Below are 124,113 nucleotides of genomic sequence, written 5' to 3' on the forward strand. Positions count from 1 at the left end.
TTGAGGGGAGATTTGATAGAGGTGTATAAGATTTTGATGGGTATAGATAGAGTGAATGCAAGCAGGCTTTTTCCACTGAGGCTAGGGGAGAAAAAAACCAGAGGGCGGCATGGGTTAAGGGTGAAAGGAGAAAAGTTTAAAGGGAATATTAGGGGGGGCTTCTTCATGCAGAGAGTGGTGGGAGTGTGGAATGAGCTGCTGGATAAAGTGGTAAATGTTTTTAACATTTAAGAAAAACTTGGACAGGTACATGGAAGAGAGGGGTGTGGAGGGATATGGTCCAGATGCAGGTCAGTGGGACTAGGCAAAAAAATGGTTCGGCACAGACAAGAAGGGCCAAAAGGCCTGTTTCTGAGCTGTAATTTTCTATGGTTCTAGGAGATGTTGGGGGCAGGGTAGATCTAGTTGGGGTGTGTATCTGGGAAGGGGCTACGTGTCGGGGTGTGTACCCAGGAAGAGGCAGTGTGTTGGGGGGGTGGTGGTCCCGGGAAGGTGCAGTGTGTTGGGGGGGTGTACCTGGGAAGGTGCAGTGTGTTGGGGGGGTGTACCTGGGAAGGTGCAGTGTGTTGGGGGGGTGTACCTGGGAAGGGGCAGTGTTTGATTTGATTTATTATTGTCACATGTATTAGTGTATAGTGAAAAGTGTCGTTTCTTGCACGCTATACAGACAAAGCATACCTTTCATAGAGAAGGAAACGAGAGAGTGCAGAATGTCATGTTATAGTCGTAGCTAGAATGGTATATCTTGGTGTGGCTGGGTCAAAGCATTGACTCCATTCTCTGAAATCTAGTTTGAATCTAGCCCACTGTTGCATTTTCAGTATCCCAAATCAAATGAGTTTGGACACTTCTGGAATTCTGGAAGTATTTAGAATAAGCTCTACCTCCTGCTGCCAATCAGAAAGGTTACAGGAACAATTGTGCATGTGCCTATACTGCAGACACTAGTGCACGCACAATTAGAATCATAGAATCCCTACAGTGCAGATGGAGGCCATTGGGTCCACCAAGCCTGCACCTGCAATAATCCCACCGAGACATCACCGAGTGTTTACCTGCTATTCTCCCTGACACTAAGGGGCAATTTGCATGGCCAATCAACCTAACCTGCATATCTTTGTTTGGAGTTTGGCATCAATTTCACTGCAACACAGCCTTTAGAATATGTTTTAAGGCCATGGAACAGGAGGAATATATTGCAATGCTTCTTCTGATTTGACTTGGGGAATGGCCTGGAGAGGGGGCACAAAATCAACCAAAATGCCTCGAGCAACGTAGCTGTGATTAAAATTGTGAGTGTTATGAGTGCAGACAGGCTGTTTGGAAACTCGTATCTAATACTTGTGTGTTTCCTGTTTTTTAAATGTTATTCCCTCTCGTCACATTTTGTCAATTTTTCCATTCTAAATTCCTGTGTCAATATTCAGAATGGAACTCTGTAAACGTGGCATGTGGTGATTGCTCTCAATGATGGTGCTGTGGTCTTGGTTTGGTGTTTTCTACCATCTCCTCTTAAAGTTGTGTTTATAATATAAAATCCATATTGTTAGCATGCATGGAATTGGAGTCAAATTTAATCTTCAAGTGACCAAGTTAGAAAGTAGGTTATAATTGGATCAGGCTGTGCTTTTACCCCATTTTAAAGCCCCTATTATTGATATACTTTCATACAAAATACTTTTGGTTAAAGGCGGAAGAACGTTGCACCTATCAGGTCCTTGGCATGTTCCAAAGTGCCGCGATGCAAAAACTGGGGCAATTTGGGAGGCTTAGGGGTTTCCTGGCAGTAGAGGCGATGGAGCTTGGAGATATAAAACTAACACCAGTGCGGCTATTGGTTGGAGGGCTTCATTTCAGCATCGATCCAGGTGGATTGCATCTGCATGTATTAACGAGTGATGGAAGAGACACTATTGTGAAAATATAAAATAAATTAGTGGAAGGAACGGTGCCAGGGGACCAGTGGACAGATGGTGTTAGTCTTATAATGAAAAAAGATAGGACTAGAACAAGCAGTGGTCAATTTAGCCCAGTTGAGCTATTTCTGTTGTTCAATGAGTTCATGGCTGATCTGTGACCTAACTCCATAAATCTGCAGTTGTGCTGAATTCTTTCATACCTTTGATTCACAAAAATCTATCAATATCCGTTTAAAAGGTAACAATTGATCTGACATCTGTTGCAGTTATAGAAACATAGAAAACTACAGCACAAAACAGGCCCTTCGGCCCCACAAGTTGTGCCGAACATATCCCTACCTTTTAGGCCTACCTATAACCCTCCATCCTATTAAGTCCCATGTACTCATCCAGGAGTCTCTTAAAAGTCCCTATTGAGTTTGCCTCCACCACCACTGACGGCAGCCGATTCCACTCGCCCACTACCCTCTGTGTGAAAAACTTCCCCCTAACATTTCCCCTGTACCTACCCCCCAGCACCTTAAACCTGTGTCCTCTCGTAGCAGCCATTTCCACCCTGGGAAAAAGCCTCTGAGAGTCCACCCGAGGTTGGAGGGTGAAAGTTATGCAGTGCTGGAGGAAACTATTGATTGTCCTGAGAAGCCTGGCTCTAATTTTTAGACTACGGCACTTCATGCTGTATTCCCCAACAGTGAAATTAGTTTCTCTCTTACCTGTTCTCTGCAATATCTTAACCTTGATCAAATCACATCGTAACCATCTAAATTCTAATTCATCATTAGTTTTTTAAAATATCTCCTCGTAATTTAACCCTTGGAATCCAGGTATCACTCTGGTTAATCCACTCTGCACTCTTTCCAAGGCCAGTATTTCCTTCCTGAGATGTGGTGCCCAGCCCAGAACTGCTCACAATATTGCAGGTGTGATCTATCCAGGGATTTGAATCGCTGAATTGTGATTTGTATGCTAGTCCCCGAGATGTAAAAGTCAGCATTCCATGAGCATTTTTGATTATTTTCTGTATTTGTTAATTGCAGCTTAATGATCTTTATACCTGGAAATTTCTTTGGACCTCCAATGTTTAGTTTTTCATGTATAGTGTGCCCTGTTCTATTCTTCGGTCCAAATTAGATGACCTTACATTAGCCTATATTCTAATTCATTTGCCACAGTTTTGTTCATGCACTTCATCTATTAATACCTTCATAATTTTATACTTCCATCTACACTGCTTACAATACCATCTATCTTTGTCATCAGCAAGATAGAATTAGCAGCTTTCAGTCTCATCAACTAAGTTATTAATACATGATGAATGGGTGAGATGGAGGCACAGATCCTTGCAAGGCACCAATAGTCACATCTGACCAATTCGAATACCTGACAACCCCTCCTCTGTACGGCCATTCTGCTAACTTTCTCGCCAGGACAATAAGTTGCCTTCAATTCCATGAGCTTCAACTTTAGCTAGCAATCGGTTCTGAGCAACTAAATCAAGTATCTTATGCAAGTTCATATAAATATTATCCATAGACATTCCTCTGTCCACTACTTTGAGTTTTTTTATTTGAAAATGTGACTAATCAGGTTTGTCAAAATTACTCAGAACTGTAGACTTTCGCTTAGTGGCAGGAAAAATAATGGAATCTTTACTCACCTTATGAGAGGATGATTGAGGAAAAGTTAAGCTGCATTTGGTCACAGACTAGATACAATGATTCCTGCAGAAGAGTAAAGTGGTGCTGTGGGTTTAAGAGAATGTAGTAATGTGATTAATGCATAAGACGTCTATGGAGAGAATTTGTTTTTATTTAAAGTTTATTTATTTATTAGTCACAAGTAGGCTTATATTAACGTTGCAATGAAGTTACTGTGAAAATCCCCTAGTTTCCATACTTGGGGCCTGTTCAGGTACACTGAGGGAGAATTTAGCATGGCTAATGCACCGAACCAGCACACCGTTGGGACTATAGGAGGAAACCCACGCAGACACGGGAAGAAAGTGCAAACTCAACACAGACAGTGACCCAAGCCGGGAATTGAACCTGGGTCCTTGGCGCTGAGAGGCAGCAATGCTAACCACTGTGCCACCGTGAGAGCTCTGTCTGTTGAGATTGTTCAGGTGCTTTCAGGGAGGCACGCTGGGAACTCGACTTGCATTTGTTTGAAATCTTTGCTATTGATTATTACGCTGCCCTTACCGCTTCCCTGTTGTCTTGTTTGCAGGAACGGATTCCGTGAAGGGACCACCCCGAAGCCCAGGCGTTCCACAATGGCTTCCTCCAGCACTGCATAAAGTACCAGTGTACCTACACAACAAATAAAGCTATGGTTTGGAAACATTTCCATGCCTTCCTCTGTTTGGTTTGTGTGTCCAGGCTCCTCCCACATCTGTTTAAAAAGTCCAACCTAACACCAAATAATCTTGATCAGTGTTTGACATCTGCGGGGGGCGGGATTCTCCCAGCGCAGTGGACTGGGAGGCCATTTATTAATGCCCTGGGAGGGCAGCACGGTAGCACAGTGGTTAGCACTGCTGCTTCACAGCTCCAGGGTCCCGGGTTCGATTCCCGGCTCGGGTCACTGTCTGTGTGGAGTTTGCACATTCTCCTCGTGTCTGCGTGGGTTTCCTCCGGGTGTTCCGGTTTCCTCCCACAGTCCAAAGATGTGCGGGTTAGGTTGATTGGCCAGGTTAAAAATTGCCCCTTAGAGTCCTGAGATGCGTAGGTTAGAGGGATTAGTGGGTAAAATATGTGGGGGTAGGGCCTGGGTGGGATTGTGGTCGGTGCAGACTCGATGGGCCGAATGGCCTCCTTCTGCACTGTAGGGTTTCTATGATTCTATGATTTAGCGGGCTCCCCGCTGGGCACCACAACCTCTGTTTCACCGGGCCCTGGATTTCTGGAAATTGGCGCAGAACTAATTTAAATATAATGAGTGTTTAAATCTTATTAGCAGGCCTGGCATTGAAGTCTCTAGGCCTGCTAGCCTCTCCTCCTCCCCTGCCCCTAATGGAGAACTGGCGGCCCGATCCCGCAGAAGTGAAGGGAAGCCAGAGAGGCCCTCCAGGAGGTCGGGGGTAAGGGGGGGTGCCCCTGTGCTTTACAAGCCTGACACGCTGGCGCTGCCCAAGGGGCAAAGTGGCAATGCCTAAGGGTACCTTGGTACTGCTGAGTGCTAAGGGGGTGATTGGTGGGGGGGGGGGTCCTCACTGCCACTCTGCATAACGATCCATGGCAGATGGAGGGAAGGGGCTGGCCATGGGATGGGTGAGGATTGGCAGATTGAGGGGGGTTGGGGCCGGCCCGGAGACGTCTGGGAGGCCAGTGATCTGGGAATGTGGGGTGAGGGCGGTCAGTAAGCCAGGGTTGTGGGGCTGGCCAGCGATCGGGAGGCCGGCAGTGCGGGGCTACATGTGCAGTGGCCCGCTCAGCGCTATCCTGCCGGCCTCTCCAGTGGGAATAGGCCCCGCCCATTAATTCAATGTGAATCTCGCTCGGGCACTCAGCAGCGCACAGAGTGGGAGATTAATTTTGAAAATCACGCTTAAAAAAACAGCGGGAATTACTCCTGTTCTCACGCAAATTTGGCACTTAGAATTTTTTTGGGAGAATCCCAGCCCTGCTTTATACTGTGGGGGCTGAATTAATATGAGAAAAGTGCTACAGAAGGTGACTAGTTTGTGTGTGTGCCAGCTTCTCTCAAAGAACATCTCAATTCTACTTTCCTGCTCTTGCCTCTCAGCCCTACAGAATTCTTTTCACATTTATGCCTCTTGAAAGTTAGTAACTGCTCTTTCAGGCACTCATTCCAGATCACAACTCACTCCAGAAAAATCAACCCTTATGGTTGGTTTGCCATTTTTTGAAAATCTTTTGCCCCCTGGTGACTGATACCCCCCTTCCCCACCCCCGCTAGAGCGGGAAGATCTTGGTCTTAGTCAATCCAATTTAATTGGGTTGAGGGAGCAGTTGTACAAAGACTGGAGAACATACTCAGCCATCACTTCTAATCTATCCAGTACCCCTGCTTGAAACTAAGTCGCTATCGAGCATGAGATGGGTTTTGGATTTGACATTGTTGCACCAATGAATAAGTTTTGGATTTATACATGAAGATTGGAAGCTTCAATAGCAAAGAGTATGGTGACACAGCTGAGAAGAGCCCTGAGGCACATTAGGAGTATTTTGACAAGGCAGTGTGCTGAAGCCTTAAGGGAGAGGTGTTGGAAAAGACTGATCGTTGTGGGAGGAAAATAAAAGTAAGAATGTGATCTAGCTTATGAAGCATAAGAACATAAAACATATGATCAGAAGTGGACCATTTAGCCCTTGGGCCTACTTTGCAATTCAGCACAATCATGGCTAATCTGACTCAACTCTGTATTTTCCCACCTGTTCCCCATATCCCTTGGTCCCCTAAGATCTAAAATCTCTCTTCTCAGCCTTGAACATGCTCAAATAATGGAACATCAACACGGGGGGGGGGGGGGGGGGGGGGGTAGAGAATTCCAAAGATTCCCAAGTGAAGAATTTTTTTCTTATCTCTACTAAATGATCAGCCCCATACCCTGAAACAATGCTCCTGTGTTCTAGATTCCTGGCCAAAGGAAACAACCTCTCAGTATTTAGCCTGTTACACCCCTTCAGAATCTTGTATGCTTCCAGGAGATATCCTCTCATTCTGTAGACCTGGTTTACTCTGCCTCATGATGGGCCAACCAGTAATTATACATTCCAAACAGCTCATCCTTGAGATATTCCACTAATTACAACTTGCTAACTTGAAAATACCCTTTATATCCACATTCTCTGCTTCCTGTTCATTTCCAAACTCCATGGTCTGGGCCTCGGCTCCTCCCGCTGTGACTGGATCCTAAACTTCCTAACCCACAAGACCACAATCAGTAAGGACAGGCAACACCTCCATGATCACCCTCAACACCGGTGCCCTACAAGGCTGTGTTCTCAGCCCCCTACTGCTTATACACCAATGACTATGGCCAAATTCCCCTACAATTTCGATTTTCAAGTTTGCTGATGACACCACCTAGTGGGTTGGATCTCAAACAATGGAGAGACAGTACAGGAATGAGATAAAGAATCTGGTGAACTGGTGCGGCAATTTCTCCCTCAATGTCAACAGAACAAAGGAGATTGTCATCGACTTCAAGAAGCGTAGAGGAGAACATACCCCCAAATACATCGATGGGGACAAAGTAGAAAGGGTCGAGAGCTTCAAGTTTTTAGGTGTCCAGATCACCAACAACCTGTCCTGGTCCCCCCATGCCGACACTATAGTTAAGAAAGCCCACCAACGCCTCTATTTTCTCAGAAAACTAAGGAAATTTGGCACGTCAGCTACAACTCTCACCAACTTTTACAAATGCACCACAGAAAACATTCTTTCTGGTTGTATCACAGCTTGGTATGACTCCTGCTCTGCCCAAGACCGCAAGGAACTACAAAAAGTCGTGAATGTAGCCCAATCCATCACGCAAACCAGCCTCCCGTCATTGACTCTGTGTATACTTCCTGCTGCCTTGGCAAAGCAGCCAGCATAATTAAGGACCCCACGCACTCCAGACATTCTTCCTCCACCTTCAATCAGGAAAAAAATACAAAAGTCTGCAGTCACGTACTAACCGACTCAAGAACAACTACTTCCCTGCTGCTGTCAGACTTTTGAATGGATTTACCTTGTATTAAGGTGATCTTTCTTACACCCTAGCTATGACTGTAACACGACATTCTGCACACTCTTGTTTTCTCCTCTATGAACGGTATGCTCTGTATAGCGTGCAAGAAACAATACTTTTCGCTATGTCAATACATGTGACTAATGAATCCGATCAAATCAAGCAATTCTCTATCTGCAAATTAGTATCCCAAACTCCATTCGCCCTTGTTCATTATTCATTCGTGGGTCATGGGTATCGCTGGCTGGCCAGCATTTATTGCCCATCCCTAGTTGCCTGAGGGCAGTTAAGAGTCAACCACATTGCTGTGGCTCTGGAGTCCCATGTAGGCCAGACCAGATAAGGACGGCAGATTTCTTTCCCTAAAGGAGATTAGTGAACCAGATGGGTTTTTCTGACAATGGTTTCATGGTCATCAATAGTTTTTAATTCCAGATTTTTAAATTTGAATTTAAATTCCACTATCTGCTGTGGCAGGATTCGAACCCAGGTCCCCAGAACATTAACTGAGTTTCTGGGTTAATAGTCTAGCGATAATAGCACTAGGCCATCGCCTCCCCTAATCTTTTATATGTATCAAATGTTTTTGGCAATCCAAGTATACTTCATCTACTTGCATCCGTTTATCTACCCTGCTAGTTACATTGTTATAATCCCTGGGCAAACTTTCAAATTCTGTTAAGATCTGGTTAGGGACCAGTAACTTTTGTTGTAAAAGCAGATGAAAGTTGAAATCCAAGTTACTTAGTAACACAGTGGTTCCCAAACATTTTTCACTGGGCCGCACTTCTGGAATAAAAATTTGCTCGCGCCACACCGAATTTTTTCTTCATAAGAAATACATTCAAAAACAAAACAACTCCTAGCAGTGCTTGATTCATAACATAGAACACAACTACTTTATAATATGATCATGGGACATCCAGAAAGTATAAAACAATGCAGCTACATAAAAACATCTATCCATTCTTAAATGTTTCCTTGATTGTCCTTGAATCTTCCCGCCACACTTGCCATCCTCTCTCGCCGCACCAGTGTGGCGCGCCGCACCCTTTGGGAACCACTGTACTAAGAGAATATAGCAGGGATGGGCAACCTAGGCTTGTGAGTGGTCTGCATGAGTGGCCCTCCACCTCAGTGGGCCGCAAGATTGAAATTGGGGTTGTTTACTAACCATGACCATGAATAAGATTAAATACATTTAATATAAGCTGAATATTTCATAACGAGTTACAGAAAATGCTTAATCATTTATACATGAATAGAACTATCACCAACTTCAAATGGTAAAAACAAAACAAATACTTACACTTTAGACAGAGGGAGTGCACAGCTCACAGTCAATGTACGCATTCAGCATACACCTCACTTCACTTGCCTTTGATTTACATGCATGTCACAGTCTTACTGGTAAGAAAAAAAGATGTAAATGGAAATCAGCAGAATGTGGCAACTCTGCACATGGGTAACAGTCAACAAAATGTCTTGTGAGCTGCACTCAGAACATAGATGGGGGTTACCCACCTTTGGAATCTAGGTACAAAGTACCACTTTCAAGCAAGCAGAAGAGATTTTACTGTACAACAGTCAATATTACAAAATTTGGGCGGCACGGTAGCTCAGTGGTTAGCACTGCTGCTTCACAGTTCCAGGGACCTGGGTTTGAATCCCGGCTCGGGTCACTGTCTGTGTGGAGTTTGCACATTCTCCCTGTGTCTGCGTGGGTTTCCTCCGAGTGTTCCGATTTCCTCCCACAGTCCAAAGGTGTGCGGGCTAGGTTGATTGGCCATTCTAAATTGCCCCTTAGTGTCCCGGGATGCATAGGTTAGAGGGATTAGTGGGTAAATATGTAGGGATATGGGGATAGGGTCTGGGTGGGATTGTGGTTGGTGCAGACTCGATGGGCCAAATGGCCTCCTTCTGCACTGTAGGATTCTATGATTCTATGATTATCTAATACTCGTAACATACAGAGTTAGCATGAGGTAAACCTGAATGAATAGGTAAACTTGTTGAACACAGCACAAACTACACATTTAAGTGGCACACATGCCAACATCCGATCACGCTAATTTCTCAGCAACCTACCTAGATGGCAGTGATCACAGAGTTATGAAACGCTTCATATCTTGAGATGGCCTAACGGTATTTTCGCTAGACTTATTAATCCAGAAACTCAGCTAATGTTCTGGGGACCTGGGTTCAAATGCTGCCACGGCAGATGGAATTTGAATACAATAAAAAGTATCTGGCATTAAGAATCTACTGATGACCGTGAAATCATTGTTAGAAAAACCCATCTGGTTCACTAATGTCCTTTAGGGAAGGAAACCTGCCGTCCTTACCTGGTCTGGCCTACATGTGACTCCAGAGCCACAGCAATGTGGTTGACTCTCAACTGCCCTCGGGCAACTAGGGATGGGCAAGAAATGCTGGCCAGCGAAGTCCATGTCTCATGAATGAATATAAAAGAAACTACACTGGAACATGAAGTCAGTGCCACTGATCTCATCGCTATACCCTGGAACAGAAAGTCAGTGCCCACTCAAGATGCGCGTGCAATGTTGCTAATGTGCACTCATTCACTGCTCCATTCACTCGCTTCCCCCTCGCCACAATGTTCGCCATCCTGATCAATCAAAGCAAAATACGTGATTTTTGGATAAATATAGGTTTTGCCTGTTATTTTGTTGCTTAAATTAGGTAGACATAAAGAAATGCTTCATTAACGGACCATTAGAGGATTTGTCAGCTCATGAAGGAAGTACCTTTTTAACCACATTTGCCCGAGTTCGATGGCCCTATTGCCCTTTCACCGAGCTGCCACTATTAATATTCTGTTTATGTTAGTGCAGTTTCATTCTTTTTTGATGCAGACATCACTGACAAACACTACGATTGCACTCCCTGCAGTTACCATGGCAACAAATGTGATCGTTACAAAATCTTTTATAACTCTGTCTTCCTCGTGGGATTTCAGCTCTCTTTCTGGGCTGGACCTGATATCACTAATTTGGATTGTCCCAGCAACTTCTCGCCTCCCAGTTGCTCAACCTCTTCTCACAAGGTTATGTCCCACTTGATTCATAGGGCTGAACCCCAGTATCTAATCATCGCACGCTCCCGCCCCCCCGAATTTGAATTTGATTTATTATTATCACATGTATTGGTATACAGTGACAAGTATTGTTTCTTCTGCACTATACAGACAAAGCATACCGTTCATAGAGAAGGAAAGGAGAGAGTGCAGAATGTTACAGTCATAGCTGGGGTGTAGAGAAAGGTCAACTTAATGAGTTAGAATAAAGTTTTAGAAGCATAGAGCGAGAGTAAAAGATAGAATTAGAAGGTATGCTGGGCACAGCTTGCAAGAAGTCACCGCGCTCCAGCGCCATCTTGAAACCCTGCTATCTAGCTTCTCAGTAGAACACCACTGTTAGCTTCCCTAAGCCCAAACTGTCAGCTGGGGCCACTTAGTTCCTGGCATCCTTCCAGCCTTAGTTCAAACATGGACAGAAGTTCTGAACTCAAGAGGTGAGGTGAGAGTGACTGCTTACACATCAAGGCTGTATTTGGCCAAGTGGTATCAAAGAGCCCCAGAAAAGCAGGGGTCAATGGGAATCAAGGAAAACATCCCACTGGTTGGGAATCATACCTAACACAAGGGAACATAGTTGTGGCTGTTGGAGGTCAATCATCTCAGTACCCGCTATGACTGCAGGAGTGCCCCAGGGTAGTGCCCCCGACCCAACCATCTTCAGCCGCTTCATCAATGACCTTCCTTTCATCATAAGGTCAGAAGTGGGGATGTTCACTGATGATTGCACAATTGTCAGCACCATTCAGATACTGAAGCAGTTCCCATCCATATGCAGCAAGACCAGGTCAACAGTCCGGCTTGGGCTGATCAGTGGCAAATAGCATTCGTGCCACACAAGTGCCAGGCAATGAGTATCTCCAACAAGAGAGAATTCAATTATCGCCCCTTGACATTCAATGGCATTGCCATAGCTGAATCCCCCACTATCAGCATCTAGGGAGTTACAATTGACCAGAAACTGAACTAAACCAGCCATATAAATACTATGGCTACAAAAGCTGTGTATGAATTCTGTGGTGAGTAATTCTCCTGACTTCTCAAAGCCTGTCCACCATCTACAAGGCACAAGTCAGGAGTGGTGGAATACTCTCCCCTTGCCTGAGTGCAACTCCATTAACACTCAAGAAGCTCAACACCATTCAGGATAGAGCAGCCCGCTTGATTGGCACCCTACCCAGCAGGTTCAACTGACCAATATATAGTGGCAACAGTGTGTATCATCTACAAGATTATTGCACCAACTCACCAAGCATCCTTCGACAGCACCTTCCAAATCTATGACCTTCATCATCTAGAAGGGCAAGGGCAGCAGATGCATGGGAACACCACCACCTGCAAATTACCCCTTCAAGCCACAAAGCATCCTGATTTGGAAATATATTGTCATCCCTTCACTGTCACTGAGTCAAAATCCTGGAACTCGCCCTAACGGTGTACCACATGGACTGCAGTGCTTCAAGAGATTCCCCAACCAGAAACCATGGATGAACAGGGATATCCGCTGCTTGCTGAAGTCCAGGTCTGAGGCGTTCAAATCAGGCGACACTGACCTATACAAGAAAGCCAGATACAATCTAAGGAGATCCATCAAAGATGCCAAAAGACAATACCGGACCAAGCTGGCGTCCCAGGCTAGCCACACCGACCCCGCCGACTATGGCAAGGTCTGCAAGACATAACAGGCTACAAGATGAAGGCATGTAAAATCGCCGGCTCCAACGCACCCCTCCATGATGAGCTCAATGCATTCTACGCCCGTTTTGAGCAAGAGGTCAGCGAGAGCATGCCCTCCACCCTGGAAGCCCTGGATGAACCTATATCTGGGGTCACCACTGCAGATGTTAGAGCAGCTTTCTTGAAGGTCAACCCACGGAAAGCAAATGGCCTGAATGGGGTACCCGGACAAGCACTCAGATCCTGCATGGATCAGCTGGAGGAGGTATTCACAGACATCTGCAACCTCTACAACAATCTAAGGTCCCTATCTGCTTCAAGAAGACGACCATCATCCCGGTACCTAAGAAAAACCGAGCAGCTTGCCTTAATGACTATTGGCCGGTGGCTCTGACATCCGTCATTATGAAGTGCTTCGAAAAGTTATTCATGGCACGAATCAATTCCAGCCTCCCGGACTACCTGGATCCACTACAGTTTGCCTACTGCTGCAACAGGTCCACAGCAGAAGCCATTTCCCTGGCCCTGCACTCAACCCTGGAACACCTAGATAACAAGGACACCTATGTCAGACTCCTATTAATTGACTACAGCTCAGCCCTCAACACTATTATTCCCACGAAACTCGTCTCCAAACTCCGTGACTGGATCCTGAACTTCCTAACTCACAGACCACAATCAGTTAGGATAGGAAACAACACCTCTTCCACAATCATCCTCAACACCAGTGCCCCACAAGGCTGTGTTCTCAGCCCCCTACTATACTCCTTATACACTTATGACTGTGTGGCCAAATTCACCTCCAATTCGATTTTTAAGTTTGCTGACGACACCACTGTAGTGGGTCGGATCTCAAACAATGATGAGACAGAGTTCAGGAATGAGATAGAGAATCTAGTGAACTGGTGCAGCAACAATTTTCTCTCCCTCATTGTCAACAAAACAAAGGAGATTGTCATCAACTTCAGGAAGCATAGAGGAGAACATGCCCGTCTACATCAATGGGGACAAAGTAGAAAGGGTCGAGAGCTTCAAATTTTTAGGTGTCCAGATCACCAACAACTTGTCCTGGTCCCCCCATGCTGACACTATAGTTAAGAAAGCTCACCAACGCCTCGACTTTCTCAGAAATCATAGAAACCCTACAGTGCAGAAGGAGGCCATTTGGCCCATCGAGTCTGCACCGACCACAATCCCACCCAGGCCCTACCCCCACATATTTACCCGCTAATCCCTCTAACTACGCATCTCAGGGACAATTTGTAACCTGGCCAATCAACCTAACCCGCACATCTTTGGACTGTGGGAGGAAACCGGAGCACCCGGAGGAAACCCACGCAGACACGAGGAGAATGTGCAAACTCCACACAGACAGTGACCCAATCCGGGAATCGAACCCAGGACCCTGGAGCTGTGAAGCAGCAGTGCTAACCACTGTGCTACCGTGCCGCCCAAGACTAAGGAAATTTGGCATGTCAGCTACAACTCTCACCAACTTTTACAGATGCACCATAGAAAGCATTCTTTCTGGTTGTATCACAGCTTGGTATGGCTCCTGCTCTGCCCAAGACCACAAGGAACTACAAAAGGTCGTGAATGTAGCCCAATCCATCATGCAAACAGGCCTCCCGTCCATTGACTCTGTCTACACTCCCCGCTGCCTCGGCAAAGCAGCCAGCATAATTAAGGACCCCACGCACCCCGGACATTCTCTCTTCCACCTTCTTCCTTCAGGAAAAAGATACAGAAGTCTGGGGTCATGTACCAACCGACTCAAGAACAGCTTCTTCCCTGCTGCTGTCAGACTTTTGAATGGACTTACCTTGCATTAAGTTGATCTTTCTCTACACCCTAGCTATAACTGTAACACTACATTCTGCACTCTCTCATTTCCTTCTCTATGAACAGTATGCTTTGTCTGTATAGCACGCAAGCAACAATACTTTTCACTGAATGTTAATACAAGTGACAATAATAAATCAAATCAAAATCAAGAGGGCAGCTCACCATAATCTTCTCAAGGGCAATTAGGAATGTACAATAAAAACGCTGGCCTGACCAACAATGCCTACGTCCCCTGAAAGAACTTTATAAAAAGCTGCACCGACCAAATATTGAGTCCCAAGTCCCAGCTGCTCTGAGCATTGCTGCTCTGGGGCCTCCCTAAGGTCCAATTCTCAGCTGCAGCCAATGGCTCCAAGGACCTCTCCATGCTCCAGCCCCTCAGGAGCACAGAGCTAATGGTAGCACTTCAGCTGCGTGGAGCCATTCCTCCCCTTCGTGTGCTCTTGATCCATCACATGGGCTAATGTTTTGTGCCATATCCCAGCCCCATGGTCATCGTTATGCGCCACACCACCATGCATGCACATTGCCCAATCCCCGCAGCTGCAAAGGAACATTGGAAACTGAGCACGCGTGTGGCCTGTCTCCATGCCTCTGCACCTGCATGCAACTCCCAGGCATGCTGGGAATTGTAATCCTTGGCCATTGCCTGGAAAACCCACCAAAACAACCTGGGGAAAGTAAATCCCCGCACATCATCTCAAAAAGCTTTGCTAAATTTGACACAACATGATTTCCCTTTGGTAAAACCACATTGACTTTGTCCAATCATACTCAAACTTCCTACATGCTTTGTCAAGATTTCCTCAATAATAGATTCCAGCATTTTCCTGATTGATGTCAGGCGAAGTGGCTCCTTGATTGAATAATGACGTCACATTTACTAACCTTCAATCCATTGTGACAGTTCACCAGGAAAACCATGATCTGTGCATCCATGGCCTAGATGATCTGATTGGAGCTGCCTGCAGCACAGCCAGAGTAGCTAATGTATGATAGAATCATTGAATTACTACAGTGCAGAAGGAGGCCATTCAGCCCATCGAGTCTGCACCGACTTTCCAACAGAGCATCTCACCCAGGCCCCCCTCTGTCCTATCCGTGAAACCCCACACATTGATCCCGTTAATTCCCCTAACCTGCACATCTTGGGTCACTAAAGGACAATTTAGCATGGCCAATCCACCTAACCTGTACATCTTCCAGACTGTGGGAGGAAACCGGAGCACCCGGAGGAAACACACGCAGACACAGGGAGAACGTGCAGACTCCGCACAGACAATGACCCAAGCCGGGAATCGAACCCAGGTCCCTGGTGCTGTAAAGCAGCAGTGCTAACCACTGTGCCACCATGCTGTGATCCTGGAGAAAGTTTCATGCAGGTCTCTGGTACAATGGAAAATGGACGACATTTTTGCACGACCATCCAGGTTTAATCTCTGTCGCTTTCTGTCTTTCTTCTCCCCCAGTCAGATCTGATCATTGATCGTGATTGGCAGCAAGTTGATTTCAAGCACACATGCAAGATAAGTATTGTCGTTGGACCAGATGAAACCCATAAGTTAGGACACTCACTATTCACACCATAAAGTAAAAGATGAATCCCAGCTCCACACACACGACCCAATAAAAAAGCCTCGACCTGCAAACATTGCAGCATCAGGCACCTCAAACTCTCCCAGAGTGTTTGCACTGACAGGGTGCTCAGTGACCATGTGGGCACTTCCAGTATTTGGACATCACCCAGCCTGTGCCAGGCCACCTAATGATGCCACTCAGCACATGCTAAAAAGCCATGGTTTTGCACATCATTACTTCCAATTATGTTGCCTGCTCTTGTTGAATGACATTCACCGCATTAATTCTGTAACTCCAATTAAATAAATTAATCAGTGCTCTGGATTGTCAACTTCAGCCCCAGAGAAAGGGTTTCTAGAATCCTCAATAGTCTTGTAGAGGCCCTTCTTGAGATTGTGTGTTTGAACGGGCCACGGGTTGATCTCTGGGTTGACCTGGCATAGTGAGTGTTCAGAATCAAAGATCCAAAATACTTCAAAATGCTGGAAATTAAAAATTAAAAAATCTGGGAAATAACCCCAGCAGGTTAGGCAGCCACGAGAAAGAGAGAGAAAAACAGTCCATGATTTTATATGGTCACCGACCTGAAACGTTATCTTTGTTTTTCTCTCTCTACACTGATTTACTTGTAAGCTGCTGAGTTGTTCTTTGCAGTATTTCCTGTTTCTCTCTGAGGTTGCTCAATGTGGAGCTCTCGCTGTCGAGTGTGGCTGGCTTCCCTGGCAGCCAATCACCTGGACGGTCAGCTCCAAGGCAGGGAAGTCGCTGTCATTCTGCCCCTCTGCAGGTCACAGGACTAAATCTGTCACTCCCTTGCAGCATGGCACCCACTTTAAAGCTTTTACAGTCGGTCAGCCGCTGACGAGGCACAGGGAAACACTGAGATAGTGGTGATGGACGCCAGATTTTATCCTATACATCCTTCAAAGATGTTGAATGTTAGAGAAATATGATGTGGAGAGATGCCGGCGTTGGACTGGGGTGGGCACAGTAAGAAGTCTCAAACACTAGGTTAAAATCCAACAGGTTCACTCACCTGTTGAAGGAGCAGCGCTCCAAAAACTCATGATTCCAAATAAACCTATTGGACTTCAGAATCCCTACAGTGCAGAAGGAGGCCATTCAGCCCAGCGAGTCTGCACCAACAACAATTCCACCCAGGCCCTATCCCCGCAACCCCCACATTTGCTAATCCCTTAAACCTACGCATCCTGGGACATTAATGGGTAATTTAGCATGGCCAATGCAAATCTTTGGAGTGTGGGAGGAAACTGGAGCACCCGGACGAAACCCACACAGACATGGGGAGACGTGCAAACTCCACACAGACGCTGTCCCAAGCCGGGAATCAAAGGCAGGTCCCTGGAGCTGTGAGGCAGCAGTGCTAAGCACTGTGCCACCATACTGCCCAAACCTGGTGTTGTTAGAGAAATAAGCATCTCAGTGGTCTGGTGCACTGAGATTAAACCCTTCCAACACACCCGATCCAACTGTTTTGTCATGGTATCTGATGTGACAGATATTACTGATGTGGAGATGCCGGCGTTGGACTGGGGTAAACACAGTAAGAAGTTTAACAACACCAGGTTAAAGTCCAACAGGTTTATTGGCTACCAAATAAACCTGTTGGACTTTAACCTGGTGTTGTTAAACTTCTTACAGATATTACTGACAGATCCCACAGCAGGGGGAGCTGACAGGCAACTTTTGAGAGTCCTCTGTCTCTCCCCAGAGTCGATATGAACAAGAGCACTCAGCTGAGGATTCCTAAATGAAGATTTCTGCAACCTCGGCTGATTAAAGATCAGTGACTCAGGGACATTTGACTCATGTGCGGCTAAATGAGAGTGGGCTCTTCCTCTTATGGTGCTGATAATGGGACAATTGGAGGAGTTCAGAACTTGTGCCTGCAATGCAAAAAGGGAGCGGGACATGGGAGTGAGGAAGACCCTCAGAAACTGCAGTTTCAGCATAGTGGATGTATCTGTGACCTAGAATCCCACCTCCATACGCCTGCATTTAGCCAATTTCCCTCCTGTTTGAAACTGGTGGTTGTGCTTCTGGCAGAATAATTCAGACCGCAAAGAGGTTCTGGGAGAGAAAACCTGGTAGAAACTGAGACGGCCAGTTATGATGTGGAGATTTGCAGAAGGGCCCGGTGTTGTCTCATTTGACTTTACCAGACTGCCACCCCGAAACGGTCATGTGCCATTAGAAGGTCCAGGTCTTTAGAATCATTACAGCACAGGAGGCCACCATGTCCATTCCAGCTGTCTGTCGAGCAATTAAATGTCCCATTCCCCTGCTCTAACCTCATCACCCTTCAAGTTCATTTCCCTCAGTTGCCCTTGCAATTTCCTTTTTAAAATTATTCATCATCTCCACTTGTACCACCCTGTAAACAGTGAGTTCCAGGTCATTATCATTTCAGCACTGATAGTGACTCCTCAGATACTGTGGCAGCCTGTGTGCATATGCAACAAGACCTGGTCAAAATCCAGGCTTTGGCTGATGTGGCAAGTAACACAAGTGCCAGGCAATAACCACCTCCAACAAGAGAGAATATAACCATTTCCCCTTGAAATCAATGGCATTACCATCACTGAATCCTTCACTATCAATATCCTAGGGGTTGCCCTTCACCAGAAACTGAACTGGACTTGCCATATAAATAGAGTGGCTGCAAGAGCAGGTCAAAGGCTAGGGCGGCACGGTGGTACAGTGGTTAGCATTGCTGCCTCACAGCGCCAGGACCCGGGTTTGATTCCTGGCTTGGGTCACTGTCTGTGTAGAGTTTTCACATTCTCCCCGTGTCTGCGTGGGTTTCCTGCGGGTGCTCCGGTTTCCACCCACAGTCCAAAAATGTGCGGGTTAGGTTGATTGGCCATGTTAAATTGACCGTAACGTCAGGGAGATCAGCAGGTTGAATATGTGGGGTTACAGTACTGGGGTCTGGGCGGGATTGTGGTCGGTGCAGACTCGATGGGCCGAATGGCCTCCTTCTGCACTGTAGGGATTCTATGGATTCTAGGAAATCTGTGGCGGACAACTCACCTCCAGTCTTCCCAAAGCCTGTCCACCATCTACAAGGTACAAGCCAAGGGCATAATGGAATACTCTCCACTTGTCTGGATGAGTGCAGCTCCAACAACACTCAAGAAGCTCAATGACATCTAGTATAAAACAGCTACTTTATTGGCAGCCAATGCAGAAACATTCACTCCCTCCACCACCGGTGCACAGTGAAAACAGTGTGCACCATCAACAAAATGGACTGCAGCAAATCACCTGGGCTCCTTAAGTAGGACCTTCCAGACCCATGACCCCTACCAGCTAGAAAGACAAGAGCAGCAGCAGATTCTTTGGAACACCACCACCTGCAACTTCCCCTCCAAGCAGCACACCATCTTGACCTGGAATTATATTGCCATTCCTTCACTGTCATAGAGGTTTACAGCATGGAAACAGGCCCTTCGGCCCAACTTGTCCATGCTGCCCCTTTTTTTAAAACTCCTAAGCTAGTCCCAATTGCCCAACTTTGGCCCATTTCCCTCTATACCCATCTTACCCATGTAACTGTCTAAACACTTTTTAAAAGACAAAATTGTACCTGCCTCTACTACTGCCTCTGGCAGCCTCTGACATTCACCATCCTCTGTGTGAAAAAATTGCCCCCCTGGACCCTTTTGTATCTCTCCCCTCTCACCTTAAACCTATACCCTCTAGTTTTAGACTCCCCTACCTTTGGGAAAAGATATTGACTATCTAGCTGATCTGTGCCCCTCATTATTTTATAGACCTCTATAAATTCACCCCTCAGCCTCCTATGCTCCAGAGAAGAAAGTCCCAGCCTATCCAGCCTTTCCTTAAAACTCAAACCATCTGGGTCAAAATCCTGGAATTCATTTCCTAACAGAAATGTGGATGTACCTGCACCACATAGACTGCTGGAGTTCAAAAAGGCAACTCACCAATACTGTTTTAAGGGCTATTATTAGGGATAGACAATTAATGCTGGCCAGCAATGTCCATGTTCTATGAATGAAAAAGAATGTTCCCCAATATCATTATGTAGTTCTTGCAAATCTCTGTGACTTTCATACAAATTTCCCCCGCTAGCTTTCTCTTATTATTTGGAGGCCTACAGAATATGTCCAGTCATGTGATCACCCCCTTTTCGCTTTCCATATCAGAGGAAGTATGATAGGATTGCTGTTATGACCAGCCCCGAGTGAGGTTCCCCAAAGATTGTCATCATCTTTCAGCTAGGATAGTCTATAAGTGTAACAAACCTGGATGAGAAGGGATGACTGGCTCCATGTCTGGCAACAAAGGTTTAATCGTTCCCTTGGATACCTTTCCAAGACCCATTAGTTATGTTTAAAAATGGACCAATTTAACCAGGCCTTCTTGAGTTAAGATGAAGTAAATTTATTAACTTCTAAAAAGATAAGGAGAAATGGTAAAACACATGCATCTACATTCATATGGATTAGAAATATGAATTGAGTTCAATAGTAAACAAATATACATTAAAAGTTATACAAAACAGTCCTTGAGTTGCAAGCATTAGGTGATGGAGCATGTAACCATTATCACTTCATTCCAGTATAGTTGACGCCTGCTTTCAAGTAGTTAATTCTCCAATTCAGGTGTTCTGTGGTTTAGTAGAGATATTCCAGTTCTTTTTTCCAGCTGCAATCCTTTTTTCTGGCTGGTTGAATTTCATAGTTAGAGAGAGAGTTTTTCCAGCTGTTTTTCCTCACAGCATACACACACACGCAGATAGCAGTAGGGCAGAGACACAGGCAGCCCTGGGCAGCTCTCTCAGCTAGCTTTTAACCTCCGTCTTTGTGTACTCCAACCGGCGTCCACTGTTCGATCTAAGGAGACAATTTCACATGGTCCTTTTGATGAGATAGCCATTACGTTCCTTTGTCTTTACCGGGCATGGTAATCAATCTTTGGATTCTTTTAGAAGTACCTTATCTGGAAACATAGGGAGGGCCTCCATTGTCCCTTCCAGAATCATCCTGCAGCGGTTCTGTCAGTGGTTGACTGTACCTTCTCAGCCATCTTTGAGGTTTGTACTCCTCAGATTAGCTCAGGTTTCAGGTCACAGCCTTCAGCCATTCTGTACAGCTCATTAATGAAGGATCAACAGGTTCTCTGTCGATTGGGCATGTTTATTGAAGTTAACCCTTTCAAGGATCTTGCTATTTCTGTGGTTAAGTGTTTTCCTGCGCTTGTCGGTTTTGGCTCCCGCAGTAATAGCAATCCTGATCTCAGTGTTTAACCTTTTTCTGCAATGGCTGCCTGGATCGACAGTTAGCGTCGTCCCTGCTTTACCGCTTTACCTGTTTTTAGGTTCTTCAAAGAGTCAAATCCCTCCTTCTGATGAGTTTACAGTATTCAACTTTCTTCAGGACTGGTCCAGGAATTTAAAATTTTTAACTCACCCCTGCTAGGTGCACACTGCAACACTCTGGTATTGAAGATGGACCTCCATGGGATTCGGTGGAGTCTTCTGCTGAAGTGAAACCCAACACTGCATATTTAAAACTTTATCCTTATTGTTATTGCTTTTAAATGGGAGGCTTTCTGCTGAACAGAGAAAATTAAGATGGCCGCTACAAGTCACCTGATCACAGGGTTGCCCACCCTGTCTGGGAGTTATCCCCAGCAGTTTCAAGAACAAAATAATTATTTCTTCCAGCTTTTAGAATTTCAAACTAACCTCTTGTAATCAATAGAAGCTGAGAAAGTGCAGACAAACTGGCTCCCCTTCCCTGAACTGTCACAAAAAGAAAGATCCAACCTTATTACTGGAAAAGATAATTATAACCAAGTTCTTTCTCTCCTGAGGAGAAACAAATGAATTCTGGCCAGCAACACAGAAACGAATTGCAAAGCTACAATTAACCAGTAATAGGCCACATCCCAACCCACGTCCCTGGCTTTTTGGACAGTTTTAACATCACATCTTTGAACCTCACAGATGGACCTGCTGTTTTAACGTCAACTGGACAGAACTCCAGCAGCCAGGTTCAGTAAGCAGTCCCAACTCTACAAACCCTGTTTAAATTTAAAAGATCTGACCAAGTGGTCTGAACACAGAATCGTACCACAGCAATGTTTGTTTTAAGGATTTTCTTTTTGATTTAACCAGCCAGAAACTCATAGGAGAATCCCATCATGAGGGTAACACCCTCTGGACTCTGACATTGGACTCTGGAATGCATGTGAACGAATAATTACTTTTTTCTGTGGTCCCTGCACTATTAAACTTCTTTTTTCTATCCGTCACCCCATTTACTCTAAGTATGTGCGGAATTGGACAGAGTAAATATACCTTTTTCCGAGTTTTCAATATGCAAAATAAACTGAGCTTTTAAATTAAGCCTAACTTCTGTTTGCAGTGGATTAATGGTAAATTTGGATCATAAAAGCTAAGGGATTGGGAAAACACAATACCATCTTTTTTACAAAACAAATTCCAAACACCTTCTACTCACGGACAAGTGGTAAGAGGAAATTAGTGAAGGTTATCTGTTTCTTTTCTGTCTGTAACTATATACATTGATGCAATGAATGTCCAAGCTAGGAGCTGTCTCCATGCTTGCTTCTACACATGACTCTGTCCGTCACTGCACTGAGTCCTAGATGCAGGTCATGTCTTCACTTACATCACTGTGTGGGTGGTGTTGTACTCAGTTCAATGTTAACCCTTTATATAGTAAGAAGTTTAACAACACCAGGTTAAAGTCCAACAGGTTTATTTGGTAGCAAAAGCCACACTTTCGGAGCTGCAAGCCCCTTCTTCAGGTGAGTGGGAATTCTGTTCACAAACAGAGCATATAAAGACACAAACTCAATTTACATGATTAATGGTTGGAATGCGAATACTTACAACTAATCAAGTCTTTAAGAAACAAAACAGCATGAGTGGAGAGAGCATCAAGACAGGCTAAAAAGATGTGTATTGTCTCCAGACAAGACAGCCAGTGAAACTCTGTGGGGGTTACAAATAGTGGGACATGAACCCAAAATCCCGGTTGAGGCCGTCCTCGTGTGTGCGGAACTTGGCTATCAGTTTCTGCTCAGCGACTCTGCGCCGTCGTGTGTCGCGAAGGCCGCCTTGGAGAACACTTACCCGAATAAGCGTTCTCCAAGACGGCCTCAACCGGGATATTGGGTTCATGTCCCACTATTTGTAACCCCCACAGAGTTTCACTGGCTGTCTTGTCTGGAGACAATACACATCTTTTTAGCCTGTCTTGATGCTCTCTCCACTCATGCTGTTTTGTTTCTTAAAGACTTGATTAGTTGTAAGTATTCGCATTCCAACCATTATTCATGTAAATTGAGTTTGTGTCTTTATATGCTCTGTTTGTGAACAGAATTCCCACTCACCTGAAGAAGGGGCTTGCAGCTCCGAAAGCTTGTGTGGCTTTTGCTACCAAATAAACCTGTTGGACTTTAACCTGGTGTTGTTAAACTTCTTACTGTCTTTACCCCAGTCCAACGCCGGCATCTCCACATCATAACCCTTTATATGTCAGACACCTAAACTGCACTGAATTGCTCAACCACCTGGACTTAGATGGTTAAACTCTAGCAGTACATTTATGTCCTTAAGGTTTGTCTCTTGCCATCTGTACCTAACTTGGTGCTTCAGGGTGGCACAGTGGTTTGCATGGCTAACCTTCGGGGTGGAATGATAGCACAGTGGTTAGCACTGCTGCCTCACAGCACCAGGGACCCGGGTTTGATTCCAGCCTTGGGCAATTGTTTGTGTGGAGTTTGCAAGTTCTTCCCGTGTCTGCATGGGTTTCCTCCCACAGTTCAAAGATGTGCGGGTTAGGTTGATTGGCCATGCTAAATTGCCCCTTAGTGTCCAAAGATGTGCAGGTTAGGGGGATTAGTGGAGTAAATGCATGGGTTTACAGAGTTGGGACTGGGTAAGGTGCCCTGTTGGAGAGTTTGTGCAGACTTGATGGGTTGAATGGCCCCCTTCTGCACTGTAAGGATTCTAGGATTTTATAATTTGGTACACCATAGATAAGTGGGGCGTTACTACAGGGAGAATGTGAGGACCCCAGAATCAGGCAACTCTTAAGTTTCAAAATCTTTTAAGTAATGGAAAATGAGTTGATTGAATTACTGAATTTTCCGACGTCAAACCAACCAGAAGAAAACTGGTACATGGGGAAAGACCATCGGGTGAGGTACAAGATGGCTGCCAATTATTGCTGGACTGATATCAATGACATTGGGAACTGTGTCTCCTGAAGAATAATTCTGGGACAGTCCATATCAATAGCGTCACCAAAGCAGCTTTGGAGATGGTGGTGATTGTCTGCTGTGCTGCCCTTAAAGGGACAATCACCACAGAGTCAGAATCAACTCGACACTCTCTAACCATCCAGAATTAAACTTCCCATTTTTAACTAAAAGCAAAATATAATTCTGGTCGGAAAATTCTTTATTTTGTAATGATAGCAACACCTCTCTTACTCTTGCCTTCTCTTTATAAGAGTTTATAAAGAATGTTGATCCAAAAACTGACCAGGCCACAAACCGTCCCCAATACTGCAGAATGAAGCTTCTTTAAACAGTGACGTGTCCGACCGTTACTGAAATGGGTGGAGCTGAAACTGAGACATTTGTATGTGTTGGAGTAAAATGAAGATATGTTGAGTTTGTCTCTGTTTTGGACAGTCCCTCTCCTTAAAATAACATTGCACAGTTCCTGCTGGGACCCAGCTGTTAGTTATTATCACCCAGCTAACCACACTGAAAGCTGATTGGTGGAAGCTGCCATCTCAATGCAGTTTAGCTTCAATCAATCTCTTTCAACATTTCCATGAAGTTCAATTAGCTCTCAGTGTTCTGAATCTACGATAATAACAGCTACTGATAGAGTATCTCTTTTCAGATGCCAACTTAAGAAACTAACTCAAACTAACTTAGGGACAAATTAAGAGGGGCAGCTCCCCAAAAGAAAGGGGGAGCAGCCCGAACCAAAAACAAAGTCGAAAGGAAACTTAAAACGTCAAACCAGAAGGTGCAAAAAGGGGTCACGAAATGTTCTTGGCAGACAGGATTAAGGAGAATCCCAAGGCATTTTATTCATACGTTAGGAACAAAAGGGTTGTTAGGGAAAAAATTGGACCTCTCAGGGACAAAAGTGGGGAATTATGCTTGGAGCCCAAAGAGGTAGGGGAGATCCTAAATGAATACTTTGCGTCGGTATTCACTAAGGAGAGGGATGTGTTGACTGGGAGTGTCTCGGAGGGGAGTGTTGAACCGTTGGAGAAAATCTCCATTACAAAGGAGGAAGTGTTAGGTTTGTTAGAGAATATAAAGACTGACAAATCCCCAGGGCCTGATGGAATCTATCCAAGGCTGCTCAGGGAGACGAGAGGTGAAATCGTTGGGCCTCTGACGCAAATCTTTGTCTCGTCACTGGACACAGGTGAGGTCCCAGAGGATTGGAGGATAGCCAATGTGGTCCCGTTATTTAAGAAGGGTAGGAAGGATAACCCGGGTAATTATAGGCCGGTGAGCTTGACGTCCGTGGTGGGGAAGTTGTTGGAGAAGATTCTTAAAGATAGGATGTATGCGCATTTAGAAAGGAATAAACTCATTAACGATAGTCAACATGGTTTTGTGAGAGGGAGGTCATGCCTCACTAACCTGGTGGTGTTTTTTGAAGAAGTGACCAAAATGGTTGACGAAGGAAGGGCCGTGGATGTTGTCTATATGGACTTTAGTAAAGCATTTGATAAAGTCCCTCATGGTAGGCTAGTGAAAAAGGTTGGATCCCATGGGATAAAGGGGGAGGTGGCTAGATGGGTGGAGAAATGGCTTGGTCATAGAAGACAGAGGGTGGTAGTGGAAGGGTCTTTTTCAGGCTGGAGGCCTGTGACTAGTGGTGTACCACAGGGCTCTGTATTGGGACCTCTGCTGTTTGTGATTTCTATCAATGATCTGGAAGAAGGAGTAACTGGGGTGATCAGTAAGTTTGCGGACGACACAAAACTGGCAGGACTTGCAGATAGTGAGGAACATTGTCAGAGGCTACAGAAGGATATAGATAGGCTGGAAATTTGGGCAAGGAAATGGCAGATGGAGTTCAATCCTGATAAATGCGAAGTGATGCATTTTGGTGGGAATAATGTAGGGAGGAGCTACACGATAAATGGAAGAACCATAAAGGGTGTAGAGACGCAGAGGGACCTGGGTGTGCAAGTCCACAGATCTTTGAAGGTGACGTCACAGGTGGAGAAGGTGGTGAAGAAGGCATATGGCATGCTTGCCTTTATAGGACGGGGCATAGAGTATAAAAGTTGGGGTCTGATGTTGCAGATGTATAGAACGTTGGTTCGGCCGCATTTGGAATACTGCGTCCAGTTCTGGTCGCCACACTACCAGAAGGACGTGGAGGCTTTGGAGAGAGTACAGAGGAGGTTTACCAGGATGTTGCCTGGTATGGAGGGGCTTGGTTATGAGGAGAGATTGGGGAAACTGGGGTTGTTCTCCTTGGAAAGACGGAGGATGAGGGGAGACTTAATAGAGGTGTATAAAATTATGAAAGGCATAGATAGGGTGAACGGTGGGAAGCTTTTCCCCGGGTCGGTGGTGACGTTCACGAGGGGTCATAGGTTCAAGGTGAAGGGGGGGAGGTTTAACACAGATATCAGAAGGACATATTTCACACAGAGGGTCGTGGGGGCCTGGAATGTGTTGCCGGGCAAAGTGGTGGAGGCGGACACACTGGGAACGTTTAAGACTTATCTAGACAGCTATATGAACGGAGTGGGAATGGAGGGATACAAAAGAGTGGTCTAGTTTGGACCAGGGAGCGGCGCGGGCTAATTGTTCCTTGTTTCTCGTTTCAAGGCTTCATTCTATGATCATCTTGCTGGTGCCAGTACAGAGCGAGACTGCGGATAGTTGGGAACCTGTCTCGGGGGCAGGGAATTCATATGGTGTTCGTGGAAGTGGAAATGACTAGGGTTGGGAAGCATTTTCCGATCAGGGCCATTGTGATCTCCTGGACTCGTTTCGATTGCCTCAGGGGGTCGGAGAGGAATTTCCCAGATTTTTTTTTCCCCATATTGGCCCTGGGGTTTTTCACTCTGGGTTTTCGCCTCTCCCTGGAGATCACATGGTCTGGAATGGGGGGGTGGGGGTGAGTTAATAGGTTGTAATGAACAAAGCATCGTAGCTGTGAGGGACAGCTCGGTGGATAGGATATTGGTATGTAGATAGGCTGGAAAATTGGGCGGGGATCCTGGTTTCAGGATTCAATCCTGGACCGGGGAGCGGCGCGGGCTTGGAGGGCCGAAGGGCCTGTTCCTGTGCTGTATTGTTCTTTGTTCTTTGTTCTTTGTGATTATCGGGGTTGATAATACACCCTAGCCCCTGCGGCGCCCAGCGGTCGCGGAAGGCGCTACTGATAGAGTAAATTTTATTCAAGAATCAGTGCAATGTTTGAATAATCTAACTATTAGTTGATGGCAGATTAGAATATGATAGTCAGGTGATGGGCAAGTTAGTACATCAATAACTAGTTAAATCTTCAACTTTTTCTGTGAAACGTGTTCACTCACTGTTGAAACAGTGGCAATGGTGACAGGGCAAGATTGTCTAAAAGCTAATTGTGGCTGTTCAAAGAACAAAGAACAAACAAAATTACAGCACAGGAACAGGCCCTTCGGCCTTCCAAGCCTGCACCGACCATTCTGCCCGACTTAACTAAAACCCCCTACCCTTCCGGGGACCATATCCCTCTATTCCCATCCTATTCATGTACTTGTCAAGACGCCCCTTAAAAGTCACTACCGTATCCGCTTCCACTACCTCCCCCGGCAACGGGTCTGTGTAAAAAAATCTGCCTTGTATATCTCCCTTAAACCTTGCCCCTCGCACTTTAAACCTGTGCCCTCTAGTAATTGACTCTTCCACCCTGGGAAAAAGCTTCTCACTATCCACTCTGTCCATGCCTCTCATAATCTTGTAGACTTCTATCAGGTCTCCCCTCAACCTCCGTCGCTCCAGTGAGAACAAACCAAGTTTCTCCAACCTCTCCTCATAGCTAATACCAGGCAACATCCTGGTAAATCTTTTCTGTACCCTCTCCAAAGCCTCCACATCCTTCTGGTAGTGTGGCGACCAGAATTGAACACTATATTCCAAGTGCGGCCTAACTAAGGTTCTATAAATCTGCAACATGACTTGCCAATTTTTAAACTCAATACCCCGGCCGATGAAGGCAAGCATGCTGTATGCCTTCTTGACTACCTTCTCCACCTGCATTGCCATTTTCAGTGACCTGTGTACCTGGACACCCAGATCCCTTTGCCTATCAATACTCTTAAGGGTTCTGCCATTTACTGTATATTTCCTATCTGTATTAGACCTTCCAAAATGCATTACCTCACATTTGTCCAGGTTAAACATAGAAACATAGAAACCCTACAGTGCAGAAGGAGGCCATTCGGCCCATCGAGTCTGCACCGACCACAATCCCACCCAGGCCCTACCCCCACACATTTTACCCGCTAATCCCTCTAACCTACGCATCCCAGGACTCGAAGGGACACTTTTTAACCTGGCCAATCAACCTAACCCGCACATCTTTGGACCAGGTTGATCCATCTGCCATCTCTCCGCCCAAGTCTCCAACTGATCTATATCCTGCTGTATCCTCTGATGTTCCTCATCGCTATCCGCAAATCCACCAACCTTTGTGTCGTCCGCAAACTTACTAATCAATCCAGTTCCATTTTCCTCCAAATCATTTATATATATTACAAACAGCAAAGGTCCCAGCACTGATCCCTGAGGAAAACCACTTGTCACAGCCCTCCATTCAGAAACACACCCTTCCACTGCTACCCTCTGTCTTCTTTGACCGACTGAGTTTTGTATCCACTTTGCCAGCTCACCTCTGATCCCATGCGACTTCACCTTCTGCACCAATCTGCCATGAGGGACCTTGTCAAAGGCCTTACTGAAGTCCATGTAGACAACATCCACTGCCCTACCCTCATCAATCATCTTTGTCACTTCCTCGAAAAACTTGATCAAGTTCGTGAGACACGACTTCCCCTTCACAAACCGTGTTGCCTCTCACTAATACGTCCACTTATTTCCAAGTGGGAATAAATCCTGTCTCGAATAATCCTCTCCAATAATTTCCCTACCACTGATGTAAGGCTCACTGGCCTGTAATTACCTGGATTATTCTTGCTACCCTTCGTAAACAAAGGAACATCATTGGCTATTCTCCAATCCTCTGGGATCTCCCCTTTGTGCCCTGTTTGTGATCAGAACTCCCACCCACCTGACAAAGGAACAGCCTGTTCCAAAAGCTAGTGACTTTTGCTACCAAATAAACCTGTTGGACTTTAACCTGGTGTTATTAGACTTCTTACTGTGATCTCCCCTGTAGCCAGTGAGGATACAAAGATTTCTCTCAAGGCCCCAGCAATTTCCTCCCTTGCCTCTCTCAGTATTCTGGGGTATATCCCATCAGGCCTTGGGGACTTGTCTACCTTAATGTTTCTCAAGAACCCCAATACCTCCTCCTTTCTGATCTCAACATGACTCAAACTATCTATGCATCCTTTCCCAGACTCATCATCCACCAAGTCCTTCTCTTTGGTGAATACTGGCACAAAGTACTCATTTAATACTCCGCCCATTTCTTCTGGCTCCACGCATAGATTCCCTCCCCTGTCCTTGAGTGGGCCAACCCTCTCCTTGGCTACTTTCTTGCTCTTTATATATGTATAAAAAGCCTTGGGATTTTCCTTAATCCTGCTGGCCAATGATTTTTCGTGACCCTTTTAGCCCTCCATAATCCTTGCTTAAGTTTCTTTCTACTTTCCTTGTATTCCACACTTGCTTCGTGTGTTCCCAGCCTCCTGGCTTTGACAAATGCTTCCTTTTTCTCTTTCACTAGGCTCACAATATCTCTTGTTACCGAAGGTTCCCAAAACTTGCCATACTTATCTTTCATCCTTCCAGGAATGTGCCGGTCCTGAATCTCTATCAACTTACACTTGAAAGCCTCCCCATGCCAGATGTTGATTTGCCCTCAAACATCTGCCCCCAATCTACATTCTTCAGTTCCTGCCTAATATTGTTTTAATTAGCCTTCCCCCAATTTAGCACCTTCACTTGAGGACTACACTTATCTTTATCCATCAGTACCTTAAAGCTAACTGAATTGTGGTCACTGTTCCCGAACTGCTCCCCGACTGAAACATCGATCACTTGGCCAGGCTCATTCCCCAATACCAGGTCCAGTATGGCCCCTTCCCTAGTTGGACTATCTACATACTGTTTCAGGAAGCCCTCCTGGATGCTCCTTACAAACTGTGCCCCATCCACGCCCCTAGCACTTAGTGAGTCCCAGTCAATATCGGGGAAATTAAAATCTCCCACCACAACAACCCTGTTACTTTTACACCTTGCCAAAATCTGCCTACATATCTGTTCCTCAAACTCCCGCTGGCAGTTGGGCGGCCTATAGTAAACCCCCAACATTGTGACTACACCTTTCCTATTGCTGAGCTCTACTCATAGTGCCTCGCTGTATGAGCCTTCCGAGGTGTCCTCCCGGAGTACAGCTATGATATTCTCCTTAACCAGTAGTGCAACTCCCCCACCCCTTTTACATCCCCCTCTATCCTGCCTGAAACATCTGTATCCCGGAATGTTAAGCTGCCAATCCTGTTCTTCCCTTAACCAAGTCTCTGTAATGGCAACAACATCGTAGTTCTTAGTACTAATCCAAGCTCAAAGTTCATCTGCCTTACCTGTTACACTTCTCGCATTGAAACAAATGCACTTCAGTCCATCAGACCTGCTCTGCTTAGCAATCCCACCCTGCCTGCTGTTTCTCTGAGTCTTACTGGCCCTACTCTCTGGCTCCCCTTCAGCTAATTCACCTTTGCTTTGGTTCCCATCCCTCTGCCGGGGAGTGAGAACCAATGTTCATCTGTAAATTGTTCAGGGTCTTCGCTCTGAGGGTGGGAAACAGAGGTTAATTGTTATCGCATCCCATCCTGCCTTTGGATGGGGGGCGGGGAGGGGGGTGGATGGGAACAATCATTGGGATTTTCACAGAGGAGCCTTCTTAATTGGCGAGGAGACAGGTTCCCTTTTGATTTGGGGAGCCAAGTGGTCTCTTGAAAGGCCAATGAGGGCTTTTTCATCTCAAGAGGCGTCACGGTAGCACAGTGGTTAGCACTGCTACCTCACAGTGCCAGGGAACTGGGTTCGATTCCTGGCTTGGGTCACTCTGTGCAGAGTTTGCATGTTCTCCCCGTGTCTGTGTGGGTTTCTTCCGGGTGTTCTGGTTTCCTCTCACAGTCTGAAAGACATGCTGGTTAGGTGCATTGGCCATGCTAAATGCTCCCTCAGTGTACCCGAACAGGCGCCAGAGTGTGGCGAATAGGGGATTTTAACAGTAACTTCATTGTAGCGTTAGTGTGAGCCTACTTGTCTCACGAATAAATAAACTTAAAAGGAGTAGGTGGCTGCAGGAAAGGGTAAGTAACAGAGGATTCAACATGGAGGCACTGTCTCACCAAACTTTTAAAAGCTTTCTGAAGGGACTGTTGCTGTGGGCAGATCACCACTGGTTGAGTGGCGTGGAACCTCTTTACAAGCAGCATGTGGCTGCTCCTGCAGTGCCTGCCTGGAGCACTGGCTCCCTAATCTGTCACCAGGTACCAGCCTCCAGGTTCCTGAACTGGTCCCTGGCAGTATGGAATTGGAGACTGACCAGAAAATTCCAGCTAACCTCCTTTAATTGGAGTAAAGAAGAAGCTTAACAAACCTGATTGGCTCCATGTGGCATGGGGAACAGAAAGGCCTTGGAGGCTCGAAGCTCTCCCATCCTTAAAATGGCCACTCTGGGACTGGTATTGGGAAAGCAGCACCAACATTTTCACCTCCTGTCCTGCCTTTGTTGGGCCCAAATTTCCTGCCTATTGAGTCAGGACTCTGTTTGGGAGTCACACAGTCCAACAGGGAGGAGGTGTTGGAGAATGATCGCAGAACTCAGTGATACAGAGGGATCTGGGTGTCCTGCTACATGAATCACTAAACATTAATATATAAATACATCATGTGCCCAATAAGACAAATGGAATGTTGGTATTTATTGCACAGGGAAATGGATATAAAAATGGGAAAATTTTAGCAGCAGTACAGAACCTTAATAAAACCGTCTCTGGAGTAATGGATAAAGTTTGGTCTCCTTATTTGAAAATGGATATAGTTGTGTTTCACACAGTTCAGAGAAGGTTCACTAGACCCATTCTTGTGATGAAGGGCTTATTTAATGAAGAAAGTTTGAAAAGGTTGCACCTTGACCCATTAGAATCATAGAAACCCTACAGTGCAGAAGGAGGTCATTCAGCCCATCGAGGCTGCACCAACAACAATCCCCATAACCCCACGTAGTTACCCTGCTAATTCCCTGATACTAAGGCCAATTTAGCATGGCCAATCAACCTAACCCGTACATCATTGGACTGTGGGAGGAAACCAGAGGAAACCCATGCCGACATGGGGAGAAAGTGCAAACTCCACACAGACAGTGACCCAAGCCAGGAATTGAACCCGGGTCCCTGCTAGCCACTGTGCGAAGTCTCACAACACCAGGTTAAAGTCCAACAGGTTGATTTGGTAGCAAATACCATAAGCTTTCGGAGCGCTGCCCCTTTGTCAGATGGAGACTGTGCCACCATGCCACCGATTAGAGTTCAGAAGAATGAGAGGTGATCTTATTGGAACATAAGATCCCTGAGGGGACTTGATAGGGTGGATACCCAGAGGATGATCCTCTTGTGGGGGGAGACTAGAACTAGGGGGACACAGTTAAAGAGTAAGTGGTTTCCTTTTTAAGATGATGAGGATATTTGTTTCTCTCAGAGTGTTGTTTAGCCTGTTTAATTCTCTATCTAAAGAGCAGTGAAGGCTGGATTATTAAATCAATTCAGGGCAGAGCAATGCAGATTTCTGGTAGACAAAGGGGTCAAGGGTTATGATGTGGGGTGTGGGGAGGCAGAATAAAGGAGTTGAGAACATAACCAGATCAGCCTGATCTCAGAGAATTGTGGAGAAGCCTCAAAGGACTGAATAGCCGACTCCAGTTCCTAAGTTCTGTGTTTCAAATGGTTTCTCTTGTAGGGAGCTATTAGTAATGATATAGAAAAGTATCTCCACATCATAGAAAAGTAATACAGTGTTCTATTTAATAAGCTTTTTATTAATGAGAGCCACGAGTGGAGAGATTTACACCAGATTGCACCATTTGCAACAGAGAATTGGAGGTGAACAGCAATTCATAGTTCAGCTTTGAACAGAGGAAGCAGGCAAACATGAAAAGGAGAAGTGGGAAATATCAGAGAGAAACTATCTTCAGTTTGAAATGTGATTCAGTCTCTAACTGGGCTGAGGTGTCACTACATCAATCTCAATCTCTGACACTGAATGGGAGGCTTTCAGATCCTTGCTCTGATTGGTGAGTGTCAGTTCTCGAATTTGCATGGCTGTCCTTCCTGTTGTGAATGGCTCTATAACTGGCTCCAATGGGCAGCTGCTGCCACACTCAGTCACACACACACTCACTGAAGGGAGGCAGCAAGCTCACTGGCACAAAGGATGTGGACCTGGTGTTTTTTCTGCTCTCTGGCACTGTGTCTGGGCTGTAAGTACAAACACTGAACTCTGCTCCTGCCGCTGCGGCAAACGGGGGGCTTGGAATCACTTTCAGACAGTCAATTTATAATGTTTAATCTCTGCTCTCTTACAGATGGACAGACTCAGACTCTGACTCAGCCTCCAGACCTGAGTGTGAAACCGGGAAACACGGCCACACTGGACTGTAACATTGGAACGGGTGATAGCAATAGACTGAACTGGTACAAGCAGACCCCAGGAGCAGCTCCTCAGTGGGTCCTCAGCTTTTACCACTCATGGAGTGCCCCGAGCTATGGATCTGGGTTTAGCAGCGACCGTTTCACATCGACAGCCAACAGCGGCCACAACATTTACCAGTTAATCATAAAGAACGTGGGGGTGAATGATGCTGCCGTCTATTACTGTGGAAAGTGGGTTTCCTCGAGCAGCAGCTATGTGTCACCGTGACAGAAGGTAAGACAAAAACTGGCAACAGTAAGTGTTATACAATTAATGACTTTGTGTTCGGTAAAACATTGTAAAGTTTTACATTTCACCAAATCACTTTAATTTTGCCCTTTATGCAATATTTTCCAATTGATATAATTTAATAATTGATAACAATCTGAATCTCAGTGGACAGTATTGAGCATCGGTGACATTTTACTGTCAGCATGTGGGTGTTGCTGTGAGTTCATTCCTTACTGTCCCACACCAGCAGGAACACTGGGAATACATGAAGCCTGATTAATGCTGGACTGCAGAATCTGAAACATGTTTTCTGTCTGATTTCCAGGATCCGGGATAACTGTATGGACTGAACCCTAAAACACCACACTGTGTGGGTGTTCGGCCAAGGGACCAAACTCTTTGTCGCAGGTAAGTGGCTGGAAATTCTCTCCTGCAGAAACTAGCTGTGTGAGTTTAGACATTTGGAAATGAATGAATAATTCAAACTCAGTTATTTCTTAGCACCTAGTTAAATGTTAATTTGACACATAGTGCTATTTCCATGCGTAGTCTCCAGCAACAGACTGACGAACCAGAAACACAGCAATAATTATTAGTGTGGTATGTCTGAATTTTGCTTCCTGACACTGTCTCTGAATAATCATGCTGCTGGACATCAGCACTCTTTCTATTGACAAGTGCTCTGACTTTATGCATTCATTTCTGATCTTCCATATCGGTGGCTGTATTTTAAATAATAGTTGGTGCAGATAGAGTTTTGATCAGGAGGTGTTGCAGTTTCTTCAATCACTAATGGTGGGCAGTGCTGGGGAAAGTGTTAAATTGTGGTCTTCTCTCCTGGTTCAGCTGTTTTGTTGATGAACTGCAGGAACACTATTCACTGTTACGTGCGCTGTGGTGAATTAAATCTAAAGAAAGGAATTCACTGCATGCAACCCCTTTTTAAAGTCCTAAAGTGTTTGACATTGAAGTCTTTACTTCTGAAGGGTGGCAACTAAAGAGAGCAGCAAGTTAATGCACAGCAAGATCCCACACACCACAGTGTGACCAATCACCAGGTTCATGATAGGATTATTTGAAAGAATACTGGCCAGGACACTGACAACAATGTCACGGGGTCTTTTTGCATCAACCTGAACAAGCAGTCTGTTAGAAACAAAAGCAACGCTGTCATCATATCATACTCACTCTGTACTCCCCAGAGGTGTTGGCCTAAACATGGTCTTGATTCCATATTTCTTGCACTCAGTTCCTTCCCTCAACCCATTTTCCCTTAAATATATCGATGATTAATCGGTGCCATTTCCTGATCTTGCTCGGAGCTGCAGAATTTCCACTTTCCACCGGCCACATGGTCCATTTCCAACTCTCTCCTTCCTTTCTGTAACTTCTCCATCTCTATTTCTGAGCAAAGGTTATCAAACTAATATCCAGTATAAACCCAATTACTCCCCAACATCCCACAAGTGTAATGTAGGGCTCTGTTCCATTCTCCCAGTTTCTCTGTCTCTGTGACTCTTCTCAGACCTGCCATACCAATACTTATATTTCTTTCCTTCCCCCCCATCCTTAACCAAGAATTCTGCCACCCCCAGCAACACATCAGTTTTTAAAATATATTTTACATTTTTAACGCAATAAGATGTCAGAAGGTAAATGACAGGAGTATTATCAAAGAAAGTGTGTTGCAGAGCATCATAAGGAGATCTTGGGGTCAATAGGTTAGTTTTAAGGAACTTCACGCTCAATGTTCCCTTCCCACCTACCCCATTTGAGAGGTTCCTGACTCTCTCCTCCTCAAACTTACCCAGGTCATGCTGGAACTCATGGGAACGGTGAACCCTCCCAGCTCTCCCCAATTGACAATTCCTGCCTGATTAGATGGGACAGGGAACATCAGTGGGTCATTGACCCATGAGTAGCCAAACCTGTCCTCATCTCCCACCCACAACCCTTTCAGTGGGGTGGGAGGGAGGCTGGAAACATAGAAACATAGAAACCCTACAGTGCAGAAGGAGGCCATTCGGCCCATCGAGTCTGCACCGACCACAATCCCACCCAGGCCCTACCTCCACATATTTACCCGCTAATCCCTCTAACTACACATCTCAAGGACAATTTTTAACCTGGCCAATCAACCTAACCCGCACATCTTTGGACTGTGGGAGGAAACCGGAGCACCCGGAGGAAACCCACGCAGACACGAGGAGAATGTGCAAACTCCACACAGACAGTGACCCGAGTCGGGAATCGAACCCGGGACCCTGGAGCTGTGAAGCAGCAGTGCTAACCACTGTGCTACCGTGCTGGAGATGGGGGAGGAGGCACTGGGGGAGTATGTTCAGCATCAGAACCCATCCAATTAGATTTTCAGAGGCAGTGAGCACTTAGTTTTTGTTGGGAAGTGGAATCCAGTATCTGTGCTCTCCCTGATCAGGGATGCTGAGATTGAGTGAAGTGTCCCTGCTACACTGACTGAGTTCAACAACTCTACACAGACTGGGGATAGTATCTGACATCTGGAGGTTAAGATCCCCCAGTGAGTGATGCTCTAATCCACAGAGTCAGCAGAAGAATCCTAAATAATATCTTCCACATCAAACTGAGTACTTTCTATTCCTAAACCTTTGCCAATTAGGGTAATGTCCGCTCACTCAATGAATTTCTAGAGTCCATTATAGGAAACTGAAACCTTTCACTGGAACTTCTTTTAAACTCGAAACTAAGTTGAATTTTTCTCTAACAACTTGTTTTCTCTGGTTCTGATTACAGCTCAGCAACTCCCTGATCCTTCAGTGAAACTGCTGGGACCTTCAGCCGATGAGTTATCCACTAAAGGAGCCGGCACGTTAGTTTGCCTGGTCAGCAAACTGTCCATGGGCTTTGCTGCGGTCAGCTGGACAGTCGATGGGAGTCCGACGAGCAGTGATGTCCAAACCAGCGTGGCGTCGCGGAACTCAGACAACACCTTCAGTCTCAGCAGCTACCTGACAGTCCCTGGCAGAGATTGGAGCAGTGGGAAGGTATACTCCTGTTCAGTTCAACAAGGAGCAGCTTCAAAAACAACCGCAAGCGCCTCACAATCCAACTGTTAAATAGATGGAAGTTTCATTGTGTCAGCTTCCTGAGTAATTAGAATCACTTTATCTTCCTCCACCATTATCCACCCTCTACCCTGGTACCTGCTGCTTTTCATGTTTTCCTTTGCTTTGTCTGATTCTGCTGTATCATTTGAGTTGTTTGTATCTGAGGCTGGTTTTGTTCAATCTCTCCCATGGCAAGAAGCTACACCAGGGTTAAAGTGATCAGTTGCTTAGCTCCAATCAGGAATTTGAGTTGAAAATGTGTTGTTTGCCCAGCAGCCGTGCCAGATTTAATGCAAGTTTCTTCTCTGCAGCAGCTGGGCAATGACTGTCACTGAGTGTAATTTTCAATAAAGTGAATGTGTGCAGGAAATATTGCCGTGTGTGTTCTGTCACTTTGTGCGCATCCGGATCCCTGACTGATGAGGCCAGGACCTGATTTCGGTGAGATTTGGGCAGGGAGATGACAAACCTTCCAGAGGAGAGATGACGGGGGAATTAATATTCATATTGCAAATACGGAAAAATAAATTAATGGAAACGTAGAAGTAACATTGGGTGCTCATTTTTAATGATGTGGAGATGCCGGCGTTGGAGTGGGGTAAACACAGTAAGAAGTCTAACAACACCAGGTTAAAGTCCAACAAGTTTATTTGGTAGCAAAAGCCAATAGCTTTCAGAACAGCTGTTCCTCCGTCAGGTAACTCCCACCCACCTGACGAAGGAACCGCCTGTTCCAAAAGCTAGTGGCTTTTGCTACCAAATAAACCTGTTGGACTTTAACCTGGTGTTGTTAGACTTCTTACTGTGCTAATTTTTAATCCAGGGGAACAGAGGTCAATAACAAAGTGTAATTATTGAACCCACACAGATCATTGGCGAGCTCATAGTTACAATAGTGGCTGTGATTTTCCCGAGTATCATAATGATGAGAATACAGGAGTGATCCACGCTGGTCTGTCCGGCATGTTCCGGACCACAATCGGCACACATTCAGTCACTTTTTGCGAGGGTGGTGAGTGCCCTCCAATGGGTCCCTTCATGAATCCCCCCATGCTCCACCACTTAAAGACCCCCGCCCCCTTCATTCTCCACCCCTGCACAATCAGCTCCACACAACCCTCCTGCATAGCCTCAAGTCAGACCCCACCCCCTCTCAGGCTCCACCTCTTGGCACTGTCCCTGGCACATTGGTACTACCAGGATGTCAGATGGGCACTGCCATGGTGCCAGGTGGGTACTACCCAGCCCTCTCCCTGACCACCCAGGGCTTCAATGGCCTCTGAGTCCCTGGTGTTTAGAACTATGATGTTGTTGCTATTACAGAGACTTGGTTAAAGGAAGGACAGGATTGGCAGCTGAACGTCCCAGGATACAGATGTTTCAGGGGGGATAGAGGGGGATGTAAAAGGGATGGGGAAATGGCACTCCTGGTGAAAGAGAATATCATAGTTGTACTGTGGGAGGACACCTCAGAGGACTCATACAGCGAGGCAATATGGGTAGAGCTCAGGAATAGGAAGGGCGTAGTCACAATGTTGGGGGTTTACGATAGGCTGCCCAACTGCCAACGGGAGATAGAGGAACAGATATGTAGGCAGATTTTGGCAAGGTATAAAAGTAACAGGGTTGTTATGGTGGGAGATTTTAACTTCCCCGATATTGACTGGGACTCACTTAGTGCTAGGGGCGTGGATGGGGCAGAGTTTGTAAGGAGCATCCAGGAGGGCTTCTTGAAACAGTATGTAGATAGTCCAACGAGGGAAGGGGCCAAACTGGACCTGGTATTGGGGAATGAGCCCGACCAGGTGGTCGACATTTCAGTAGGGGAGCAGTTCGGGAACAGTGACCACAATTCAGTAAGCTTTAAGGTACTGACGGATAAAGATAAGTGTAGTCCTCAAGTGAAGGTGCTAAATTGGGGGAAGGCTAATTACAACAATATTAGGCAGGAACTGAAGAATGTAGATTGGGGGCAGATGTTTGAGGGCAAATCAACATCTGGCATGTGGGCGGCTTTCAAGTGTAAGTTGATAGGGATTCAGGACCGGCACATTCCTGGAAGGATGAAGGATAAGTATGGCAAGTTTTAGGAACCTTGGATAACGAGAGATATTGTGAGCCTAGTCAAAGAGAAAAAGGAGGCATTTGTCAAGGCTAGGAAGCTGGGAACACATGAAGCAAGTGTGGAATACAAGGAAAGTAGAAAGAAACTGAAGTAAGGTGGGCTAAAAGGGGTCACAAAAAATCATTGGCCAGCAGGATTAAAGAAAATCCCAAGGCTTTTTATACATATACAAAGAGCAAGAGGGTAGCCAGGGAGAGGGTTGGCCCACTCAAGGACAGGGGATGGAATCTATTCGTGGAGCCAGAGGAAATGGGTGAGGTATTAAATGAATACTTTGCATCAGTATTCACCAAAGAGAAGGACCTGGTGGATGATGAGTCTGGGAAAGGGTGTGTAGATAGTTTGAGTCATGTTGAGATCAAAACGAAGGAGATATTTGGATTCTTGAGAAACATTAAGGTAGATAAGTCCCCAGGATCTGATGGGATATACCCCAAAATACTGAGAGAGGTGAGGGAGGAAATTGCTGGGGCCTTGAGAGAAATCTTTTGTATTCTCACTGGCTAAAGGGGAGGTCCCAGAGGATTGGCTAACAGCTAATGTTGTTCCTTTGTTTAAGAAGGGTAGCAAGAATAATCCAGGTAATTACAGGTCAGTGAGCCTAACGTCAGTGGTAGGGAAATTATTGGAGAGGATTCTTCGAGACAGGATTTACTCCCACTTGGAAATAAGTGGACGTATTAGCGAGAGGCAACATGGTTTTGTGAAGGGGAGGTTGTGTCTCACTAACTTGAACAAAGAACAAAGAACAATACAGCACAGGAACAGGCCCTTCGGCCCTCCAAGCCCACGCCGCTCCCCGGTCCAGGATTGAATCCTGAATCCAGGATCCCCGCCCAATTTTCCAGCCTATCTACATACTAATATCCTATCCACCGAGCTGTCCCTCACAGCTACGATGCTTTGTTCATCACAACCTATTAGCTCACCCCCACCCCCCCATTCCAGACCATGTGATCTCCAGGGAGAGGCGAAAACCCAGAGTGAAAACCCCAGGGCCAATATGGGGAAAAAAAATCTGGGAAATTCCTGTCCGACCCCCTGAGGCGATCGAAACGAGTCCAGGAGATCACACTGGCCCTGATCGGAAAATGCTTCCCAATCCTATTCATTTCCACTTCCACGAACACCATATGAATTCCCTGCCCCCGAGACAGGTTCCCAACTATCCGCAGTCTCGCTCTGTACTGGCACCAGCAAGTTGATCATAGAATGAAGCCTTGAAACGAGAAACAAAGAACAATTAGCCCGCGCCGCTCCCTGGTCCAAACTAAACCACTCTTTTGTATCCCTCCATTCCCACTCCGTTCATATAGCTGTCTAGATAAGTCTTAAACGTTCCCAGTGTGTCCGCCTCCACCACCTTGCCCGGCAACACATTCCAGGCCCCCACGACCCTCTGTGTGAAATATGTCCTTCTGATATCTGTGTTAAACCTCCCCCCCTTCACCTTGAACCTATGACCCCTCGTGAACGTCACCACCGACCCGGGGAAAAGCTTCCCACCGTTCACCCTATCTATGCCTTTCATAATTTTATACACCTCTATTAAGTCTCCCCTCATCCTCCGTCTTTCCAAGGAGAACAACCCCAGTTTCCCCAATCTCTCCTCATAACCAAGCCCCTCCATACCAGGCAACATCCTGGTAAACCTCCTCTGTACTCTCTCCAAAGCCTCCACGTCCTTCTGGTAGTGTGGCGACCAGAACTGGACGCAGTATTCCAAATGTGGCCGAACCAACGTTCTATACATCTGCAACATCAGACCCCAACTTTTATACTCTATGCCCCGTCCTATAAAGGCAAGCATGCCATATGCCTTCTTCACCACCTTCTCCACCTGTGACGTCACCTTCAAAGATCTGTGGACTTGCACACCCAGGTCCCTCTGCGTCTCTACACCCTTTATGGTTCTTCCATTTATCGTGTAGCTCCTCCCTACATTATTCCCACCAAAATGCATCACTTCGCATTTATCAGGATTGAACTCCATCTGCCATTTCCTTGCCCAAATTTCCAGCCTATCTATATCCTTCTGTAGCCTCTGACAATGTTCCTCACTATCTGCAAGTCCTGCCAGTTTTGTGTCGTCCGCAAACTTACTGATCACCCCAGTTACTCCTTCTTCCAGATCATTTATATAAATCACAAACAGCAGAGGTCCCAATACAGATCCCTGCGGTACACCACTAGTCACAGGCCTCCAGCCGGAAAAAGACCCTTCCACTACCACCCTCTTTCTTCTATGACCAAGCCAGTTCTCCACCCATCTAGCCACCTCCCCCTTTATCCCATGAGATCCAAACTTGATGGAGTTTTTCCAGGAAGTGACAAAAATGATTGATGAGGATAAGGCAGTGCATGTTGTCTACATGGCCTTTGACAAGGTCTCTCATGGCAGACTGGTGCAGAAGGTGAATTTGCATGGGATCAGAGGTGAGCTGGCAAAACTGTCTCGATCATAGAAGACAGAGGGTAGCAGTGAAAGGGTGCGTTTCTGAATGGAGGGCTTTGACAAGTGGCGTTCCTCAGGGCTCAGTGTTGGGACCTTTACTGTTTGTAATATATATAAATGATTTAGAAGAAAATGTAACTGGTTTGATTAGTAAGTTTGCGGATGACACAAAGGTTGGTGGATTTGCGGATAACGATGTGGACCATCGGAGGATGCAGCAGGATATAGATTGTTTGGAGACTTGGGCGGAGAAATGGCAGATGGAGTTTAATCCAGACAAATGTGAGGTAATTTTGGAGTGTCAAATACAGATAGGAAATATACAGTAAATGGCAGAACCTTTAAGAGTACTGACAGGCAGAGGGATCTGGTGTCCAGGTCACTGAGAGTGGCAACACAGATGGAGAAGGTGGTCAAGAAGGCATATGGCATGCTCGCCTTCATTGGCCGGGGCATTGAATTTAAAAATTGGCAATTAATGTTGTAGCTTTATAGATCCTTAGCTGGGGCGCACTTGGAATATAGTGTTCAATTCTGGTCGCCACACTACCAGAAGGATGTGGAGGCTTTGGAGAGGGTACAGAAAATATTTACCAGGATGATGCCTGGCATGGAGGGCATTAGCTATGAGGAGAGGTTGGAGAAACTTGGTTTGTTCTCACTGGAATGACGGAGTTTGAGAGGCGACCTGATAGAAGTCTACAAGATTATGAGGGGCATGGACAGAGTGGATAGTCAGAAGCTTTTTCCCAGGGTGGAAGAGTCAATTACTCGGGGGCATAGGTTTAAAGTGCGAGGGGCATGGTTTAAAGGAGATGGATGAGGCAAGCTTTTTACACAGAGGGTGGTGGGTGCCTGGAAGTCGCTGCTGGGGGAGGCAGTGGAAGCAGAAACAATAGTGACTTTTAAGGGGCATCTTGACAAATACATGAATAGGATGGGAATATAAGGTTGTGGTCCCTGGAAAGGGAGCGGGCTTTCGTTCAGATGGGCAGCATGGTTGGTGCAGGCTTGGAGGGCTGAAGGGCCTGTTCCTGTGCTGTAATTTTCTTTGTGTTTTGTTCTTTGCCATCGCACCAACTCTCCGCTAGTGGAGACCAGTAGTGATTCTTGTGGGCCTTGTGCCGGATAGGAAGGTTGCGGGAGGTTGGAGGATCCGGCCAGAACGGCCGTTGCATTTTTAAATGCTAATTTAAACCTGCTAATCATCCTCGATTCAGTTGGTGCCATTATAAAGGGACCAGGACGATTGCAAACCTTTTGGCATCGTGTCCGCACGCTATTTTCCGGGATCAGCACAATCTGCGCCAGACACGGCGAGGTTGGAAATTTGCCCCCTGTGTGTCCAGTTTTGGGCACCTATTTTATGAAGGACAACTCGCTCCTGAGCAAATGGCGAAATGCAAAAGTAGATAAATTATTCACTAAAATCCAGACGGAGCTGAGGAAGAATTTCTTTTGCTGAATTTTATATTGCTCCCAATCCTCAGGCCTATTGCTTTTGCTTGCCAATTTGTATGTTCGTTTCTTGATTCTGATATTGTCTCTAATTTTCCTTGTAATTCATGGTTTGGCCACTGTTCCCTTCCCACTCTTGCGCCAACTATACCCATGCCCCTGGTAAGAGGGGGCGAGATTGCTGCTTAGCCCCTGAAGGAAGGAGAATTGGAGACCCTACCATCACTATCCACAGCTCCAGATTACAGCACACATGTCAAAGTCATTTGCCACAGAAACTCTGACTCAGATTTCAGGTCAGTGGTGATCTCATTGAATGATGGAGCAGACATGATGGGCTGAATGGTCTAATTCTGCTGCTATGTCTTATGGTCCTTGGTGATGCCGGTTAGCTCTCCCGTCCCGGCTGGGGTGGATCTGGGGCCTGGCTCCTTGCCCAGAATGTGGCCCAGCAAATCTGCTCTGCCATTGAATGAGATAGAACATAGAACATTACAGCGCAGTACAGGCCCTTCAGCCCTCGATGTTGTGCCGACCAGTGAAACCAATCTAAACCCCTGAGATGACTGCTCTGAAATGATAATCCTCAACTCCTCTTTCCCACCTTATTCCCATAACCCTTGATTCCCTTACTGATTAAAAATATGTCCATTTGAGCTTTGAACATACTTAAAGTTCCAGCTTCTACAGCCCTCTGTGGTAAAGAATTCCACAGATTCATTCCCCTCTGAGATATCGAACTTTACTTCTGGTCATTTTCCTTTGGGATCTGTCCCTTTAAATCCAGGTGCTGTCCACAAGCAGTTTAAATGGGAATGTCTGCACTTTGGAGCAAATGGATTAATTCTGAATTCCAATTGCTGTCAGAGAGAGAATTACATAACTAATTGGATATTATATACTTTAGCCAGGAAAATCAATATTGCAAAATCTCCCAGGGAGACGGATCTCAGTGTTCTGCAGGGGAAACTGCACGGTTCACAGCTCAGACTTTTTTATTTCTGAATTTTAAGATTTAGTTGCTGCTCCAACATCCAGAATTGGATGAGGGGAATTTGTCCAATTAAGCGATTGCCTTCCACCCAACATTCTCGGACCACAAACTTCTTCCGTTTCCCTGGTAACGGGCTCATGTTGACTTTACTGTTCAGAATCACAATGTCCTCTCTGACTCAGAATTGAATCACAAACTCCACATCCATCCATCAGTAAGACTGGGTACTCCTCCCTCTGCAACATCAAATGTGTCTGTTCTTGCCTCAGCTCATCTGCTGCTGGGAACCTCACCCGAGGGTTTGTTACTTTTCGACGTGACTTTTCTTCATGCTTTCCTGGGCAGGGATGAGATGCCCATACATTCTTTACACTTTCAGCCCACTGGGCTCTAACCTTCCTCGGAGGCACCAGCTTCTCGGAGCTCCCTCCCCGTTCACGCTCAAGCTCCAGAGCGCCCAGCTCAAAGCGGGCGAGGATTGGCAGGTTGGACACTCCGGCATCATTGGCACATCTTGCAGAGTTTTCGTGGCAACATTTCTCCTGTAAGTAAGTGCAGAGCTCCATTGGGTATTCAACCCTCCACCTCCAGCACCTTACCATGCTGCCCCCTCTTCACCCCCGCAAGGCATGCGGATGTCCCATCCCATTTGTACACCTGACTCATTGATGGAGCCAGGTCTTCAGATTTCAGATTGCAACTATGGACGGGCACTCTTCCTCAGTCCCTCACACTGGATAAAGCCCATTCAGAACTCACTCATGCTAAACACAGAAGGTCATTGAATCTTTTGCTGTATCCATGTGCACCGGACCAGGTCATGCCCGCTGACCTCAGCTGCCACCTCTGCCCAGGCCTTCTTGGTTTCATGTGGTGCCCTCCTGCTTCCATCCCTCGGTGTGAGGATGTCCCTCCTCCACAGGGCACGCAGAAATCATTTGAGAGGCAGTGGGGTGGGGTATACTGCCCACCTGAAGTTCCCTCCCGCCTGCTGTCTTTCTGCTGCTGCAGCCGCCATGATCAGACTTCCCTCTGCCTCCTCCATTATCTTCAGCAGCCTCTGACAGCCGCCATTAAACTTTATGCCGGGCCGCTGGGCCAAATGCCCACTGCATGCCTACCCCTGCCAGCCCTGCTGACCCACTCTGGACAAGTCTCACAATAGTCAGCATGCTGGTCAGTCAGTGTTTATCACTTTCCTTCATTGACCTCAGGATCACTGCGCACACACGTTAAATTCAGGCCGTAATTATCTTCCGATCTGTTTCTAATGAAGATAAGGAGCAACGAAAGGAGGATGAGCAACATTGAGAGATACACATCACCCAACTGACAACGATTTGCAGGTTAGGTCGATTGGCCGTGCTAAATTGCCCCTGAGTGTCCCATGATGGGGGATGAGCCATGGTAAATGTGTGGGTGGAGGAGAGAGCCTGGCTAAGATACTCTGTCAGAGATTCAGTGCAGACTTGATGGGCTAAATGGCCTCCTTCTGCACTGTAAGGATTCTAACTGACAGAGCAGGAGTCCAAGTGAAGAGCGGGAACTGTACGGTTTGTATTGTCTGCTCTCACAACACATATTCCCCGTACTGCAAACAACAATAACAACAACTTCCATTTATATAGCACCTTTAACTTAATGAAACATCCCATGATACTTCACAGGAGCATTATAAAACAAAATGGGGGAAATTCCCCCGTCCGACCAGCCACAGGAATTGTAGCGGACTGGGGTGGGGGGGGTGGTTGTGGAGGCGGTGGCGGAGGGGGGGACCCCACAAATGTCCATTAACTACGGGCAGGATTTTCCGGTTTGGAGTGAGAGCGGCCGGAGAATCCCACCCAATATGTCACTGAGCCACAGAAGGAGATATTGGGTCAGGTGACTAAAAGCTTGGTCAAAGCACTAAGTTTTAAGGAATGTCTTAAAAGAGGAAAAATTGTGGCAGGGAACTCCAGCATTTGGGTCCTGGGCAGCTGAAGCCTTGGACACCAATGGTGGAGCAATTATTACTGGGAATGGACAAGAGGCCAGAGTGTGTGAGGAGAAATACTATTCACATGGGTATAGTGTCCTTCCATAGGGTGATCAGCAAGAAGGTGCCACTACAGTCATATGTTTTATGGTCAATTATGTTGTCGGGTAGCTCTTGGTACCTTTTGTCCATGATGTGGAGATGCCAGCGTTGGACTGGGGTGGGCACAGTAAGAAGTCTCAGGACACCAGGTTAAAGTCCTCACACTTTAGGTGACTCACACACCTGAAGAAGGAGCGACACTCCAAAAGCTTGTGCTTCCAAATAAACCTGTTGGACTTTAACCTGGTGTTGTGAGACTTCTTACTGTTCCTTTTGTCCACCTAGTGGGAACATCAACTTCTCTGTTTTCCAACACCCTGGCCGGGATTTGCCAGCCACGCTCACCCCAAAACCAGAAAATTCCACCTGAGGTCAAAGGACCGTAACTTGGTCCGTGCTCCCCCCCCCTCCCCCCCTCCCACCCACCCCGCCCCTGCTACAATTCCCATGGTGGAGGAGACAGGAAAATTCCCCCCTCTTGTTAACTTGAGACAACAAATAAAATAGTTGAATGCGTTGTTTATAGAATGATCCTTTTTATATTAATAAATAATGAAGCTTAACAATAACTCAGCAGAACAGTAATAACAGTAATAGCTATGAAAACAGGAGCACTAGTAAAACAGGTTTCTCTTGCAGAACACTCGCTTGCTGCCCTCCAAAACCCGCACATGCTCAGAACCCTCAACAGATGCCAGTAAAACAATTCCATAGGAGGAAAGTCTTATAAGAACACTCTGTACTCAAAATGACGTTCTGTAACACACTCAAACTGATGTCTCTCCACAGGGTGCAGCATAAGTTAACAAGTTGTATGTTTAGTTAACTCCAGGATTATATGTCCATTATGGGACGTGAATAATATTTCTATCATTTGGGAAAATGAATATTGCTGTCTGACCATTCCTGAAGTCCAATCTCTGGACAACTCTGGACTGTGGAAAGGAACGGAGCTGTCACTGGAGAGTCAAATTCTCCCACTCGTCCAGATAGCTTTCCAGGTCAAAGCCGTGATAGGTAGATGGTATTTCTTTCCTGGACTCACAACGTGCTTTAAGCTATCCCAGTACATGAGGAATACAATCGAAAAAGAAGTTGTTTCAGCAGAGAGTAGCACTGGCAGCTCACCAATATTTCTGTGTTGTTCAACCACCTGGATTCAGCTGGTTAAACTCCAGCAGTACATCTGAAATCCTGAAGGTTTGTCTATTGCCACTGGCACCTAACTTAGGTGGATATGGGTAAGTGAGGTGTTCCTGCAGGGAGAATGTGAGGACCCCATAATCAGGTGACTCTTAAGTTGGGGCGGTACGGTGGCACAGTGGTTAGCACTGCTGCCTCACAGCGCCAGGGACCTGGGTTCAATTCCTGGCTTGGGTCACTGTCAGTGTGGAGTTTGCACATTCTCTTTGTGTCTGCGTGGGCTTTCTCTGGGTGCTCAGGTTTCCTCCCACAGTCCAAAGATGCGCAGGTTAGGCCATGCTAAATTGTCCTTTAATGTCAGGGGAACTAGCTAGGGTAAATGCATTGGGTTATGGGGATAGAGTCTGAGTGGGATTGTAGTCGGTGTGGACTCAATGGGCTGAATGGCCTCCTTCTGCACGATGGGATTCTAAGTTTCAAAATTTTTAAGTAACGGAAAATGAGTTGATTGAATTACTGAATTTTCCGACATCGAACCAACCAGAAGAAAACTGGTACATGGGGAAAGACCATCGGGTGAGGCACAAGATGGCTGCCAATTATCGCTGGACTGATACCAATGACATTGGGAACTGTGTCTCCTGAAGAATAATTCTGGGACAGTCCAGATCAATAGTGTCACCAAAGCAGCTTTGGAGATGGTGGTGATTGTCTGCTGTGCTGCCCTTAAAGGGCACCAAAGCAGATTTGAGTCAGACCTGACTCAACATTCCTTAACCTTCTGGAAATTAACTTCCTATTTTTGACTAAAAACAAAATATAATTCTGATCAGTAATTTTCCTTCTCTTTATGAGAGTTTATAAAGAATGTTGATCCAAAAACTGACCAGGCCACAAACCACCCCCAATACTGCAGAATGAAGCCTCTTTAAACAATGACGTGTCCGACCGTTACTGAAATGGGTGGAGCTGAAACTGAGACATTTGTATGTGTTGGAGTAAAATGAAGATATGTCGAATTTGTCTCTGTTCTGGACAGTCCCTCTCCTTAAAATAACATTGCACAGTTCCTGCTGGGACCCAGCTGTTAGTTATTATCACCCAGCTAACCACACTGAAAGCTGATTGGTTGAAGCTGCTATCTCAATGCAGTTTAGCTTCAACCAATCTCCTTCAACATTTCCATGAAGTTTCTGAATCCATGGAAATAACGTATTGTATCAGTAAATCTTATTCAGGAGTTAGTGCAATAGCGTTCAGTGTTTCCATAGTCAGTAGCTGGTTAATGGCAGATTAAATTTAAAGTTTATTTATTAGTGTCACAAGTTGGTTTACATTAACACTGCAATTAAGTTACTGTGAAAATCCCCTAGTCGCCACAGTCCAGTGCCAGTTCAGGTACACTGAAGGGAGAATTTAGCATCGCCAACGCACCTAACCAGCCCATCTTTTGGACTGTGGGAGGAAACCGGAGCACCCGGAGGAAACCCATGCAGACACAAGGAGAACGTGCAGACTCCGCACAAACAGTGACCCAAGCCGGGAATTGAACCCATGTCTCTGGAGCTGTGAGGCAGCAGTGCTACCCACTGTGCCACCTTGCTGCCCTACAGTGCCACGGTGCCACCCTGTGCCACTGAAGTTAAATCTTCAGCCCTTCTCTGTTATGCATGTTCACTCACTGGCAATGCCAATAGAGCAAGATTGTCTAAACGTCATCTGAGGGGCTTCGTGGGCTGGATTCTCCCTCCGAGGGTGGGAAATAGAAGTTGGGATTGTTATCAAGTCCCAGTCCCTCCATCCCGGGACGGGGCTGTGGAATGGTGGGTACATTCTGGCTGGGCTCTTGTAGTCGAAGCTAAAGGGGTCTTGCAACTTGAGAGGAGCTGTAGACAGCAGGAAAGACTAAGTAACAGTGAGTGTCCTATAGTGAGGAGTTTGCTGTATCATGTTTGAGATGGTTTCCCTTGAAGGGAGCTATTAGTATTCGTGTCGAATCCGTGTATGAGACTAGTATCCATCATCATTTTTATAACGTTACCATTGACGAGAACCAGAGTATCTAAACTTCAGGGACTGCAGCAGTTCAAGAAGGCAGCTCACCACCACCTTCTCCAGGGCAACAAGGGATGGGCCATAAGTGCTGGCCGAGCCAGCGACACCCATGTCCCACAACTGAATACAAAAATTGTTGGTTTTGCACCAGATTGTAATATAGCAGGCACTGAAACAGAAAATGCTGGAAAATCTCAGCAGGTCTGACAGCATCTATGGAGACAGAATAGAGCTAACGTTTCAAGTCTGGATGACTCTTCATCAGAGCTAAAGACAAAGAAAAATGTAATATAGTAGGAATGTTTTCTTGTTGGGGTGTGAACAGCAATTCATAGTTCAGCTTTGAACAGAGGAAGCAGGCAAACATGAAAAGGAGAAGTGGGAAATATCAGAGAGAAACTATCTTCAGTTTGAAATGTGATTCAGTCTCTAACTGGGCTGAGGTGTCACTACATCAATCTCAATCTCTGACACTGAATGGGGGGCTTTCAGATCCTTGCTCTGATTGGTGAGTGTCAGTTCTCTAATTTGCATGGCTGTCCTTCCTGTTGTGAATGGCTCTATAACTGGCTCCAATGGGCAGCTGCTGCCACACTCTGTCACACACACACTCACTGAAGGGAGGCAGCAAGCTCACTGACACAAAGGATGTGGACCTGGTGTTTTTTCTGCTCTCTGGCACTGTGTCTGGGCTGTAAGTACAAACACTGAACTCTGCTCCTCCCGCAGCAGCAGACGGGGGGCTTGGAATTATTTTCAGACAGTCAATTTATAATGTTTAATCCCTGCTCTCTTACAGATGGACAGACTCAGACTCTGACTCAGCCTCCAGACCTGAGTGTGAAACCGGGAAACACGGCCACACTGGATTGTAACATTGGAACGAGTGATAGCTATGCAGTGAGCTGGTACAAGCAGACCCCAGGAGCAGCTCCTCAGTGGGTCCTCTATTATCATTATTCTCTCAGTGCCCCGAGCTATGGATCTGGGTTTAGCAGCGACCGTTTCACATCGACAGCCAACAGCGGCCACAACATTTACCAGTTAATCATAAAGAACGTGGGGGTGAATGATGCTGCCGTCTATTACTGTGGAAAGTATTTTTCAAGCAGCAGCAGCTATGTGTCACAGTGACAGAAGGTAAAACAAAAACTCGCAACAGTAAATGTTATACAATTAATAGCTTTGTGTTGGGTAAAACATTGTAAAGTTTTACATTTCATCAAATCACTTTAATTTTGTCCTTTATGCAATATTTTCCAATTGATATAATTTAATAATTGATAACAATCTGAATCTCACTGCCCAGAATTGAGCGTCGATGACATTTTACTGTCAGTGTGTGGGTGTTGCTGTGAGTTCATTCCTTACTGTCCCACACCAGCAGGAACACTGGGAATACATGAAGCCTGATTAATGCTGGACTGGAGAATCTGAAACATGTTTTCTGTCTGATTTCCAGGATCCGGGATAACTGTATGGACTGAATCCTAAAACATCACACTGTGTGGGTGTTCGGCCAAGGGACCAAACTCTTTATCGCAGGTAAGTGGTTGGAAATTCTCTCCCGTAGAAACTAGCTGTGTGAGTTTAGAAAATAAGAAATGAATCATTCAAAATCAGGTATTTCTTAGCAGCTACTTGTTAAATGTCAATTTTAATGAAATCTTTAGTCTCCAGAACCTGTTCTGATAATCAGACACAGGAACAATTATTGGTTCCGCATGTCTGAGTGTGTGTCTCTGTCACTCGCTGTTTATTAATGTTTTTGTGTATTGATTCTGTTCACAGTCCTCTGATTTTACAAATTCCTTTCCAAAATGGTCTATGAAATTGATTATTATATTTTGAAAATGCGGTTGGTGCAGATCGATTTTTGATCATTATATGGTGCGATTTAAATCTAAGGAAATGAATTTGATTTCTTTGACACCTTTCATGTCCTGAAGTGTTTCACTCACTGTCCCTTTTGAAAGGGTGATCATTGCTGTATGCAGCAAACACGAGAGGCAACTAATGCACAGCAAGATCCCACACATAATGAGATCAGTTATTATATTTAATGGAATTAATTTAAGGAATATTGACTGTGACGCAGGGACAACAAGGTGACGGGACCTGTTGCATCTCCATGAACAGCAGCCTTTTCAGAAACAAAGCATTGCTTATACTGTCCTGTAATTGCTCAGTTTTCCAGTCAAGTGTTGGTCTAAACATTGTTCCTGATCCATATTTATTCTACTCGAATCCCCTCCCTGAGCTTCATTCTCTGGTACATTAATGATGGTCTCAGTGCAGTTTCATACTCTTGCACTGAACAGGAAAATCTCATCAACTTTGCTTCCAATTTCGAACCTCTTATCTTTACATTGTCCATCTCCAATCCAGCCCTTCCTCAACGTGTCTGTCACAATTTCTGAGGGCAGGTTATCAAAACAATGTCCACAAAAGCCCACTAACTGTTCCAGCTACCTTAAATATATTTGATTCATGCCACATTCTGTAAGATCTCTACCCCATTCTTCCAGAATTTTGGTCTCTTGTGTAAGTGAACCCTGACACCTACCATCCCAATGCTAATGATATGTCTTAATAAAAGCAAATTACTGTGGATGCTGGAATCTGAAACCAAAAGAGAAAATGCTGGAAAATCTCAGCAGGTCTGGCAGCATCTGTGAGGAGAGAAAAGAGCTGACGTTTCGAGTCCAGATAATTTGACAAAGGGTCATCTGGATTCAACATCAGCTCTTTTCTTTCCTTATAGATGCTCCCAGACCCGCTGGGATTTTCCAGCATTTTCTCTTTTGTTTAATGATATGTCTTCCTGCCTCCCCTTAACCAAGGATTCTGCTGCCCATCAACTTGTATTTATATAGCCTCTTCAGGTAAAAATTCCCAAAATGTTTGCAATTATCAAACAAAGTATTTTGCTGATTCCGATAAGGGAATATTAAGTTAGAGATCAAATAGAAGGAACCTCATGATCAAAACTCTATTCCGACTCCATTTGAGAGACCCTTGATTCTGTGTTCTTCAAATACTCCATCCCAATTCCTGCTGGAACACCCCTCTGCTTCTATCCCTCTTTCCTTCATGCTCGCCCATTGATCTTATTGCTGATCCTTTTGAGTCCATTTACTGTGAATCTTGTGTTTCGACGTTGAGTCAAGAGCTCAGGTTCTGGGTTAAATTAACTCCAATGTTATGTGGAACAACACGTCCTATATAACAAGAGTCTGGGAGGAGTGACAGTGTGGTGAAAGGCCTCACTGAGTATGTGCTGAAGTTTGGCTTTGAGAGCTAACACCCAGAGCAGGCCTCCCACCACTGGCTTCATTGTGAACTGCTGCTGGTTGTCATGTTGACATTGTGCCTGTCCTGATGGGTTAGTGTTGCTGTGTGCATTACCAGCAATCTCACCACAACCCAAGGACACTGGGCAAAGGAAATTGTGGAGATATTGTCCCAGAGTTACTTAAACCCCCCTAGATACAGTGAAGTTTATTTTAACATGGCGAGTGTTTACGATCTGGAAGGCACTTCAGGACTGGCAGAGGCTTTAAAATGGAATTGGATAATTGTGTAAATAGAAAAGAGTTGCAGGATGATGGGGAGAAGGCTGGGGCACTGGGACTAGTTGACTTGCCCTTACAGGGAGCCAGCATGGATACGACAGGCCGAATAGCCTCCTCTTGAGCTGTAACCATTCTCTGATTGTCCAATCAGCATGTGTAGAATTTTGTAACACTTTGTAACTTTCTATTTCCAGTCATGTACACTTGGATATTTTCTCCCTCATTCCCTCAGCCTTGTACCAGTGGGAGCTTTGAACACCAGGGAAGGATCATTGAATATCAAATGGGGAATAATATTAGCTTTTAGTTCTCCTCTCTCTACAGAAGGTTAATGGGGGTAATTGGAGCACCACCAGAGGCCATTCGCTGACCTGTCACTTAGTACTTTACAGACCTCTAGAGCACATACTAGGTGACCTCACCTGTTTTGGTATTGGATAGTTTGAGTGACTTCTACCCTTCCTGTGGCAGTGGGTGACCATTAATGGATGGGTATTAATGATGGGTGGTGTGTAATGGGGAAATGGAAGAGGAGGATGGTATGGATACATTACCTGGGTCTGTGCCAATTTACACTGACAGTTTGTGACTCTCAAGTCCAGTATTGGCTCAATTTCAAGACAAATCCAAATAGATTTTCAGAGGCAGTGATCATTTGTTTTTGGTGAGCACTGCGATCCAGAATAATTTCTCTCCCCATTGAGGGGCACGGAGGTCAAATGCAGCTTTTCTGGTGACTCACCTGCTATCAGCCAACTCAACAGCTGCGATGGCCGAGTGGTTAAGGCGTTGGACTTGAAATCCGATGGGGTTTCCCTGCGCAGGTTCGAACCCTGCTCGCAGCGAGTGTGTTAAAAGCTGTTTCTTTTCCTCAGTCATTTCTTGAAAACTGGTTGCCATTCCTATAGGGCGGCACGGTAGCACAGTGGTTAGCACTGCTGCTTCACAGCTCCAGGGTCCCGGGTTCGATTCCCGGCTCGGGTCACTGTCTGTGTGGAGTTTGCACATTCTCCTTGTGTCTGCGTGGGTTTCCTCCGGGTGCTCCGGTTTCCTCCCACAGTTCAAAGATGTGCGGGTTAGGTTGATTGGCCAGGTAAAAAAAAAAATTTTCCCCTTAGAGTCCTGGGATGCGTAGGTTAGAGGGATTAGTGGGTAAAATATGTGGGGGTAGGGCCTGGGTGGGATTGTGGTCGGTGCAGACTCGATGGGCCGAATGGCCTCCTTCTGCACTGTAGGGTTTCTATGATTTCTATGGAACACAGACTGGGGATAGTGTCTGGGGTCTGGAGGTGAAGATCCCACAGTGAGTGATGCTCTAATCCACAGAGTCAGCAGGAGGATCCTAAACAATATCTTCCACATCAAACTGAGTACTTTCTGTTCCTAAACCTTTGCCAATGAGGGTAATGTCCGCTCACTCAATGAATTTCTGGAGTCCATTATAGGAAACTGAAACCTTTCACTGGAACTTCTTAAACTCAAAACTAAGTTGAATTTTTCTCTAACAACTTGTTTTCTCTGGTTCTGATTACAGCTCAGCAACTCCCTGTCCCTTCAGTAAAACTACTGGGACCTTCAGCTGATGAGTTATCCTCTAAAGGAGCCGGCACGTTAGTTTGCCTGGTCAGCAAACTGTCCATGGGCTTTGCTGCGGTCAGCTGGACAGTCGATGGGAGTCCGACGAGCAGTGATGTCCAAACCAGCATGGCGTCGCGGAACTCAGACAACACCTTCAGTCTCAGCAGCTACCTGACAGTCCCTGGCAGAGATTGGAGCAGTGGGAAGGTATACTCCTGTTCAGTTCAACAAGGAGCAGCTTCAAAAACAACCGCAACCGCCTCACAATCCAACTGTTAAATAGATGGAAGTTTCATTGTGTCAGCTGCCTGAGTAATTAGAATCACTTTATCTTCCTCCACCATTATCCACCCTCTACCCTGGTACCTGCTGCTTTTCATGTTTCTCTTTGCTTTGTCTGATTCTGCTGTATCATTTGAGTTGTTTGTATCTGAGGCTGGTTTTGTTCAGTCTCTCCCATTGCAAGAGGCTTCACCAGGGTTAAAGTGATCAGTTACTTAGCTCCAATCAGGAGCTACGTTTTAATGGGTGGCTCGCTCGTCCCCAATGCTGAGTTTAATGAAAATTATGAATGAAACTAGTTTATGATTAGCCAACAGTATCAGATTGATAATGACTGTCATTGAGTTGAACTTGCCAATAAAGAGAATCTGCAGGAAATATTTCCATGTGTGTTCAGTCATTTGAATGGAATTTAATGCCCCTCTGGAGATGTGTTCAGAAGCAGTGGGATGGGGGAGCATGATTTCGGGGTGGTGGGTGTGGGTGAATACTGTTGCCTTCCCCCACCATTTGATTTTAAATCGAGAGCTGGATGTCCTGCCAGCAGCTGTCCCACCCACAGGCCAACTGAGGCCACGTTACTACGTAAAGGTCTTGTCCTGTTGCTGCTGGTAATCAACCTATGAGGGGCAGGGATTCACCTCCAGTTAACCCTACTGATGTTATCGTCTGGGGGAGGTCCCTTGTACTCTGTGTCTGATCGAGGCGCCCAGCATCGTCAAGGGATTGGCCCACAAGAAGGTTACCCTCCTTTCACTGCCAACCTTCATCCCGCTCACACTGACAGCTTTTTAGGGATCCATGGCCGACCTTTGCTGCAGGCCTCACTGCAATACCAGTGGTGACCACCGCTGGTGCTGCTGCTGCTGCTGTGTTTGCTGCCAATCTGGCTGGTTGTTCTCAAGGGTGGGATGGCTGTCCCAAAGTTAAAAAACGCAGTAATTAAATTACCCCAGCAGTGCTGGTAGACCTGATGGTATATGTTGCACTGCTCGTTATGGGGAATCCAGAGATTGGTTTAGTGGGCACCAGATGATGTGGGGATGGTCGAGCCCCCTACTGCCCACACTAAATTCCGCTCCTTGTGTGCCACGTCCCATCCCTGAACCACCAAATGATTAGCATCTGAGTACAGTGGCATGTACCTTGTACAAGCTGCATTTGCAACAACAGGGCAAGGCTCCTTCAACATCTAAACTCATAACTTCTGCTATCTCGATGAAAAAGAACGGTTGATGCTTAGGAACACCACGACCTGCAAATTCCCCTCCAACTCCCACCCGGTCCTGACTTGGAACTATTCGCTGTTCCTTTACTGTCATTGGGCCAAAATAATTAAATGTCCTCCTGAACAGCACTGTGCCTATACCATATAAACTGCAGTGGTTCAAGAAAGTGGCTCGCCACCACCTTCTCGGGGGCAATTAGGGATGGAAAGGAATGCTGGCATTTCATGAATGCCATAAATGAATTTTAAAAAAGACAATGCATTGCTCCAATTCTGATCCAGTTTTGCCATGCAGGAATGTGATGGGAAGTCAGATAGGGTCCAGGATTTGATCAAAATCTTTCAAAAGTCCTTGGATATGGGATTTGGATCAGATGTCTGGAGAGTTACCACCAATGTAATTGTTTCTCATCGAATGAACTAGGAATGTTATAGATAGACCAACAGGCTGCATCAGTGGGGAACATCCAGATCCCACAATACAAGCTAAATTAGTGTTCAACTGGAGACAGAGAGCCAGAATACTTTCTTAAGTCAGGTCTTGTGGGAGAACATTGGAGTTATTGTTTCAGAATAAGGGGTCACCAATTTAGGACAGAACTGAGCAAAATGTTTTTCTCTCAAAAAGTTCTAAGGTTTTGGAAATCTCTTCCCCAAATTGAGGCTGAGGCAGAGTCTTTGAATATCTTTAAGGTAGAGATAGATGCATTCTTTACAAGCAAGGGCTGAAAGGTTATCGGGAGTAGGCAGGAGCATGGGGTTGAGGTGAAAATCAAAGGCGTCGGGTACAACTGAGTGTACCACCATGATGAATGCAGGGAACCGTGCACTGAGGTGCATGATGTGCATGTGATGATCACGCACCAACTGTCTGTTTTTTTAATTTGTTCATGGGATGTGAGTGTCATTGGCTGGACCAACATTATTGCCCATCCCTGAGGGCATTTAAGAGTCGACCACATTGCTGTGGGTCTGAAATCACATGTAGGCCAGACTAGGTAAGGATGGCAGATTTCCTTCCCGAAAGGGACATTAGTGAACCAGATGGATTTTTATGACAATCAACTTTGGTTTCATGCACATCGTCAGACTTTAATTCCAGATTTTTATTGAATTCAAATTATGCCATCTGCTTTGGAGGGATTTGAACCCACGTCCCTGGGGCATTACCGAATTGGAGAAAAAGTTGAGGGCAGCCGTGACCCTCATGGCCACTGGGAGTGGGTGTCCTCCTCCTCCCCTTGGTGCCGGGGTCATGAAGGGAAAGTCATGTTTGACTAATTTACTGGAATTTTTGAGGAAAGAACGAGTGTGGTTGACAGAGGGGAACTGGTGGATGTGGTGGATTTCCAGAAGGTATTCAATAAGGTGCCTCACAAAAGGTTGCTGCATAAGATAAAGATATACAGAGTTGGGGGTAAAGTGTTAGCGTGAATTTAGGATTGGCTATCTAACAGAAAGCGGAGAGTCGGAATAAATGGGTGCTTTTCCGGTTGGCAATCAGTGACTAGTGGCGTGCTGCAGGGATCGGTGCTGGGGCCTCAACTAGATGACCTGGAGGAGGGGACCGAGTGTAGGGTAACAAAGTTTGCGGATGACACAAAGATGAGTGGGAAAGCAAATTGCGTGGAGGACACAGAGTCTGCAGAGAGATTTGGATAGGCTAAGTGAGTGGGCAAGGATCTGGCAGATGGAGTATAACGTTGGTAAGTGTGAGGTTATCCACTTTGGAAGGAATAATAGTAAAATGGACTATTATTTAAACGGTGAAAAATTACAACATGCTACTGTGCAGAGGGACCTGGGGGTCCTTGTGCATGAATCACAAAAACTCAGTTTGCAGGTGCAGCAGCTGATCAAGAAGGCAAATGGAATGTTGGCCTTTATTGCGAGGGGGATGGAGTATAAAAGCAGGGAGGTCATGCTGCAACTGTACAGGGTACTGGTGAGGCTGCACCTAGAGTACTGTGTACAATTTTGGTCCCCTTATTGAAGAAAGGATATATTAGCTTTGGAGGGGGTACAGAGAAGGTTCACCAGGTTGATTCCAGAGATGAGGGGTTTAGCTTATGAGGAGAGATCGAGTAGACTCGGCCTTTACTCATTGGAGTTTAGAAGGTTGAGGGGAGATCTTATAGAGACATATAAGATAATGAAGGGGCTAGACAGGGTAGAAGCAGCGAGGTTATTTCCACTTACAATGGAAACAAGAACTAGGGGGCATAGCCTCAAAATACGGGGGAGTCAATTTACAACAGAGGTGAGGAGGAACTTCTTCTCCCAGAGGGTACTGAATCTTTGGAATTCTCTGCCAATGGAGCAGTACAGGCTATCTCGTTAAATATGTTTAAGTCACAGATAGATAGATTTTTAACCATTAAGGGAATTAAGGGTTATGGGGAGCGGGCAGGTAAGTGAAACTGAACCCACTATCAGATCAGCCATGATCTTATTGATGGCCTACTCCCGCTCCTATTTCTTATGTTCTTATGTTCTACCAGAACCTGGCACAAGTACCGCACTGTCTCCTGGTTCAGTCGCAGACTTTAGCGGCACATGTTGTCCAGCACTTGTGGAATGAGCAGCACCTCATGTATACATGTAACCTTCAGTAGGGCTGCATTCAGACCCCATCCTCGGCCTAATGGCTGGATGGTTCCTGAGCCTCCACAGCAGCCCCCTGATCTTTGGCTGGTTGTTCAGGTCAGGCCTGGGCTGGCCCTGGTGCTCTCGCCATTGCATTTCTGCCTCGGCAACAGTGATGTGGAACATTGCCAACTGGTCTGGCTGAATTCTGAAATTCATAGCCATTCTGTGAGGAGACAGAGAAGGAGAGAGAAGGTGAGTCAGCAAGGCCACCCATCCTGGACCCTCAGTTCCTCCCTACTCCTCTTGTCATCCTGCCAGCCCAACCCTCACTGTTCCCATCTCCCAGCACAGCCTCGAGGGGCTGCTGCCCTTATCATTTAGCTCGCACAGTCACAGGATAATGTCCATCGCCTCTTATTCCTGACCAGGGGAGGCCCTCCCATCACCTCAGTAATGGAGCACCTCGTTTTCTGGTGAAAATAGATGCCATGCCTCCTGGATCCACCAGTGTTGTCATGTGGTCCATGGTGCGAGGCACCAGGTGAGTCCTCACTCAGACCCTGCCTACAACGGCCTCTTCCCCTGAGCCAAACCTGGACGTTGTGAATGGTGACATTGCTGCATTATCAATGATGATGGACAGTTATAGAGTCATAGAGGTTTACAGCATGGAAACAGGCCCTTTGGCCCAACTTGTCCATGCCGCCAATTTTTTTTAAACCCCAAAACTAATCCCAATTGCCCGCATTTGGCCCATATCCCTCTATACCCATCATACCCATGTAACATGTGACAAATAACAGTGGACCCAGCACTGATCCCTGAGGCACACCGCTGGTCACAGGCCTCCAGTTTGAAAAACAATCCTCTCCAACTACCCTCTGGCTTCTGTCAAGAAGCCAATTTTATATCCATTTAGATACCTCACCCTGGATCCTGTGAGATTTAACCTTATGCAACAATCTACCACGCGGTACCTTGTCAAAGGCCTTGCTAAAGTCCATGTAGACAACATCAACTGCACTGCCCTCATCTACCTTCTTGGTTACTTCTTCGAAAAGGTGATTGGAAGCCCAATGGTGGCATGAATGTGAGAGGGCAAGGCACTATCAGAAGTGAACAAGGAAGCCCGTAAGCTGCTCAGGCTTGAACATAAAGCCACCGTCTTATTGTCGAGTGACCATATTCTATGGAACAGGCCAGCCAATGTAGAAATTGTGAATTCAAGCTAAAGTCAGTCCACAACCTCCCCACTCCCACCCCTTCTAGGATAAGGACTTGACAGTCCAGCCCTGTCCCCTTCGGTGACTTGCAGCTCGGCCCTTGCTCGGCAAAGATTCATGCCTCACAATCCCTCCAGCCCAATTCAGCAGCCTCTAACCGCCAGGGCCAGTGGCAGCAACATCGAGATGCTGGACAGTGTGGCCCTAATGCTGAGTCTCCCAGGGAGACCAGTAGGGTCATCCTCCTTCAGGGACCCTTGTGCCTTTGTGTGTGAGCTGGGGCAGATGCTGATGTAACGAATGACAGGCTTGAGTTTGGTTCCTCAGCCTGGGCAGTAATGACATTCTGAGAGATCTGCTTTTGTTGCAAATGTGGCAGATACAACATCTGGTACAAAAATCCGTCCATCCAAACTTCTCACTTCTGTTAGAGGCTTCACAGACAAGGATGAAAAGCCTGAACCTGAAAGAAAATGGCATGAGAAAACTTTCCTCCAGGAAGACTCAGATAGTTGGGAACAACGTTCTATGAAAAAATAGGCCCAGAATAAACAGCTGTGCTTAAAAGACGAATCACATCAGGGTCAGTGAGGCATTAAATGATTGTATCAACAATGGAGGCTTTGATCTCCCCTGTAACTGTCAGTCAAAAACTTTTAGCAGCTCATGCTCCATTTGTGCCTCATGTAAAGCAAGCCAGATAATACCCTCCTCATCGTGGTTTGGGTTGTAAGTGAAAGTTTTGTCACACACCATGGAGCAGGAGGTGATAAATGTGAACCAAACCTGAAGGGAACTGACGCCTTCCCGTCAATCAAAGGAGTTCAAAGAGCTCTGGTAACAGCCATGGCTCCTGAAATTGAGGAAGTCTTATCCAACAATGTGAATGGAGTGCAGCTTTAACGTGGAAGGCTGATGGATATTCATGGGCGTGCATTTCCATCTAAACAGGGGACTTTAAAACTCTAACATGCAGCAAACAGGAAACATTGATTTCAATGCTAAGGTGCCTGAAATTCAAACCTCAGCAGAGACTTTCTACCACCCTACGGCAACATGGAGGAGTCTAGCCAGGGGACCCCCATCCCAGGGTAAATCCCCCCCTGGGTGAAACCCTTCCTCCAGGAGTGGCCGCCCTTATATCTCCCTGCAATAGGGCCCCTCTAAACCCTCGAAGTTTGTTAGCGATGGTCCATTCCTCACCCTCGGAGTCCAGGCCGCCTGATCCATGCTTTTAAAGAGCAACACCAATTGGTGCGCACGGGAAACCTGGCAGGAGAGGCTGGAGCGTCGCGGGAGGAGGTTGAATCAGGCTTCCAGATTGCTAATTAAATGCAAATATGCAAATATGCATAATATGTAGGTTCTCTCTGAGCGGGAATCTGTTTGGGACTGGCGGGACGAGCTGAGAGACTGATAAAAATAGACATTGAATCATAGAAACTAGAAGCAGGAGGAGGCCATTCAGCCCTTCGAGCCTGCTCCACCATTCATTTTGATCATGGCAGATCATCAAATTAAATATCCTGATCCCCCCTTCCCCCCATATCCCTTGATCCCTTTAGTCCCAAGAGTGATATCTAATTTCTACTTCAAGTCAGACAATGTTTTGGCCTCAACTACTTTCTGTGGTAGTGAATTCCACACATTCACCACCCTCTGGGTGAAGAAATTTCTCCTCACCTCAGTTCTAAAAGGTTTACCCCTTATCCTCAAACGATGAGCCCCAGTTCTGCACTCCCCCATCATTGGCAACATTCTTTCTGAATCTACCCTGTCTTATCGTGTTAGAATTTTATAAGTTTCTATGAGATCCCCTCTCGCTCTTCTAAACTCCAGTGAATATAATCCTAACCGACTTAGTCTCTCCTCATATGACTGACCTGCCATCCCAGGAATCAGCCTGGTAAACCTTTGCTGCACTCCCTCTATAGCAAAGACTACCTTCTTCAGATAAGGACACCAAAACTGCACACAACACTCTGTGGTGAACCATAGTTGTTTACCACTATGAGTACTGAACCATAGATGGTCAGCACTATGGGTACTTGTAGATATGTTGGCTGTGTTGTCACTGTTGGGGTTAGGGTTGGGGTGTTCTACCTGTTGATATTGTTCTGTGGTACACTCCAGTTGGCTCCGCCTACTTGGAGGAATATAAAGGTCACTGCACTGCGTGGTGACCCTTTAGTCTGGGATTGTATTGTACATAGTGTGCTCCATTCTTGTTAGTAATAAAAGCCTTTATTTCCCGGGTACGATCCAGCCTCCCGAGTGATTTAATCGCGCATCAATTTTATTACAAACAAATTTTGGTAAAAAAAAACCATGGAGCAAATGTTGAAACCCGATCGGCTTACCTTAGATCCACGTGCAGCGGGAGCGTCGAACACTTTCGACCATTGGTTAAAGTGTTTTCAAGACTACATCGACGCCTCAACAGCCGTTCAAAACGACGCCGATAGACTGCGGGTCCTCCACGCAAGGGTAAGCGACACTGTATACTCATCAATCTGCAATGCCCAAGACTACAAAGGGGCCATCGAACTACTTAAGAAACTGTACGACAAACCGCCAAACGAGATCCATGCTCGACACCTTCTAGCCACTCGACGGCGGCAGCCCGGCGAAACGACAGGACAGTACCTGCGCGAACCTCAGCAGCTCGCCAGAGCCTGCAACTGCAAGCCAGTGTCGGCGGCCCAGTATACTAACGACTTGATCCGAGATGCGTTCGTGGCGGGAATCGGCTCATCGTATATTCGCCTGCGGCTGCTAGAGCAAGGTAACCTAGACCTAGCTAAGACGGTGGAATTGGCTGACACGATGGAAAAGGCCTCCAGTAGTCTAGACACTTACCCCACCAACCATGTGGGAACATCGTGGCAAGTACAGCCACCGACTCAACTCTACCCAGCGGCTCCGAAAAACTGCACGATTGTGCTTTCAACCTCGGACCTGATGATGGCGGCAGCTCCAGGAGGCCCGCGGTGCTATTTCTGTGGATTGGCGAAACACCCTCGGCAGCAATGTCCAGCCAGAACGGTATTTTGCCCCGCGTGTGGGAAGAAAGGGCATTATGCCAAAGTATGCAGGGCTAAACCACTCTCCAAGCATAGCAGCGCGGCGTGTGATTCTCCAGAGCCTGTCTCCTTGTCTCCAGCTTCTTCGAGGTCTTCCACCACGTGCGATTCCAGAGCGCCGCCATTCCTGACGATGAAGACGCAAGACATGTGCGACCTGCAGGGGCCGCCACTTTTAGCGCCACCGACCATGTGCGATCCATGGGCGTGGCCATTTTGGTCGGCACCGACCGCAGACGACCAGCAGGGGTCATCATCATCAACCATCTCGGCTGCCTGCAGTTGCACTCAAGACCCAACGGTGGCGTCAATCATCCTGGACCAGGCCAAGCCTCACAGACTCGACAAGTCCATGATGGACATAGAGGTAAATGGACGCCTAATTCATTGTTTGTTTGACAGCGGGAGCACGGAGAGTTTCATTCACCCTGACACCGTGAAACGGTGCGGTCTCCGAGTATGGACTGTCAGACAGACAATTTCGATGGCGTCGAGGTCCTGGTCTGTTACCGTGCTTGGGAGCTGCTTGGTCAACCTAACGGTGCGGGGCACAGTTTATGAGAACTTCAGGCTCCTTGTGTTATCGCAGCTTTGCGCTCCGATACTCCTGGGACTAGACTTTATGGTCCACCTGAGGAGTGTAACCCTGCAGTACGATGGGCCACTCCCGCCACTTTCAGTGGGGGAACAGCGGCCTCCAAATTGCCCAGCGCGCTCCACGTGTAGCCTCTTGACACTCAGAATCACCCCACCATCTCTATTCGGGAATCTCGTGCCAGGCTGCAAGCCCATCGCAACTAAGAGCAGGTGTTACAGCGCTGAGGATCGGATCTTTATTCGATCTGAAGTTCAGCGGCTCCTTAGGGAAGGGATCATTCAACCTAGCACTAGTCCATGGAGAGCGCAAGTCGTGGTGGTTAAAACTGGAGACAAACCCCGGATGGTCACAGACTATAGTCAGACCATTAATAGATACACGCAGCTGAATGCGTATCCTCTCCCGCGCATATCTGACATGGTCAACCAGATTGCGCAGTACCGGGTGTTCTCCACCATTGACTTGAAGTCAGCTTACCACCAGCTCCCCATTCGCCCAGAGGACCGAAAATATACGGCCTTTGAGGCGGATGGTCGTCTTTACCACTTTTTATGGGTTCCTTTTGGCGTCACGAATGGTGTCTTGGTCTTCCAGTGTGCAATGGACCGAATGGTGGACCAAAACGGGCTTCGGGCTACCTTCCCGTACCTGGCCAACGTCACTATCTGCGGCCATGACCAGCAGGACCACGATGCCAATCTCCTTAGATTTTTACGCACTGCGTCTCGCCTGAATCTGACCTACAACAGGGAGAGTTGTGTATTTAGCAAACGCCGCCTAGCAATTCTCAGATACGTGGTGGAAAACGGGGTCCTTGGCCCTGATCCAGACCGTATGCGTCCCCTCCTTGAACCCCCCCTACCCACTAGTATCAAAGCACTGAGAAGATGCTTAGGCTTCTTCTCATACTATGCACAGTGGGTTCCCAATTATGTGGATAAAGCCCGTCCGCTCATAAAGTCTACCTCTTTTCCCCTAGCAGCAGAGGCTCGCTTAGCCTTTGAAGGGATAAAAGCTGACATCGCGAAAGCCACGATGCACGCTGTCGATGAGTCCATCCCCTTTCAGGTGGAGAGTGATGCATCTGATTTCGCCCTGGCCGCCACACTTAACCAGGCGGGCAGGCCCGTCGCCTTTTTCTCTCGCACCCTCCAAGGCCCTGAAATTCCGCACTCCGCGGTGGAAAAAGAGGCTCAGGCAATTGTGGAGGCCGTCCGGCATTGGCGCCATTACTTGGCGGGAAAACAATTCACCCTGCTCACGGACCAGCGGTCCATGGCGTTCATGTTCAACAACACGTTACGGGGTAAGATCAAGAATGATAAAATCTTGAGGTGGAGAATCGAACTCTCCACCTACAACTATGATATCATGTACCGTCCGGGGAAGTTCAATGAGCCCTCGGACGCCCTGTCGCGTGGAACATGTGCAAGTGTGCAGGAGGATCGATTACAGGCCCTCCACAATGATCTCTGCCATCCGGGGATCACTCGGCTCTTCCATTTTGTAATGGCCCGGAATATACCCTACTCAGTGGATGATGTTAGGTCAATAACCCAAAGATGCCAGGTATGTGCCGAATGCAAACCGCACTTCTACCGACCTGACAGGGCACACCTCATTAAAGCCACTCGCCCTTTTGAAATACTGAGTGTGGACTTCAAGGGCCCCCTTCCTTCGACAGATCGGAACGTGTACTTCCTCAACGTGATTGACGAGTATTCATGATTCCCTTTTGCCATTCCCTGTTCAGACATGACCGCTGCCACGGTTATCAAAGCATTACGGGATCTTTTCACCCTGTTCGGTTACCCCAGCTATATCCACAGTGATAGGGGCTCGTCATTTATGAGTGACGACTTGAGGCAATACCTGCTCTCAAAAGGGATTGCCTCAAGTAGAACTATGAGTTACAACCCCAGGGGTAACGGGCAGGTTGAAAGAGAAAATGCTACAGTCTGGAAGGCTGTCTTACTGGCGTTGAGGTCTAAGGGTCTTCCAGTCTCCCGTTGGCAAGAGGTACTTTCTGATGTGCTCCATTCCATCCGGTCCCTCCTGTGTATGGCAACCAACGCTACTCCACATGAGAGGATGTTTTCCTTCCCTAGGAAGTCTTCCTCTGGGACCTCATTGCCATCTTGGTTGATGTACTCAGGACCTGCCCTCCTGCGGCGGCATGTTAGGACCCGCAAGTCCGACCCTTTGGTTGAACAGGTCCATCTCCTCCACGCCAACCCTCAATATGCCTATGTGGCATATCCTGACGGGCGAGAGGACATGGTCTCTATTAGAGATCTGGCGCCTGCAGGGGTCTTGGAAACCCCAGTCGCTCCCACACCCCTAGTTAGGGACCCTTTGACCTTTATCTCCCCTCCTGACAGGGCGCGGGCAGTATCGGGACCACCACTTAATCCTCTTACTCCCGTGTACAGCTTGCCTGAGTCCAGGAGATTGTCGTCACCTCGAGGCTTGCTCGAGTCCAGCAGATGGTCGCCACCTTGTGGTCCACCTGTCCGTGACACTGGCCACCGCCTTGGAGAGAGGGTCATCACGGTCACCAGAACCGGCGTTACCGCCAGTGTTGAGGAGGTCGCAGAGACGGTGCGGTCCTCCAATACGACTGAACTTGTGAATATTTGGACAGTTTGTTCTGTTTTTGCCCCGCCGGCCTTTGTCTTAAAGGAGGGGTGAATGTGGTGAACCACTGTTGGTTACCACTATGAGTACTGAACCATAGATGGTCAGCACTATGGGTACTTGTAGATATGTTACTGTTGTCACTGTTGGGGTTAGGGTTGGGGTGTTCTACCTGTTGATATTGTTCTGTGGTACACTCCAGTTGGCTCCGCCTACTTGGAGGAGTATAAAGGTCACTGCACTGCCTGGTGACCCTTTAGTCTGGGATTGTATTGTATATAGTATGCTCCATTCTTGTTAGTAATAAAAGCCTTTATTTCCCGGGTACGATCCAGCCTGCCGAGTGATTTAATCACGCATCACACTCCAGGTGTGGCCTCACCTATACAATTGCAGCAAAACATCCTTATCCCTATACTCAAATCCTCTCGCTATGAAGGTCAATATACTACATGCATTCTTTACTGCCTGTTGTACCTGCACAATTACTTTCAGCGACTGATGCATGAGAACACCAAGGCCTCGCTGATTATCCACCTCTCCCAATTTACACCCATTCAAGTAATAATCTTCCTATTATTGCTACCAAAGTGGATAACTTCACATTTATCCTACTGCATCTGCCATGCATATGCCCACACACTCAGCCTGTCCAAATGATGCTGAAGCATCTCTGTATGGTCCTCACCCTCCCACCCAACGTTGTATCATCTGCAAGTCTGGAGATAATACATTTAGTTCCCGCTTCCAAATCATTAATATATAATGTGAACAGTTGGGTTCCTGGCACAGATCCCTGCAGAACTCCACTCGTCACTGACTGCCAATCAGAAAAAGACCCATTTATACCAACTCTTTGCTTCCTAACTGCTAACCAGCTTTCTATCCATCTTAAGACATTACCTGCAATCCCATATGCTTTAACTTTACCTCGTAGTCTGTTATGTAAGACCTTGTCGAAAGCCTTCTGAAAGTCTAAATAAACCACATCCACTGATTCTCCTCGGTTATCTTTACTAGTTACATCCTCAAAGAATTCCAATTAAGTTGTCAAGCACGATTTCCCTTCTGTAAATCCATGCTGACTTTGTCCGATTATACCACTGCCTTCCAAATGCTGAGTTATGAAATCCTTGATAATAGACTCCAGCAACTTCCCCAGTACCAACGTTAGGCTCACTGGTCTATAGTTCCTTGTTTTCCCTCTACCTCCCTTTTTGAAATAGCTCGATGCCCAGTGGGAATCCTGATTTAGCCCTGGTGCTGGATTCAACAGACCATCGGGATTCTCGGCTGTGACTAGTGGACCTGGAGAATCCCCCTCTCAGCCTCCACTCCTGACTCGGATACCAAGTAACAGGACTGTAATGGACTGTAACGTTGGAACATTATACAACAATTATGGGTAGAATTTTCCCAAAATCTTTCAAAGTGCCATATCAGCGAAACAACAGGGGTGTTTTGCGCAGGTTCCTTGGTCCGCTTTGCGTCGCAATCTTCCGACACTCAGTGCAGTGAAAGAACCTCCATGCGATTCATGCCATCATGGATGCACCAGTCATCTGACTCACCCAAAGTGGTACAGCTTTGCGCTGTCAAGCAGGGGCAGCTCCATTTAAACACTAACAGTACACACAGTCACGCCAGGAAGTTTATTTATTTAAAGTTTATTTATTAGTCAGAAGTAGGCTTACATTAACACTGCAATGAAGTTGCAGTGTTAATGTAAACTTACTCTGACGCCTGTTCGGGTACACTGAGGGAGAATTTAGCATGGCCAATCCACCTCGTAGAGCTGCTCCACAATTTATGCAGGGGGAGTTGGGCCGGCTACTTGATGCCATGGAAGAGAGGAGGGCCATCTTCTTCCCCAGAGACGGTTGGCGGCCCAATGGGCTACCGCCATGAATCAGCCATAATTCCCACAGTCATGATCACTGTCAGTCACCTGATTCCTGGAAGTGAGCTGAGGACAGGATTGTGTTGGTTTGTGTCTACATGTCTGCCTACACTCACTGCCTCGAGTCCCACATGAAGACATTGACATTCAATGGCATTAACATCACTGAATCCTCCACTTTCAGCACCCTTAAGGTTGCCATTGACCAGATATTGAACCAGATCAGCTGCATAAATGCTGTGGATACAAGAGCAGGTCAAAGGTTGGGAATCGGCATAACTCAGCATTTAGAAGGCAGTGGTATAATCAGATAAAGTCAGCATGGATTTACAAAACGGAAATCATAGAAACATAGAAAACTACAGCACAAAACAGGCCCTTCGGCCCCACAAGTTGTGCCGAACATATGCCTACCTTTTAGGCCTACCTATAACCCTCCATCCTATTAAGTCCCATGTACTCATCCAGGAGTCTCTTAAAAGACCTTATTGAGTTTGCCTCCACCACCACTGACGGCAGCCGATTCCACTCGCCCACCACCCTCTGTGTGAAAAAATTCCCCCTAACATTTCCCCTGTACCTACCCCCCAGCACCTTAAACCTGTGTCCTCTCGTAGCAGCCATTTCCACCCTGGGAAAAAGCCTCTGAGAGTCCACCTGATCTATGCCTCTCAACATTTTATATACCTCTATTAGATCTCCTCTCATCCTACGTCTCTCCAAGGAGCAAAGACCGAGCTCCCTCAGCCTATCCTCATAAGGCATGCCACTCAATCCAGGCAACATCCTTGTAAATCGCCTCTGCACCCTTTCAATCTTTTCCACATTCTTCCTGAAATGAGGCGACCAGAACTGAGCACAGTACTCCAAGTGGGGTCTGACGAGGGTCTTATATAGCTGCATCATTATCCCTGGACTCCTAAACTCAATCCCTCGATTGATAAAGGCCAGCACACCATACGCCTTCTTAACCACCTCCTCCACCTGTGGGGCCGATTTTAGAGTCCTATGGACCCGGACCCCAAGGTCCTTCTGATCCTCCACAGTACTAAGAGTCTTTCCCTTTATATTGTACTCCTTCATCCCATTTGACCTGCCATTTATCTGGGTTGAAGTTAAATCATGCTTGACAAATTGATTGGAATTCTTTGAGGATGTAACTCGTAAAGTTGACCGAGGAGAATCAGTGGATGCGGATTATTTAGACTTTCAGAAGGCTTTCGGCAAGGTCTTACATAACAGACTACTAGGTAAAGTTAAAGCACACGGGATTGCAGGTAATGTCTTGAGATGGATAGAAAGCTGATTAGCAGATAGGAAGCAAAGAGTTGGTATAAGTGGGTCTTTTTCTGATTGGCAGTCGGTGACTTGTGGGCTTCAGCAGGGATCTGTGCCAGGAACCCAACTGTTCACATTATATATTAATGATTTGGAAGCGGGAGCTAAATGTATTATCTCCAGATTTACAGATGATACAAAGTTGGTTGGGAGGGTGAGGAGGATACAGTGATGCTTCAGCGTGATTTAGACAGGCTGAGTGTGTGGGCATATGCAAGGCAGATGCAGTAGGATACATGTGAGGTTATCCACTTTGGTAGCAATAATAGGAAGATTATTACTTGAATGGGTGTAAATTGAGAGAGGTGGATAATCACCTCATGACTCCCCAAAACCTGTTCACTATCTGCAGGGCACAAATCAGGAGTGTGATGGAATACTCTCCTCTTGCCTGGATGGGTGCAGCTCCAACAACACTCAAGAAGCTTGACACCATCCAGGACAAAGCAGCCCACTTAATTGGCACCCCATCCACCACCTTCAACATCCACCCCTTCCACCATTGATGCACAGTGGCAGCAGTGTGTACCATCTACAAGATGCACTGCAGCAACTGACCATGGACCCTTCGACAGCACCTTCCAAACCCACAAACTCTTCCACCCAAAAGGACCAGGGCAGCAGATGCATGGGAATACACCCAATTGCAAAGTTCATCTCCAAGCCTTGGACATATATTACCATTCTTTCACTGTCAAAATCCTGGGACCTGTGTCATATGAACTGCAGTGGTTCAAGAAGATGGTTCGCCATCACGTTCTCAAGGGGAATTAGGGATGGGCAACAAATGCTGGCCTAACCAGCGATACCCACATTCCATGAACAAATAAAAATAAGAATGGTCACTATTGATTGCTGTTGGCACCTTCAGCACCTGTGTGGCAGCAGCGACCCAAAAATGAGTTAAACTTCATCCAGAGAAGGAATAAAATCACACATTGGATCAGTTAACCCTTAGGTGGAGAAATAAGATGGATGTCATCGAATTGAAGGTCATTGTACATCTCAAAGGATTTTCCTCCTATGACTTTGATTGAGAGGCCGCTATCACCCAGAGTTAAACTGGTCATGTGATGTTCGGTGAATAAAACTGTTGGGTCCATGAACACAAGCAACAAACATGGCAGAAATTCAGGAGCAATTTTTGTTAAAATTGACCTTGTTCAGATTGCATCGGAGACAATCTCCCTAAAAACAGTGAGTGTCTGACAGACTTAAAGAAACACGTCAAATTAAACAGAAACCAAGATATTTGTGTATTGTTGGTATAAGATACAGATTTGGAGGGTTTGATTCTGTTCTGGACAGCCCCACTCCTTAAAATAACATTGCACAGTTCCTGCTGGGACCCCAGGTGGTTGTTAGTTTCACCCACTGGAGGAAGCTGGTTTGGGCGGCACAAAATCATATTTAAAATCTAAAGCTGATTGGATGGGGCAGCCATCTAAATGCGGTTTAACTTCACTCTATCCCCTTCAATATTTAAATGAGGTGAAATTATTACATCCACGGGTTAGATAGAACATAGATAGAACATAGAACATTACAGCACAGAACAGGCCCTTCGGCCCACGATGTTGTGCCGACCTTCATCTGAAACCAAGATCAAGCTATCCCACTCCCTACCATCCTGGTGTGCTCCATGTGCCTATCCAATAACCGCTTAAATGTTCCTAAAGTGTCTGACTCCACTATCACTGCAGGCAGTCCATTCCACACCCCAACCACTCTCTGCGTGAAGAACCTACCTCTGATATCCTTCCTATATCTCCCACCATGAACCCTATAGTTATGCCCCCTTGTAATAGCTCCATCCACCCGAGGAAATAGTCTTTGAACGTTCACTCGATCTATCCCCTTCATCATTTTATAAACCTCTATTAAGTCTCCCCTCAATCTCCTCCGCTCCAGAGAGAACAGCCCCAGCTCCCTCAACCTTTCCTCATAAGACCGACACTCCAAAACAGGCAGCATCCTGGTAAATCTCCTCTGCACTCTTTCCAGCGCTTCCACATCCTTCTTATAGTGAGGTGACCAGAACTGCACGCAATATTCCAAATGCGGTCTCACCAAGGTCCTGTACAGTTGCAGCATAACCCCACGGCTCTTAAACTCCAACCCCCTGTTAATAAAAGCTAACACACTATATGCCTTCTTCACAGCTCTATCCACTTGAGTGGCAACCTTTAGAGATCTGTGGATATGGACCCCAAGATCTCTCTGTTCCTCCACAGTCTTCAGAACCCTACCTTTGACCCTGTAATCCACATTTAAATTTGTCCTACCAAAATGAATCACCTCACATTTATCAGGGTTAAACTCCATTTGCCATTTTTCAGCCCAGCTTTGCATCCTATCTATGTCTCTTTGCAGCCTACAACAGCCCTCCACCTCATCCACTACTCCACCAATCTTGGTGTCATCAGCAAATTTACTGATCCACCCTTCAGCCCCCTCCTCTAAGTCATTAATAAAAATCACAAAGAGCAGAGGACCAAGCACCGATCCCTGCGGCACTCCGCTAGCAACCTGCCTCCAGTCCGAAAATTTTCCATCCACCACCACCCTCTGTCTTCGATCAGATAGCCAGTTACCTATCCAATCGGCCAACTTTCCCTCTATCCCACACCTCCTTACTTTCATCATAAGCCGACCATGGGGGACCTTATCAAACGCCTTACTAAAATCCATGTATATGACATCAACCGCCCTACCTTCATCAACACACCTAGTTACCTCCTCAAAAAATTCTATCAAATTTGTGAGGCACGATTTGCCCTTCACAAATCCATGCTGACAATCCCGGATTAATCCGCATCTTTCTAAATGGTCGTAAATCCCATCCCTAAGGACCTTTTCCATCAATTTACCAACCACCGAAGTCAGACTAACCGGTCTATAATTACCAGGGTCATTTCTATTCCCTTTCTTAAACAGAGGAACAACATTTGCCACTCTCCAGTCCTCTGGCACCATCCCCGTGGACAGCGAGGACCCAAAGATCAAAGCCAAAGGCTCTGCAATCTCATCCCTCGCCTCCCAAAGAATTCTAGGATACATTTCATCAGGCCCAGGGGACTTGTCGACCTTCAGTTTATTCAAAACTGCCAATACATCCTCCCTCCGAACATCTATTTCCTCCAGCCTATTAGCCTGTAACACCTTCTCTTCCTGAAAAACATGGCCCCTCTCCTTGGTGAACACTGAAGAAAAGTATTCATTCATCACCTCGCCTATCTCTACTGATTCCATACACAAGTTCCCACTACTGTCCTTGACCGGCCCTAACCTCACCCTGGTCATTCTTTTATTCCTCACATAAGAGTAAAAAGCCTTGGGGTTTTCCTTGATCCGACCCGCCAAGGCCTTCTCATGTCCCCTCCTAGCTCTCCTCAGCCCCTTTTTCAGCTCATTCCTTGCTAACTTGCAACCCTCAATCGAGCCATCTGAACCTTGTTTCCTCATCCCTACATAAGCTTCCCTCTTCCTTTTCACAAGACATTCCACCTCTTTTGTGAACCACGGTTCCCTCACTCGACCATTTCCTCCCTGCCTGACAGGGACATACCTATCAAGGACACCCAGTATTTGTTTCTTGAAAAAGTTCCACTTTTCATCAGTGCCTTTCCCTGACAATTTCTGTTCCCATCTTATGCCCCCTAATTCTTGCCTAATCGCATCATAGATGTACAGTTTTGTGCTGTAGATTCACACTCTCTCTGCGATGAATTTCAATGATATGCCGAATGCGGCAGAATGAGTTCTTCATTTACTCCATCCACCAAGAGCCAACTTGTCCCAAAGCAATTTGATGCCAGGTATGGATTGAAAAACAGCTACAAATACACACTGAGACCTTGAATCCAGGCCTTTTCCTCCACATCTCCCCCACCGTCCCTCCAACCAGCAACAACTTACAGCACAGAAACGGGCCATTCAGCCCAACCAATCCATGCTAGAATGCATGCTCCACTCAAGCCTCCTCCCAACTTCCCTCATCTAAATCTACCATTGTAATCCTCCATTCCTTTCCCTCACTCTCTCACATGCTTGTCTAGCTTCTCCTTAAATATTCCTACACTATTTGCTTCAAACGTTCTCCCCGTGTCTGTGTGGGTTTCCTCCGGGTGCTCCGGTTTCCTCCCATAGTCCAAAGACGTGCTGGTTAGGTGGATTGGCCATGCTAAATTCTTCCTCAGTGTACCCGAACAGGCGCCGGAGTGTGGCGACTAGGGGATTTTCACAGTAACTTCATTGCAGTGTTAATGTAAGCCTACTTGCGACACTAATAAATAAACTTTAACTGTCCCTGTGGGTCAAGAATCTTTACACTCAATGTTCTGATTCTATGAAAATAACTGACTCAGATAATAGAATGTATTACACAACACAAGAATGATTATGTGGTACAGCAGTGAGTTTTTGTGTTACTTTAAACTCCAATCTTGAGCAGAATAAACAACCATCTGAAAGAGTGCTAAGTAGGAAATGTCTGAGCTCTGACGAAGGGTCATCCCGACTCGAGACATTGGCTCTATTCTCTCTCCACAGATGCTGTCAGAATCATAGAATCCGTACAGTGCAGAAGGAGGCCATTCGGCCCACTGAGCCTGTTCCGACAAAAATCTCACCCATGCCCTACCCCAGTAACCCACATATTTGTCCTGCTAATCCCCCTGACACTAGGGGCAATTTAGCATGGACAATCCATCTAACCTGCACATCTTTGGAGTGTGGGAGGAAACCAGAGCACCCGGAGGAAACCCACGCAGACACGGGGAGAACATGCAGACTCCACACAGACAGTCACCCAGGGCCAGAATTGAACCCAGGTCCCTGGCGCTGTGAGACAGCAGTGCTAACCACTGTGTCACCGTGTCACACAAATCTCCGACCTGCTGAGAATTCCAGCATTTTCTGTACTTGTTTCAGATTCCAGCATCCACAGTATTTTGCTTTTATTATAATGTCCAATGATTAACTATCTTCAGTTTGAAATGTGATTCAGTCTCTAACTGGGCTGAGGTGTCACTACATCAATCTCAATCTCTGACACTGAATGGGAGGCTTTCAGATCCTTGCTCTGATTGGTGAGTGTCAATTCTCTAATTTGCATGGCTGTCCTTCCTGTTGTGAATGGCTCTATAAGTGGCTCCAATGGGCAGCTGCTGCCACACTCTGTCACACACACACTCACTGAAGGGAGGCAGCAAGCTCACTGGCACAAAGGATGTAGACCTGGTGTTTTTTCTGCTCTCTGGCACTGTGTCTGGGCTGTAAGTACAAACACTGAACTCTGCTCCTGCTGCAGCAGCAGACGGGGGGCTTGGAATCACTTTCAGACAGTCAATTTATAATGTTTAATCCCTGCTCTCTTACAGATGGACAGACTCAGACTCTGACTCAGCCTCCAGACCTGAGTGTGAAACCGGGAAACACGGCCACACTGGACTGTAACATTGGAACGGGTGATAGCTATTATGTGAGCTGATACAAGCAGACCCCAGGAGCAGCTCCTCAATGGGCCCTCAGCTTTTACCATTCTCACAGCGCCCCCACCTATGGATCTGGGTTTAGCAGCGACCGTTTCACATCGACAGTCAACAGCGGCCACAACATTTACCAGTTAATCATAAAGAACGTGGGGGTGAATGATGCTGCCGTCTATTACTGTGGAAAGTGGGTCACCTCGAGAAGTACTTCGTGCCACAGTGACAGAAGGTAAAACAAAAACTGAGATCAAACAATAGTGAATAATTAATGACTGGACCTGATGCGTGATATAACTCACGAGGCTAGAGATGCTCAAGGAAATAAAGGCTTTTATTTACTATTACAATGAAGCTACCATATATAGTACACGATCCCAGACTGAGGGGTCCCAGACAGAGCAGTGACCTTTACACCTCTCCCAGGAGGCGGAGCCCGACTGGGATGTACCATAATAACTATAATACAGGTAGAACAGCCCAACCCTAACCCCAACAGCAACAAGTAGAACAACCCAACCCTAACCCCAACAGTAACAAGTAGAACAACCCAACCCTAACCCCAACAGCAACATATATATAGACTCATAGTACTGGCCAGACCCTGGCTCAGTACTACCTGGTGGGAACCAACGATGGTTCACCACATTCACCCCTCCTTTGAAGACAAAGGCCAGCGTGGTACAAAAAAACACAGAATAATTCGTCATCAGTCTATAAGTTCAGACGGTCAGGGGGACCGCACCGTCGTTGTGACCTCCTCAACACCGGCGATGACACCGGAGTAGGCACTCGCGGTGGCGTTCTCCCCAAGGCGGTGTCCAACGGCTCCTCCACTGTCTCACGGGCCGGCTGACCCCGAGGTGATGACAATCCGTTGAGTTCCGACACGCCTTGAAGTGGCGACCATCTCCTGGACTCAGGCAAGCTGTACACGGGAGTAAAAGGGTTAAGTGATGGTCCCGATGCTGCCCGCGCCGTGTCAGGAGGGGAAACAATAGTTGGGGGATCTCTAACAGGAGGTATGGGAGCGACAGGGGTTTCCAAGTCCCCTGCTGGCGCCAGGTCTCGAATCGAGACCGTGTCCTCTCGCCCGTCAGGGTATGCCACATTGGCATACTGAGGGTTGGCGTGGAGGAGATGGACCTGTTCAACCAAAGGGTCGGACTTGCGGGCCCTAACATGTCACCGCAGGAGGACAGGTCCTGAGTACGCCAACCAAGACGGTAACGAGGTCCCAGAGGAAGACTTCCGAGGGAATGAAAACAGCCTCTCATGGGGAGTAGCGTTGGTTGCCGTACACAGGAGTGAGCGTATGGAGTGGAGCGCATCAGGGAGCACCTCTTGCCAACGGGAGACTGGAAGGCTTTTTGACTTCAACGCCAGTAAGACAGCCTTCCAGACTGTAGCATTCTCACGTTCCACCTGTCCGTTACCCCTGGGGTTGTAGCTCATGGTTCTACTAGAGGCAATCCCGTATGAGAGCAGGTATTGCCTCAAGTCATCGCTCATGAACGACGAGCCCCTATCGCTGTGGATGTAGCAGGGGTACCCGAACAGGGTGAAAAGATCACGAAATGCCTTGATAACCGTGGCAGCGGTGGTATCAGAGCAGGGAATGACAAAAGAGAATCTCAAGTACTCATCAATGATGTTGAGGAAGTACACATTCCGATCTGTCAAGGGAAGGGGGCCCTTAAAGTCCACACTCAGTCTTTCGAAGGGACGAGTGGCCTTAACGAGTTGTGCCCTGTCAGGTCGGTAAAAGTGCGGTTTGCATTCCGCGCATACCCGACAGCTTCTAGTTATGGACCTGACATCCTCCACTGAGTAGGGTAGATTCCGGGCTTTCACGAAGTGGTAGAGCCGAGTGACCCCTGGATGGCAGAGGTCATTGTGGAGAGCCTGCAAACGGTCCTCCTGCATACTGGCGCATGTTCCACGCGACAGGGCATCCGAGGGCTCGTTGAGTTTCCCTGGACGATACATGATGTCGTAATTATAGGTGGAGAGTTCGATTCTCCACCTCAAGATCTTGTCGTTCTTGATCTTGCCCCGTAACGTGTTATTGAACATGAACGCCACGGACCGCTGGTCCGTGATCAGGGTGAACCGTTTTCCCGCCAAGTAATGGCGCCAATGCCGGACGGCCTCCACAATGGCCTGGGCCTCCTTTTCCACCGCTGAATGTCGAATTTCGGTGCCTTGGAGGGTGCGAGAAAAAAAGGCGACGGGCCTGCCCGCCTGGTTAAGTGTGGCGGCCAGGGCGAAATCAGATGCATCGCTCTCCACCTGAAAGGGGATGGACTCATCGACAGCGTGCATCGTGGCTTTCGCGATGTCGGCTTTTAGTTTATCAAAGGCCAAACGAACCTCTGGTGCTAAGGGAAAAGAGGTAGACTTGATGAGCGGACGGGCTTTGTCCGCATAATTGGGAACCCACTGTGCGTAGTAAGAGAAGAAGCCTAAGCATCTTCTCAGTGCTTTTGTGTTAGTGGGTAGGGGAAGTTCGAGGAGGGGACGCATACGGTCTGGATCAGGGCCGATGACCCCGTTTTCCACCACGTATCCAAGGATGGCTAGGCGGCGCATACGAAATACACACTTCTCCCTGTTGTAGGTCAGGTTCAGGCGAGATGCAGTGCGTAGGAATTTAAGGAGATTGGTATCATGGTCCTGCTGGTCATGGCCGCAGATGGTGACGTTATCCAGGTATGGGAAGGTAGCCCGCAGTCCGTTCTGGTCCACCATTCGGTCCATAGCACGCTGGAAGACCGAGACCCCATTGGTGACACCAAAAGGAACCCTTAGAAAATGGTACAAGCGACCATCCACCTCAAAAGCCGTGTATTGTCAGTCCTCTGGGCGAATGGGGAGCTGGTGGTAGGCAGACTTTAGGTCGATGATGGAGAACACCCGGTACTGTGCAATCTGATTGACCATGTCAGATATGCGCGGGAGGGGATACGCATCCAGCTGCGTGTATCTATTAATGGTCTGACTATAGTCAATGACCATCTGGGGTTTGTTCCCACTCTTGACCACCACGATCTGCGCTCTCCAAGGACTAGCGCTAGATTGTATGATCCCTTCCTTGAGGAGCCGCTGAACCTCAGATCGAATGAAGATCTGATCCTCAGCGCTGTAACGCCTACTCTTAGTTGCGATGGGCTTGCAGCCTGGCACAAGATTCTGGAATAGGGAGGGTGTGGTAATCTTCAGCGTCGAGAGGCTACAGGTGGAGCGCGTTGGGCAATTTGGAGGCTGCTGTTCTCCCACTGAAAGCGGAGGGAGTGGCCCACCGTACTGTAGGGTTACACTCTTTAAGTGGACCATGAAATTTAGTCCGAGGAGTATTGGCGCGCAAAGGTGCGGTAACATCAGGAGCTTGAAGCTCTCGTAAACCGTGCCCTGCACCGTTAAATTTACCACGCAACTCCCTAGCACGGTGACAGACCGGGACCTTGATGCCATCGAAATCGTCTGCTTGACAGGTTGGATCCGGAGGCCACACCGCTTCACAGCGTCTGGGTGAATAAAACTCTCCGTGCTCCCGCTGTCAAACAGACAATAAATCAAGCGTTTGTTTACCTGTATGTCCATCATGGACTTGTCGAGTCTGTGAGGCTTTGCCTGGTCTAAGATGATCGACGCCACCATTGGTTCGTGAGCGCCACTGCAGGCAGCTGAGATGGATGAAGATGACCCCTGCTGGTCGTTCACGGTCGGTGCCGACCAAAATGGCTGCTCCCATAGGTTGCACGTGGGCGATGGCGCCAAAATCAGCGACCCCTGGTGGTCGCGCGTCTCTTGCGACTCCGTCGTCTGCAATGGCGACGTCCTGGCCTCGCACGTGGAAGAAACCCTCGACGATGCCGACGACGAGGAACCCGGCTCCAGGGAGTCGCAGGCCACACTGCTGTTCCTGGAAGTAAGTTTGGATCGACATACCTTCGAATAATGCCCCTTCTTGCCGCAGGCGGAGCACAACACCGCTTTAGCGGGACATCGCTGCCGAGTGTGCTTCACTCCCCCACAGAAGTAACACCGCGGGCCGCCTGGAGCTGCTGCCGTCGTCAGGCCCGAGTGTGGGCACGCCATCACGTAGCTTTTTAGACCCGAGGGACGAGGTGCGATCTGCGACTGCTCCTGCCACGCTGTCTCCACGTGGTCTTCGGGATACAACGCTAGGCTTTTGGAGGCCGTCTCCAGCGTATCCGCTAGTTCTATCGACTTAGTGAGATCGAGATTACCTTGCTCCAACAGTCGGAGTCGGATATAAGACGATCCGATTCCCGCCACAAACGCATCTCGAGCGAGGTCATTCATGTTTTGGTCTGCCGACACTGCTTTGCAGTTACAGCCCCTGGCTAGCTGTAGAAGCTCGCACGTGTACTGTTCCGTCGTTTTGCCGGGCTGCCGTCGTCGAGTGGCTAAAAGATATCGAGCATGCATCTCGTTTGGCGGTTTAATGTAGCGCTTCTTAAGAAGCTCGAGGGCCCCTTTGTAGTCGGTGGCCGCACGGATCGCTAAATATACAGCGCCGCTTACCCTCACGTGGAGGACCCGGAGTCTGTCGTCGTCTGTGGTAACCGCTGCGGAGGCTGCAAGGTAGTCCTGAAAACATTTCAACCAGTGGTCGAAGGTGTTGGAGGCGCCCGCCGCACGTGGGTCCAGCGTAAGATGTTCGGGTTTTAACATTTGCTCTATACTCTCTGTATCGTTTTCCTTTTTTTTTAACGACGAGAGTTCAATTAATAGTAAATAAAATTGATGCGCGATATAACTCACGAGGCTAGAGATGCTCAAGGAAATAAAGGCTTTTATTTACTATTACAATGAAGCTACCATATATAATACACGATCCCAGACTGAGGGGTCCCAGACAGAGCAGTGATCTTTATACCTCTCCCAGGAGGCGGAGCCCGACTGGGATGTACCATAATAACTATAATACAGGTAGAACAGCCCAACCCTAACCCCAACAGTAACAAGTAGAACAACCCAACCCTAACCCCAACAGCAACATATATACAGACTCATAGTACTGGCCAGACCCTGGCTCAGTACTACCTGGTGGGAACCAACGATGGTTCACCACAGTACCTGATAAAACTCTACAATAATATACATTTGGTAAAATCACTTTAATTTTCTTGTTTGTTCAGTTTTGTTCCAAATTACATAATGTCATAATTCGTTACATTCTGAATCTCACTCCTCACTGTTGGATGTTGATGATATTTTACTGTCAGTGTGTGGGTGGGTGCCTGAGTTCATTCCTTACTGTCCCTCGCCAACTGGGACACTGGGAATGTGTGAAGCCAGTTTCAGATCTCCAATCTCAGTATTAATGTGTTTTCTGTCTGATTTCCAGGATTGGGGATAACTGTATGGACTGAACCCTAAAACGTCACACTGTGAATGAGTTCGGCCAAGGGACCAAACTCTTTGTTGCAGGTAAGTGACTGCAAATTCCCTCTTGCAGAAACTAGCTGTGCGAGTTTAAGAATGAATTAATTTAAACTTTGTTATTTCTTAGCATCTACTTGTTGGACAATCATTTGCAAGTGAAAATTCTGATTCTAATTCCTAATCATGTTTAGTGTGCAGTTCTGTGACTCTATCTCTGCTAGTTAGAATAGTTCCTGTTTCACTTCTGGCTGAATTGCTGGAGCTCTGGTTATTAGTGCTGTGTTTTTCTTTTTGATTTGATTTATTATTGTCACATGTATTGGGATACAGTGAAAAGTATTGTTTCTTGCGCTACACAGACAAAACATACCATTCATAGAGTGCATGGGGGGAAGGAAAGGAGTGGGTGAGGATATAGTGTTGCAGTCATGCAGTCTAGGGTGTAGAGAAAGATAAGCTTGGTATAAAGTAGGTCCATTCAAAAGTCTGATGGCAGCAGGGAAGAAGCTGTTCTTGAGTCAGTTGGTACGTGACCTCAGGCCTTTGTATCTTTTTCCCGGTGGAAGCGAGAATGTCCGGACTGTGTGGGGTCCTTAATGATGCTGGCTGCTTTTCCAAGGCAGCGGGAAGTGTAGACAGAGTCAATGGATGGGAGGCTGGTTTGTGTGATGGACTGGGCTACTGAATTAATAGAAATTCAAACATTTCATTCCCCTAATTCCCTGTGAGCATTAGTTTTTTTGTTGTTATTCAGTTGGTGCAGATTGGTTTTGGAACAGTGTTTATTTCCCAAACTTTACTGAAGGGTAGTGATGGCGAAATGGATAAATTGTGACTCCGCCCCCCCGCCCCCCAATGGTTCAGCTGACTTAAATAAGTCCAATACCCTGGGTAAATTAATAATAGAGAATATATTTATAAAAAAAACACCCAATCATGTCATGAGATGTTTCACATTGTTTAGAATACTTTTGAATTGAATTCACTGCCATGCAGAAATGCAGCAGCCACTTATTACACAGCAATGGAATCAATGACCAGCTCGTATTTATTTTCCACAGCATTAGGTTAGAGAAGAAGATTGGTCAGGGCATTGCAAATAGACCAGCCTCAGTTTAAAATATTTGAAGGAAGATAGTTCTGTATATGTTGATAGTGGCTCTCCTTCAGTATTGCACTGAAGTGTTGGCCTAATTCTAGATGTCCTTCTACCCAATTAGATTGCTCCAGATCCCTGGTTCTAAATCAGTTTAATGCCATGGAGATCAGAGTTCACCATTCAGCCATTCATTGCCACCCTCAACATCCCTCCCAATTCTGATTTGAATTGTGAATTAGAACTCTGATGCACATTTTCCTGATCTCATCCTGAACCTGCAATAAGACATTTTACATCACTGTGGCGTCTAGTAAATTTAATGACTGCAGTTCATTCAAAATTAATGATTATATTCAGGGACTTGGGACATTGCTGATATTCTATGTCACCCTAAAGTAATAATCAGGCATTTGCAGCCAGTCCCAAAATGTCTGTTACAAACAAACTAAAACCCACTGTGGGCCCAGACCTAAAAAATGAGCAAAGTCACCCAACAGGTTTAATCACTGTCACCAGAAAAGGACCAACCCCTCAGAGAAACTTGTGAAAGCTGGTAGATAAGCAGAATTTCAAACTTGAGGGACCTCAACACCCTTGCCTGCACTTTTTAAAAGGTGTAATGCCAAAAGTGACTCATGGAGTTGAAACACACCCTCACTTCCTTAAAATAGACCTCCTCCCATGAGAAACCTTCACTTCCTTCACTAGCTACAAGGCCAGAAATTCCTTGGACATGGTATATCATTCAACTTCACATCATCTCACAGGGACTCTCTCTCTTCTTCTTCAATCTCCATCTCCTTCCAAAGGATTAACTTCCTCTGCCTTCCCTCTGTTTTCCATTGAATCCACTGAAATCTTTGCTGCTCCTTTTGAGTGTTGTTGCTCTGATTCTAGTGGCTGCACATTCAGAGTTTGGAGCTCTGGTTCTGGGATGAATCCAGCATGATGGTGAGCGGTGACCAGAATCCCCCTGTCGTTGGACTCTGATAGCAAAGGGTTCATTGGGTTTCTGCTAATGTTTGTTTTTGAGTTCCGACACCCAGACCAGGCCTTTGACCACTGGCTCACTGTGAATTGCTGCTGTCGCATTGACACTGAGTCTGTGTTGGGGGTCAGTATAGCTGTATCATGTACATTCTCTGCAGTCTCTCATCAATCAGCACTTTGCGATTTTTCTTATGGAAAACAACTTCCTATTTTTCTAACCATATACACTAGAATATTGAGAATTATACCTTCCATTCCCTCAGGCTTGTATCCACGTGAGTTTTGAGCCCCCCCTCCCCCCCCAACTCTTCCCCAGTTGACCATTCCTGCTAGCTTAATTGGATCAGTTAATGTTGGTGGGCCATTCATCAGTTAATGGGCCAGCCCTGTCCTTGTCTCACACCCACAACTAGAATCATAGAACCTCTACAGTGCAGAAAGTGGCCATTCAGCCCATTGAGTCTGCACCAACAACAATCCCATCCAGGCCCTATCCACGTAACCCCAAGCATTTACCCTGCTAACCCCCCTGACACTGAAGGACAATTTAGCATGGCCAATTTACCTAACCGGCACATCTTTGAATTGTGGAAGGAAACCAGAGCAGGTACAGGGAGAATGTGCAAACTTCACACACAGTCACCTGAAGCTGGAATTGAACCAGTGTCTCTGGCGTTGGGGCAGCAGTGCTAACCGCTGTGCCACCATGTCGCCTGAACTAAACAGCCTCCCATTGGATGGGGAAGGGGGCAGTGGGCAAAGGGCAAGTGGATGCTAGATTTTCGGACCCCTCTCCAAACAGAAGGCTAATATATTAATCAGAGCATCATCTCAGATCATTTAATACCCTGTCACTTACTGGTCTATGGAGCACAGGATCACAAACCTGGTGCCCTCACTCAGGCCGGGGGAGAGTTTGTAACCTTTTTAGTCTTCCCATGACAATGGGGGGTGGGGGTGGGTGCATATCATGGACGGGAGGGGGTTAGTGATGGGTGGCGTGGGAAGGGGTGAGAGAAGAAAACAATTTGGACTGGGTGTGGGCATTTTGCACGGCAATGGTGCCATATTATACTGAATATGTGTCTATCTCAAATCCATCAAAGTCTCAGTATCAAAATGCCCCACCTGTTTGGGGTGGATTTTCAACATGAAATCCAATATCAGTTAGTGATATCTGGGGACACATGGGTCAAGTGAAGCATCCCTGGTAACTCACAATAACAACCAACTCAACACAGACTGGGGATTGTATCTGGAGTCTGGAGGTGAAGATCCCACAGTGAGTGATGCTCTAATCCACATTGTCAGCAGAAGGATCCTAAACAATATCTTCCACATCAAACTGAGTACTTTCTGTTCCTAAACCTTTGCCAATCAGGTTTGCCAATCCGCTCACTCAATGAATTTCTGGAGTCCATTATAGGAAACTGAAAATTTTCACTGGAACTTCTTTTAAACTCGAAACTAAGTTGAATTTTTCTCTAACAACTTGTTTTCTCTGGTTCTGATTACAGCTCAGCAACTCCTTGACCCTTCAGTGAAACTACTGGGACCTTCAGCCGATGAGTTATCCACTAAAGGAGCCGGCACGTTAGTTTGTCTGGTCAGCAAACTGTCCATGGGCTTTGCTGCGGTCAGCTGGACAGTCGATGGGAGTCCGACGAGCAGTGATGTCCAAACCAGCGTGGCGTCGCGGAACTCAGACAACACCTTCAGTCTCAGCAGCTACCTGACAGTCCCTGACAGAGATTGGAGCAGTGGGAAGGTATACTCCTGTTCAGTTCAACAAGGAGCAGCTTCAAAAACAACCGCAACCGCCTCACAATCCAACTGTTAAATAGATGGAAGTTTCATTGTGTCAGCTTCCTGAGTAATTAGAATCACTTTATCTTCCTCCACCATTATCATACCCTCTACCCTGGTACCTGCTGCTTTTCATGTTTTCCTTTGCTTTGTCTGATTCTGTTGTATCATTTGAGTTGTTTGTATCTGAGGCTGGTTTTGTTCAATCTCTCCCATTGCAAGAAGCTACACCAGGGTTAAAGTGACCAGTTACTTAGCTCCAATCAGGAATTTCACTGAAAATAGGTGATTTGCTCAGTGCCAATGCTGGATTTAATGAAAATAGTTTATGATCAGCCAACAACATCAGATTGGGAAATGACTGTCACTGAGTGTAATTTTCAATAAAGAGAATCTGTGCAGGAAATATTTGTGTGTGTATGTATATTCTGTCACATTGGGGCGCGTAAACATGGTGAAGTCGGGTGTGAGGCCATTAACGCGATCTGCGCCCGTGTCCACGCAGATTGCCACTTTACCGAAACCCGGGAATGGTGGCGATTCGATTCACGCCCAACACAGGCGCAACGGTGATTTAAATGCATTTGCATGCATTTAAATTGAATTAATGAACTGCCCGCCCAACTTCATCAGCATTTCCCCCTTTACCACCGCGTTTGCCAATCCGGAACTGCGCCATAATGGACCTGCTAAATAAAAGACTGAATCGGGCGCTCCAGCTGCTGAAGAGCATGTTCAGTGCTTCCAACAGCTCTCTGACTCAGATCGGGGTCAGATCATTCTCTGGTTGGGTGAGGGGGGGAGGGCAGTGAGGCCAGATCGTTGTCTGGTTGGGGGGGGGGGGGGGGGGAGGAAGGGGAGGTGGGTCAGATGTATCTCTGGTTTGGGGGGGGAGGGCTGATCGTTGTCTGGTGGGAAGGGAGGAGAAGGCAGGTCGGATGTTCTTCTGGCGGGGGGGGGGGGGGGTGCGGGGGGAGGAGGCCAGATCGTTGTTTGAGGGGGGGGGAGGAGGGAGGCCCGATCGCTCACTAGTGGGGGGTTGGGGGGCGCAGATGGATGTCCGGGGGGGCAAATGGATCTCCGGGGGGGGGGGGGGGAGCAGGGGGGTCCGCTGCCACTCTGTGGGCAATCGGTGGTGGGTGCAGGGGTGGCGATCGTTCTGGGTAGTGGAGGGGTGGATAAGGGGGACAATGATTTGTGTGGTAGTGGAGGGGTGGATAAGGGGAACAGTGTTGTGTGTGGGGGCCATCACTCCTGCATTTTGCTCCCGGGCCACTTTCTCCACTTTCTGCGGCCCGGGAGCGATCTGACACGGGCGTGCTTTTTCAATTTTTTTTTCTAACTGCGCATGCGCAGTTCAGAGCTGCGATTGTTTCGGCCGTGCTAAGCCCCGCCCACAGCATGAATGGGACTGGAGATTTTTTTTTTCAGTCTGAGTGCGTACGGGGGCACCTGAAAGCAGATTTCCAAGTCGGATCTGCATGACACCCAGATTCAGCACTTGGAATTAAATTGGTAAAATCGGGCCCATTGTGTGTTCCTACCCATCCCTAACCCTACTGAATGGCTTAGATCTGAAGAATAGAGTGGAAGCAGTGTACACCATCTACATGATGCACTGCAACAACTTGCCAAGGCTTCAACAATACCTGTCAAACTCACAACCTCTATCGCCTGGAAGAAAAAAGGCAGCAGATGAATGGAACAACACCACTTGGAAGTTCCTGGTCAAGTCAACAACCTATCCTGGCTTGGAAGTACATCGCTGCTCCTTCACTGTCACTGGGTCAAGATCCTCGAACACCCTCCCTAACAGAAAACTTTTCTCCCAGAAAAGTTTAAAGGGAATATTAGGGGGGGCTTCTTCACGCAGAGAGTGGTGGGAGTGTGGAATGAGCTGCTGGATAAAGTGGTAAATTTTTAACTTTTAACATTTAAGAAAAACTTGGACGGGTTCATGGATGAGAGGGGTGTGGAGGGATATGGTCCAAGTGCAGGTCAGTGGGACTTGGCATAAAATGGTTCGGCACAGACAAGAAGGGCCAAAAGGCCTGTTTCTGAGCTGTAATTTTCTATGGTTGTATGGTTCTAACAGCATTGAGGGTGTATCCACACCGTATGCACTGCTGGGGTTCAAGAAGGTGGCTCAACAGCACCTTCCAGAGGGTAATTAGCATCGGAAAATAAAGATTAGACTAACCAACGATGCTCATATCCCACAACAGAATTAAGAAAAAAGATTCGACTCTTGCCCCAGCTTTGATGCAATTTCCAAGTATCCAGGAATATTTGGGAAGCTAGGCAGGTTCTGAACAAAATTATTCAAAGCTCCTTCCTTGGATATGAGAGTTGGGTCAGATGTCTGGAGAGGTGTCATTTGAACATTTGTTTCTAAACAAATTAACTAGGGGGTTATAGATCAGCAGCAGTGATCCCACCATGCAAAATATATTAATGTTCACCCGGAGACACAGGCACAGTTGTCAGAAAACTTTTATAAAAGTCAAGATCCATCTGACAAATGTAAACGTGTTTCGTGATTAGTCAGCCTATTGACAAACAAAATATAGGAGACATTGTGCATCCGGACACTCAAAAGGGGATTAATAAGGTGTAGAATAAAAGACTTGTTAAACGTAGCGGGGGTGTGGTAACATTGAAAGGACAGAAGAGATCTGTGGCTAATGAGAGTTCATTTCCCTGGAGGGAGAGAGATGACAGGACAGAAATTTCCCGTCCCATCTGCCATGGGAATCATAGTGGGCCGGGCAGAACATGAAAAGATCCGTTAACTTTGGGCATTCCGGTCATGGGGTGATCGTGGCCAGAAAATCCTGCCCACGTATATGGGAGTGAGATAGTGACTGTGTGTGGGAGTGAGAAGCTGAGTGCATGTGTGTGTAGGACCCTTTTGTATCCAGGAGACAGGCTTGCTCCTTCAGGACTGAGCTGATGCTGACAGTGGCCTCCATGCGGGGAGGCTTGTCATTGTGATGCAAGTTTTTTTGGTTTGTTCAGCGGATGTGGGCATTGCTGGCTAGGCCAACATTTATTGTACAGCCCTTGAACTGAATGCCTTGTGAGGCCATTTAAGAGTCAACCACATTGCTGTGGATCTGGAATCATATCTAGGTCAGACCAGGTAAGGATGTCAGATTTCCTTCCCTAAAGGACATTAGTGGGTTTTTAACGACAATCAACAATAATTTTGTGGCTATCGGTAGAACTTTAATTCCAGATTTCTATTGAATTTAAATTTCACCATCTGTTGTGGTGGGATTTGAACCTGGGTCCCCAGTGCATTACCTTGGGTCTCTGGATTACTAGTCCAGTGACAATACCACTATGCCACCGCCTCACCCTGAAGACTATTAGAAGTGTTCAAAGGGCAACTACCCTCATAATAGGAAGTTGCATACAAAAATGTACCACCAGATCACAGGGAGAGAGCACATTCTACGGGTAAATCTCTCAGCCGGCGAGGCCAAGTCTTTCCACTTCAAGCATCCCCTCAGAAAGAATAAAGGGTTTTTTTTGTGTTATTGCAAGCAGCTATGCAGCAGGCAAAGGCATCTATTAGAGAATCTCAGCACCTGGGCTGAGGCGTCTTTAGGCTTCCCAACCTGATAAATATTTTATAAAGATCAAGGCCACGCAAAGCCGAATTCTCCAGGGACAAAGAGGTTTTTTTAGACACCAGAAGCTTTATCAATCACTTCATTTATCCTATGTGAACCATATAGTGGTATTATCACTAGACTATTAATTCAGAAACTCAACTGATATTCTGGGGACCCGGGTTCGAATCCTGCCACTGCAGATGGTGGAATTTGAATTCAATAAAAAGCTTCTGGAATTAAGAATCTACTGATGACCTTGAAACCTTTGTTGATTGTTAGAAAAACCCATCTGGAATACTAATATATTTTAGGGAAGGAAGTCTTCTGTCCTTACCTGGTCTGGCCTACATGTGACTCCAGAGCCACAGCAATGTGGTTGATGCTCAACTGCCCTCGGGCAACTAGGGATCGGCAAAAGAGTGTTGGCCAGCCAGTGATGCCCATGTCCCATGAATGAATAAAAATAATACCTAAAATGAAAAGGCTATGTACAATCTAATGATAATTGGTCAGAAATGAGGGCGTGTCACTTTAATAGATAGGATGGCAGGGAAAAGATGTTTGTGGGTGCTGGCAAGAATTGCATGTTGGGAGATAACGGATCTATGTTGGCAGCAATATTCCTGAGAAGATATTTAGTTTCCATGTGGAAAGCATAGGATTTCACAACCCAGAAGTAAGCTACTAGGTCCATCATTGAGAATGCACAGCTCACAGACAGAACTATCCACATCATCATATTCCCCATATTCCTCTTTTGTCAGATATGAAATGTGTGAAGGATTCTATCCCTGCCACTGTTTCCAGTAGGAATATTTCATGTCCTAATAATTCTTCAATTTATACCAACAATCATTGCATCATCAGATTTCATTTGGCTGCAAAAATTACTGCTGCAGATAACTTGTCACTAGGTCAAAATCCTGGAACATCCTCCCTAACAGCATTGAGGTAGGATCCACACCATATGGGCTACAGGGGTTCAAGAAGATGGCTCAATTTCCAGGTATAAAGAGAGGTTCCAGAATTGGAGTCTGGGATGTGCTGGTTGATGGAAACAAGTAAGAAACAATAAGAATGAGTTTATTCAAATATATCGTCAGAAACTCTTGTTATGTCCTTTTTATAAATAGGAGATTTTACTCAGCTGAAACCGAAATATTTTAATGAAGGTACACCAGGCAAATAGCCTTAAAAATGGACAAACTATGAAACAATGGCAAGATTGTATGTGTGTATCTGATACAGCTGAAGTTAACTAAATTGACAATTGAATGTCAACAATGCATTTAAAAAAATGATCAGGTGGCATTCCCATTGTAAAGCTTTATGAGTTCTGTTCAAGGCTAGAAAAGCTACATAGGTCTTTGAAAGATTTAGCATGATTGAGGAGTAGGAAGTGGCTGAAATGCAAAATATATATTTTGTATTAATTTTCACCATTGAAAATGATACAGTGGTAGGTACAAATGCTTTAGATATTGACATCTTAAATATAAATGCATAAATGGCCTTAGCTTGGTTTGAGGCACTAAAGATTGAACAGGTTGCTGGACCTGATAACATGTCATCTGAAAAATCAGAGAGATATGATGCAAGTCATTAATTTAGTTAGCTAATAGTTCTTTGCAATCTGGACTAGTTCGAAATGTCAGGAGAAAGCTTGATGCATGAATGCTTGCACACATGTGCCAAACCCCATTCACTGATAGCTAGATCAGAACATGAGAACAAAAGTAAAACATTCCTAAAAAGGATTCCTTTTTGCAGATACCTTTATCCCAGACCCAATAGTTAGGTTTTGAAAGGAGCCAATTTAACCAGGCTTTCTTAAGTTAAAGATAGAGTGAGTTTATTAATCACTAAAGGTGAGAAAATGGTAAAACACATGCATACACATTCATGCAACTCAAAACAGGTGGGTTAGGAGTCCCCTGAGTGCATCTTACCCTCTAGCCAGTGTTACGACCCACTCCAGGCAAGGTTCTCCAAAATTGTTGATCCAGGCAAGATTCCTCAATTGGTCACTAAATTGTTACAACCTGGCTTGAGAAGGGATGACTGGTTCCCATCTTTATTCAACCCCATCTTTTGGTGATCTAAAAAGGGTTCCTTTCTGCAGATACCTTTATCCCAGACCCAATAGGTATGTTTCAAAAGGAACCAATTTAACCAGGCTTTCTTGAGTTAATGATAGTAAGTTTATTAATTACTAAAGGCAAGAAAATAGTAAAATACATGCATATACATTCATACAGATTAGAAGGAAGAATTGTGTTCAAAGTAAGAAAATAGGTTTTAAAAGAAGTATACTGAACAGTCCTTGACTAGTGAGGAGTAGAGTTGATTGAGTGTTGTGGCCATTGTGATTCAAGATTCCAGTAGAGTTGACTTCACGAGGTGAATAGTTAGTTTTGAGCTTCCAATAGACTTGGCTTCAGCAGGCGAATAGTCTGTCTTGCAATTCCAGTGCTCTGTAGCTTAGCGGAGAAGCTTCCCAGTTCTCTTTCCAGTTGTGGCTGTTGCTGACTTGCCCGACTTCCACAGTCAGAGAGGGAGAGAGATTTCTGCAAAATGGCTGTTTGTGGGGGTTATTGTGAATGTGCTTGCTGGCATTTTCTTCTGTGTCAAAACTTTCAGCACTTGTTCTCACAGAGCACAAATAGACAATACAACCGATGGCAGCATTCCGCCGGCTTTTAACCCATTCTCTGTGTATTCCAAGTGGGAAGGCGAATCCACAAAATGTCCATCTGGGTATTACACAGGAAATCTCTTGATGAGATGCCCATTATAGAATCATAGAGGTTTACAGCATGGAAACCGGTCCAAGTTGTCCATGCCGCCCTTTTTTCTTAAACAACTAAGCTAGTCCCAATTGCCCACGTTTGGCCCATATCCCTCTATACCCATCCTACCCATTAAACTGTGTAAATGCTTTTTAAAAGACAAAATTGTACCTGCCTCTACTACTACCTGTGGCAGCTTGTTCCAGATACTCACCACCCTTTGTGTGAAAAAATTGCCCCTCTGGACCCTCCTGTATCCCTCCCCTCTCACCTTAAACCTCTGCCGTCTAGTTCCAGTCTCCCCTACCTTAGGAAAAAGATGTTGATTACCTAACTGATCTATGCCCCTCATTATTTTATAGACCTCAATAAGATCACCCCTAGGTCTCCTACATTCCAGGGAAGAGTCCCAGTCTATCCAGCTGTTCCTTATACCTCAAACCATCAAGGCCCGGTAGCATCCTAGTAAATCTTTTCTGCACACTTTCTAGTTTAATAATATCCTTTCTATAATAGGGTGACCAAGTGTGGCCTTACCAATGTCTTGTACAACTTCAACAAGATGTCCCAACTCCTGTATTCAATGTTCTGACCATTGTCCCAACTGGAGCTGGCCATTAGTTTCTGGATGATTTTACAAGTATCTTGTCTGGTTATAGGATAGGGGTTCCATTGTCTGGTGGTGGTGAGTGTCTGGAAAAAAAGTTTCACAAGTTGGGCCGAAGGGCCTGTTTCCATGCTGTCTCTTAGAGAATCGTCCTGCAGCAACTCAACCTGTGGTTTGCGTGTCCAGTTAAAAACAAAATCTGGTCTTCTTTAAAGTCCAACATTTCCAGACATAATTCAATGTTTTCCTTTCATTATCATGACAACAATACACAGTTCTGACAACTAGTGATGGCAGTGGTTCCTCCAAACAGTGCAGCTAATTGCAGAGTCCACATACCATGGGTGTTGGTGTACAAGAGGCGGGTATAAGGCTAGAAAGCAATAGTGTTTGGAGATTCTATAGTTAGGGGAACAGACAAGCTTTCCGTTGGCCGCAGTCATGATTCCAGGATGGAATGTTGCCTCCTGAGTGACAAAGTCAAAAATGTCACTGAAGGGCTGTGCAAACTGCCAGAACAGATACATTCCATATCAGTACTAAGTAGAAAGAGGGATGAAGTCCCGCAGGCAGAATTTAGGGAGTTGAAATGTAGCAAGCTCTGGATTATTCCTGATGCCAAATGCTAATAAGGATAGAAATCAGAGAATAGTGCAAATGAATGCATGGAGAGATGATTCAGGAGTGAGAGACATTGGGAAAGGTCCTTGGACTGGTGAAACCCATACAAGCCGGACAGGTTGCACTCAGCAGAGCCGGGAAGCAGTATTGTGGCAGGGAGCATTGCTTATGCTATTGAGGATCATTTAGACTGGTTTGGCTGGGGGACAGGAGCCTGAGCAGATTCAGAAGGGAGAGAAACAAAGCTGGGAATGGAAGACAGAGAATTAATAAGCGAGTATGGAAATCAAAGGGAATGAAGGAAATAGACATTAAAGTATGAATGGTTTATACTCCTATTACGTATTGTAAACCAATGCTTTTCTGTTTGATTAGTCATGTGGCGTGTAGTGACACCATCCGAGACATTCAAAACTCACACCTGGAAAGCAACTTTCTCCCCCTGACCCCCTCACCTGTTTTTTTCTCTGATTCCTTCCATTTCTGATATTTGCGACCTAAAGGTGACAATTACTTCAATCTGACTGTTGCAGAGTCGAAATGGTCTTGACTCGCTATGGAGAGGCAAAAGCTGACATCTGACCCCTCTGGATCATGCATTAGCTCATCCAGTGCCAATCAAAACTATTACCTTGAACGAGAAACTGCTTTTCCTGGCTTGGAAGTGACTGTTAAACTTGGCTCACGGTGGGACACACATCACCCATACAGTGTCAGAATGTATTTCCTGGGAGACGTTGGTTTGTTTATGGAAACCTTTGCGAGCAAAGGACTGAGTCTTGGAGGAGAAATTGAGCAAAAACAGGGCGTGATCTTACGAAAAAAAAGCCTAAGTGCTGAACGAGCGAAAAACGGAAGTGAATGATGCAGGTTTTCTCGGCGAGCCATGAGTCGCACTGAGTGCAATAAAAGAGCCTCGCTGCAATTCTCGCTGGAATGGACCCCCTGGGCGTGTGACTCACCCCCAAAGTGGCTGCAGCTGTACGGCGTTAACAACGGAGAGCTGGATATCAGCGCTAACAATGGCAGCCATGCCAGGAAGATGGCACCTAGATGAAGAGTCCCAAGATTAATGGAGGGAAAGCTGCTAGATGCTTTGGAAGAGAGGGTGGACATTTTCTTCCTCCCTGACGGGCGGCGAGCCAGGGATCACGCAGCCAATGACCCTGGGAGGCGGTGGCGGTGTCAATCAGTGCCCGTGCACCGGCATGGAGGACTGGCCACCAGTGCAGGAAGGAAATAACTGACCTCATTCGGGCAGCAAGCGTGAGTGTCCATCCTGTCCTGCCATCAGTCTCATTTGTCGCGCCTGCAATGTGCAACACCCCCGCTCCCCCCCAACCCCGACACCCCACATCCTTCCAGCATCCTGCCCCCTAGCGCCTGCCTCAAACCCCTCTGGCACCCCCATCACAACCTCTGCCTGCTGAGCCACAGCCCCCGACATGCATCACCTCATTTCTCCCACCCTCGAGACTCAGTGCCCTTCAGGCTTTCAACCCTCCCTTCTGTCTGCAGGTCCATAACAGGAGGGAGTTGGAGAAAGCTGGATGTGGGGTCCCCAACTTGTGAATCCTCACTCCCTTAAAGGAAAGAGCCCTGGATCTGGTGGGGGAGGAAAGGACTGTGAGCTACAGCGAGGTCAGCCTGCGACATAGAAATGAGCATTTGCCAATCCTTCATTCATATGACATGTCTCAAGTAAATGGCATGCTGCCCAGATATCCCTCCCTAGCAATGAACCCTGTGTTCGTTGTTGCAGGAAATGACCCTGATGCACCCGGTCCATCTGGCATCGCCCATCTCCTGCTGCTCCCGCTGAGATAACAGCTCAGAGGAAACTTCGGAGCAAGGCCCCGAGGAAACCCCCGAGACCAGCGCCAGTCAATCGACACAGGTTTCCGCCACACGATCCACAGCGCAGGTACTATCACTAAGGTGGGACAAGTTAGTGGCTTCTGGATCACTCTCACAGGAGTAAGGGGCCGAATGGTGGACTCCTGCTTCTAATTTCTTTGTATATATGCCCGGGGAAACCAATTGGGAAACAAGTGGGCATCACCCTGATAAGCAGGGGTTTCTGTTGCAGAACCCCCTGAGGGTTTCAGATACGTGGATAATTGGAACACATTCTGGGGAAGGTGGGACCTGTACAAACAGGACGGGGTGCACCTGAACCAGAGAGGCACCAATATCCTGAGAGGGAAATTTGATACGGCTCTTCAGGGGGGTTTAAACTAATTTGTCAGGGGAGTGGGAAAAGGAGTTGTAGTCCAGAAGTCAGTGTTGAGGGTGGTGAGGTTTTGGGGAAGGTATCAAGGTCAAGGGTGGGTACCAGTAGACAGGAAGGTGGGTTGAAGTGTGTCTACTTCAATGCAAGGAGCATCCGGAACAAGGTAGATGAACTTGGGGCGTGGATTTGTACTTGGGACTACGATGTTGTGGCCATTACGGAGACATGGGTAGAACAAGGACAGGAATGGTTGTTGGACGTTCCGGGGTATAGATGTTTCAGTAAGTGTAGGGAAGCTGGTAAAAGAGGTGGAGGAGTGGCATTGTTAATCAAGGATAGTTTAACAGCTGCGGAAAGGCACTTCGAGGGGGATCTGCACACTGAGGTAAGATGGGCTGAGGTTAGAAATAGGAAAGGAGCGGTCACGTTGTTAGGAGTTTACTACAGGCCCCCAAATAGTAATAGAGATGTGGAGGAAGAAATTGCTAAGCAGATTATGGATATGTGTGGGGGTCACAGGGTAGTTGTCATGGGGGACTTTAACTTTCCAAATATTGATTGGAACCTTTGTAGGTCAAATAGTTCGGATGGGGCAGTTTTTGTGCAGTGTGTGCAGGAGGGTTTCCTGACACAATATGTGGATAGGCCGACAAGAGGTGAGGCCACATTGGATTTGGTACTGGGAAATGAACCGGGCCAAGTGTTAGATTTGGTTGTGGGAGAGCACTTTGGAGATAGTGACCGCAATTCGGTGTCTTTTGTTATTGCAATGGAGAGGGATAGGGCCATACGGCAGGGCAAGGTTTACAATTGGGGGAGAGGTAATTATGATGCGATTAACCAAGAATTAGGGGGCATAAGTTGGGAACAGAAACAGTCAGGGAAAGGCACTAATGAAAAGTGGAACTTTTTCAAGGAACAAATACTGGGTGTCCTTGATAGGTATGTCCCTGTCAGGCAGGGAGGAAATGGCCGAGTGAGGGAACCATGGTTCACGAAAGAAGTGGAATGTCTTGTGAAAAGGAAAAGGGAAGCTTATGTAGGGATGAGGAAACAAGGTTCAGATGGCTCGATTGAGGGTTACAAGTTAGCAAGGAACGAGCTGAAAAAGGGGCTTAGGAGAGCTAGGAGGGGACATGAGAAGTCCTTGGTGGGTCGGATCAAGGAAAACCCCAAGGCTTTTTACTCTTATGTGAGGAATAAAAGAATGACCAGGGTGAGGTTAGGGCCGGTCAAGGACAGTAGTGGGAACTTGTGTATGGAGTCAGTAGAGATCGGCGAGGTGATGAATGAATACTTTTCTTCAGTGTTCACCAAGAAGAGGGGCCATGTTTTTGAGGAAGAGAAGGTGTTACAGGCTATTAGGCTGGAGGAAATAGATGTTCGGAGGGAGGATGTCCTGGCAGTTTTGAATAAACTGAAGGTCGATAAGTCCCCTGGGCCTGATGAAATATATCCTAGGATTCTTTGGGAGGCAAGGGATGAGATTGCAGAGCCTTTAGCTTTGATCTTTGGGTCCTCACTGTCCACGGGGATGGTGCCAGAGGACTGGAGAATGGCGAATGTTGTTCCTCTGTTTAAGAAAGGGAATAGAAATGACTCTGGTAATTATAGACCGGTTAGTCTTACTTCAGTGATTGGTAAATTGATGGAAAAGGTCCTTAGAGATGGGATTTACGACCATTTAGGAAGATGCGGATTAATCCGGGATAGTCAGCATGGATTCGTGAAGGGCAAGTCGTGCCTCACAAATTTGATAGAATATTTTGAGGAGGTAACTAAGTGTGTTGATGAAGGTAGGGCAGTTGATGTCATATACATGGATTTTAGTAAGGTGTTTGATAAGGTCCCCCATGGTTGGCTTATGATGAAAGTGAGGAGGTGTGGGATAGAGGGAAAGTTGGCCGATTGGATAGGTAACTGGCTATCTGATCGAAGACAGAGGGTGGTGGTGGATGGAAAATTTTCGGATTGGAGGCAGGTTGCTAGCGGAGTGCCACAGGGATCAGTGCTTGGTCCTCTGCTATTTGTGATTTTTATTAATGACTTAGAGGAGGGGGCTGACGGGTGGATCAGTAAATTTGCTGATGACACCAAGATTGGTGGAGTAGTGGATGAGGTGGAGGGCTGTTGTAGGCTGCAAAGAGACATAGATAGGATGCAAAGCTGGGCTGAAAAATGGCAAATGGAGTTTAACCCTGATAAATGTGAGGTGATTCATTTTGGTAGGACAAATTTAAATGTGGATTACAGGGTCAAAGGTAGGGTTCTGAAGACTGTGGAGGAACAGAGAGATCTTGGGGTCCATATCCACAGATCTCTAAAGGTTGCCACTCAAGTGGATAGAGCTGTGAAGAAGGCCTATAGTGTGTTAGCTTTTATTAACTGGGGGTTGGAGTTTAAGAGCCGTGGGGTTATGCTGCAACTGCACAGGACCTTGGTGAGACCACATTTGGAGTATTGTGTGCAGTTCTGGTCACCTCACTATAAGAAGGATGTGGAAGCACTGGAAAGAGTGCAGAGGAGATTTACCAGGATGCTGCCTGGTTTGGAGGGTAGGTCTTATGAGGAAAGGTTGAGGGAGCTAGGGCTGTTCTCTCTGGAGCGGAGGAGGCTGAGGGGAGACTTAATAGAGGTTTATAAAATGATGAAGGGGATAGATAGAGTGAACGTTCAAAGACTATTTCCTCGGGTGGATGGAGCTATTACAAGGGGGCATAACTATAGGGTTCATGTTGGGAGATATAGGAAGGATATCCGAGGTAGGTTCTTTACGCAGAGAGTGGTTGGGGTGTGGAATAAGCAGTTATTGGATAGGCACATGGAGCACACCAGGATGATAGGGAGTGGGATAGCTTGATCTTGGTTTCAGATAAAGCTCGGCACAACATCGTGGGCCGAAGGGCCTGTTCTGTGCTGTACTGTTCTATGTTCTATGTTCTAACCTTCTCAGGAGCTGGCTGCAGCCAAGATTCTGCAAGCCTCTGTATGGCCTTTACTTGTAAGTAAATGTGTTGTTGTTTTTCCCTTAACTGGTGACCAAGAATTGTTACATCATCGCAGAGACACATAGTTTGGCGGGCCACCTCCTTCTGATATGTACCCTGGGAATACACATAGACGCAGTGGGAAGGTTCACACAGCTAGGGAATAGTCAGGGCACAGAGTGGGCATGGGTGAAATTAGACATCGAAAGCTGGGGGTCTTTAACTAATGTTACAAATGCACATGTTTCCACATTAAAACTGTTTAAGTATCACTGTCATTAACCTTTCTCCCACTGGGATAGCGCTTCACCACATCTGGACAGAGCTCTTCTCACAGGCCCTCAAAGTCTGACAAATGGTTAGGCTCACTCAAAGGGAAAATAACATAATTCTTGAGAGGACTCAGGCATCACCCTCCTGCATTTTCTGAACAGCAGGCACAAGGACTCCTCAGGTCCTATGCTTTGATGACTGAGGTTTACTGCAACCCTCCTTTCCTGGTTGCAGAGGAAACAGGTCTTTGGGATAGGGGGTTGCTCCTTAAGCTGTCGGGTGACATGGTGTTCTTCTTGTGTGAAGCAGGAAGTAATGAGGTCAGCCCGGATCCTTCTGTTCATAAGAACCTTCACCCCGCCTGTCCTCGATCTCAAGTCTCCTCTCCGGCCTCTTCCTCCACTCCCTCCTGGACTTCCTCCTTACCCGAGGAGACGTTCCACTCCTATCGGTCTTCATCAGTAAGGCGGTGGCCTCGTTGCTGTGCCGAGTTACGTAGGGCACGCAGACCCCCGCCATGTGGGAGACCCTTTGGAGACTGCATTGTAGGGCCCCATCGGACCTGTCGAGACAATGGAAGCACATCTTAAGGAGCCTGATGCACCACTCAATCATAGACTGGGTGGCACTGTGAGGCTCGTTGTAGTGGACCTCTGCTGAGGTCTCAGGCCTCCCTCCTGGCATCATTAGCCAAGACCTCAATGGGTATCCTTTGACCCAACGAACCATCCCTGCAGCCTGGAGTGACCCTCCAATTCCCCAGGTATTTGCAATTGCCCAAGGATGTAGCTGTCATGCATGCTCTCTGGAAAGCATGCACACATGTGCATGAACCTCATCTGCTGGTCACTCACCAGCTGGACAATAAGGGAGTGGAACGTCTTCCTGTTAATGAATAGGACTCCCTGATGCCACGGGACCTGTAGCGTGACATGAGTGCGGTCGATCGCCCCCTGCACCTGTGGCAGATCAGCTATGGTGGCGAATCCAACAGCCCTCTCATCCTGCTGGGCCTGGTCCAGGTCGAAATTGGTGAAGTCCAATGCTCTTGTATACAGTACATCCATGACCTCATTGATTTATTTATGGGTGGATGACTGTGAGATACAGGACAGGTCACCCGTGGAGCCCTGACATGAACCCGTCGTGTCAAAGTTGAGAGCTGCCATGACCTCCGTGGCCATCAGGAGGCAGCACCCCCTGTCTCCACATGGTGCTATGTTGGACATTATGTGGCACAAGTACTGTAAGTTTGAATTTATTTATTGTCGCAAGTAGGCTTACATTAACACTATAACAAAGTTACTGTGAAAATCCCCTAGTCGCCACACTCCGGCACCTGTTTGGATACACTGAGGGAGAATTTAGCATGGTCAATGCACCTAACGTCTTTTGGACTGTGGGAGGAAACCGGAGCACCCGAAGGAAACCCACGCAGATACGTGAAGAATGTGCAAACTCCGTACAGTGACCCAAGCCAGGAATCAAATCCGGGTCCCTGGTGTGGTGAGGCAGCAGTGCTAACCACCGTGCTGTACTGTCTCCCTGGTGAGGTGGAGTCTCCTGTGGCACATGTTGTCCGACAGCTCCATGATGGATACTCGGGTCCTGGAGACCCCTGGTCTTCTTCTTTCCCTTCGAGCCCCCTGTTCAACTGCCGCTGCCTCCAGCCCTTGAGCCCATTCTACGTGTCCGTGTCTCCTACCACTGGGTGTTCCCTGGGTGCCGCCACTTGTTGGTGCTGGAATCTATGCTCCTCCAGCATTGTAATTAGTACAGGGAGAGGGAGAGAGAGACACAGAGACAGAAATTCCGTTTTTGGCCTCTCGCTATATTTTCCAGCTATATTTTCCAGCCTAATGGGATTTGCGCGTGTGGCTAACGGGCCAGCTAAATCCCACCCAAGGTTCATTACGGGAGAGGAATCTTTCTTTTCCCAACTCAAAATGCAAACATTTTGATGAAGTGAAACGACTTGAGAAACTTTGGGGAAGGGCAAGACATTGCAAAGGTAGAACAGAGAACCTTGGGGAGAGGAAGATACTGTAACTCAAAAAATGTAGATAGCTTTGGGCTCAAAGGAGTACATTGTAGGAGGGAGAGACACAGGAGTGGCACATTTCTGAGATGCTGGAAAGGAGAAGTTAAAATGGGGAACATTGAGACTCATTTTGATTTTGATACAGTGACAATCCAGTAAGGATGATGGGAATGTTCCAGAGACAATTTGGCTGTTGGGAAGAAGAGAGGAATGTTCATACAGCAACATTAGTGATAAAATAGAGAGAAATTAGATTTCTGAGGAGAAAAATGGAAAGGAATGCTTGGTGTAACTCCAATCCCAGCTTCCCTCTTGCCTGAAAATAGGTGCATGACGAGACCAGAATCCTGGCTTGCTTGGGAATAAATAAGGTTTATCTGGAGTCCTTTGTTCACAGTGAACTATTTATTGATTTTTTAGTAAATAACTGCCTCAGGGTCTGGGTCAGGCCGTCAGCGTACTCGGAATGGGTGAAGACAGGTTGGAGCAGGATATGGAGCTGTGGTGGTGGCGGGGGGTGGGGGGGGGATCTTGGTGATGATATAAGCGCTAGGATGTCCTCAGGTGCCGAGTTGGCCATTCCGTGAAATCTGGGTTACTAAAAGGAAGTGGGACTGGGGTTGGGAGAATGATGTTTTCTGCTGGAGCCTGGCCTGCTGAAACGCCAGCAAAATGCATGCTGCCAGGATATAGGAGTGGCCTGCAGGAGTGTTGCCTACTCCTTTAGTGGCATGGATCACACCAATACTGACTCTGTGACCTCAGAGGTGAGTGCTGGTATAACAAGGGCAACAATTCAGATCTGAGCTTTTTCTCATCAGGCCTACGGGTTTCACCTCGATGAGGCTGCTAAATGCTCTTTTCTGGAGCTCACCCCAGAGGCTGCTGAGACTGATTTGGGTGTCAGAGATGTAAATAATCTGAGCTGGGGAACAGAGTAATATTAAGCTTGAGTCAGTGCACAGTTCTCACTTCTTCATATGTCAGAACATGGTGTGGAGTTTTGGGCTGGGGATATTTTTCTCGGTTGCATGAAACAACATTAATATAAACACACAATGCTAAATGGTCCCACTTGTAGAATGTTGTGGATTCCTTAAATCAGTGAGGGCTTTCAACAAAGGCAGTTTATCTCTAAACTCACACCTACAAACTGCTTGTGCTCTGCCTGAGATCCTGACCTCGTATGTAGTCGTATCATCACATACTCACGTGACCACTCGGACTACACCATTAGAAACATAACATTAAGTTGAAATGACCAAAATGGTGCAACTTAAAGTGAGGACTTTCTGTATTAATTTGCTGTCTTATTGAGATGACGTTCATGTCGCTGCATTGGGCACATCATTAAAATCCATCCATCTCTTAGACAGTGTGAACCTGTAGCATAATGCGGCACCTGAGGACATCCTAGCGCTTATATCATCACCAAGATCCCCCCCCCCCTGCCACCACCACAACTCCATATCCTGCTCCAACCTGTCTTCACCCATTCCGAGTACGCTGACGGCCTGACCCAGACCCTGAGGCAGTTATTTACTAAAAAATCAATAAATAGTTCACTGTGAACAAAGGACTCCAGATAAACCTTATTTATTCCCAAGCAAGCCAGGATTCTGGTCTCGTCATGCACCTATTTTCAGGCAAGAGGGCGGCACTGCTGCTTCACAGCTCCAGGGACCTGGGTTCGAATCCCGGCTCGGGTCGCTGTCTGTGTGGAGTTTGCACATTCTCCCCGTGTCTGCGTGGGTTTCCTCCGGGTGCTCCGTTGTTTAAGAAGGGTAGCAGGGATAACCCAGGAAATTATAGGCCGGTGAGCTTGACGTCCGTGGTAGGGAAGTTGTTGGAGAGGATTCTTAGAGACAGGATGTATGTGCATTTAGAACGGAACAATCTCATTAGTGACAGACAGCATGGTTTTGTAAGAGGGAGGTCGTGCCTTACAAATTTGGTGGAGTTTTTTGAGGAAGTGACAAAAACGGTTGATGAAGGAAGGGCCGTGGATGTCGTCTATATGGATTTCAGTAAGGCATTTGACAAAGCCCCACATGGCAGGTTGGTTAAGAAGGTTAAGGCTCATGGGATACAAGGAGAAGTGGCTCGATGGGTGGAGAACTGGCTTGGCCATAGGAGACAGAGGGTAGTGGTCGAAGGGTCTTTTTCCGGCTGGAGGTCTGTGACCAGTGGTGTTCCGCAGGGCTCTGTACTGGGACCTCTGCTATTTGTGATATATATAAATGATTTGGAAGAAGGTGTAACTGGTGTAATCAGCAAGTTTGCGGATGACACAAAGATGGCTGGAATTGCGGATAGCGAAGAGCATTGTCGGGCAATACAGCAGGATATAGATAGGCTGGAAAATTGGGCGGAGAGGTGGCAGATGGAATTTAATCCGGATAAATGCGAAGTGATGCATTTTGGAAGAAATAATGTAGGGAGGAGTTATGCAATAAATGGCAGAGTCATCAGGAGTATAGAAACACAGAGGGACCTAGGTGTGCAAGTCCACAAATCCTTGAAGGTGGCAACACAGGTGGAGAAGGTGGTGAAGAAGGCATATGGTATGCTTGCCTTTATAGGACGGGGTATAGAGTATAAAAGCTGGAGTCTGATGATGCAGCTGTATAGAACGCTGGTTAGGCCGCATTTGGAGTACTGAGTCCAGTTCTGGTCGCCGCACTACCAGAAGGACGTGGAGGCATTGGAGAGAGTGCAGAGAAGGTTTACCAGGATGTTGCCTGGTATGGAGGGTCTTAGCTATGAGGAGAGATTGGGTAGACTGGGGTTGTTCTCCTTGGAAAGACGGAGAATGAGGGGAGATCTAATAGAGGTATACAAGATTATGAAGGGTATAGATAGGGTGAACAGTGGGAAGCTTTTTCCCAGGTCGGAGGTGATGATCACGAGGGGTCACGGGCTCAAGCTGAGAGGGGCGAAGTATAACTCAGACATCAGAGGGACGTTTTTTACACAGAGGGTGGTGGGGGCCTGGAATGCGCTGCCAAGTAGGGTGGTGGAGGCAGGCACGCTGACATCGTTTAAGACTTACCTGGATAGTCACATGAGCAGCCTGGGAATGGAGGGATACAAACGATTGGTCTAGTTGGACCAAGGAGCGGCACAGGCTTGGAGGGCCGAAGGGCCTGTTTCCTGTGCTGTACTGTTCTTTGTTCTTTGTTCTTTGCTCCGGTTTCCCCCCACAGTCCAAAGATGTGCGGGCTAGGTTGATTGGCCATTCTAAATTGCCCCTTAGTGTCCCGGAATGCATAGGTTAGAGGGGTTAGTGGGTAAATATGTAGGGATATGTGGATAGGGCCTGGGTGGGTTTGTGGTTGGTGCAGACTCGATGGACCGAATGGCCTCTTTCCGCACTGTAGGATTCTATGATTCTGTAAAATTGAATAGATACTGGCAGACCAGCAGGTCCAATGGCTTATTTGTAAAGTTTAAAGTTTATTTATTAGTGTCACAAGTAGGCTTACATTAACACTGTAATGAAGTTACTGTGAAAATCCCCTAGTCACCACACTCCGGCGCCTGTTCAGGCACACTGAGGGAGAATTTAGCATGGACAATGCACCTAACCAGCACGACGTTCGGACTGTGGGAGGAAACCGGAGCACCCAGAGGAAACCCATGCAGACACGAGGAGAACGTGCAGACTCTGCACGGACAGGGACCCAAACCGGGCATCGAACCTGGGTCCCTGGCGCTGTGAGGCAGCAGTGCTGACTACTGTGCCACCGTGCCAGGCTATTTCATCCTGCTCCGGATGAAATGAGAACAACAGCTTCAGTGTTCCTGGAGCTGCATCAGCCACAATTCCCTAATCATTGTCACTCACCCTGATTGCTGGAAGTAAGATCAGGACAGGATTGGGTTGCTTTGTGTTTACACTTGTCTGTCCACATGCACTGTGTAGGGTCCCACATGAAGAATGTCACAGTGACAGGTTTCTGCTGACCCGCAACGGTCTGAATCACAGCTACCCGAAAATCAGCAAAGATTGGAACCAAAGAAAGAATAAAATTGCATATTTGGGCCATTTTACCTTTCAGTGGGGTTATAAAACGGATAAAGGCATGGCACTTGGTAAATTGTGCCTTTGGAGAGCCAGTGTAGACATGATGGGCTGAATAGCCTCCTTTCATTCTGTGAAGTCAAAGTGAAGGACATTGAAGGTCATGGCAGATTTTGCTTCTCTGACTTTGATCAAAAATAAATTAAACTCAGGAGTTTAATGAAGTCCAATTCAATATCAATATGAGTTTAAATACTGAGCTTCTGACATAAAGAAACATGACAGATGGAACAGAAACCAAGATATTTGTGTAATGTTGGTATAAAACACAGATCTCAATAGTTTAACTCTGTTCTGGACAGTCCCTCTCCTTAAAATAACATTGCACAGTTCCTGCTGGGACCCCAGGTGTTTGTTAGTTTCACCCACTGGGGAAAGCTGGTTTGGGCGGAACCAAATCGCATTCAAAGACTGAACGCTGATTGGGTGAAACTGCCATCTCAATGCTTCAATAGTTTCAACCCTATCCCCTGCAATATTTAAATAAGGTGCAATTAGCTCTCAATGTTCTGATTTTGATGAAAATAGTAGGTACTCTGATATAGAATTTATTTTGCAGATTGTAGAATAAATTTAACCGCTGGCTGATAGATAAAGTTGGTACATTGGTGACTAATTATACCAAAAGCAAAACACGGCTGATGCTGGAAATCTGAGATAAAAACAGAAAATTCCAGCTAAACTCAGCAGGTCCGGCAGCATCTGTGGAGAGAGAAACACAGTTAACGTTTCAGGTTGTGACCTTTCATCAGAACTAATTATATTTCAACCCCTTTCCCCTTATGTCCTTATGTTCACTCACTGAAAGCAGTGACAATACATCAAGATTGCCTGATAGAGTTCATCAACACTTTAGTGCAGGTGTCATACAGTAAGTCAAAAAGTGTTCTAGGTGAGGAGTTTGTGCAGAGAATGCATCACAAGCCTTCTGTGATAAGCTACAGAAATGTGTGTTGTATCAGTACTGTACAGAAACATTCAAAGGCTGTTGGCCAAGTGCGGTAAATGGGATTAGGTGGGAGTTCAGGTGTTTCTCAGGTGAGTCACCTGATGAAGGAGCGAGACTCCGAAAGCTTGTGCTACCAAATAAACCAGTTGGACTTTAACCTGGTGTTGTGGGACTTCTTACTGTCCATAGAAAAGTGACGCAGAATTCCAGTTTCTGAGGTAGTTATTACTGAGAGAGCTACAAGTTAAGAGTGTTGTACCAGAATGTGGTGTGGCAGAGGGTCACTGATTTAGATTGTAAACTGCAGTTTACACACAAGTCTTGAACAGAAGAAGCAGACAAACATGAAAAGAGGAAGTGGGGAATATCAGAGAGAAACTATCTTCAGTTTGAAATGTGATTCAGTCTCTAACTGGGCTGAGGTGTCACTACATCAATCTCAATCTCTGACACTCAATGGGAGGCTTTCAGATCCTTGCTCTGATTGGTGAGTGTCAGTTCTCTAATTTGCATGGCTGTCCTTCCTGTTGTGAATGGCTCTATAACTGGCTCCAATGGGCAGCTGCTGCCACACTCTGTCACACACACACTCACTGAAGGGAGGCAGCAAGCTCACTGGCACAAAGGATGTGGACCTGGTGTTTTTTCTGCTCTCTGGCACTGTGTCTGGGCTGTAAGTACAAACACTGAACTCTGCTCCTGCCGCTGCGGCAGACGGGGGGCTTGGAATTATTTTCAGACAGTCAATTTATAATGTTTAATCCCTGCTTTCTTACAGATGGACAGACTCTGACTCAGACTCCTGATTTGACTATGAAACCGGGAAACACGGCCACACTGGATTGTAACACTGGAATCCGTAATAGCAATAGAGTGGGCTGGTACAAACAGACCCCAGGAGCAGCTCCTCAGTGGGTCCTCAGCTTTTACCACTCATGGAATGACCCTAGCTATGGTGCTGGGTTTAGCAGCGATCGATTTACATCCAGTGTCAAGAGTGACAACAGTATTTACCAGTTAATCATAAAGAACGTGGAGGTGAATGATGCTGCCGTCTATTACTGTGGAACGTGGGTTTCCTCGAGCAGCACCTATGTGTCACAGTGACAGAAGGTAAAACAAAAACTGGCAACTGTAAATAATATACTCTCAATATTTTTGTAACTATTGGAACATCCTCATGTTTTACATTTTATAAAATCATTTCAATATTGTTCTTAATATAAAAGTTTCAAATTTATATAATTTAATAATTGATAACAATCTGAATCTCACTGCCCAGTATTGAGCATCGATGACATTTTACTGTCAGTGTGTGGGTGTTGCTGTGAGTTCATTCCTTACTGTCCCACACCAGCAGGAACACTGGGAATACATGAAGCCTGATTAATGCTGGACTGGAGAATCTGAAACGTGTTTTCTGTCTGATTTCCAGGATCCGGGATAACTGTATGGACTGAACCCTAAAACATCACACTGTGTGGGTGTTCGGCCAAGGGACCAAACTCTTTGTCGCAGGTAAGTGGCTGGAAATCTCCTTGAAACTAGCTGTGTGAGTTTAGAAAATTAGAAATTAGTTACTAATTCAAACTCAGTTATTTCTTAGTACTGTGTGGAGTTTGCACATTCTCCTCGTGTCTGCGTGGGTTTCCTCCGGGTGCTCCGGTTTCCTCCCACAGTCCAAAGATGTGCGGGTTAGGTTGATTGGCCATGCTAAAAATTGCCCTTAGTGTCCTGAGATGTGTAGATTAGAGGGATTAGTGGGTAAATATGTAGGGATATGGGGGTAGGGTCTGGGTGGGATTGTGGTCGGTGCAGACTCGATGGGCCGAATGGCCTCTTTCTGTACTGTAGGGTTTCTATGATTCTATGAGTAACTACTTTTTAAATGTCAATTTTACAATGAAAGTGCTGATTACATGTTTACACTCCAGCACCAGTTCAGTTAATTATTGCTGTGTTTCTCAATATTGCTCCTGGATGTCTCAATTTGTGCTGCCTCTGACAGTGGTGTTTCTACATATTACTACTATTTTTAATTAATCAGTGAACTAATTTTACAATACCTTTCCAATATTTCCAATGAAAACTGATCTTTTCTAACAATTGGTGCATAGATTTTTTGATCCATTTCTGGTTCCGTTTTTCCTCAAACCTTATTGCAGGGCAGACCTGGAGAAAGAGAGAAATTCTGTTTCTCCCTCATTGTTGGGCTATTTTGTTCAACAGTTGTGGAATCTTCTTACTATTGGGTGCACTGGAATGACTTGCATCTAAAAAAATAATTCATTTGTGTAACCCCTTTAACATTATTTTAAAGGACTGTTATTGATATGCCACTAAACACAGCAGCCAATTATTACTCAGAAGTACTTTTTGGTAGTATTGTTTTAAAGATTATTGACCAGCACACTAGGCTCTATCACATCCACCTGAAGTCCATAAGACATAGGAGTCATTTCAGAAAATCTTTTTCCAGGGATAAAAAGACTACTACTGTGTTCACTTAGCATTCACTGATGTGTTAATCTTGACCTAGTTCCAGATTCCATGTTTCCATAGTCCACTCTCATTCCTGACTTCTTTTTCTAGTATGTCCATGACCGTCTATGTGTGTTGCTTCCCACTCCACTGATGAACTTAAACATTTAATCAACTTTGCTTTCAGTTTCCGCCTTTCCCTCATCCATAGTGGACTCTTCCATTCTTTACTTGATTTCTCTGACTCCATTTTTGAATATCAGCTATCAATCCTTATCCACCATAAACCGACTGTCTCTCACAGCCACCTTGCCCACACTTCTTGCAACCCCATTTCTTATAAGGACTCCATGCCAATCTTCCAGGTTCTCCTGACCAAAAAAGTCATTTCATATTCAAAACACTAACACTGTTCCTCTCTTCACAGGTGCTGCCAGACTTGCTGAGTTTTCCCAGTACTTTCTGTTTTTGTTCCAGTTTCTTTGTCTCTTTTTTAACTGTTATGACGATACCACCCTCTGTAGCAGTGTTTGTATTTTTTCCTTAATCAAGGATTCTGCTCCCCAACAACTTATGCAGTCCCTCGAATGTAATAAACACACCCAGGCACTTGACAGGAGTATTATAAAACAAAATATGACACAAAGCCACATAAAGAGATTTTGAGTCATTTGACCAAGCCATTTTGAGGAGTGTCTTAAAAGAGGAAAGTGAGATGCAGAGGATTAGGGAGAGAACTGCAGAATTTAGGATCTTGGAAAGTGAAGGGGCATCCATCAATTATGCAGCAATTTCAAAGTGAGCATTTTCAACGTCCAAGACAAGGCCAGTATTTGTTGTTCATCTCTAATTGCCCCTGAGAAGCCACCTTCTGGAACCATTGAAGTCCATAAGTTGTAGGTATTTCACTGCCCCCCCACCACTGTGAATGTTTATAGAATGGTTGCATTCTGGTTAATTCCAAACACTTTCAAACTAGGCAGTTGATCTTTTTCTCAAATCAGGGAAAGACAAAAGGACATTTGAAGTTTAAACAGACTGTCATTTCCTCAATAGTTGCTTCCGCCTGCAGCCAATCCCACCTTCCTGCACTGTTTGAGAGACCTTCGACCCCTCTGGCACCGTCACATTCAACTCTCCAGACTCTGAAGCACAGTGTCCTATTAAACTCCACACACTCTGTCACCCTGTCTCCCATTCGCAGCCTCCCTGTTCATGCTGGAATTTTCCTTCCAACTCCCATCGAAAGAGGCTCCATTCTTCAATTCCTCTCTCTTTCCCTTTCCTTCATTCTCATCCATTGGCCTCATTGCTGCTCCTATGAGTCTTGTTATTGTGATTCTATTGGTTGCACATCCTGAGCCTGAAGCTCAGGTTTTGTGGTGAATTCACCGCAATGGTGATTCTCTCTGTAACCGGACACGGTTAGGAGTGACACTGTGGTGAAAGGGTTTGCTGGCTTTGTGCTCCATGTTTGTCTTTGAGTGTTACTATCCAGACGTCGTCCTTCACCGCTGGCTCAGTGTGGGCTGCCCCAGTTGTCATATTGACACTGAGCCTGTGGCATCATGTACATCTCTGTGCATCATTCAGCACTTGACAGTTTTTCTTTCTTTTAGAAAACACTTTGCAATTTCCTATTTCTAACTTTGTGCAGTTAGATATTGAGAATCGTCCCTCCCATTCCCTCAGGCTCATGTCTAGGGAATTGTGAGCCCTCTTATCTCTTTCCAATTGACCGTTCATCCCTGAGTCGACTCCTGTCCTCCCCTCACACCTACAACTGACCCTTTCAGTCGGGCAGGATGAGAGCATCCAAAACGGTCATTGGGTATCAGGTAGGAAAGAGGCTCTTAGTTTTTTTGACCCCTCCCAACACAGGCTAAATGTATGTGCAGTGGAACATCATGACAGGCCACTGACCAACCCTGGGATGGAGAATGAAATGTCCCTGCTACAGTCACCCGAGGTTAACAACTCCACACAGACTGGGAATAGTATCTGGGGTCTGGAGGTGAAGATCCCACAGTGAGTGATGCTCTAATCCACAGAGTCAGCAGGAGGATCCTAAACAATAACTTTTACATCAAAATTAGTACTTTCTTTTTAACACAATGTGAACCTAAACAATCATCCAATAAACTTCTGGGGCCTATTATAGGAAGCGGCAACATTTCAAACCTGCTTCAATTAAACTCTGAAATGATCCCAAGTTTTTGTCCAACTTTATACAAACTTGTGTTCTCTGGTTCTGATTACAGCTCAGCAACTCCCTGACCCTTCAGTGAAACTGCTGGGACCTTCAGCCGATGAGTTGTCCACGAAAGGAGCCGGCACGTTAGTTTGCCTGGTCAGCAAACTGTCCATGGGCTTTGCTGCGGTCAGCTGGACAGTCGATGGGAGTCCGACGAGCAGTGATGTCCAAACCAGCGTGGCGTCGCGGAACTCAGACAACACCTTCAGTCTCAGCAGCTACCTGACAGTCCCTGACAAAGATTGGAGCAGTGGGAAGGTATACTCCTGTTCAGTTCAACAAGGAGCAGCTTCAAAAACAACCGCAACCGCCTCACAATCCAACTGTTAAATAGATGGAAGTTTCATTGTGTCAGCTGCCTGAGTAATTAGAATCACTTTATCTTCCTCCACCATTATCCACCCTCTACCCTGGTACCTGCTGCATTTCATGTTTCCCTTTGCTTTACCTGATTCTGCTGTATCATTTGAGTTGTTTGTATCTGAGGCTGGTTTTGTTCAGTCTCTCCCATTGCAAGAGGCTTCACCAGGGTTAAAGTGACCAGTTACTTAGCTCCAATCAGGAATTTGAGTTGAAAATGGGTTCTTTCCTCAGCAACAGAGCTGGATTAATGACGATGATTGATGAAGGCAGTTTATTATGTCAACAGCATCAAACTGACAATGGCTGTCACTGAGAATATCTTCCAATAAAGAGAATCCTGTGCAAAAAATATTTGTGTTCTGTCAACTTGTGTTCTCCTTCCCATCCCTAACCCCAACAAATGGTCTAAGTGTGAGGAGACCAAGGCTCCGGGTTCTGTTTCCATCTATTCAAGTGTTGTGGCAAGTGGGGGAATAGATCAGAATCTTCTAACAATTATTGGGTGTGAAATTTGTGTTAGGTTTCTTCAGGGTTGCCATTGAAACAGAAAGTAACTAGTAAACCAAACAACTATGGACTGTCTTATGAAGAACCATAATGATAAGCTTCCAGAGGCCACAGTAGTGGAAAAATTAACACTTTCCTTGAGATTTGAACTCATTAAGGAGAGCCAACATGGTATCATTAAAGCCAAGGTTTGTCTGGCAAAGGTAAATTGAATGCTTTAAGGAGGAATTGTTTGATGAAGAAAATGCAGAAAAGTCCCTATATGGAGTTTCAAAAAGGAGTAACATAAAGGAACTTGCTAATAAAACTAGTGACTGTGACAATACTGAAAGGACAGAATACCCTTGGTTAATGGGTGTTCATTAGCTTGGAGGGAGATGTATAGTAATGTCCAACCCTGGGATGGAGAATGAAATGTCCCTGCTACAGTCACCCGAGGTCAACAACTCCACACAGACTGGGAATAGTATCTGGGGTCTGGAGGTGAAGGTCCCACAGTGAGTGATGCTCTAATCCACAGAGTCAGCAGGAGGATCAGTGTTGGCTCCATTACTTTTGGTAAATATTAATGATCTGTATTAACACTGGGATTATAATCTCAATTTCTGGTTGGCACAATTGAAGAGTGTGGCTAACTATGAAGAGACCTGTGTGCAACTTCAGAAGGATATAGACTGGTTAGAAGATCAAGCAGTTAGATTCAGTCCCTCAAGTCTGTTTTATTGTTCTATTTGATCCTTGGTGATTTGTACCACAACTTCCTTTACATGTGTTTAATTCATACCCGAGGATGCCTTTCCCTAATGAAACAAAATGACAATCTCCAATTTTCCCCTGGCACCCGCAGATATTTGGGAGAATGAATTTCAGATTTCCATTACATTTTGTGTGGAAAAGTGCTTCCTGACTTTTCTCCCGAACAGCGTAACTCTTAATTTTAAAATAATGCCCCCCTCTTCTGGATTTCCGCCACTAGAGAAAATAACTTTTCTAACCCAACCATCCCTTTAACTTTGCAATCTTTGCAGTTATATATTTGCGTCCTACATCATCTAATCAATTGCTACCAGCCTCAATCAACAGTTCTCTACCAATCAGAATAAACTGAAGGTTTCTTAAAACTGCCATTCATCAGAGTAGCTACATAACCCAAACTGTTACACACAGAATGTAATACAATATAAACTAAATTTATAGTTTAGAAATTAATGTTTATAGTTAAACATTAATTAAATGTTTAATTTAAACATTAAAAATATTTAATGTATAAATGAAAACATTTAAATGTTTTTTAAATGACATTAAAAAATGTCATTAAATGTTTGAATTGCAATTGAAGGTAATTGTTTAACTGGCTAAGTCACAGGTAAGATATACAGCTCTTTGTTTTTTTTACATAACTTGATGTGTTTGATTTATCTCCCTCCTGCGATAACCTCAACATTTATCTTGCACTCCACTGCCTCCAGTTTATTCCTCAAGATCCATAGCCATTTTTTCAAATGCTTTCTATTTCCATCAGTGTCCCCTACAACCAAATTTCTGATGCACTGGTAGCTTTGCTCTGAAGCCACTTCCTGGGAGTGCTCAATAGAATTCTGGGATAACTCTCCACTTTCTCTCTAAAACACTCAGGATCGCAGCCCCATGTTCCAATTCTAGATAGTGAAAGTGTTTTGATTATTGCTCACAGAGTGAATCTGTCACCGTGTTCCTGCAGAGATCAGAGGGATGTGTGGGGAGGATGCTGTCCATGACATGTCCTTCAAGCCGGACTCCTTGATATTGGCATTTTATCTGTGGGTATAATATTACCTATAAACTTCCCAGCAGACCTATTTGGTGAGCCTCTCTCCTCAAACATAGTAAAGCTTGCTGAACATTGATAGCAGCCACTCCCTCACTGTCCCTCCCCACCCTGAACCCTCTCCCTCAATGCCTCTCCTCACCATGAAGTCTCTCCCTCACTCTCCCTCCCTGCTCTGTAGCTGCTCTCTCACTGCCTCTCCCTCCCCTGTACCCATCTCTTCCCGTTCTTTCACCCCCTTTTTAAAATGTGTGTTTTACAGGGTGTGGCTGTCATTTATTGACCATCGCTTGAGAAGGCAGTGGTGAACCATCTTCCTGAACTGTTGCAGTCCATGTGGTATAGGTACACCCATAGTGCTGCTAGGGAGGGAATTTCAGGGTTTGACCCAGTGACAGTGAAGGAACGGTGATATAGATCAAAGTCAGGATGGTGTGATCTTGGAAGGGAACTTGCAGGTCATGGCGTTCCCATGTGTTTGCTGCCCTTGTCCTACTAGGTAGTAGCGGTCATATGTTTTGGAAGGTGCTGTTGAAGGAGCCTTGGTGGGTGCTGCAGTGCATCTTGTCGATTGTACACACTGTTACTAATGTGCCAGTAGTAGAGGGAGTATTACATAGAACATAGAACAGTACAGCACAGAACAGGCCCTTCGGCCCACGATGTTGTGCCGAGCTTTATCTGAAACCAAGATCAAGCTATCCCACTCCCGATCATCCTGGTGTGCTCCATGTGCCTATCCAATAACCGCTTAAATGTTCCTAAAGTGTCTGACTCCACTATCACTGCAGGCAGTCCATTCCACACCCCAACCACTCTCTGCGTAAAGACCCTACCTCTGATATCCTTCCTGTACCTCCCACCACGAACCCTATAGTTATGCCCCCTTGTAATAGCTCCATCCACCCGAGGAAATAGTCTTTGAACGTTCACTCTATCTATCCCCTTCATCATTTTATACACCTCTATTAAGTCTCCCCTCAGCCTCCTCCGCTCCAGAGAGAACAGCCCTAGCTCCCTCAACCTTTCCTCATAAGACCTACCCTCCAAACCAGGCAGCATCCTGGTAAATCTCCTCTGCACTCTTTCCAGCGCTTCCACATCCTTCCTATAGTGAGGTGACCAGAACTGCACACAATACTCCAAATGTGGTCTCACCAAGGTCCTGTACAGTTGCAGCATAACCCCAAGGCTCTTAAACTCCAACCCCCTGTTAATAAAAGCTAACACACTATAGGCCTTCTTCACAGCTCTATCCACTTGAGTGGCAACCTTTAGAGATCTGTGGATATGAACCCCAAGATCTCTCTGTTCCTCCACAGTCTTCAGAACCCTACCTTTGACCCTGTAATCCACATTTAAATTAGTCCTACCAAAATGAATCACCTCACATTTATCAGGGTTAAACTCCATTTGCCATTTTTCAGCCCAGCTTTGCATCCTATCTATGTCTCTTTGCAGCCTACAACAGCCCTCCACCTCATCCACTACTCCACCAATCTTGGTGTCATCAGCAAATTTACTGATCCACCCTTCAGCCCCCTCCTCTAAGTCATTAATAAAAATCACAAAGAACAGAGGACCAAGCACTGATCCCTGTGGAACTCCGCTAGCAACCTGCCTCCAATCCGAAAATTTTCTATCCACCACCACCACTCTGTCTTCGATCAGACAGCCAGTTACTTATCCAATCGGCCAACTTTCCCTCTATCCCACACCTCCTCACTTTCATCATAAGCCGACCATGGGGGACCTTATCAAACACCTTACTAAAATCCATGTATATGACATCAACTGCCCTACCTTCATCAACACACTTAGTTACCTCCTCAAAAAATTCTATCAAATTTGTGAGGCACGACTTGCCCTTCACGAATCCGTGCTGACTATCCCGGATTAATCCGCATCTTTCTAAATGGTCGTAAATCCCATCCCTAAGGACCTTTTCCATCAATTTACCAACCACCGAAGTAAGACTAACCGGTCTATAATTACCAGGGTCATTTCTATTCCCTTTCTTAAACAGAGGAACAACATTCGCCATTCTCCAGTCCTCTGGCACCATCCCCGTGGACAGCGAGGACCCAAAGATCAAAGCCAAAGGCTCTGCAATCTCATCCCTTGCCTCCCAAAGAATCCTAGGATACATTTCATCAGGCCCAGGGGACTTATCGACCTTCAGTTTATTCAAAACTGCCAGGACATCCTCCCTCCGAACATCTATTTCCTCCAGCCTATTAGCCTGTAACACCTTCTCTTCCTCAAAAACATGGCCCCTCTCCTTGGTGAACACTGAAGAAAAGTATTCATTCATCACCTCGCCAATCTCTACTGACTCCATACACAAGTTCCCACTACTGTCCTTGACCGGCCCTAACCTCACCCTGGTCATTCTTTTATTCCTCACATAAGAGTAAAAAGCCTTGGGGTTTTCCTTGATCCGACCCGCCAAGGACTTCTCATGTCCCCTCCTAGCTCTCCTAAGCCCCTTTTTCAGCTCATTCCTTGCTAACTTGTAACCCTCAATTGAGCCATCTGAACCTTATTTCCTCATCCCTACATAAGCTTCCCTCTTCCTTTTCACAAGACATTCCACCTCTTTCGTGAACCATGGTTCCCTCACTCGGCCATTTCCTCCCTGCCTGACAGGGACATACCTATTAAGGACACCCAGTATTTGTTCCTTGAAAAAGTTCCACTTTTCATTAGTTCCTTTCCCTGACAGTTTCTGTTCCCAACTTATGCCCCCTAATTCTTGCCTAATCGCATCATAATTACCTCTCCCCCAATTGTAAACCTTGCCCTGCCGTACGGCCCTATCCCTCTCCATTGCAATAACAAAAGACACCGAATTGTGGTCACTATCTCCAAAGTGCTCTCCCACAACCAAATCTAACACTTGGCCCGGTTCATTTCCCATTACCAAATCCAATGTGGCCTCACCTCTTGTCGGCCTATCCACATATTGTGTCAGGAAACCCTCCTGCACACTCTGCACAAAAACTGCCCCATCCGAACTATTTGACCTACAAAGGTTCCAATCAATATTTGGTTGGAGTATTGAAGGTGTTGGATGTGGTGCCAATCAAGTGGACTGCTTTACTCTGGATGGTGTTGAGCTTCTTGAGTGTTGTTGGAGCTGCACTCAACCAGGCAAGGAGAGAATATTCAAATACATTCCTGACTTGTGTCTTTCAGATGTTGGACAGGCTTCGGGGAGTCAGGAGGTGAGTTACTTGCTGCCAGAATTTCCAACCTCTGATGTGCTCTTGAAGTCACGGTATTTAGGTGGTTGATCCAGTTCAGTTTCTGGTCAATGGTTAATTCAAGGGTGCTGATAGTGGGAGAATCAGCAATGGTAATGCCATTGAATGTCAAGGGGAGATGGTCAGAATCTGTCTTGTTCCAGATGGTCATTGTCTGGCACTTGTGTGGCACAAGTGTTACTGTTACTTATCAGCTTAAGCTTAGATATTGCCCATGTCTTGTTGCATAAACACATAAACTTCTAATCTAAGGAGTCACAAGTGGTGCTGAACATTGTGCAGTCATCAGCAAACATAAGCACTTCTGCCTTACGATGGGGGAAAGGTCATTGATGAAACAGGTGAAGATGGTTGGGCCTAGGACACTACTCTGAGGAACTCCTGCAGTGATGTCCTGAAACTGAGACAATTGGCCTCCAATCCCCACAACCATCTTCCTTTGTGCTAAGTGTGACTCTAACCAGTGGAGAGTTTTCCCCTTATTCCCATTGACTCCAGTTTAGCTTGGGCTTCTTGATTCCACACACAATCAAATGCTCCCTCTATGACAAAGGCAGTCACTCTCACCTCACCTCTTGATATCAGTTCTATTGTCCATGTTTAGGTCAAGACTGCAATGAGGTCTGGAGCTGAATGACCTTAGCGGAACCCAAACTGAGAGTCAGTGAGCAGGCTATTGCTAAGTGCTGCTTGTTAGCATTGTTGACAACCCCTTCCATCACTTTAGTGATGATTGAGAATAGATTGATGGGGTGGAAATTGGCCAGGTTGGATTTGTCCTGCTTCTTGTGGACAGGACATACCTGGGAAATTTTCCACATTGAAGGGTGGATGCCAGTGTTGTAGTTGTACTGGAAAAACTTGGCTAGGAGTGCAGTAGTTTCTTGTCTACAAATCTTCAGTACTATTGTGGAATATTCTCAGGCCAGTTTTGCAGTAACTGGTACCTTCAGCTGTTTCTTCATATCATGTGGAGTAAATTGAATTAGTTGAAGACTGACATCTGGATTCTGGAGACCTACAGAGGAGGCCAATATGGATCATCCACTTGGCAGCTTTGGCTGAAGGTGGTTGCAATGCTTCAGCCTTGTCTTTTGTGCTGAAGTGCTGGGGCTCCCCTATCGTTGACAATAGGGAATATTTGTGGAGCTCCCTTCTCTGGGTAGTAGTTTAATTGTCCACTACCATTCATGACTGGACTTTGCAAATATTGACTGGAAAAGCTATAGTTCGAGTACTTTAGATGGGTCAGTTTTTGTCCAATGTGTGCAGGAGGGTTTCCTGACACAGTATGTAGATAGGCCAACAAGAGGCGAGGCCACATTGGATTTGGTACTGGGTAATGAACCAGACCAGGTGTTAGATTTGGAGGTAGGGGAGCACTTTGGTGATAGTGACCACAATTCGGTTACGTTTACTTTAGCGATGGAAAGGAATAGGCATATACCGAAGGACAAGAGTTATAGCTGGGGGAAAGGATTAAGCGAGATTTAGGATGCATAGGTTGGGGAAGGAAACTGCAGGGGATGGGCACAATTGAAATGTAGAGCTTGTTCAAGGAACAGCTACTGCGTGTCCTTGATAAGTATGTACCTGTCAGGCAGGGAGGAAGTGGTCAAGTGAGGGAACTGTGGTTTACTAAAGAAGTTGAATCTCTTGTGAAGAGGAAGAAGGAGACTTATGTAAAGATGAGACGTGAAGGCTCAGTTAGGGCGCTTGAGAGTTACAAGTTAACCAGGAAGGACCTAAAGAGAGAGTTAAGAAGAGCCAGGAGGGGACATGAGAAGTCTTTGGCAGGTAGAATCAAGGAAAACCCTAAAGCCTTCTATAGGTATGTCAGGAATAAAAGAATGACTAAGATAAGATTAGGGCCAGTCAAGGACAGTTGTGGGAAGTTGTGTGTGGAGCCTGAAGAGATAGAAGAGGCGCTAAATGAATATTTTTCGTCAGTATTCATGCAGAAAAAAGACAATGTTGTTGAGGAGAATACTGAGATACAGGCTATTGGACTAGACGGGATTGAGGTTAATAAGGAGGAGGTGTTAGCAATTCTGGAAAGTGTGAAAATAGATAAATCCCCTGGGCCAGATGGGATTTATCCCAGGATTCTCTGGGAGGCTAGGGAGGAGATTGCAGAGCCTTTGGCTTTGATCTTTATGTCGTCATTGTCTACAGGAATAGTGCCAGAAGACTGGAGGATTGCAAATGTTGTCCCCTTGTTCAAGAAGGGGAGTAGAGACAACCCTGGTAATTATAGACCAGTGAGCCTTACTTCTGTCGTGGGCAAAGTTTTGGAAAGGATTATAAGAGATGGGATTTATAATCATCTAGAAAGGAATAATTTGATTAGGGATAGTCAACACAGTTTTGTGAAGGGTAGATTGTGCCTCACAAAGCTTATTGAGTTCTTTGAGAAGGTGACCAAAGAGGTGGATGAGGGTAAAGCAGTTGATGTGGTGTATATGGATTTCAGTAAAGCGTTTGATAAGGTTCCCCACGGTAAGCATTTGCAGAAGATATGGAGGCATGGGATTGAGGGTGATTTAGTGGTTTGGATAAGGAATTGGCTAGCTGTAAGAAGACAGAGAATGGTGGTTGATGGGAAATGTTCATCCTGGAGTTCAGTTACTAGTGGTGCACCGCAAGGATCTGTTTTGGGGCCACTGCTGTTTGTCATTTTTATGAGGGCATAGAAGGATGGATTAGTAAATTTGCAGATGACACTAAAGTCAGTGGAGTTGTGGACAGTGCGGAAGGTTGTTGCAGGTTACAGAGGGACATAGATAAACTGCAGTACTGGGCTGAGAGGTGGCAAATGGAGTTCAATGCGGAAAAGTGTGAGGTGATTCACTTTGGAAGGAGTAACAGGATTACAGAGTACTGGGCTAATGGTAAGATACTTGGTAGTGTGGGTGAACAGAGAGATCTTGGTGTCCATGTGCATAGATCCCTGAAAGTTGGCACCCAGGTTGATAGGGTTGTTAAGAAGGTGTACGGAGTGTTAGCTTTTATTGGTAGAGGGATTGAGTTTCGGAGCCATGAGGTCATGTTGCAGCTGTACAAAACTCTGGTGCGGCCGCACTTGGAGTATTGTGTACAGTTCTGGTCACCGCATTCTAGGAAGGATGTGGAAGCATTGGAAAGGGTGCAGAGGAGATTTACTAGAATGTTGCCTGGTATGGTGGGAAGGTCTTATGAGGAAAGGCTGAGGGACTTGGGGTTGTTTTCGTTAGAGAAAAGAAGGTTAAGAGTTGACTTAATATAGGCATACAAGATGATCAGAGGATTAGATAGGGTGGATAGTGAGAGCCTTTTTCCTCGGATGGTGATAGCTAGCATGAGGGGACATAGCTTTAAATTGAGGGGTGGTAGATATAGGACAGATGTCAGAGGTAGGTTCTTCACTCAGAGAGTAGTAAGGGCGTGGAATGCCCTGCCTGCAGCAGTAGTGGACTCACCAACATAAAGGGCATTTAAATGGTCATTGGATAAACATATGGATGATATTGGAATAGTGTAGGTTAGATGGGCTTTAGATTGGTTTCACTGGTCGGCACAACATCGAGGGCCGAAGAGCCTGTACTGCGCTGTAATGTTCTATGTTCTATGGATCAGACCGTCAGGAAACAAGCCAAAATATTCTAACTGCATCACTATTGTGGATTTCTCTTCCACAAGCTGTTCAACTACAGGTGGCATCTCCACCATATGATCTTCTCCACCTTCTAATGACTTTAACTGCCAAATTTTAAGCTAGAATCCTCTGTCACTTTATTTTCTTTGCTCCTTTTCTAGCTTCGCTATTTCCAATTCTCTTTACTTTTTTTTCTCTCTTGCCTTTCTGCCTGTTCATGCTCACTCTTTTTTTCTCCATTTCTTGCTTTCTCAATTTTCACGGCTACAAGTTAAAACACCATCCAACTCCAACGTACCTCGGCGTGACTCTAGATAGGACACTGACATTCCATGAACACCTAAAAACAACTGCAGACAAGCTCAAAAACAACTTGATTGCCAAACTAGCCAGCTCAATGTGGGGTGTTGCTACCACCACCCTCTGAACCTCAGCACTTGAACTCTAATACTCAGTAGCAGAATACTGCCCCCGTTAGGTCAAGATCATCACACACACACATAGAGTTGATACCCAGCTGAATAATACCATATGCATATTACTGAAACACTACACTCAGCACAAATCCCTTGGCTCCCTGTTCTTGTAAACATCAGTCCTCCATGGTTCCACTGACTTGCAACAGCCCATAAACTGATAGAAAAAGTTTGCAATTGCCCCCATCTTCCATTAGATGATGATCTATTCAGCCCATCCAAGGTACGACTCCCATCAAGAAGGCCGATCTGAAAAACCCTTCCACACAGGACTTCAATGCAAACTCCACCTGGACAAATGAATGGGAATCATTGGACATGACAAACTAGTACCTGGTCTCAAACCCAACCCAATGGCTGCCTGGTTTCAACCTTCCAAGGAAAGAATGGTCCATCTTCAACAGTTCAGGGCTGGCCATGGCCCTTGCTTAGCCACCCTCCACAGATGGGGCATTAGTGCCAGGCCTGTAGGAGAGAAGGAACTGTGCATCACCTCATGGAAGAGTGTGTCCAATCCATAGACTCAGCGGAGGCCTAACCTCAATCAACACAACAGGACTGGAAGAAACTTCTTGGTTTCGGGACATTGTATTCACTAAATAAATTTATCATTCTCTTTCTTCCAATTCAAGTTTTTTTTTGCAGTGGTGGAAAGGGGAGGCAGTGGTGTAGTGGTATTGTTGCTGGACCAGTAATCCAGAGACCCAGACCCAGGATAATGCTCTGGGTACCTGGGTTCAAATCCCACCACTGCAGAAATTTGAATTCAATAAAAATCTGGAATTAAAAGTTGATTGTCATAAAAATGGTCACTAATGCTCTTTAGAGAAGGAAAACTATCGTCCTTACCTTATCTGGCCTACATGTGACTCCAGATCCATAGCAGCAGACTCTTAAATGCCCTCAGGGATGGACAATAAACGTTGGCCCAGCCAGTGATATCCAGATCCCAGGAACAAATACAAAAAACTGACCTTAGTCCTCTTGGAGAACCTGGTCTCTTGGCATTGCTTCCAATTTCAAATGAGAAAGTAATCCTAATTAATTTATCTGCCAATTCTATCAATTTATCTTTTGTTACCTTTTGTAAACCTTCCAAGGTTATGTTTCCTACTCCCAGACAAGTCTTAGCAATTGCCAAAACCATTTTGTAGTCACCCACTTTAAAGTCGCATAATATCTCTCCTGGTTCAGTATTTTCCTCACCCTTGTTGCTTTTAAATTCATCAATTCCAAGACAATCAAGGAATTATTCTTTTAATATCCCGCAAAGAGACTCAAATTTAGTTCAGGGCACAGCTGATAGTAAACACCGAGTTGTTCAAACCCCAGAAGGGGAACTTGAAACAACTGCCCTCACATTTGTGTTTGCTATTTATATAGTATGAGGAGAGGTTTTGAAATCCAGAAATGATGTCCCCAGCTACTTGTGAGGATTTTATAGTAAAGTAAATGTTCATTAAGTAATAAGAAATAATAAAATAAAGGAGAGTTACACTTAAATAAGATAATGGTTTCACACAGTACCAATAAATGGGGAAAGGCTTCAGAAATCTGAAACACAAAAGAGACTTGGGAGTCCTGGTTCAAGACTCTCTTAATGTTAACATGCAAGTTCAGCTGGCAGTTAGGAAGGCAAATTCAATGTTAGCATTAATTTCTAGAGGGTTAGAATACAAGAGCAGGGATGTACTGTTGAGGTAGCAAAAGGCTCTGGTCAGACCCCATTTGGAATACTGTGAGCAGTTTTGGGCTCCATACCTAAGGAACGATGTGCTGGCCTTGGAGGGGATCCAGAGGAGGTTCACAAGAATGATCCCAGGAATGAAGGTGTTGTCATATGAGGAGTGGTTGAAGAGTCTGGGTCTTTACTCGATGGAGTTTAAAAGGATGAGGAGGGGAATCTAATCGAAAATTACAGAATACTGAAAGGCCTGGATAAAGTGAACATGGAGAGGATGTTTCCACTAGTGGGAGAGACTAGAACTCCAGGGCACAACCTCAGAGTGAAGGCACGCTTCTTTAAAACGGAGATGAGGAGGAATTTCTTCAGCCAGAGGGTGGTGAATCTGTGGAACTTATTGCCACAGAGGGCCAGGTCATTGAGTCTCTTTAAGACAGAGATAGATAGGTTCTTGACCAATAAGGAGATCAAGGGTTACGGGGAGAAGGCAGGAGAATGGGGATGAGAAGCAGACTTAATGGGCTGAATGGCCTAATTCTGCTCCTGTATCTTGTGGTCTAATAATCCAAAACAGTTCCAAACAATCTTAATTTAACTACATTCTTCATCTGTTCAGCAACACCTTTTGGATTTTAAGATCCATAAAAGTTCAGTAACTTTTACCACACACACTGTGCCTTTAATTTTTGTTGTGGTACCCTCTGAGGTTAACAGCAATTGGCTTTTCAGATCGGGTTCTGTTCACACTGCTTTCTGGGAGTTTGACCAGCGATTTCTGCTATCTGCTGAGATCAAAAACAGCCCTTTCATTGGTTTCAGTTTCTCCTTAAATACGTTCCTTCTTTTTGGTGGCACAATAGTTAACATTGCTGCCTCACAGCGCCAGGGACCCGGGTTCAATTCTCGACTTGGGTCACTGTCTGTCTGGAGTCTGCACATTCTCCCCGTGTCTGTGTGGGTTTCCTCCGGGTGCTCCGGTTTCCTCCCACAGTCCAAAAGTCATGCTGGTTAGGTGCATTAGCCATGATAAATTCTCCCTCAACAGGCACTAGGGGATTTTCATAGTAACTTCACTGCAGTATTAATGTAAGCCTATTTGCGACATTAATAAATTAACTTAAAAACATAAATAAGGAGGTAAGGGAGGAAGGAAATGGACAAGAAGGGAAGGGGAAGGGTTTGGACATATTAATTGTACATTTTACATGTAGTCTTACTCTTCTCTCATAATCTCTGCACATATGTCAAAGCCTCAAAAGAACGTCAGTGATTTTAAGAAGCCAAGCTAAAAGTGTGATGTACCGGCAGTGGTGGGACATGGCTCCAGATTTTAATCTGCACTGGATTCCGCAATATCTGTCAGAGATAATTCACATCAGCTTACATAAATTCACTAAAGCATTGAACTTTCCTAAAGCATTTGAAGTAATCACTCAGGCTTGGAAGGATAAACATGACCTCAGGGGAGACTTGCTTAAAATACATTGTAAAATCCAAATGCACTTTCATTGAAACTTATTACATACGTTCCAAACACACCCTATCCATGTATGTGGGTCATGTTTCTTGTGCAGGATTTGTTTTAGCAGTTTGTGTTATTATTGGTGCCATTTTGTCAGCAGCCCTGTTGTTACTGCAGCAACATAATTGATCTTAATTGCGAAAATGTTTGTTTTAAATTGGACTAATGCAGGGTTGTTATTTTAGTGTTTTCCCCTGTTTTTTTTGAGTGTGGCTTGAATAGGTTGATTGACAGCAATAGCATGTGACTGGGTGGCGCTAGGTTAACACTGAGAAATCATGTCAGTTGCTATTTTGGAAGCTGTAAAGTGAAGTAGCCATCTCTCTCTCTGAAGTCTGGAGACTGGGATCCACTAGAGACTAGGGGGCAAATTTTACCATCCCGACTGCCATGGGAATCGGAGTGGGTGAGGGGCTGACCATGGAAAGATCCATTGACTTCATGCAGGATTTTCCGGTTTTGGGGCAAACAAGACTGGAAATTCCCACCCCTTGGCTTATTTTTCTGAAGTTTTGCTGCTTGAGGATATATCCTTCTCTGGAAATTGCTGTATGGGAATCCAAAGACAGGTGTCTTTCTGTATTTGTCCAGAGGGTTAAAAAGCTGGAAACATAGCACTCATGAGAGGATATCTGTTTTGTGCTGATTCTGAAGAGAAATTTATGTCTCTGAGGCTACTTCTTACATTGGAACTATAGAGATAGATAACTGTTAAGAATTATACTTTGTCATGTTTAAGTATTTTGATTAGTAAAAGTTACGCTAATTCTTTTTGTTAAATTCTAGCTGTGTCTTTAAAAAATTGTTTTAATAAAAGCTTCCTAGTGGGTCAATCGAATCATACGTGGAGTGAAACACCTTATGCTCACCATACTGCCAAAATCAAAAAAAGTTAAGGTCTAGGCTAACTTCATAATATACCTTGGAGTTTCTGATCTGGTACCTAACACTCTCCAAAGCCATTGATCATCACAGGATGGTTTATGTTCCACTGAGGGAATCAAGTGGAAGGCAAAAGCATTGCTCAGTTTGTGGCAACCTCAAAAAGACTGGCACAACTTTGTGAGTTTGGTGAGTCCTCAGAAGATACTCTCTGAGGTTGTCTACTTTGTGGTCTCCAATATGAGGCGATCTGAAGAAGACTGCTTACTGAACGTGCTTTGACTTTAAAGACAGAGGTAGAAATCACAGTGTCAATGGAATTGTCTGCTAAAGAGGCTTCATAAATTGGTGCAGGAATGAAAATCCACAAGTTGCGAATTGCCCATAAGAAGTCAAAACAGCAACAAGCATGTCACAGACTGCCAAAATGAGCCATTCAGTGAGTGAATGCTGGAGCTAGAAATATCAATGCAAAAATTGTGACAAAATGGGTCACATTGTAAAAGCTTATTGGGCTAGACCAGTTGAGAAGAATATTCAGAAGAAGAATCTGGGTGCCTTCAAGAAGAAGAATAAGTTGCATTCTACAAAGACAACTGAAACATGGAAGACAAGAATTGTGACTGTGAAGAAGAGAATGTCCAGAATTATGATGAAGAGCTCCAGCTGAATGTCTTATCTATACAGGGTGAAGCACATAGATTCTGGGTGAGACTGAAGTTAAGTGGACAACCTGTTAGGATGGAGGTTGATGCTGGTGCTGTTGTATCTTTAGTTCCTGAGACCAGATACCAACAAAAGCTGATGAATCTG

At 46.0% G+C, this 124,113-nt stretch overlaps 4 protein-coding genes, 1 non-coding gene and 1 pseudogene across 7 annotated transcripts in view; all 6 read left to right on the forward strand.

Annotated features, from left to right (window-relative positions):
* Window positions 1–4,263, forward strand: part of rpl37 (ribosomal protein L37) — an 8,696-nt gene extending 4,433 nt beyond the window's left edge. Inside the window, exon 4 of the mRNA XM_078198167.1 lies at window positions 4,146–4,263. Within this exon, the coding sequence (XP_078054293.1) occupies window positions 4,146–4,215 (70 nt within the window). The 3' untranslated portion in view covers window positions 4,216–4,263. The remainder of the gene's footprint in view (window positions 1–4,145) is intronic.
* Window positions 4,264–33,396: 29,133 nt separating this feature from the next.
* LOC144479469 (immunoglobulin lambda-1 light chain-like) lies at window positions 33,397–37,444 on the forward strand. The gene is made up of 4 exons (XM_078198168.1): window positions 33,397–33,551; window positions 33,657–33,975; window positions 34,362–34,402; window positions 36,767–37,444. The coding sequence occupies exons 1-4, from the start codon at window positions 33,506–33,508 to the stop codon at window positions 37,087–37,089; spliced, it is 729 nt and encodes a 242-aa protein (XP_078054294.1). The 5' UTR covers window positions 33,397–33,505; the 3' UTR covers window positions 37,090–37,444.
* A 12,483-nt stretch (window positions 37,445–49,927) lies between these two features.
* On the forward strand, window positions 49,928–55,205 carry LOC144479470 (immunoglobulin lambda-1 light chain-like). 2 transcript variants are annotated; one of them, XM_078198170.1, is made up of 4 exons: window positions 49,928–50,084; window positions 50,190–50,508; window positions 50,895–50,935; window positions 54,500–55,205. In XM_078198170.1, exons 1-4 carry the CDS (start codon window positions 50,039–50,041, stop codon window positions 54,820–54,822), a joined length of 729 nt encoding a protein of 242 aa, XP_078054296.1. In that variant the 5' UTR covers window positions 49,928–50,038; the 3' UTR covers window positions 54,823–55,205. The 2 variants fall into 2 exon arrangements, with proteins under 2 accessions (XP_078054296.1, XP_078054297.1); XM_078198171.1 differs by having other exon boundaries at window positions 50,190–50,507; window positions 50,900–50,935.
* On the forward strand, window positions 53,729–53,810 carry trnas-uga (transfer RNA serine (anticodon UGA)). Its single transcript has one exon. It is a non-coding gene; the product is annotated as a tRNA-Ser (tRNA).
* Window positions 55,206–74,651: 19,446 nt separating the features above from the next.
* Window positions 74,652–84,260, forward strand: LOC144479471 (immunoglobulin lambda-1 light chain-like; annotated as a pseudogene). Its single transcript, XR_013495535.1, has 5 exons — window positions 74,652–74,697; window positions 74,803–75,124; window positions 75,588–75,591; window positions 80,340–80,370; window positions 83,932–84,260. The product of XR_013495535.1 is annotated as an immunoglobulin lambda-1 light chain-like (transcript).
* A 20,726-nt stretch (window positions 84,261–104,986) lies between these two features.
* LOC144479472 (immunoglobulin lambda-1 light chain-like) lies at window positions 104,987–109,495 on the forward strand. The gene is made up of 4 exons (XM_078198172.1): window positions 104,987–105,097; window positions 105,203–105,517; window positions 105,895–105,942; window positions 109,167–109,495. Exons 1-4 carry the CDS (start codon window positions 105,052–105,054, stop codon window positions 109,487–109,489), a joined length of 732 nt encoding a protein of 243 aa, XP_078054298.1. The 5' UTR covers window positions 104,987–105,051; the 3' UTR covers window positions 109,490–109,495.
* The last annotated feature ends 14,618 nt before the right edge of the window (window positions 109,496–124,113 follow it).

This window comes from Mustelus asterias, chromosome 26, assembly GCF_964213995.1.
Source record: "Mustelus asterias chromosome 26, sMusAst1.hap1.1, whole genome shotgun sequence".
Classification (NCBI taxonomy): domain Eukaryota; kingdom Metazoa; phylum Chordata; class Chondrichthyes; order Carcharhiniformes; family Triakidae; genus Mustelus; species Mustelus asterias.

Excerpts from the sequence above, each read along its gene's own strand:
- LOC144479470 (XM_078198170.1), top strand. The coding sequence starts at position 50,039 with ATGTGGACCTGGTGTTTTTTCTGCTCTCTGGCACTGTGTCTGGGCT. Across the intron at positions 50,085-50,189 it reads TCTGGCACTGTGTCTGGGCT|ATGGACAGACTCAGACTCTG; the intron begins GTAAGTACAAAC and ends GCTCTCTTACAG. Across the intron at positions 50,509-50,894 it reads TATTTTTCAAGCAGCAGCAG|TGTGTGGGTGTTCGGCCAAG; the intron begins CTATGTGTCACA and ends AAAACATCACAC.
- LOC144479472 (XM_078198172.1), top strand. The coding sequence starts at position 105,052 with ATGTGGACCTGGTGTTTTTTCTGCTCTCTGGCACTGTGTCTGGGCT. Across the intron at positions 105,098-105,202 it reads TCTGGCACTGTGTCTGGGCT|ATGGACAGACTCTGACTCAG; the intron begins GTAAGTACAAAC and ends GCTTTCTTACAG. Across the intron at positions 105,518-105,894 it reads GGTTTCCTCGAGCAGCACCT|ATCACACTGTGTGGGTGTTC; the intron begins ATGTGTCACAGT and ends GAACCCTAAAAC.
- LOC144479469 (XM_078198168.1), top strand. The coding sequence starts at position 33,506 with ATGTGGACCTGGTGTTTTTTCTGCTCTCTGGCACTGTGTCTGGGCT. Across the intron at positions 33,552-33,656 it reads TCTGGCACTGTGTCTGGGCT|ATGGACAGACTCAGACTCTG; the intron begins GTAAGTACAAAC and ends GCTCTCTTACAG. Across the intron at positions 34,403-36,766 it reads GACCAAACTCTTTGTCGCAG|CTCAGCAACTCCCTGATCCT; the intron begins GTAAGTGGCTGG and ends TTCTGATTACAG.